The 106,371-nt window shown below is 41.1% G+C and overlaps 2 protein-coding genes, 2 long non-coding RNA genes and 1 pseudogene across 11 annotated transcripts; all 5 read left to right on the top strand.

Moving 5' to 3' along the window:
• Positions 1-13,064: 13,064 nt before the first annotated feature.
• Positions 13,065-54,275, top strand: ubr5 (ubiquitin protein ligase E3 component n-recognin 5). Of its 7 annotated transcripts, none has more exons than XM_062398452.1 (59): positions 13,065-13,282; positions 16,350-16,394; positions 16,514-16,595; positions 19,495-19,571; positions 20,904-21,023; positions 21,600-21,879; positions 22,061-22,220; positions 22,825-22,974; positions 23,634-23,845; positions 23,986-24,102; positions 24,236-24,346; positions 24,529-24,683; positions 25,410-25,527; positions 25,625-25,809; positions 26,514-26,623; positions 26,932-27,044; positions 27,153-27,299; positions 27,446-27,557; positions 27,695-27,849; positions 27,959-28,156; positions 28,396-28,606; positions 30,061-30,187; positions 30,331-30,482; positions 32,707-32,802; positions 33,093-33,216; positions 33,365-33,462; positions 34,271-34,428; positions 34,720-34,811; positions 34,938-35,084; positions 35,167-35,285; positions 35,473-35,599; positions 35,946-36,075; positions 36,201-36,361; positions 36,487-36,726; positions 36,929-37,052; positions 37,310-37,421; positions 37,574-37,705; positions 37,987-38,019; positions 38,601-38,858; positions 38,953-39,215; positions 39,382-39,593; positions 39,694-39,927; positions 40,643-40,716; positions 40,940-41,112; positions 43,497-43,646; positions 43,954-44,171; positions 44,495-44,615; positions 45,005-45,350; positions 45,538-45,625; positions 45,717-45,861; positions 50,166-50,296; positions 50,492-50,552; positions 51,415-51,593; positions 51,707-51,791; positions 51,890-52,045; positions 52,592-52,705; positions 52,818-52,962; positions 53,085-53,170; positions 53,530-54,275. In XM_062398452.1, exons 1-59 carry the CDS (start codon positions 13,221-13,223, stop codon positions 53,740-53,742), a joined length of 8,544 nt encoding a protein of 2,847 aa, XP_062254436.1. In that variant the 5' UTR covers positions 13,065-13,220; the 3' UTR covers positions 53,743-54,275. The 7 variants fall into 7 exon arrangements, with proteins under 7 accessions (XP_062254436.1, XP_062254433.1, XP_062254438.1 ...); XM_062398449.1 differs by having other exon boundaries at positions 45,005-45,377; XM_062398450.1 differs by having other exon boundaries at positions 13,066-13,282; positions 23,652-23,845; positions 45,005-45,377; positions 51,412-51,593.
• Positions 54,276-55,109: 834 nt separating this feature from the next.
• Positions 55,110-63,490, top strand: LOC133964922 (protein LYRIC-like). The gene is made up of 13 exons (XM_062399251.1): positions 55,110-55,756; positions 55,990-56,118; positions 57,789-57,861; positions 58,187-58,360; positions 58,716-58,766; positions 58,888-59,028; positions 59,374-59,454; positions 59,570-59,638; positions 59,734-59,855; positions 60,941-61,057; positions 61,197-61,304; positions 61,498-61,624; positions 62,547-63,490. The coding sequence occupies exons 1-13, from the start codon at positions 55,421-55,423 to the stop codon at positions 62,609-62,611; spliced, it is 1,593 nt and encodes a 530-aa protein (XP_062255235.1). The 5' UTR covers positions 55,110-55,420; the 3' UTR covers positions 62,612-63,490.
• A 1,652-nt stretch (positions 63,491-65,142) lies between these two features.
• LOC133964924 (uncharacterized) lies at positions 65,143-68,009 on the top strand. Of its 2 annotated transcripts, none has more exons than XR_009923833.1 (4): positions 65,143-65,393; positions 66,591-66,714; positions 66,827-66,916; positions 67,446-68,009. It is a non-coding gene; the product is annotated as an uncharacterized LOC133964924 (long non-coding RNA). The 2 variants fall into 2 exon arrangements; XR_009923832.1 differs by lacking the exon at positions 65,143-65,393 and adding an exon at positions 66,241-66,455.
• Positions 68,010-69,964: 1,955 nt separating this feature from the next.
• LOC133964685 (lysosomal-associated transmembrane protein 4B-like) lies at positions 69,965-102,228 on the top strand (annotated as a pseudogene).
• Positions 80,603-81,758, top strand: LOC133964925 (uncharacterized). The gene is made up of 3 exons (XR_009923834.1): positions 80,603-80,740; positions 80,815-80,891; positions 81,229-81,758. It is a non-coding gene; the product is annotated as an uncharacterized LOC133964925 (long non-coding RNA).
• Positions 102,229-106,371: the final 4,143 nt, after the last annotated feature.

The raw sequence follows: 106,371 nt of genomic DNA, 5'->3' as shown, positions 1-106,371 counted from the left end.
TATGCTGCAAACAGTTCTGTTTATTCGAGGAGGCCAGAACCCGTTATATCTGATCTCATTAATCCTAAAACACTTTCCTTGATGTCTGTCTTGCTCATGGGAGTGTGAAATTATCATCTTGGTAATGGAATGATCCTTTGGGATTATCACAGGATGTTTCTGTGAGGAAGGGAGAGATGCGTTTTTTAGTCTTCCTCCCACCTTGAGGATTCCATCTTGGTCAAGGAAAGCATCCATCTGATATAGTTTACTCAGAAATGGAAGATGATTCCCTTTGCTGAGCAACTTAATCTCTTCTCGGTACACTTGTCTCTGTAAGTCCTTTATGAAAATACACTCGAAGCCAGGTCTGCAGGTTTTTTGTCTGTGGGGACATATCTCCAGTGCTCTGCAGCTGTGCTCAAACGTATACTTTGTATCCAGTTTGATACAAACGTGTGGAAGCGTCGTGCCTCGTTGTTAATGTACCCCAAAACTACTTTGGAGTCAGTCCAGAAGTACTCATCAATGTCTCTGAGACCTAGCTCCTCCTGTAAGGTGTCACTTGATGTAACTGAGATGACTGCAGCTGCCAACTCTAACCTGGGGATAGTTATAACCCTTATAGTTGCTACTCTGGAGTTTTGTTGTAATGAGAGCTGTTAGGATTTCAATATTTTAGCTATATTCTGTGTCTGACTCAACTTTAAATGAATAAAGATAGAAGCAGTTTGAGTCAGATATAATGCCTTCTATACAAATGATTAATAAATAACCTTTTCCTTCCTAGTGTGTAATCTTGAAAATTAGAATGTATCTGCGTTACAGTTGTGTTTCGTTGTTTTGGTTAAATTGTTTTGAATGTCTGTACAAACAGAATATTGTTTTGATATAGCAAGAACACAATAATCTTTTCTCCAATTGTCAACACCATTGGCCCACATGCCATAAGCTGTGTCAAGGCCTTGGGAGTGGCTCCTTGTCACTTCCTTATTCCAATACCAAGAGGATGGCCTACGCCTGCGCACTTTCGAGGAGGAAGAATCAAGACCTACTGTTATAAAATAGACAGGCGCCGGCTGTTTGAGGCGTTCTGATGGGTCTCGTGTTCTGATGCGACTTTGTCACAAATTCACCCTCCTATTAATGTTTTCACTTGTCATATTTTCAATTACTAATTCTTGTGTCATTTCAGAGTTCGGCCACTCCCTTCCTGCTCTGCACTTCTGCATCGGCTCCACCCACATACACACCTGCCGTCTATCTACTCATTAGTTCTCCCCTGTATATCTGCCTGCTAGTTTCCTTTGCCCTCTGCCAGATCGTTAGTGTTTAGTACCTTACCTTCCAGCGTTACCCTCCTTACTCATCGCCTGCCTGACCTCCTTGTGATTTACCTGCCTGTTCTCTGGACCTTCCTCTCGCCTACTCCCTGTCGGACATTGTTTGCTTTGGACTGACCACCTGGCTCCTGACCTCGGCTCTGTTTTCTGGATTCCGCTTTCGTCTACTCCCTATTGGTTTTGTTTGCATCGGACTGTCTGCCTGAATCGTGACCTCTGCTTAGTAATAAACCAAGTCTGCTTCTGTGTCGTGCATTTGGTTCCACGCCTGCCACTTCTGCCAGCCCCTGACAGAACGATCTGGCCAACAATGAACCCAGCCGACGCCCAGAGACTCTACCAGGAGGTGGTTGCACACGCCAATGCACTGAAACAACAGGAGCGACAACTCACCTCCATGGCAAAGGCCGTTCAAGCTTCTGCCACACGCCACGACCAACGTCTGGAGGCCATCAACTACCAGGTCCAGCAGTTGGTTCAGATCTGTCAACCACCGGCGGTGTCGCAGCCGGCCAGTCCCCCTGCTCGTGCTGTTGCCGGTCCGGAACCTCGTCTGAACGCTCCCGACCGATTCTCTGGAGCTCCCGGTACCTGCCGATCCTTTCTCACACTCTGCTCCCTGACTTTTGAGTTACAGCCGCTCACTTATCCCACCGAGAGATCGAGAGTGGCGTGCATGATCACCCAGCTGTCGGGACGAGCACGGGAGTGGGGAACCACCGAGTGGGAGAAGCAGTCGGCGATCTGCTCTTCCGTTTCTGCCTTCTCTGAGGGGCTCCGGAAGGTGTTCGACCATGCTACCCCCGGCCGTGAGGCGGCTCGGGGCCTTCTCAACCTGTCTCAGGGGACGCGACGAGTGGTGGATTATTCCATCAACTTCCGGACGATGGCAGCCGGAAGCGAGTGGAATGCCTCCGCACTGAGAGACGCTTTCCACAACGGGCTCTCTGATGTTATCAAGGATGAACTGGCGGCACGTGATCCTCCGGCGGATCTGGACACGCTCATTGCTACTGCCATCCGCATTGATGGCCGCCTCCAGGAGCGGAGACACGAGCGGACGGGGACGAGCAGTCAAGGTGGCCATTTACCTTCACCACCGCCAGGATTCTCCCCGGCATCTATCCAGAGTGCGCGCAGCACTCCAGCAGAGCCAATGCAACTCGGCAGGACCCGGCTGTCATCGGTGGAGAGACAGCAGCGCCTGGTGGAGAACTGCTGTATGTACTGTGGCCAGGGAGGTCACTTTGTGTCATCGTGCCCAGTAAAAGATCAGGCTCACCAGAGATTCAGAGGGCGCTGGTGAGCCACATTACAAGTTCAGAAAAGCCCTCTCTGCCCCTTATTCACGCCCAGCTCTTCTGCAAGGGACAGATGAACACTGTTTCTGTCCTTATTGACTCTGGGGCCGCTTTGATTTTGCCTTATCTTACTGCCCAGGATCTAAAAATATCAAGCCTGATGCCCTGTCCCGGCAGTTCCATGCAGACGGTGGGCCCTCCGTACCCGAAAGTATCCTCCTCTCCGAGCTGGTCATCGGCGCTGTCAACTGGGACATCGAGGATAAGGTGAGACAGGGTCAGGCTAATCACCCAGCACCTAGTGCCTGTCCTGTAGATCGCCTCTTTGTGTCTGCTAACCTGCGCTCTCAAGTTCTCCAGTGGGGACATTCTTCCCGCCTTGCCTGCCACCCAGGGATCAGGCGCACCTTAGCTCTGGTGAGGCAACGTTTCTGGTGGGGGTCCATGGAAGAGGACACGAAGGAGTTCGTCACTGCCTGCCGTACCTGTTCTCAGCACAAGAGTGCCCGTCACGCCCCTGCTGGTCTGCTCCAGCCACTGCCCATTGCCCATCGCCCCGGTCGCACATCTCCCTGGACTTTGTCACTGGTCTTCCACCATCTGACGGTAACACCACCATACTCACTGTTGTTGATAGGTTTTCCAAATCGGCCCATTTTTTTCCATTACCTAAATTGCCATCTGCCAAGGAGACGGCGGAGCTCATGCTACAGCACGTTTTTCACCTGCATGGTCTTCCGTGTGACATTGTCTCTTACAGGGGCCCACAGTTCACCTCTCGGTTCTGGATGGAGTTCTGCAGCCTGCTTGGTGCCAGGGTCAGCCTATCATCCGGGTTCCACCCACAATCTAATGGCCAGTCCGAAAGGATGAACCAGGAAATGGAAACAGCTCTGAGGTGCGTGGTTTCCCACAATCCATCTTCCTGGTCAAAGCACATCCTGTGGGTAGAATACGCACACAACACCCTGCCCAGTTCAGCTATTTATACGGCGCTGTCGTAGGACCTGGTTGCAGGCCCGCTCGGCGCTCCTGCGCGCTTCTGACCGGTACCAGAGGGAGGCCAACCGACACCGCACCCCGGTGCCTCACTACACTACCGGTCAGCGGGTTTGGCTGTCTACCCGTGACCTTCCTCTCCGGGTGGAGTCCAGGAAATTCGCCCCGCGAACCCGTCAACGAAAGCCAACTTCAACTACTGACCACCTGGCTCCTGACCTCGGCTGTGTTTTCTGGATTCCGCTTTCGTCTACTCCCTATTGGTTTTGTTTGCATCAGTCTGTCTGCCTGGATCCTGACCTCTGCTTAGTAATAAACCAAAAACTTTGCTTAATCCAAGTCTGCTTCTGTGTCGTGCATTTGGGTCCACGCCTGCCACTTCTGCCAGCCCCTGACAGACTTGTTGGATGCCCATTGCTTTGCTGATTGATACCTTACATTGCTTTCTAAATAAATACTTGATTGAACAAACCGAGTTCGGGTCAACTTCTCATATTTAGGATAAACCAACATGCCTGACAGCACAATGAACACTTCCATCTTCATTCACTTGAAGGACATTGACCATGACCACATGTGCTCGCATCAGAGAAGTTGTTTAGCTCTTTTCTCAAGACGCATCCAAAATCAACTGGCACATAGCATAGATGTATGTTGATTTTCTCTAGATTTGCAAGGTCCCTCAGCCAGCGTTCCCTTACTGGTTTTAATTCACTGAGGAGAGGTTCGTCCTAACTTGTACCTTGACTACAAGTTTCCTGGAGCACTCTTTCCCCAATTAGCACGAAGGGAGCAATTAACCCCAGCGGGTCATAGATGGAGGCAACAGTGGATAGTATGCCACGACAAGTTGCTTGCTGATCCTTAATGCAGATGTGAAATCTGAAAGTGTCAGATTCAATGTGCCAAAGAATCCCTAAGGCTCTCTCCAACGTTGAATCATTGAAGGCGAAATCAAGAGCTTTTACTTCAATGGCACGCTCGGAGGGGGGGAATGCTCTCCAGCACTGACTTTTTCACAAATGTGTGAAGTCTCAGACCACCAGTATTACAGATGTCTTGAGATTCTTTGCAAGCTAAATAGCTTCATCTACACTTGCTATGCTTGTGACGCCATCATCAACGTAGAAATCTCTCATAATGAACTGTGAGGCGAGGGGAAACCGGCTCTCGCTCTCCTTTGCAAGATATTTTAGTCCATAGTTGGCACATCCTGGTGATGATGCCGCACCAAATAGATGAACCTTCATACGGAATTACTGTGGCTCTGCATACAGGTCTCCGCCCTTCCACCAGAGGAAACTGTGATGGGAGATTTTATATTTAGATATGTTTAATGCAAGAAATGACAAGTATAGATAGAGAATATTATTACAAGATAGGTTTCTGTGTGGTTAAGACTTTGTAATACTCAGATGTGGCTTTCTTTGCTCAAATGTGTATTTGCTTCGAGACCTTTGTGCCTCTGATGAAACAAAAGGTCTTAACAGCAGGGACCATCCTACTGTCTGCGATAGAGTGCATAGGTGTTACAGTCAGAGACAGGGGTCTCTGGGAAAACAGGTTTTAACACTTGGAGGCTGAGCAGAAGCCTGATGTCATTGTGTGATAGTAAAAGGGGTCCTCATATAGATTGAAGGTGATCAAATGTAAGCCTGATTACAACAAAGCAGAGATCTGATTGGATGAACATTCTGCATCTGTTTGAGGAGGGGTTTGACTTGTATAAAAGCATTGTGGGTTCACTGTTCATGTGCGCTTGCCTGAATCTTTCAGTGATACAGCAAGTTGCCCTCAGCCGCAGCTGAGTAAGAATCTAACTTCCAGAATTGATAATTGTTTGCTGTGTCATGTATTAAAATGTTCCATTACAAAACGTAGATAATCTCTGTCAACTTCAAACTCGTGGAACTGGTGAAAAAAAATGTCTACATCACACATCAGTGCAGCATCTCATGTGGACACCAGTTAGATTGTTTGTCAGATCTGGGCCTGATAGTAGGTGGTCATTAAGCCTGCTCCCCCTGAACCTTGCTGAACCTTCAAAAACGACACAGAGCTTTTCTGGCTTTTAATAGTGATAAACTCCGTGGTGAGGGCTGTACCATTTTTCACATTCCTTCCCCTCATGCTGATCAGCCGCTTCATCATCCTTTTCAATGACCTCGTTCATGAACTTCATGTGCTCACATGCTGATACCTAATGTAAATATACTGTATATGTGAGGGTTGATAGCGAGGAGTTAAAGCACCCCCCTGGTAGATGGGATTGGAGACCTCCCCGCCTTCATAAGGACAGGAGCAGGCAATTACTGCCTCTTTGTCTGATGCCTGGTAGATGGTGACTGCTGGGTTTGTGCAGGTAAGGGAGATTGGGAGAAAGAGGTTTTATTTACCCGATGAAATCTAATGAGGTGTCTTATTTATTTACTTGGGTGGCTGTGTCTCTCGACCCAGATTTCTGTGGTCCTATGGTTGAGTGAAGATTCAGGGTTCGCCTCTCCCCTGTTTGAGCCACAATGCAGAGTCAGCCATCCATGGACGCTGTAAAGTAGGGCCCCATTTGAGCAAGGTTATATTTAATAGCAGCGTAAAGGGTGATCCCCTCTAATGTATTTGGTTGCAACCTGATAAATGACCTTGTCTCCCCCTCTTTGCAGATTAAGTGCCAGACTGCTGCTTTGCCTAATTCCAGTGTTGTCTGACCATGAGTTTCTGAGTTGATTTTATCCTGTCGGTCCGACATCTCATGCATCACATTCCTGATGGACTGTTTATGATGGCTTTTTCAAATAATTTAGTGTGACCCTGAACCAACTGACTCTCACTATTTTCCTTGTTTTAGGCAGCTGGACGAGCTACAGGGAGTATAGTTTTGGGATTCACACCACATTGCATGTAGGCCGAAACGGTGGTGGTCACTGGAACAGTTAATGTGGTTTTGTTCTTGCAGTGTGAGTTGCAGTGGTAGTGATCAGTGTGCTCACGTGGTGGTGTCTATTGGGGGTTTTGATAGAATCTCCCTATAGTAAGTATGCTGCCTACATAATGGTCCACGTTAGTGTGTTGTATCTGTGGTCGCAGTATTTGTTGTTTTAGCTTTTATAAACATTCAGAAATAAAAGGCTAATTGTTTTATTTATAATTGTCCATCATTTTTCCCTTTCTCAGGTCTCCCATTCTAGTCCTCCCATTATTAAATAAAGATTGAATTGTGAACGCAATGCACATCTCTGCTCTTCTTGAACCGCTGAAATTTGATTGTGTCCATGCACACTGATGTCATTGGAGTCAAGCATGACCCATAGGCTGTTTTAATTCTAAACACTGTCGGGTCACAAAAATCAAAATTTCATTGTCAAAAAATTCTACAGACAACCAGCCACATTCGTATAAATAATGTGATCTTAGTGATCAGATCTCAAGATGCATTGAAGAGACATTTGAGTGTGTTCACACATGTATTTAGGGCTGAGATTTGATTGGATCACTCAGGACCAAGAGTACCCAGCTGCATCCAAGATGGTGGACCTCGCACAAGCGCAGAAGCCCTTCAGCGGGACCATGTGCAACAGACATCTTCGCACCTGACAGTAATGCGATGGTAGCTGCGGAAGTTGGTCTTCTGTTGTTTTTTTCAGCTGTGCATTGAGAAGGGTCCAGCTGCAGCCCTAACGTAAGGAAGTTGAACTTTGAAATTAACAACTAAACTGCTGTTCATTTTAAATGTAAGAGTAAGAGCAGCTTCTTTTCCTCTTCTCAGGCTTTGGACTTTTACTGTGCAAATATGACTGCTCCACATACTTAAAGGTTTATTTGACGTTCTACTCGACTATAGTGAGTTCTCAATTACAACACTTCTACTGTAATTTATCTTAGTTTATTTTAATCTCGAGTCTTAAAGAGGAGTTTAAATGCACCAAGACATGGCTGTAGATAACCCTCTCAGTGTCCCATAGACACATCTGTACGGGCTGTTTGACCATCATGGACAACAGGACTGAAATTCTTCTGTTCCGTGTTGTGATTCTTTATCAATCTCTCCTCTCGTTTCACAGTCCTCACTCCCTCCCTTGTGTGTGCTCCACCTGGTTGATTGTCGGTTCCTCCCCGAATGTTTGCACCTGTTCCTCATCACCTAGTGTATTTAGTCTGTGTATTCCTGTGTCGCGTTGCCAGTTCGTCTTTGTTACCCCGTGTCTCAAGCGTCCCAGAGATTCCCGTTATTATTAAGCTTCTAGTGATTCCGACCCCGGTCCGCGTAATCGACTCTGATTTTGCTTCTTCCCTGTCTGTACCTCTGCCTGCTCATCTGTTGTCTACCCGTGTACCGGACCTGGACTGAATCTTCACCGAACCCTGCTACTTCTGACACTCATTTGAATCGTGTTTGTTGTTGGACTGCCTCACCTGTGTACCGTACCTGGACTGCATCTCCTATGACTTCTGCTGCTGCCTGACCCTTATTGGAATTGTGTTGTTACTGGACTGCCACTCGATGTACCATAATCTTCCAGTTAATGTTATTCCTTATCAGCTCTGTCTCAGAGTCGAGCATTTGAGTCCAACTAATCCCAGTACATTATAGGGACATGTATCCAGGTCTGATCAATCTGTGGTGGGCCTGCCATAGAAGAGGGTGTCTTGTGATTAAAGGCCAAAACACCTGATGACACCAAGGCCCACAATTGCACACATGTCCCTAATATCAGATAACAACTGGCGGTAGATATTAATTACTGCTGAATAGCGTACATAAAGTATTTTCCATCTTGTTCTATGTTCAAATAATATAATAAGCTGCACAACTGAAGTTTTGTCCCTAACATCCACAGGTGGCTGCTCACAACTGCATTCAACTTATGGTATTGGTAACCTAAATTGTGCAGAAGAAAAATTCACCATCTTGTCCTATAATCTTAAATATACAAACTAAATATTAAGCGCTAGAGATTAATCTTTTGCCAGCTAAGATCCTATCCTGAGCACATCTGGCATAAAGTAACAATAGCATTCACACAATTGTTATCATGCAAAAACCCTTTAATTATTGTCAGAAGTTGGAATGTCTGCTTTAGTTGAGGACCACAGTGTATGGACTTAAAGTACAACATGAATAAACACATGCATCAAAAATATTCTACACATTGCATAATACAACTATGGAATAGTGTGATTAGTGTTGTCTAACATTGTGTGTGAAGACCTGGACCTCAAATCTGTTACTGAACATGATGTGATGGATGAGGTCCAGTTGTTTCACGTCATCGTCATCCACCATTGCTTCAGCCTGTCAGCCTATGGTAGATTGATGGCTGTAAAAAAGAAGTAGCAGCTGAAAACAAAGAGCTCAAGGAACAGGGAACGTGATCACAGTGGACCTTAAAGATGGAGGACGGAATTTGCTTCACCAAAGCTGACCAGGAGGCATAGTTAACTTGTGGTAAAATCTTTTTGCACTTTTTTTTATCATTAAACTTTTCTCATTGTTATATTTTCATATCGATACACAAGGGGGGCAGACACACGTGGACTTACACGCTAGTTTTTTCAAAACCACAGAAAACACAAACTTGTTCAGCCATATATAAAAAACATTATGTTAAGCTGAACTATGACGACGTCCTCATGGACTTTTATTAAGTTACATTAAATCAGCTTGCATCACTTAAAATGAGTCGCATGTTGTAGAGACAAAAAAAGTGACAGAACAGTAGCATTTTATCACCCTCATACATGAGTAAAACTGTTTTTGAAAACATGTGGTCACTGATGGTGGGCTATGTTAGCATTTGTTTTGCCATGTCTCTGGTAATTTTGTAAAGGTATTTGTGGCGCAAAATAACTAATACTTTCATGGTTTATCTGCCATGTTACTGATCTTTGGCCTATCAGGTTGCCCTAGTTTTATAAGAATGATAACATGGAGTCCTAGTTTCTTGATCAGTTTTATCTAGATAGAGTAGTGTTGCCTTTTTAGGCAGAACTTTACATAATCTTCATAGTATTGTGCAATTATGATTTCTCCAGGAGATTCAGCTCCATTTCTAATGGCAAATGAAACCGCACCAACAAAAACTGATTCTTAAATTTGTACCATTGCTGAAATGGATATTTGTCTCTTACCAATAAGGAAAAGAGCCTCCAAAGACAGCAGACAGCAACAGCTCATTGCTTCCACTCATTCCTCACTTGCTTGCAGGCAAACATAATGCCCTCAAAGCGAAGCAGCATCTGTGATTGTATGTGGAGCAGGAGTGAGTGTTTTGCCTTGCCTGAGTTAAAAGGCTTGGGATCTTACCCACTCGTGGTTAGTTTTCACCTAGACTAGTAAAGATACATTATAGCAAACACTAAGCAGAGTTATTTAAATGCCTTATTCTCCAGCTAGTAACCATGCGAACTCATTTGGAGTAACTTTTTCAGGACCTGATCCACAGCAGATGTCAGTATAATGTATAAATAAGTGGAAAGGATTGTTCAATAACTAGGTGGTGAAGGTGTAGCTTTGGATCTGTCTGGTACCTATATGGTAGAATGTTACTTTTAAACGGAAATTAAACTGATTTAAAAAATATATTCATAAAAAAGTTAAAACAATTTACCCTATTAAATGGATTTTACGCCACTCCTATTGCGTTTTCCTCATTTTTTAAAGTCCAATCCTCCCTTTTTTTGCATGATGGTGCAGTTTCCTGGCTCGGAATCTTTGGACCCATATTTACTAAGACCAGAGGTCTTTTGATAATCCTCGGCCCAGATTCCTAAAATAGCAAAGGTTTTCTTTAGGCCAACAAAACTGACCTCTTTAAACTTTCTGTTGAACTCAGTAAACAGAGAGGAAAGAAATACCTAGCTTTTGTAACTGCTGGTTACATGACGTGGCATTTGTAGAATGGATTGTCTCCTTGACACTGAGAACACTGCTATTTAAATCAATATTAAAGTCACCTGATATTTAAACACCATGGTTCATGTAACTGGCAATGCCTAACATTTCATATTATGTAAGTATGTACTCAAATAAAATGTTTTTCTGGTTTCAAACGATTTAACTAAAAATTGTGTAACATGAGAAATATTTGGTAATGACAAGTTTATAAAAAAGATTTTTTAAGACTGCATTGGTCCAGTTAAAGTATTTTCAGTGGGTGCTGCAGGTCAGGCTAGATAGAAAAATAATAATATCAAGATCAATCATTTGGTTAAAATTCTCCTTTTTTCTAAGTGTGAACTTGTGCTGCAGATCACAGACCAATAAGGAACCCAACCTGGGGCAATGAATAGTTTTTTTTCTTTTTCGCGAGTTTCATTTCAGATCGTTCTGATGCATCCCTCATCAGGAAACCTTCCAGTTTCAATGACAATTTAAGTCTAATATATTATTCTTAAATATATTTTATATATTATCCTGGCAAGTTACCTAGCTCTGGAGGTCTGTCTCTATGTTTCTGGTGGTGACTGTTGAAGTCTCAGTACACATACTGTGAGGAGTAGTGCAGATAAGCAATGCTTACATCCTAGTTTTGAAGGGCTTCTTGCGACTAATTCGGGATCTCAGGAAAACCCTGCCATCTGCTGGTGTGAAAAGAAAAGGCTTTCAATGGATTCTTGGATTAGTCAGTGGATAAGAAAGATAACCAAATTGTTAGCTCCATATCCCTTTGATTTTAATTAACATTAACATATTTAGCGGCGCCATATCTTAAGAATGCTTTTGAATATTGTTTTCTATTTAATGGCAATGAAATCTGGTTCAAGGTGAAGGTAAATATATATGAAGTGAAGTGTCTGAATGACTATTTAGCCAAAGAAACACAAAACTCTCTGGATCATTAGTACATTAGAGTGAATCAATATAATCCTTTAATCCAAGCTGTTTCGTGCCCCCTCACTCCTCACTAAAGGGTGCCATATCTTGGCCAGCTCCCCCTCTCACATCCAGCAGGCCAAGAATCAAATCAAATCAAATCAAATCAAAGTTTATTGTCACATGCACCAATGACAGCGTCATCGGAGCAGTGGAATTCTTGTGACATGGCAGGCAACATCTACGCAGTAGACGACTTTACAAAATAGAAAAATAACATACTATGTAACATAACATATAACATAACATCGTAACATATAACATAGTCAAGTGAAGCAGCACTTTACAGGGTGAAGGAATGGGGAATATTAAATTAATTAACATGATAACATCTAACATAGGCAGATCAAAGTACAAAAGAAGCAACATTTTACAGTGTGAAGAAGTGGGGAATATTAAATAAAATGAATATATGTGAAGTAAGTGTATTTGTATGAGTAGGGGAGCATATTTTACTTCCAGAGTTTTTCATAGTAGGTGGCCCAACTTGAATTGTGAACTTCCCAAAATTAAAATAATTATGTGACACGGATAGCCACATTGCTCTCTAAAGATTTGGCCCCATATTAATCTAAGGGTCACAGAATGTTTTTTTTTTTTTTTTGTACACTCATTACACACATTATTTGGTCAAAAGCCATTGTTGTGCATCATGGCATAGATGCACAACAATTGTATTTAAATTGTATTTCTACTACTATGACTACTACTACTTCTAATAATAATAATAATTGTATATGACACCTTTCAAATCAGCTGTTACAAAGTGCCTCACCATAAGGACAAATAGAAACAAGAATGCAAAGCATTAAGGACAATAAGTAAATAATACAATATCATTTAAAATCAAAGACAACAAATTATAACAAATATAAATATAAAACCAAAGTCAATAGATAAAATAAAACGTAATTTAAATGTAATGGCAAATCAAAAGAATAAAATAAACTATACTAATAGCAAATACAATGGTTACGATAATCTCATATATATATATTATATGTAGTCAAAAAATTAAGATTTACTATAACCAGATAACATGAAATATACTGTTATATACAATATGCTGTAGCTACAAAAGAAATGTAAAAAATATAACAAAGTCATTATATAGGGGTCACAGAATAATACTATAAAAATGCGAATGAAATGCGGTGAAATAGCGTGTGTAAATATATACTGCACTGGTTTGTAACTTTACAAACCTAGAAGTCTTCAATCTGAAAAACCCTTAATGATAAATTAAGCTTGTACTTTGAAATCGTCTTGGTTTAATTTTTTGTATTCTATTGTCTTAGCGTATGAAGAGACAACTGTCCTTATAGTGCAGTAATAAACCTGCAAATTACTGCAGGTGCTGGATAGTGAAAATAACCGAAGAGATGCTTCACAGGAATGGGGGTGAAAACAAAGACTTCGGCATGTCACGGGGTCTTTGAGATTACATTAGTGTTGCCTTTCTTCTCGAGGCCAATCCCATCCAATTTAACACATTTCCTGTTTGTGCTCGAGCTCCAACCAGCGGAGCGCTTACATGTGTACTAATCAACACACAGGAGAAGAAGCTTGGTAGAGTTAAGATGGCGGCGTGTGGGTGAGGAGGCTAGGATCGCAACTCGAGGGTTTTCGCCATTAAACGACGCCTATGAATCCACATATATACACTAATTGATAGAGAAATATTTTCCACATCGTCCACACGTTTGTGTGTGATTTTTGATTGACCCCATGACATCTATACACTTCGTGGTTCACCCGTTGCCCGGGACCGAGGATCAGCTCAATGACAGGTATTTCATTGCGGCCCGTGGAAAAGAAGAATGTAAATCGATATGTGTGTGTTAAGCTTGGTATAGCCGAGTGAAACTGTATTGATGATCGACGTTCACATTGTCATGCGTCTGGATTCGGGTTCGGTTTAATTAAATGACCCCCCCAGGGTTGAAACAAGGCCCGGCATCTTGAACAATCCTCGTTAGCTTGCTGCTACCTAAACACTCGCTCCAGTGCTAGCAGCTAGCCCTTCAACTTGCTAATTTACGACTAGCTAAAACTAGCAGGCTGTTTCCTTGGTTCTCTGGAAGGATTGGCTCCCAGTCAAAGTTGAGATAGACAATGCGGATTGGGGGATGGGAAAAGAGGGGGAAATAAGGGTCGTAAAATACAACGTTATTAGAACAAATGCGGGCTTTTGTGAACACATTACACGTACAGCCATTTGACGTATGTCAGTGTTTGTTTTGCGGGCGTCTCGTTGTGTATCACGATCAATGAAGTAGCTAACGACAGCTAACCGATTGCTAGCTGCTAATGCTAACAGCCTAATTCGCTACCACGCTCTCGACTATGCTAAATATTTGCATCCCAGGTTGTTTTTTGACACAGTTTCTTATGTGTTAAGTCTAACGATTTGCTTGCTAATGTCACCGTATGTTACATCGTTTGTCTGTTTTTAATTGTACGCACTGAGATAAATGTGAAATATTAAGTGATGTACACTTAGCTAACATTGCATTCTGAATAATCCCGTTAACGACTTTAATATGGAGTCAAGTCATGGCTGTTCAAAGTGTACACGATGGATCCTAGGTTCATATAATCACTCATTTGGATTATATTCATTGTTACCCACTCACAAAGTAACTTACAGCATACACAGGCAGTACATTTAGACTGTACCTAATATTGTGACTAGTGACATGCTTCTGGCATGCATCACGCAGCCTTTAATGTGCTTTCATTTGGTAACGTCCAAACTGAACAGATTATTATTACACAGTAGGTGTTGGGAGAAACTTTCATTAAATTGTGTTTGACCTGTATTTTGGCAGTGTGATTTATGGTAAACCTATTTATATCCATTTGAAATTAAACTGATTAATGAGCTGGTCTACTTACACACAAAGAGGCTGAGAAGTTGTATTGTTTTTATATTGACCTTGAGATATAGGCTCAACCTTTTGCAGGTTGGTGTGTTGTCCTACTCTGGGGTACCTGCCTTTGACTAAATGCAAGGAAAGCTCAGTTTACTCCACTGGTTACATGTCTTATAAAAAATGCCGCTCAGACATCTTGCTGGTACGGTCCATTGGTTCCTTGAAGAGGTCATGGTTGTTTCATCCTCAGGCATGCATGCTATTTTGCATGCTACAGTCACCATGTGCTGCTGGGAGGCCCTCCTCCCCCTTCCCCATGAAGGAACTTGCAGTTGTCAAAGCAGTTATGTAGTTTATCTGAAATAAAAAAGGGTAAAGGCTAATGCCATTACTTGGTAACATTTGCATCTCATACACTGTTTCTGAGGAAAGAGAAAGTACTTTAAGTTAAAAGGTTGTCTTTAGTTCTTGTGCATTCATGTGCAATAATTGTAGTATTTAAATTGTTTGACCTGGCATTAACAAGTGAATAATATATAAGTGATAGCATTTGTTCACCTGTCATTTACAATTAAATCATTGCATTCATGACAACAGATACATCAGTACTTCTGTTTCTCATGACCACATGTGGAAGCAACATTTTGCAGAACTATATATTTAAGATGATAGCATAGGCCAAAATGATTTTCCTGGTTTGTGAAGACTAGTCACAACACAAAATCAGGATACAATACATCTTAGATCAGCTACTGTATGTGGATTAATCACAATCAGATAACTGCAATACCTCAACACTGTAAAGCATGAATTGTGTTACATCAAATGTAAACCTACAGTTTGTCATAAAGGAGATTGTTGTTCTGTATTAGCTATAACTGTGAAAGATTATTTTGCAGGAACCACTTTAAATGTTAGCTTACCTTCATTGTTTATGCTGAAGATTTCCAGTGAACACCAGTAGCCAAGCAATTTGCAAAACAAGAACAAGTAAACGATTATACTAAAAGTTCACAGCTATCCTTCAAATTTATAGTTTTCAGAACATTATTCATTGTATGTAAACAGTATAGACACTAATGTTGTAATGGCAGTCTTGAGACTGGCAATATCATATTTACTCCGGAGATATTTATATTAGGTTCCAGAAGTAAAAGTCCTATTTGTTTTCTAAATGGGCAGTGTTAGGTATCTGGCAGATGGAATTAATCTACGGAAAAGATGAGCAGGCATCACTTGTGATTGATTCATTAATCTGTAAAAGAATAGGGAAAGTTGGGTTGGTTGTTGATGAGGCAAGAAGCTAATGGATGTACAGAACTAAAAATCAAATCATATGAAATTATATATGATATAATTTTTCCTCAACATCATCCTAGGTGTTAAGCAATATTAAATACTTACAAAAATACTCATATGACAGGTTTTTTTAAAGTTTCATTTTGAATTTCAGATCCCTTGTTTTGTGTTTTTCCACAAAGGACAAAAGAGCCACATCCTGTTTTATCTGTTGTGGAATTAAGCACTCTGTTTATCTTGACTCACTATTTGGTAGACAGTGCAGACCTGTCTTGCAAACTTTTGCTAAGAGTTGGTAAAGGGAACTATAGCCTGACTGTCGGCTTTGGGCATTGTTTGTCGGCGTAACCCTACAAGGTGCATCGCAGTGAGACACCCAATGATTGAGCAGAAAATTGTTAGTCTGTCGATCATTTCTTTTTTGCTTTGGAAATACTTTTGAAGCATACATTTTTTTTTGGTCAATGATGTTATCATTATAGCTCAGTGTAGCCTTGAACCAATATGACTGAAAAGGTGCACATGAGTAAAAATAATTTCAATATTCATTTCTGTAAAAATATTTTGTGAAGCTTGTGGTTCATGTCAGCAATGTGTTTTTAAATAACATAGAATAAATTACTAATTACAATTAGTTTTTAAATGGTTCTTATTTGTATTTTTGTCTTCATCTTCTTATCAGGCTCCGTGAAGTCTCGGAAAAACTCAACAAATACAGCTATAACAGGTAAGCGTGTGTCAACATTGTTATTATATTCTGCTTTGTACAATGTGAACTTGTAAACAGTATCATGTTTTAAACATTATCTACTGTGTTTTTGCTTGTTTGTTTATTTTCCAATACAGTCATCCACACCTTAGTTTGCTGGAGCAAGCCCCCCTGAAGCAGTGCGTTGTTGGTCCAAACCATGCCGGATTTCTCCTTGAGGTAATACTATATGACATTACAGCATGAATCAGTAAGGGACCTGGAGTATATGATTATTATCTGATGTCCAATTTAAATAAATAAATAGTATATAATAGAGATGAGCCGGATACTCGGCTGAAACGAGTATCCGGTACGGATAAAGCACTTTTGCCGAGCACGAGTATTATACGAGTAATACGAGTCATTATCTGTGCTCGGACTGAATGAAAATCCTCACACAGCGTCACAGCGCTCCTCCCCTTCACACACCGCTCTGCTCACTCACTCACAGAACAGCTCTCTGTCTCTCTCAGTCACTCAGGTTTGCGGGTCTTTTCGGTTAACGTTTAGGGTTTCTTCAGCTTGAAGTTTGTTTTTATTTCATTTTGTACTTACTTATTAACCAGTAGAGTTCTGTTAAACGTGGGTTCGTTCAGACGTGGTGCTGGTAGAAAGCGACTCGTGTTGCGTCTCTGCCTGTCGGAGATTTTTTTTTTTTTTTTTTTTTAAACAGTTTTTTTTTTTTTACTTCACGCATTAAGTGTCTGACTACTCTCTAGCGTCTGGCTACGCTCTCTCACTCTCTCTCTCTCTCTCTCTCTCTCCCTCCCTCTCTCTGCCAGTCGTTGGAGTTTTTTTTTTTTTTTTTTTTTTTAAACCGTCAGTTGGCTCTAACCAGTTTTATTTTACTTCACGCACTGAGTGTCTGACACATTCTAGGTAGTAGTGGTATAAAAAATATTACAAATTAAGCTACACACACACACACTCCCCCTCTCTCTCTGTCTCTCTCTTACTCACTCAAACACACACTCACACACACACACACACCCACCCACTTCCGGGTTAGGCCCCGCCCACTCAGAGTACGGATACGGATACAGATAATTCATATGGTTAACAGATACAGATACAGATAATGCTGTACTCGCTCATCCCTAGTATATAATATAATAGGCAGATTTGTATTCTTACTGGGTCACTATATTCAGAGAACCTCTGGCTTAAACTATAAAAACAACAGGTAACCTGCCTTTCTTTTAGTTGCTAACTGTTAGTTGTGGACATAGGTAGATGGATAGGATGTGTTGGTTATATCCAGGACATCACCCCAGTTAGAATAATCCAGTTTAAACAGGGCTGTTGACAGGCTGAAGAGGCATGTAGTAATTTACCTCATGTTGTTTGCTTTGACCGAAACATCATTCAACTGGTTCATGTAGATGGCACTGTGTTCAGGAAGTGTTGTTGCTTTATGCAACTGTGCATTAATAAGCCCCTCTCACAATAGTTCATTAATGTCTAATATAATTTGGTTGTAACCTAAGTTATATCTTCCAGTATGCCGCACCTTTAATGATAAATGTTTTGCTGTGTAGATCCCTCATTTGCTGATAGACTTGCACCTAGTCCCCGATATTGTGGATATTTTGCAAACCAAACTTTTCTTTCTGTGTTTGGGCCTCATGTCCACATGCAAACAACGTTTTAAGTCACTAAAACTGTGTTTTTTACATACACCTTCCTAATTGCAGATTTCCTTCTGTTTCGGTTTCTATATATGTTTGGGAAACAATTATGTCATAGCTTTGCACACATCAGTGGTTGCTTTGTGTAATTGGGTTAGGGTTAAGAAACTAAAAGAATTAAAACAACAAGAATGTATATACATTTGCTTCGCCCAATATTACAATATTCTTGGATCACTGGATAATTTTTGTAGACTTTATAGCTACCTACTGGCCCCGGCTTACTTTTTTGAGTGTCGTATTTGTGTTTCTTGCCTGGACACTTCTTTGTAAAACGCAGGTTGTGTGGGTTGGAGATCTTTTTTAAATGTAGGGGAAAATATCCACAGTATTATAGACGAGGCCTTAAACTTGTGTGTTTTAAGTGTTTATTTATTTATATAGAGATAATGTAAGTTTTTATGTCTCACTTAATATAGGTTTCAATCCTTGATCTGATACATTGCCCTCAACATGACAGTGTGATCCCCTCACCCCCACCCCCCACTCTTATGGAGTTTTCAATTATGCCACTAAAAATGTATTGCACGTATTGCACTAAAGGGGACATTTTCAATACAAAAATGCTTGTGACACCATTCAGCAGCATGACAGTAACACGATTTTTGTTTGTGGAACTGAAAATCAGTTGCTTTCATGGCTCAAATGTGTGCTTCTTTCCATGTTTCCTTTCTGAAAGGTAATGTTTTGGGTACAATTTTGTTGACTATCAGCTTTTTTTATTTTTGGTGAATGGTTCATTGATAGTTGACGATGTCCTGCCATCAGAACAACATCCAACAATGATTTCATACTTTTCAAGGCCACACTAGGTGTTAGATATGCGTCTGAAATAGGCTGTTACAAACTGAGAAGCTGCCTGCTCCAAACCTTTCAGCACAGCTAATGTTTTGGTCCATGCTGATGAAGAAGAAGAAGAAGAAAAGCTTCAAATTGTAATCTCCTTTCAATCACCACAGTTTCGGGTTGCTGGGTAGCCAGTTGAAACAGAGTATGGCAGATCGACTTTGAATTGAAGCATTGGTTCATGTCAGTTTGTGAAATTGCTTTTTTCTGGGTCTTTTTTTGGCTTACTTTTTTGAGTGTCGTATTTGTGTTTCTTGTCTGGACACTTCTTTGTGAAACGCAGGTTGTGTGGGTTGGAGATCTTTTTTAAATGTAGGGGAAAATATCCACAGTATTATAGACAAGGCCTTAAACTTGTGTGTTTTAAGTGTTTATTTATTTATATAGAGATAATGTAAGTTTTTATGTCTCACTTAATATAGGCTTCAATCCTTGATCTGATACATTGCCCTCAACATGACAGTATGATCCCCTCACCCCCACCCCCCACTCTTATGGAGTTTTCAATTATGCCACTAAAAATGTAATTGCTACTCTTTCAGGATGGACGTGTGTGTAGAATCAGCTTTGCTGTCCAGCCTGATCGCCTGGAGCTCAGCAAACCGGATGGCAGTGATGGGTGAGGGACTCGCATATGAAGGGATCTGTCCCGGCAACTGCTTTAGCTTTGGTCATTGAGTTGAGACACAGATGGCTTTTGGGGATGTCTAGTTCACAATGCACTGAGAATGTTCAGGCCTACTGATGGTGATTTCTGTGATTTGAATTCCATTTGGCACTTGTGCCGTGTGAGTATGAATCACTCTGACATGCTTTCACTTCTAGAATAATGCTCACTCTTTGCCTCAAAGTTTTTCATTTATCAAGAGTGTAACATAAATATGAATTCCCCACAGGTCTTTTCTCCAAAAGTCTTTTATTCTGCCTCCACCCCCATCAATGTTACATTGCACTAAAGGGGACATTTTCAATACAAAAATGCTTGTGACACCACTCAGCAGCATGACAGTAACACGATTTTTGTTTGTGGAACTGAAAATCAGTTGCTTTCATGGCTCAAATGTGTGCTTCTTTCCATGTTTCCTTTCTGAAAGGTAATTTTTTGGGTACAATTTTGTTGACTATCAGCTTTTTTTATTTTTGGTGAATGGTTCATTGATGGTTGACGATGTCCTGCCATCAGAACACAACCAACAATGATTTCATACTTTTCAAGGCCACACTAGGTGTTAGATATGCATCTGAAATAGGCTGTTACAAACTGAGAAGCTGCCTGCTCCAAACCTTTCAGCACAGCTAATGTTTTGGTCCATGCTGAGGAAGAAGAAGAAGAAAAGCTTCAAATTGTAATCTCCTTTCAATCACCACAGTTTCGGGTTGCTGGGTAGCCAGTTGAAAAAGAGTATGGCAGATCGACTTTGAATTGAAGCATTGGTTCATGTCAGTTTGTGAAATTGCTTTTTTCTGGGTCTCTGTAGTAATGATGTAATTGACTGACTGTATTCAATTGTATGATGTAACAGTATTGTACTAAATGTGATTGTATTATTTTGTTGGAAAATTGACATTTAGTCTCATTATAGTCCCTGTTAAATGAAATTCAGAATTTAACCATAGTCACTTTTGGTTAAACTTATAAGATATCCCAGTTTAAGAAATCGTAAAGTAGGAGCAAGCAGTCGCAGGCCCACAAACCCAAGAACTTAAAAAAAAAAGAAGGAAAGTCTTAAAGGAGGAACGAGTTGCAGCCAATTCTGATTCCCATGGGGTGTTGCCATGCTAGTCTCCAAAATACCCATCCTGTTTCATGGAATTAATATTAAAAGAAATATGAATCCTGAACCAAGGGGTATAATTTGACAAATGCCTGGGGTAAATTTGGTTTCTGTTAACCCAGGTCCTTCTGGGGCTCTCTTCAATTTGTAACTGATCTCCCATCTTTTGTTTCCAGTTCAAAGTTGAGCAGTGGTTCAGGGACAGGAAGGAGCTCCAGGCCAGGCAGGACTAGTGATCCGCCCTGGTTCCTGTCTGGTTCTGACACACTGGGCAGACTGGCAGGCAACACCCTTGGGTAAGTTCTGGCAGGGTTGACCGAGACAAATGGTCCTATTAAATCTGTGTTTAGAGCATAGCACTTAGGGTTGCCATAAAATGTAATAGATGAAAGTGTCCACCAAATGGCATACATCACCAACAGTGCTAAAATTGCAGTATGTAGTTTTCTGTGTGCTCTTGCATGATTGACCACTGAAGCCTTGATTTCAACAAAATGCGTTGACGCTCCTTTTAATGAAGTTGTGCAGAACTGAAAGAGCTGCAGAATAACCCTCTAAGCCTGCAACCTTAAAGATTTAATGTTGAATGGAAACAAAATAAAATCATGAGCATTGTATTTATATTTGATTTATATTCATGTTATATCGAAGCCTTTCTCCCACACTAGCTTTAAATGAGAAAAAAAGGCCACTTGATAATTTCTTCATCTTTTGTAGGTGTTGCTGATGCAAAACCTTTTCAGCCCTGTCTCTTCTGTCACAAAGGCTGAATCCTTATGTATCCAGATGTGTTTGTTTTTAGTCTGCTCTGTAAGCCAGATGGTATTTTTTGGCAGTTGTGTCTGACCACGGCCTTGCATTGTATGTAACAGGAGTCGCTGGAGCTCTGGTGTAAATGGAGGCAGTGGAGGAGGTGGAAGTGGTGTTGGAGCAGGGGGAGGTGGAGCAGGAGGTGGAAGCAGTGGAGGTGGAGGGGGCGGAGGAGCAGGAGGAGGTGGCGGCACGTCGGGCAGGTCGTCAACAGCGGCTCGCGATTCCCGCCGACAGACCAGGGTGATCCGTACGGGAAGGGATCGTGGCTCGGGGCTTCTGGGCAGCCAGCCACAGCCAGTTATACCAGCTTCTGTCATCCCTGAAGAGCTCATTACTCAGGTATAGAATACTCAGTGTTTACACCTTTTTCATGTTACAATTAGAAAATTAATGCAACCATTTTCTATCACCTTTTAGTTATATAAATTATCCATACAATAACACATTTACTCACTAATATTTAGCCAAAAATTTGTATAAGTAAAATATATTTAACTTTTGCCATGCCACTTTTCTATAGGCCCAAGTAGTCCTTCAGGGGAAGTCCAGGAGTGTGATCATTAGGGAGCTACAGAGGACCAACCTGGATGTCAACCTTGCTGTCAACAACCTGCTGAGTCGGGATGATGAAGATGGAGATGATGGAGATGACACGGCCAGCGAGTCCTACCTCCCTGGAGGTAAAAAACATGTTCAGACCTGGTATTAACTTTCAGCCTGAAAGATCTGATCACACATGGACAGCTTGAAAATGTGTCCTGAACTTATGACCATTTCTGATCAGATCTCGTTTTGCCGCTTTATATGCAAATATACACTTTTCTGTTCATGAAGACCAATTTCAGATTTTACCCAGTCTGAGTTTTCATATGCGTCTCTCAATGTGTGAGAAAGGGAGAGCAGAGTCAGGAAGGATTGAGCAGTACTTCACGTTCGGACTGCTTTAAAATGTCGACCCAAGTCTCCTAGATCACCCCAAATATTTGGTTTGAATGATTTTTGAGGATGCTGAAGTGAATGGGATTTGTGGTTTTGTTTTCATTTTTTTTTTTGGTGTATCAAAAAGGGTATCGAGAATCATGGAAACTTCATGGTATCTGTACCGAATACTTCATTGTTTGTATCGTGACATCCCGAGTTGTTTCAAAAGGATTGACTTTAATTATAATAAATTAATAAAAATAAATTAATAAAATATGATCTAGGATTTATAGATCCTAGATCATCTGTTATTTTTGTAAATATTTCTGAAACTTAACATCATATTGTCTATGTCCCATGCAGAGGACCTGATGTCCTTGTTGGATGCAGACATTCACTCTGCCCATCCCAGCGTGATTATTGATGCTGATGCCATGTTCTCTGAGGACATCAGCTACTTTGGCTACCCCTCTTTTAGACGTTCCTCACTGTCTCGCCTGGGATCCTCTAGAGGTAAGTCAATAACTCGCCCCTGTCTTAGAGAAGGAAGGGTGTTAAGAGAGGCTTTGGTGCCTGCACTGGTGATGGCATTTGTTTTCAGGGATGTAGCTCCAATGGATCTAAACATAAACACAACAAAGACATTTTCAAGTTTTTGGAGGTTAAAATATTTCCTCTTTGGAAAATATTGTTAGTGAGTTTTTATGCTAAATTTGTTGAAAGAAATTAGTTTTTGCTTTATTGTTGGGGAAAGCTTCTCTTCCTTCTGGTCAGCTGGTTTTTGTAATAGATGTTACAGGCTATAAATGTTTGGTATTGTATGGTGCATGGGGGTCGTACATACTGTGAGCTCTCTGAGAAAGGCCCGCTAGGCCCACCTGTCTAGGCAGTCTACTCTAAAAACCTACCTATCCCGTTTTAGTCTATACGCATGCTTTCTTTCTCTCTATCCACTTCCGCTTCTACTTCTCATTTTAACATTTGAGCGTGCAAACTGACTCACTCACCAATATAATTTAGATTCAATCTTCAGGTTTGCAATTTTGATTTGCCTTACTGTAATTCTAAAGACTCTTATCTCTCTCTCTATATATTCTTAAAACTATGTTGACGGGTCTTTCCCAGAGAGTGGCTTACTTTTATCCCACTGGTGTGACCTTATTGCATACCAGTTCTCCTTCTTCCCTTAGAGCGTGACTCAGAGCTGTTGCGTGAGCGTGAGTCTGTATTGAGGTTACGCGAGCGCCGATGGCTGGATGGGGCCTCGTTTGACACGGAGCGAGGCTCCACAAGCCGTGAGGGCGAGCCCAGTCTGGACAAGAAGAGCATCCCGGTCCAGAGTCCTGTCTCCCTGGGAGAGGAGCTCCAGTGGTGGCCTGATAAGGTAAGAGGCACACAAACGGATATCTTGATTTAAAAAAAAAAAAAAAACTGATTCAAAACCTTGGCCATGACATTTCAATTGGGGATCGGAATTCAATTAATTTATCACACATTTATTAAGATCTCATATTTCCTTTTCAGGATGGTGTGAAGTTTGTAAGCATTGGAGCCATGTTCTCTGAGATGGTGGCTGTCAGCTCGAAAGGAGAGCTTTATCAGTGGAAGTGGAGCGAACCTGAACCCTACAGGAATGCACAGGTGATGAATTCAACTTATGAATGTAAAACTAAACAAACTATCTAAATGGTTTTATTTTACTGAAATACAACTTGCAGTTATACCTATTTTATTGTAGCATGTCTAAAATATTTCTTAATATGTCTGCCTTCAGAATCCTTCCATTCATCATCCGCGTGCATCATTTCTGGGTGTGGGCAACGAGAAGATCACTTTATTGTCTGCCAATAGCATCAGAGCCACTGTAGCTACAGAGACAAACAAGGTAGAGTGTGATGGCTCCATGGCAGATGGCTATTTCTGCTTTGTTCATAGCAAAAGTTTTTGATCACATGATCATCTGTGTAGCCTAAGCTGTCAGAGTAAATAAATGTTTTTTTATTGTTAAGTCACAAATATTTCTTAAATAAATTGCTCAATAATTCATGTTTGTATTTGGGGGTGTAGGTTGCCACCTGGGTGGACGACACACTGAGCACAGTGGCCTCTAAGTTGGAGCACAGTGCTCAGGCTTTCCCTGAGTTGCAGGGAGAACGCATGGTGTCACTGCACTGCTGTGCACTATACACGTGTGCACAGCTGGAGAATAGCCTCTATTGGTGGTGAGAAGATGAATATACATGTAACAGTTTAACAATGTTATGGTTTTGTTCAGGTACCAATGCTATTTAAAACAGAATTATAATTCCATTCAAAGTCATACAATTTAATTTATGTAGTATTCAGTGATAGAGAGCACACTTAAAACAAATGGTTTGTTTGTATAATCATAGGCAGAAGAGCCTGTGGTCATCTTTTGTAATTATAATTCTATTATGCAAAACACAAACCGTATTATTACCATTTTTAATACATTGTCTGAACTGTAAGCATCCCCTGGAAATGTGTTCATACACATGTTCCAATAAGCAGACACTGCTTTAGTAACCCATCTTTTCTTGCTTAAATACACCTGTAATGAACATTGTGAATCCTCCTTGAGACCAGACATTTAGCCTTTGATTTAATTTCATTTATCCTTCATTTAACCGGGATGGTTCCATTGAGGTACAATATTTATTGTGCAAGGGAGGCCTGGCCAACACTGGCAGCAATGGAATAAAAACAATTAAAATATTATACAAGCAGGGACAGATAACACACACATATGTGAAGAACATACATGAAAATTACAAGGCCCACATTAAAAGGAAAGACATAAATCTCTCTGAAAACAGAGCAGATCGAAGTCTGTGTCAATTTCATGTGAGATATCATTTAATTGAAGTCAAGGGAAGGTATAGATTTCAGTGATGCTCTGCCACTTAACCACTTGCATTTGTCTGCAGGGGTGTTGTGCCTTTTAGTCAACGGAAGAAGATGCTCGAAAAGGCTAGAGCCAAGAATAAAAAAACAAAGTCCAGTGCTGGCATCTCCTCAATACCCAACATCACCGTGGGAACACAGGTAAGACACAATTTTAAGACTTATGACTCATGTGAGTTGTGCAGGTGGTGTAAAACAAATTACTTGCTACTAATAAATGTACATCTTCCTTCCTTAGGTGTGCTTGAGGAATAACCCCCTCTACCATGCCGGTGCAGTGGCCTTTTCTGTCAGTGCTGGGATCCCGAAAGTGGGTGTCCTTTTGGAGTCTGTGTGGAACATGAACGACAGCTGCAGGTTCCAGCTTCGCTCACCAGAGAGCCTCAAGAATATGGAGAAGACCACTAAGACTCAAGAAATCAAGTCAGTGTAATTTTATCTTTCAAAAATCTGTCATGATTTCATCTGTTGGATGTGAATTGTCTTTCATTGTTCCATGTCATTTACCTTTTTGAGATTTGGTTCCCGCCCTTCTTTTCTAATCACTCAAATGTAGAGCTGATCTTTATAAAAACCTGCTGTATTAATATTTTTGTTTTGGGATAAACAGGGTGTTGCTTCTTCTGAGTTGTGTGATAATTTGTGGGAAGGAGTTCTCTCCTGTCTGCAGGCTGTGTGCACATGTGTCTGCTCGCAGATGAACTTGTGCTAGTAATATATTTGTGTCTCATAAACTCTAAAGCGAATCAGCAAACAGGTTCAGGTCCTAATAATTTCTGATTAGTGTTGGTGTTTATTGTTAATGTGAAAATGAGTGCCGGTCAGAGGGAGAATGGAGGAAGGACACTCAGACAGGAGACTGATGCGGTGACCTTAATGTGTGTTTGTCCTGATCCTGGTTATAATTTATGCAGGGTTAAATTATGTAGTGTTGAGACATTGCTAAAACATTAATGTAGCAATAAAAAACTTGACTCAATTATGTTCGTACTCTGCATCGATGCATCTAAGAATCGAGAAATGTTCCCACGTCTAAACCTAATGTTAGACCACATCAATAACGTACTTTCCTTGTATTTGTAGATATCATGAATCCAATAGTAAAATCTCACTGTCTGTCCCTATAGGACTGAAAGCAAGCCAGAGCTGGTGAAGACAGAGATGGGTCCTCCTCCCTCCCCAGCGTCTACCTGCAGTGATACCTCTTCTATTGCTAGCAGTGCCTCACTGCCCTACAGTATGTCATATTCCCTCTTGCTATCTCTCCCTCTTAACCTCTAGCTCTCTCCCTTTATCTCCAAGGCACAGAACCAATTCCTTCTACACTCTGTGCTCTCTTTAGTCCTTTGACATTGAAACAGATGGTGCACAGACTTTTATCAACTACTCCCTCCATTTTTCTGTGAAGGAAGTAAGGCCATCTCACAGAATATTTGGATGGCTTTTTACTTGGTCATATGAGCCATACAGCTAGCTGGCAGTTTTAGATATTTCAATCTAATCAGGAGTATAATTATAATTACCAATTTGCTAAATTACTTGCAGAGAGAAGGCGTTCTACTCCGGCACCCAAAGAGGAGGAAAAGGTGAATGAGGAGCAGTGGCCTCTCAGAGAGGTGGTGTTTGTGGAGGACGTTAAAAATGTCCCAGTGGGAAAGGTGGGTGCACTCAAATATGGTAATGCATTGGAATAAGATTAATCATCCCTTCTGTTTGTATTTCTGTGTCCGTTTTGACAAGTGGATGCCTTTGTTTTTCTGTCTTAGGTGCTGAAAGTGGATGGTGCATATGTTGCTGTCAAGTTTCCAGGGACATCAAGCAGCATGAGCAACCAGAGTACTGCTGCTCCCACTGACTCCGACCCATCATCACTGTTGCAGGACTGTAGACTCCTCAGAATAGATGAGCTGCAGGTACAGGCGTCGATTCACTATTGATAGTCTTTATCTCACTGCTTGGAGTTCAGTCTCTGGAGTATGTTTCTGTATAGTGCTGAAAATCTGTCCTCCTGACAGCGATATTCATTGCATTATTGTCTCCTTTAATCTGTTCCTGATAGGTGGTCAAAACCGGTGGGACTCCTAAAGTTCCTGACTGTTTTCAGCGCACACCTAAAAAACTCTGTATCCCAGAAAAGGCGGAGATTCTAGCTGTGAATGTTGACTCCAAAGGTGGGTCTTTGCTATGTGTTCCATCTTAGCATGTACTTATTTTTGTATCAATATTTGTTTAGTGTCTATAATTCTCTCTAGATTTTAGTTTACGTATGGACTATTACCCAACCTCTAAACATCTCTCCACCCTGCAGGAGTTCACGCAGTGCTGAAAACTGGTAACTGGGTAAGGTACTGTATCTTTGACCTAGCCACAGGCAAAGCTGAACAGGAGAATAACTTCCCTACTAGCAACCTGGCCTTCTTGGGGCAGAGTGAGCGTAATGTGGCCATCTTTACTGCAGGACAGGTAAGATGACCTATATTTTTTACATTTTGTTGCAGATAAGCATGAAATTTTTAGATCAACTTAATTTCTACATATTTAAAAGGTTGACGTTTTTTTCTTTTCTTTCAAGGAGTCTCCTATCATACTCCGAGATGGAAATGGCACAATCTACCCTATGGCCAAAGACTGCATGGGTGGAATACGAGATCCTGATTGGCTTGACTTGCCACCTATAAACAGCCTGGGAATGGGGGTGCACTCTCTGGCCAATCTCCCCTCGAACTCAACCATTAAAAAGAAAGCTGCTATTATTATTATGGCTGTCGAGGTAAAAATTATTTCATGAAAAGCACAAATAACGTTTTTGTGTAGGGATATTTTCTGGCCTCTAAATGGAATGTTTATCCTCAGCTCCACAATTTATACAAAGTCTGCCCACCAGTTTTATTGATACTGATAGATTACCATATATAAATACCTAAATACAATGCTCTGTCATAAGTGAAATATCACAGACAGCTAATGAGTGATCATAATAAACACCCAGTCATCTTGTCTCCCTTTCAGAAACAGACGCTGATGCAGCATGTGCTGCGTTGTGACTATGAGGCATGTCGACAGTACCTGGTGAACCTTGAGCAGGCGTTCCTGTTGGATCAGGGCAACCAGGCTCTCTGCGCACTTCTGGGTCACCGCTGTGATGGAAACCGCAACATTCTTCATGCTGCTGTCTCTGTCTGCTTCCCTGTTAGTAATAAGGAGACCAAAGAGGAGGAAGGTAAGCTGCTCTATATTAACATTTAGACTTATTTTTAAGACATGAAGAATGAAATGTTTCGTGATTAACTGAAATTCATGTCAGAGATGCAAAATGCACTATGGGCAGTGTTGTGCATGAACGAACGCGTTCATTGAACACGTTCACTTTTATGAGAACGATGAACTGAACGCACCTCAATTACAAATAATGCCAGGTAACTCTCCAGCCATTGGTCTAGAACTGTCACTTACCCCACCCCGATTGGTTCACTGACCCTCTGGAAATCCCAATACTTATTGACATGGTGTAGTTAGCTGAACATAAGTCATAACAAACACAGAGCAGTCAAACAGAACATAAACCTAACTACCAGTCTGTTACAATATAATCTGAGGTCTAGCTAAAACGTTACGGAATGTTTTCCTTCTCCTGAGGAGAGACGCTGTCTAAATCGAATGCTTGCCGTTGCCCAGTGCCCTTGAAATGTCCACGATGTAGCCTAACCTGGACCAAGTAACTCGACTTCGCACTACGTTACCCATGATTCATCGCGCACACACATGCACACCAAACAAGCAACATATTCCAAGTGTTTTCTTCTCTGGCCAGTGTCTCGGGTCCGAGCCGTAGTCTGGACCTCGGCTCACGGGTTATCTTGGCTGGCTGTCTGGCCCGTAACCAGCCGTCCGGACCGCTCCGTGAATAAGGAGGAGGAGATGTTTCTTTACTTGGAATGCGGCCACTTTATTTCTCGGATATACAGCAGGAGCAACACTCGCATCACCTCTAGGTGGTCCGTCACTTCTCGTTATAAACACACTTTTAACGTCTCTTCCCACAATACCCAGGTGCACTACATCACACACTACAAACTTTCCTTAAAGGGGCAGGCCATACCTGCAACACAACAGCTCTGGCCTCTTACAAAAATGGCTCGCTTGCCACCTTAAATGAAATGACCTGAACTATGAACTAGTTCAGAATTTAAATGGTGAACTATGAACGTGAACTATTCATATTTACTTGTGTGAACTGAACTTTGAACTAGTTCATGAGAGGTGTGAACTTGCACAACACTGACTATGGGTAATGTACTTTGTCTATTCGCCAGTCTAAGCCTTTAAATAGATTTTAAAAGCCATGTTTCTTTCTGCTTCAGAGGCTCAGAAATAAGTTTTAGTTTTTTTAGGAAGTAATTTCAAACAGTTAAGTTTTATAATTCTTATTTAAGAGGGTACTTTGTCATAAACTCAACTGGATTGGTAAAACCCTATGAGACTAATTTTGATTTGTGAGTGTGGGCTATACAAATACAATTTGATTGTTTCATTGATTGACTATTCATTTGCTGGCTACATTAACTTTTCTTTTCCAAATGCATCTGTTTTAAATGTAAGATGCACACACTTCTAGCTTGGAGGCTGCTCGCCTGCTTCTTCTGAGTGCTTAGTGTCTGTGCTGTTTCATTTCAGAAGCTGAAAGGTCTGAGAGAAACACATTTGCAGAGCGCCTGTCTGCTGTGGAGGCGATTGCCAATGCCATTTCTGTGGTTTCAAGCAACAGCTCTGGAAATAGGACTGGCTCCTCCAGCAGCAGAGGGTAAATAACCAGCTCCACTGATTTAGTTTTATCTTGCTTAATAGTTTTCACATAAAACTACAATACTAATTTAGTGCACATTTTCATGTTAAACATTGCCCATTTTAATTTGAGTGCCTTGTTTGACTTTTTGTGTCTTCCAGTCTTCGTCTGAGGGAGATGATGCGACGGTCTTTAAGAGCCGCTGGTCTTGGCCGCCATGAGTCCGGCCCATCATCCAGTGACCACCAGGACCCTGTGTCACCACCCATTGCCCCACCAAGCTGGGTCCCTGACCCCCCACCCATGGACCCTGGTCAGTGCATCTTAATAAGGGTCTTACACTGGCACATAGGGCTGCTACTATACACCGAATCCACAGTTCGGACCTCAGTCTTTTACCCAGGTTTTTTTTGGGGGGGGAGTAATAAGCATTTGTGGGTTTTAGTCTAAAGAACATGTTGGACTTGACTTCACATAAAACTACGTAAACAAAAATAACTGAAGAATAGGAGAGAGGTGCGTGTGCTTGTCTCACACAATCTCAATGTCCAGGGTTCAACCTGTGTGTATATGTACAAACTTTGTTTCAGTCTCCCGCACTAGACCAACACAGTTAAGTGCAATCCAGTTCTAACAACGAAAAAGAAATGCAGCAACAATCCATTCTGGGTTTTACTGAGGATCTTCCTAAACCAACAACTCAGGAAAGTAAACAGAAAGAGAAGCGTCCATGTCGCTTCAATAACAGTGTTCCTTAATACAATATGTACCGGACACGGGCTGGAAGACTTGTCACGGTTCCGTCTTCACATTTCGTGAACTGTGGACAACTTGACTGTGGTTTTGGTTAGCGAATCATTGCAGCCCTTTCAACCCATTAAAAGCTTTAATGGGTGATCGTGCCAATTTTCAGTCAGCTTTGTATAAGTACAAGAAGTTTGCTGGCAAATAAGGGGGAACTGTGAGTGCAGGCAATATGCAGCTTTGTTGTGATACAAATAGGGTTGGGTATTGCAAAAGTATTGCTTCAGTAGAAGGACAGACACACATCCTTGTACCGTGACACATTACCGTGTCCTTCCTACTCAATCCCCCGCTTACCTGCGCCCATTTTACATGTTAACAATAAACACTAATCAGAAATTATTAGGAAACGACAGTACTCTGTGTTTGTTTGATTCGCTCTTGAGTTTATTTCAATGACTTGAAAAACATTACAACATTTGAGCCGACACAAGACGGCATGTGATGTGCACAACCAGGACATCAGGCTTTAAGTGACAGGAACAATCTAGATTAATGATCCAACACCATCGATTAATAACTATTTAATTGTGATCATCACACTCACTCCCTCCTGCAGATGGGAGAAAAGTTCTTCCCTGCTCACTCAGCCATGTTAACAGATTTGAGTGTCTACACTGCCTGCCTAAATAATTAAATTTTCATGTAAGTTCTATAATGTGAGGTTTTAAAAGTCAATGAGTAATTGTGTTGAATAATCTTGATAACAAAATTGAGCAAAAATAATCGTGATTGTTAAAATTATTTTTGCCATAATCAAGCAGCATTAGGTTGTAGCAGTGAGGGAAATAATCGCTTCTATTTAGTATCGTGATATTTTGCGCACGCAATTATATCGATTACAGTAGCACAAGGTATTGCAATATTATTATTTTTTTATCTTTTGTAATACTTTATTTACAATTTTGCAATATTTAATTATATATGTGACAGCCACTGGCTGGCAAAGCATGACGAGGAGAGTTTAAAAGATACCTGAGTATTCTAGGCATGAGTGTCTGCTGAAAGGGTGTTCTAGGGTGATATAGTAACGGCCCAGAGGCGCATTTTAACATCTGAGCATGTTGACCAACTCCTTTTTCTGAACAAAAATGCCAATATTCCCAAATTAATTTAACATTTCGGTTCATGACCTTGCAGCCAACTGGACTGGACTCTAGCAGTTCACATTTTTGTTTATTTTTCTAAATTTGATTCAAGCTCTAGGTTACTCTTATTTATATGATTATTCTCAGGTTTATGTTACTCTCATGTCTGCTTCATGTTACTGTATTATATTTAATTCATTTTAAGTTATGTGCTGGGAGATCAGCGTTCATGTGAGAGGTCTCCTATTCAGAAAATAATTACAAAGGTCCTGTGTCCTGAATGTTCAAGGACAACGCTTTTGCACTACCCTCTTTTTTTTTTTTATAATGCATTTGAATAGTATTGGGGACATATATCGCAGAATCGAATCGCAACACTTGCAAAACTGCTGTATTGCAATAATATTGAATCGAGGTCCAAATATTGCAATACTATCTAATCATCACATTTTTGCCAATTCCCAACCCTACTAGGTTGAGGCAAACTGCAGCTACAGAGCTGGTTGAAAGTTTCTGATTTCATCTTCCCACTGGCTCTTTTCTACCTGCAACAACCAATTGGTGAATGTTTTTGCTGTAATTTGTCTCTTGGTCAGAGGGATCTCTAATTTTCAAATCACTCTTTTATTATTATTTTGTGAACAGATGGTGATATTGACTTCATTCTAGCACCAGCTGTGGGTTCACTCACCACTGCCTCCACTGGGACAAGTCAGGGACCCAGCACCTCCACCATACCAGGTAACGACATCTTCACTGAGCTGATGAGGGATGAAGAGAGGCTATTTTTACTGCTTGTAACAGGAATTTCAGTTGTAGGTAGCACGTGGTTACATCTCAGATCATACTCCAAAATCAGCTCACTAAACTAATGTGATTCTGTTAAACATATACTGATGATGCAGATAAAAATTGGGTATTGTATGTTGTCGTATTGTTGATAAATGGCTGCCTCACCAGTTGTCTTTAGCACCTCGGCCATTGTTGAAACAGGCTTGGTGTCTAATGAATTGTGTTTTCTATATAAACAGGACCGTCCACTGAACCATCTGTGGTTGAATCTAAAGACAGGAAGGCCAACGCCCACCTTATCCTAAAGCTGATGTGTGACAGTGTTGTTCTGAGGCCACACCTACGGGAGCTGCTTTCTGCAAAGTACGAGTCTTATTTAATGTATAAGTACATTCATCAATACTGCATTTTATTGCAAATTGGATTGACCTGAATTATCAGTTATCCATGTTATTTCCATATATATCCTTCCAAATTGCTCATGCAAATTTTTGTTGATGTTGTTTGACAGGGATGCAAGAGGAATGACTCCATTCATGTTGGCTGTCAGTGGGAGAGCCTACCCGGCAGCCATCACTGTTTTGGAAGCTGCTCAGAAAACGGCAAAGGGTAAGTTAATAGTGTAGCTTTCAGCGCACTGCTGTAAAGAGGGTTGCCATTCAACCCTTTAAGAATGGGTCATCATTTTGAAGATGTGTTTCAGATGATTGCTGATCTAAGCAACAGAAGTGATATTGAAACAGATTACAACAGTGTGTCATTGACTAAAGCACAATGAAGAAGTTTCAGATTCAGTCGGTATATGATGTGTTTGAGGAGGAGGAATTAGGGTGGCTTTGTTGGTTTAAAAAACAAAGTTCTCATGAAGTTTATGTAAACGGGAATAATGTTTTTATTTTATGTCTCTGTATTCTTTTGAGACCGAGAAATTCAACTTTTTTTCATATGTTGGCTATTCTGTCAGCTTTTCAGAAAACCCTTAAGGTTTCAGATGGTGGGTTTCAAACAACGCTTAACTTATAGTGATTCAGCCGATTTGACTCCTTAGGTCTTAATGGGTTAAATGGAGACTGCCATGGTTACAGACTTGTAGTTAAATGCCATCTCTATGTACATATTATTATGAGCAAGAACTCTGCATGTGTTGTGATGTTATCCTGAACAGAGAAAAGTGAGAAACTAAGTTTGGTGGCCAATCTGCCCAGCCACCTCTGTGAATAACTCAGATGCAGCATATTTATGTTGAAACTGATATAACCTAAACTGGTTAGGTAACAGCAGGAAAGGTTGATGTTAATTGTAATTTATATAAATTCAGACCTATTTTTGCTTCTATGCTTACAACAGCTAACTATTACGTTATAACTGGCATTCCTGTGTTTCTATCTTTTGCCTCTGTTCTTTGCCTTGAGCGCAGTTGGTGACCCAGGCATTACAGAGAAGGAGGATGCAGACTCTGTGTTCATGGAAATGATTTGCCCTTCTGGGACCAATCCAGATGACTCACCACTGTATGTTCTTTGCTGCAATGACACCTGCAGTTTCACTTGGACTGGAGCTGAGCACATTAACCAGGTCAGCTCTAAAGGATTAAACTGAAGTTTAGAGAAAAAACACTTTGTTCGAGCACCAGTGTGTACCACAGGTGTCAATTAAGGATGGGATTTTAATTTCAAATGTTAAGAGGGGCAGTTGCATAACAGACATTTTGACGTAAAATCAGAAGATGGAAAGAGTCAAATCAAAGTAGAGAGCACACATGTATTACACACATTAAGCCTCACTCATTTTGAAGGTAATGTTATTTGTGAATCTTTTCAATGTTTATTGATCACATGAGAGTTGACACACTGCCTTTGTTTTTAGGATATCTTTGAGTGTCGAACCTGTGGTTTGCTCGAGTCCCTCTGCTGCTGTACTGAGTGTGCTAGGGTCTGTCACAAAGGACATGACTGCAAGTAAGTCCTAGTTTTGAGTGTTACCTTATTTAGTCTCTGTAAGACTTTCAGTCTTACCTACCTTCACTTTTCATTACCTGGATTTAAATTAGGTCACCTTTCTAATCATAAATTGTTATTTCCAAGGCTGAAGAGGACCTCTCCCACAGCATACTGCGACTGTTGGGAGAAATGTAAGTGTAAAACACTGATCGCTGGTCAGAAAGCTGCTCGTCTCGACCTGCTGTACAGGCTACTCACAGCCACTAACCTGGTCACAACACCGAACAGCAGGTAAAAACGCTCTTCTTTCTATTCGTGCATTGTGAGCATTTTATAATAGGAATAGGAAAATAATTTTTGTTTCCATCTACAGGGGAGAGCATATATTGCTCTTCTTGGTGCAGACTGTTGCCAGGCAGAGTGTTGAGCACTGTCAGTATAGACCACCACGCATCAGAGAAGACAGGAATCGCAAGGCTGCTAATGCAGAGGGTAGGTTCACAAGCCTCTTTATCAACTATAACCATTAGTACTGACAAATTATGTATACATTTTTAAACATACATTTTTCGCATCTTATTTTCTATCTTCTTATAGCCTTGACTATTTTTTTATTATATTATCTCCAGAGAGCAAACAGGGAATGAAAACATGCTTCTCCTCTTTTCCTCTCTTTTAGACTCTGATATGCCAGATCATGATCTAGAACCTCCCCGCTTTGCTCAGCTGGCCCTGGAGAGGGTTCTGCAGGACTGGAATGCCCTCAAGTCTATGATCATGTTTGGTTCTCAGGAGAATAAAGACCCGTGAGTATTACAGCAAACAGCACCCCCAGCATTAAGATGTGGTTGTATTAGGAGCTTGTCAGACTGATTCTTTTATGCTGCTCAAAGAAATGAAAAATGATCCACTGAAACTCAACAGGAATGTATCTTTCCAGAAACAGTGTCCCAGTTATTAGACTTTTTACACAGATGTCCTCGTGGGCATCTTTTTTGCTGCTTTATTAGTAATAAACCAGTCGATAATCTCATTGTAGTTCATATTGACGTAACAAATGTGAGTGATGTAGATATAACTTCATGTTACGTACACAGAGTTTAGTTCCCCATAATTTCAGATCATATTTTGACAGTTTTTTTTCTTTTATAGACTTAGTGCCAGCAGCAGAATTGCTCACCTTCTGCCTGAAGAGCAAGTCTACTTGAACCAGCAGAGTGGCACTATTCGCCTTGACTGTTTCACCCACTGCCTCATTGTCAAATGTGCTCCTGACATCACTGTAAGTCCAGTTAGTCCTTGACTAATGAGTCCAACTGAATATTACCAGTAAATATGCGTTATGTTCATGTGCCTCTTTACACAGTATTTTGGTTATCAATGGTTGTTATTCTTCTCTCATATTAGTTCATTGACACCTTACTGGGCACACTGGTGAAGGAGCTGCAGAACAAGTACACTCCTGGCAGAAGAGACGAGGCAGTCAGTGTCACCAGGAGGTTCCTTCGCTCTGTAGCCCGGGTGTTTGTTATCCTCAGTGTGGAAATGGCTTCCTCCAAGAAGAAAAAGTAAGATTTTAAATTCACGAGTTTTAGTTAAGGCTCTTTGACCCTATAAATTCAATGGAGCCTACACATTTTGACATCTTTTGAATTGTAAGAGACTTGGTCTTCTCTCTATTTCCACTACATAGCAACTTCATCCCCCAGCCTATTGGGAAATGTCGCCGAGTTTTTCAGGCGCTCTTACCCTACGCTGTGGAGGAGCTGTGTAACGTAGCCGAGTCGCTGATTGTTCCAGTACGAATGGGTATTGCACGGCCTACCGCTCCTTTCACTTTGGCCAGCACCAGCATCGATGCTGTTCAGGGCAGCGAGGAGCTCTTCTCTGTTGAACCTCTCCCTCCAAGACCCTCACCTGACCACTCCAACAGGTTGGTTGGCTCTATGGTAGACATTTTGGCAAGTTACAGGGCATCAAAATGTGCTTATATTGATGTGCTGAAATAAAGAAATTACTTGTTTGAGTCGTTGAGTAGAAATATTTTTAGAGAGAAGAAAGTACAACTAATGAAAATGCTTAATCCTTATTCACTCGATATAATGACTTCTGGCCATGTTTTTCATTTTTTCAAGTTCCAGCCAGACAGCTGCGTCTTATATCATCAGGAACCCCCAACCTCGACGCAGCAGCCAATCTCAGCCTGTCAGAGGGAGAGACGAAGAGCAGGATGACATTGTATCAGCAGATGTAGAAGAGGTGGGAGCTTCATTATATAATAATTCGGGCCATAGTGACCTTTGTATGCTAGGGATTCAGTTTAAGTTGGTGACCAGGTTTTTAATGAGTGTTTAATGGAACTCAAACTGTTGTTTTACATTGCATAATTACACTGACATATTGTTGAATAGGTTTGTTTCATTTAGTTTATGCCTCAAACCATATTTTTGTATCTGGTCTGGTTTGTCCTGCTTTGCTTAAGGTTTTCTCTTATGATCTTGTTGTTTGTCTCTCAGGTTGAGGTTGTAGAGGGGGTAGCAGGGGAGGAAGACCATCATGACGACCAAGAGGAACAGGGAGAGGAAAATGCAGAGGCAGAAGGACAGCATGATGAACATGACGAGGATGGTGAGACACCTCCTTCTTTTTCTGAGTGAAAGGAAAGGGTAACACTGAAGTTTAGTTTATTAATGACTATAAAAAATATAATTTATTTTGAATAATTATTTGAACCCAGCCAACAATAACTGATTCATCTTTTTGTCTGTGTCTGCCTTTAGGAAGTGACATGGAGCTTGATCTGCTGGCAGCAGCTGAAACAGAGAGCGACAGCGAAAGCAACCACAGCAATCAGGATAATGCTAGCGGCCGCAGGAGTGTTGTCACAGCAGCCACTGCTGGCTCTGAAGCAGGTTGGTTAACAGCCACTGGTTTCAAGTTAGTCTCTTGTGGAAATGCGGTCACCTTTTTTATCGACCTCCTTTTTAACATTTTTTTTTAAGATCTTACTAATAAGATTTCTGTCATGCCACGCTGTAGTGTTTTTTCTCCTTTAGTTGCAGCCTAAGTTAGTTCTCACAATCACTAGTGCTTAACAGAAATCACTTTGGATTATAGGGTTTATGTTTGGAGAGCTAATAATAAAGCAGACAAAATGGTCCCTGGCTGAATACCCAATGTATTTCATTTGCAGGCAGTAGGGTGTCCTTGGCATTTCCTATTTTTGGTATGAGATCCTCTTTACTTCAATGCATATACAGATGTCAGGGCAAAGAGTGAATTTGCAGAGTTGCATACACCGTTTCCTGCTGCGAGTTCCTTCAGTCCGTCCCCTTCTCACATCTCACTATTATTGTGCCATCTGTTTGTTTCACTTTTAACTAATAATGTCCCTCATCACAAGTTTGGTCATGTTCTTTCATCCAAATAACAAACTAATTTGACCACTTTCCAAATGGTGTGGTGTTTTTTTTCTCCTTGATCATCTGAAATGGGTGGGCTCTTATATTTTCTTTTAGAGTATTCTGTAATTCAATTTAAATATCACTGTCCTCTATTTTGAATGAAATTTCCAATAATCATCAGAAAACATAAATTATGTAGAATGAGTTGATCAACAGAGAGCAGTGTTAAGTGTTTTCACTATCCTGTTAATGTTTGGCCTTGTCGTGGTGTGATTTCACTAACCCGCACTCCTGCCTCTGATTATAAAAGACAGAGCAAAAGGTCAGATACATTCTCATGACTTTAAACATGTCCCCCTTAACTTGTCCTCACCCTTTATTCACCTCCCCCTCCTCTCTGAAGGTGCCAGCAGTGTCCCTGCCTTCTTTTCAGAGGATGACTCCCAGTCCAATGACTCCAGCGACTCTGACAGCAGCAGCAGTCAGAGCGACGATGTTGACCAGGAAACTTTTCTTTTGGACGAACCACTGGAAAGAACAACTAGCGCATCACATGCCAATAGTGCAGCCCAGGCTCCTCGCTCCATGCAGTGGGCTGTAAGAAACACCCCCAGCCAGAGGGCCTCCGGCAGTGCCCCCTCCAGCTCCTCAACACCAGCTGGTCAGTAAAGCTTTGTCTTATTCTGCTCTTTTATTTTCGAATGCTTGGTTTCCCAGATTAGTGTCAGAACTTTCGTTTGTGTCATTTTCCACAGCAAGCTCCACGGGCCTGATATATATTGATCCTACCAACCTGCGTCGCTCCAGTGCGATTAGCTCCAGTGCCGCGGCGGCGGCGCTAGAGGCCAGCAACTCCAGCAGTTATCTGACATCTGCCAGCAGCTTGGCCCGGGCCTACAGCATTGTTATCAGGCAGATCTCTGACCTCATGAGTCTAATTCCCAAGTACAACCATCTAGTCTACTCACAATATCCTGCTGCTGTAAAGCTCACCTACCAGGATGCAGTCAACCTGCAGGTAAGATGGAGTGTCATCAAGGTAGACTGCACTTCACCTAGACACCAAATTACTGGTGTAAAATATGCATATTATTATTTATCACGAACAACAAACTTTTATAAGTAGTGGCTGATTGGGGTATATACTTTGAATGATTTAATAGAGGTAATGTTTGTTGAAACAGAACTATGTTGAAGAAAAGCTGATTCCCACCTGGAACTGGATGGTGTCCATCATGGATTCCACTGAAGCTCAGTTGCGATATGGCTCAGCCCTATCATCAGCTGGAGACCCTGGTCACCCCAGTCACCCACTCCATGCCTCTCAGCACTCAGCTCGCCGGGAACGCATGACTGCTCGAGAAGAAGCCAGCCTTCGCACCCTGGAAGGACGCAGGTAGAAGAAATTAACTATCATATAATTTTTTTTTTGGTTCATTGGCACAAGTTTAAGTATACAGTGTTAAGAAATTTTTTTTTATGCATTTGTTTTTAAGGAGAGCAGCCACTCTGTTGACCGCTCGCCAAGGCATGATGTCGGCACGTGGCGATTTCCTGAACTACGCATTATCACTGATGCGCTCCCACAACGATGAGCATTCTGACGTACTTCCTGTACTGGATGTGTGCTCACTGAAGCATGTGGCCTACGTCTTCCAGGCTCTAATCTACTGGATTAAGGCCATGAACCAGCAGACCACACTGGACACCCCACAGATCGATAGAAAGAGGTAAATGAGGGCAAATGGTTTTCTTAGCTCTCAAAAACTCAGACTTTTCTAAAAGATCGATTTGAACCACAAAGAGACAATATTCTATAATCATTGTCAATCAACATTAACTGCCATTTCTTAACAATTATGATTTTAACTGTGCTACTAAATTATTTAATTCCATAGACAGAATCTAACCTATTTTTTTCCTGCTTTGTAATCATTGCACTTCATCAACTGGCATGCTTGCAATAATTATTGTTTGTGAATAATAATTGTCACTACTGAAAATATATATAATTTTAATCTATCTTCACCTGATGTGGAATATGGGCTATACAAATACAATTTGATTGATTGAGAGCCGGTGGTCTAGTGGCAGAAACTTGGACTATTGGCAGAGAAGGTCTGTGGTTCGTCTCTGGTTCAACTCCACGGAGAGACAACAAAAGACGAACCTGGATTGATCTGTGCAAAAAACCAAGAGTCTCCCTACCCTGTCTAGTGCCCCTGAGCAAGGCACCTTACTCCCCCAACATCTGCTCCCCGAGCGCCGTACATGGTCGCTCACTGCTCTGTGTGTCCTGCACCAGATGGGTTAAATGCAGAGGTTAAATTTACCTACCATTGCATGAGTGTGTTGTGCATGTCTGTGCATGTGTTTGGTATAAATAAACATATCTTAATCTTAATCTCTTAATCTTAAACAGTAACTGTTATCCATACTTTGTAGAAATCGAGAGATCTTGGAGCTGGGTTTGGACAATGAAGATTCTGAACACGAAAATGATGAGGACACTAATCAAAGTAAGCCTGATAATAATATGCAATGTATGATATTTAAAAATAACAGATTATAGAAGATGGTCAGATGCATATAAAAATGTAACAGGTTTGTTAGACACAAGCAAAACAACTTCCTAACCTTTAGAATAGTGACCAATATTAATAATGATTGCCTGTCTTTCCAACTCAACATAATGTTGCTTTTTTTGGGGGTTATAGTTGCTTTGTTTCTTCTTCACCTCAGGTTCAACTCTGCAGGATAAGGATGAGGACCCAGTTCCTGCTGAAACGGGTCAGAACCACCCCTTCTTCCGTCGCTCTGACTCTATGACGTTTCTGGGCTGCATCCCACCCAACCCCTTCGATGTTCCCCTAGCTGAGGCCATTCCACTGGCAGATCAGCCCCACCTCCTGCAGGTCTGTTCAATGTTCTGTTTCAATTTGGTACTGGGCCAACACCTTATTTTACGTTTAACAGGATGTTTTGATAATAACGGGAAAAAATGCCAGACTCTGGAAAGTGTTGACTTTTTTCCGGAGTTTGCCTTTCATATATGAATGCAGCAGGAGATTCTTGTATCAGATGTTTTCGAACAATACAGAAATATCGTTCAAGCGAGGATTACCATAGGCCGGATATAACTTATCTGTGCTGTGTCACATGTTTCTGTTTACAGAACACCGTCACTGGGAGTTGGCCCGTGTCACCAAAAGCTTTCTTGACATCTTCCTCATCCACATTTTCATCCTGAGATATTTGTACTCTTTTTGTTTAGTTTTGCGTCAGTTGCGTGTTAGAAACATCAACACCAGTCCCTTGCAATGAATTTTCCGGAGAGGGTCTTGTGCTGTACTCTGAAATGAGCACACTTGGAAATAATCCAGAATTTTCATCAGGGGGCTGACGGAAGAAAATCCGAAGAATGTTCGCAGCAATTTACTCAGACATTTGGGTTTAAAAGTCATTTAAAAGTCAATTATAATGGAATAATGAAAGATCTTCATCAAATATTCTGTTCCAAGGCAGGACTCTGTCAGTAGTTTATTGTTCTTCTCTTGTGACTCAATCATTTGCGCTGTGCCAACTTAACCAAACGCGACACCATCTCCTCCAGCTCAATACATTTACTAAGTTCATAAAGTATTTTTTTTCTACCCTGTTGTTTCTACCCAGAAACAACAGACTTTGTGTTTTGAGAGAGAATCATTAATAAGCTACACAATTCTTTTATATAATCAATTGTTAATGTGATGAATCTGACTCAGAACAACCAGATTTGACGGTCTGTTTTCGAATTCCCTCTTTTCTCTCTTTTCTTCTACTGACAATGATTCATTGACAGAAAACCCGTCAATGATCTGAGTGTCTTTAATTTATAATCTACAGCAGATAGGAATGTGCATACGATTAAATGGTCTTAATCTATCTTCGGGAAAATAAATGATTAATCATTCATATTAAAATTCAATATTTATAGGTTATATTAAAATGCAGTGAAAATAGAAAAAACACAGCATGTTTCCTCATTGAGGTCTTTAATACAAGATTAACATCTCTTGTGGCAGTTAAACGGGATCCGTTCAATGGTTACACTTGAAAATATGCGCTGCTGTACTCTAAAGCCCCGCTGAGAGTGCAGCTAGCCGCTGAGAGCTAGCGCAATTTGACGGTTCTCGACCTCTCAGTCTGGTTTTTGTCACGTCCTCACTCCCGTAACCCCTCACCCAGACCCGGGTCTGTCCGGGTTCCCTTCCCCTGGACTGAGGGTCCGTGTGCGGACATGATGCCGAACAGCAGAGCTAGCTTCGGGCTGCTTCCTCCAGCTGTTAACATCCTTGCTGTAGTGCATTCAGGGCAACTCGGATATTCAGACCTCCTACTTGAAGAAGAACAGTGGACTCCTTGGGTGCTCATGGAGACGCAGAGCTTCGCAGTGAACGCAACAGAACATGCCTTCGTTTATCAATGAAAAAATAATGTCATCGACACAATTCTTATTGATCAATTAATCGATCGTTGATGTAATTATGCCCATCCCTAACAGCAGGGCTCCATCTGATTTGCCTAATATATTGACATGTATAGCGTGAATGTGTGGCGCATGGAAAACCATTTATCAAAGTTTTTGCAATGAATCTATCGCAAATGTTATCGTGATGACAGCTAATTTCTGATATATCGTGCAGTCCTACTCTATGCACTTTCAAGTTCTTTCCCATGATGTTTTGAAATGGTTCCCAGTTTCTGGAAGTCAGTTGGCAGGATCAATATATCAGGCTGTGTAGAGCACTTTTTTACTTGTGGTGCTATAAGGTGGTTTCCTACGGTCATGAAAAACCTGGAAAAGTCATGGAATTTTAAAATTTGTTTTTCCCGGCTTGGAAAAGTCATGGAAAAAAATTAATCCCAAAAGTTTTTGAAAGGTCATGAAAATTATTTATGTTCATATTTTCATGTTTTTTAATTTACGCTGAGTTTAAAATAATTCATATGCTTTTAAAGAAGTACGCTCAAAATATAAGCAGGCATACTTGGGTTTGTGTAATTTAAGGTATACTGTATGCCTTTGAATTCTAATTGTTATTTTAAATACTACATTTTGTCACTTTATCGCGTATACACAGAGATTTCACAATGTACGGTCATGGAAATTTGGTTTAAGTTAAGTACCTTAATTGACGGGCACCACATTAAAATAAGACACAGTGCACAGTCAGTAGATGCACTGACCTAACTGAAAGGAAGATGCTATATTATCACCAACCTTTCTTAACTTTCAACTTCACCTCTTCTTTTACAGCCTAATGCCAGGAAGGAGGATCTATTTGGTCGTCCCTCTCAGGGCTTGTATTCCTCCTCTTACATTGCAACCAAAGGCCTGGCTGAGGCAAGCATGGACAGGAACTGCCTGGAGGTAAACATGGGCTGCGCTCTACCCTCCCCCTCTCAGGTATACCATCCCTCTTCATTGGACAAATACTCTGGCAGCTGTGCTCTAATATTCATACACCAAACCCAATTGAAATGTTTACGTTACTTTTAAAGATTCATTATTTCCACAGCTTTTGGGAGATGCTGGAAATAATAGATAACAACTATAAAAGAAATGTTGGATAGTCTTTTTGTTTACATAGTCAGTTAAGTGTGGGTACTGGAACATAGCCTGCGTTATGTGCCCTATTTTCATTCTTTCTCAATCAACTCAAAACACAAGTGTTCGCATTATTAAAGAGCTACTCTCAACCCCACTTAAACAGATCCTGCCCACTAAGATGTCATACTCAGCCAACCTGAAAAATGTGATGAGTATGGAAACAGGCCAACGGAGCACAGAGACCCAGTCACTGGCTGAGCAGGAGATGGAGGCTTCAAAACCCGGTCCCTCACCACATGATCTCGCTGCCCAGCTTAAGAGCAGCCTACTCGCTGAGATTGGCCTCACTGAGAGCGACGGACCACCTCTCCCATCGTTCAGGTCAGCACCCATTCTTTGTTGTAGACTGAGGATGACCCAACCAAAAGTTGTTTCTGCGCCTGTTTTTTAAGAAAAAGATATCGAATTAAATGGCAAATTGATACTAAAGGTAATTTGTGAATTACCATATTAAACTACTTATAACACATTGCAGAAAGACATCGACTTGTATATTCAGTATTAGCCAATAAAGTAAATATCGATTGTTGCAAAGCTTTCAAGATAACCTAAACCCTTGTTTTCAATAAACATATATCATTTTGTAACATTTTCATGTTTTAAAACAATTTTGACAGAATATTGTCTGTCCTTTATCTGTCCAGACCTCACTGTAGTTTCATGGGGATGATGATCTCACATGACATGCTACTAGGCCGCTGGCGTCTGTCATTGGAGCTCTTTGGTCGCGTCTTCATGGAAGATGTGGGAGCTGAACCTGGATCTGTATGTATTTTTTTTTTATTATTTAAGTAAAAATAGTTTGTGACCCCTCCTTTTCTACCATTATGTTTTTCGACCTTCATAAATACTGAATTAGGCTTTATTCATAGGGGCAAACAATATCAACACAAACAAATGTCTAATCTAGGGCTTATTGCTGTCTTTCACCCTTTTTGAGTTCAATGCTGTCTCTTGTTTACCTTTGGATTAGACTATTTTTTTACACTGGTAGTCTGCTAATTTGCAGCTTGTGTGAGCTTGTCAGCAGGGAGTGCTAAGAATTGCCAAGAGGACCACACAATTGTGCTCCTTAACATTGGAAGGACTTATTTAAAAAGATTTCATAGTTGAACTTTAATGATTATAATGTCTTTATTGTTTCGTGATCTCAGATCCTCACAGAGCTCGGTGGCTTTGAAGTAAAGGAATCCAAGTTCCGTAGGGAGATGGAGAAGCTGAGGAACCTGCAGTCCCGTGACTTGGCCCTAGAGGTGGACCGGGATCGAGACCAGCTTATACAGCAGACCATGCGTCAGCTAAACACGCACTTTGGCAGGCGTTGCACAACCACACCCATGGCTGTACACAGGGTGAAGGTCACCTTCAAAGACGAGCCAGGCGAGGGCAGTGGCGTGGCACGCAGCTTCTACACGGCCATTGCCCTGGCTCTCCTCTCCAATGATAAGTTGCCAAACCTGGACTGTGTTCAGAGTGTCAGCAAGGGCATGCAGGCCAGCAGTACGTGTCATCACGATTACAATTCAAGTATGAAAATACGTGGAAACTAATGTATTATGGAACTTGATTTCATTGTTGCATTCAATAATTGTTTTTTATGCTGTCAGCACTTAAAAAATAGATTTATTTACATAATTAATCCTGGACTTGTAAGTTAACCTGCTCTGTTTGTTGTGGATTTGTGTAGATCTAATGCAGCGTTTGAGGAACAGAGACAGAGAAAGAGAGAGGCGAAGTGGAGGGCTTCGAGCGGGTTCCCGGAGAGACCGAGACAGGTAAACTTCAGATTAATGCGTTACCCTTTTATAATCATCTAAGAAAAGGTCTGTGCTTTGTGAACTAAATTTGAGCATTTGTCTTGTACAGAGACTCAAGGAGGCAGCTGTCCATTGACACAAGACCTTTCAGGCCCTCATCAGAGGGCAACCCCAGTGACGAGCCTGACCCTCTGCCTGCACACAGACAAGCTCTCGGGGAAAGGCTCTACCCACGTGTTCATGCAATGCAACCGGTAATAAAACATCTGCATGTGGTCAAGCTCTTGGTTACCAGAAAGTCTTCATTTTTTTCTTTTACATTGATTGGGATCGGGACAGCACACATGCTAATGTTTGGGCTCCTGTATAGTGCTAGACGACTCGATGCCGTGACAATACAGTGATAAATATTTTTTGCTACATTGTTTTAGCTAGCCTGGATGCCAGACGAACTTAGCCCCGCCCACAACATTTTTGGTCGGGCAGTTCGGTCTGGAGTCGCTCCGTTGAGGAAAAACTATGCCCGACCGGGCCAATCAGATTGTCAGGGCGGGCTTTATACGATGATTGACAGATGATCAACGGTAACGTAATCAACCACGTCATCAAAGTGCCCTTGGGTTGAATTCGTTTTCAACAAACACGCTGGCGAGCTGAGATGTGTAGATGCTGCCATTGAGTCTGTTTTAGAAGACATCGACAGCGCATTCATTTTGAAAGAGGAACACAGAACGTGGAGGCGACGCCAAAGCACCGCGCTAATCCCTATCGCCCCGGCGCTTGGCTGTTCACAACGGACACTGAAGCGACGCTGAACCGCCGGGCAGTGCTAATAATATCACCAGTTGATCCAGTAGATCGCTGCACGGCTTTGGCGATCTACTGGCGAGGCAGCATTGGCGCAGCGAGGTGCTTCAGCCTCCGGTGTGAGTGGCACAAAGTTTTAACATGGGAGTGGATGGGAGCCAGCTGTTATTTAAGGCTTGGCGCTGTGCTGAAGCGTCCGGTGTTAACCTGGGTTAGTAAATAACTCACAATGCGTTGCTTAGCATAAGTCACTACGTTGCTCTGATTGGTTGTAGGTCTATCCAATTGAGCAATGAGGAATTTTACTCCCTGGTCAGTTGAAACACGCCCCATAATCACAGCCCAATGGAGCCGTCTCAGACTCACATTCTGACTAGAATTGTGAGTCTGACAACGTCAGGCTATGTTTTAGCTGGATTCCACCTCTGAATAATTATAACCACTGTTGCCTCAGGATCGGACAGATGCTCATTAACGGCCTGGTCGTCTTTTACCGTCTCGTAATCTCCTATCTGAGTCTGCTTCCTCTTCATTCCTCTCTGACCTGCGTTCACTTTACACTTTAACAATAAACAACATCACATGTTGAGTTACAAGGATACAAACAACTTACGTTTACATTGCATTTGTTTGAGTCGCTGTAGATTTGATGAATGGTAAATGATTTTGTATTTATATAGAGCTTTTCTAGTCTTGATGACCACTCAAAGCGCTTTACAGTACAGTTTTTCATTCACCCATTCATACAGTGCATCTAATCGCAGATTTTTTTCAGCAGCGGTGGTGTGGTCCCCGAGCCCTCTAGGGGGGTCCGGGGGCATGAACATTTTTTGTACCCTTTACATTGGAATGCATGAATCTGGTGCACTTTGAGAGGAGAATATGCACTTAAATCCTATTCAAACAGTCCTGTGTATTACTGTAGATGGGATTATTGGTGTTGTAACTTTGCCTTTTGTGTCTTCATTTACAGATTTTTATATTTTTGTACAGTAATATTTAAACAAAAAATGCCACAACGCAAATATAATCAGGTCCAAGAACTGGCTAAACAGCTGCCCTTCCTTATCAGTGTATCTGATAAAGACAGATGACAAAATCAATTCAAACGTGTCACCTTTTACATTTATTTAATTAAATAATTTGTACTTTTATCGAACAAACTTGCCTAACATGCAGATCATGCTCCTCTCCCTGCTCCTCTCCTTGTCCCTCTCCTTGTTCAGGATCTACCGCACCCTCTCTCTCTTGTTCTCCTTGCTTCTCTCTCACTTCTCTTTCCTCCCTTACTTGGTCTACCTGTATTTTATAAACTTGAGCACTTAAACAACAAGTATATGCTAGAACATCTTATTTGATTCCTTCAAATTACCCTATATACTGTACATGTATTTGTAATGTTCAAATAATATCACCTTGCATTATGCATTCAAATCCAAAATACAATTCTCATTAGCTTGAAAGTTTGCTTCCCTGATTTGCTTTACTAACCTCAGCTCCTCCATTGTCCCCGTCTGCCTTTCTTTTTCTAATCACCCAGCTTTTAAGACTCATCTTCAAATGTAATATATATTATTTAACTATGTTACATATATACATTGTGCACAGTGCATCCCTTAAGAGCTTGTACCAGCCTTTTAACCTCTGAGCCCTAAGCCATTTTTGAGATGTTTTGGTTCGCCTGGATTTATTCTCTTATTAAGATTGCATTCATCACCCTTATAATGCATAGCTGTCAAGCTATCATTTATTTGGGTCACAACCTGGACCATCAGAATATGTGTGCTGCAGTGATGTCGTTTGAATGTAGGAAATTATCAATTAGACAGTAAAAAAAGAAAAGCAAATAATATCTCACAATTATTTATTGATATGACACAAAAAAGGCAAATTGATTAAGCTTGTTATTGCTTAAAACACTTCTTAGTCTTGGGTGTCAAAAAGTGATGAGAAAATTATAAAATAAATATAAGTTATACATAATATAAACTATTCATGATCTTTTAAGAAGTCCTTAGGTTTTTTCCCTGCATTTATGCTAATGACCACATGCTTACAGGCGATTAGCATAAATCCCTAACTAAAATACGCGATGAAAATGGATTTTATATGGCAATAAAGAACAACATCGGATCTAACAGTATGGATTCATTCATTTTCAAAGTTCCCGAAAATACCTAGGCTATAAATTCCTGACTGGATATAAGCTCCTGTAAAGGCTATGAGTGATCGCAAAAAGAGCGACAACACCCACACACACACACAGGCCTACACGCACACACACAATACTAGAGGAAAAACGGCACGGAGGTTGCGGTTTATAGATACAATAAAATGATTGGGCTCAGAGGGTTTTTAACACTGGTGGTCATGTAGCGACACATTTTAGCATCTCTCTCTCTCTCTCTCTCTCTCTCTCTCTCTCTCTCTCTCTCTCTCTCTCTCTCTCTCTCTCTCTCTCTCTCTCTCTCTCTCTCTCTCTCTCTCTCTCTCTCTCTCTCTCTCTCTCTCTCTCTCTCTCTCTCTCTCTCTCTCTCTCTCTCTCTCTCTCTCTCTCTTTCTTCGATCTTCCGCTTCACTCGCTACTGCTGGAATCAATGTAACTTTGCATCCGTGTAGGGTAGCCTCTTCTTTGATGTTGGTTACGTGACGATGTGCCGCGTGCTGCGCAATTGACGTTACGCGCTGTATATTTTCTAAAAGGAGCTACGTAAAAAAAAAAAAAATAGGAGAAGGATTTTTATTGCAGCGGCGGAGAAAATTCAGCAGCGGCGGCGCGCTGCTGCTGCTGAGCATGGGGGGGCATTCAGGGTTCAGCGTCTTGCCCAAGGACACTTCGGCATGCAGATGGGTCAGAGTGGGGATAGAACCGCCGACCTTCAGGTTGGAGGAAAACCACTCTACCCCTCAGCCACAGCCGCCCTGTGAGATGAGACACCGGTTTAAACCTGCTACACAAAATTAGACGTCAGGACATCAGGGTTAAAGTGACCAGAACGATACAGATTCAGTTTGTGTGTGTAGAGCGTGAAGTCGCACGCACGCACACACGCGCCTCGCAGACTGTTTTAACTTCACAGTTGGAGAAGAACTGACGCCCTCTTTTTCCAGGCACATAGATATGACTTCAGCAGGTTTTATTAAGATAAGATCAGTTCTAAGTGTTTGATGATTAGAAAAAAATCATAGGAGCACAGCAACTTGTAGAGGGTTCATTACTGTGCCACTCATTTAAGAAAATATTCAACTTTATCAATTCACACACCGGGGAAATGAAGTTGTTACAGCAGCAGGCAGGTCTGAGTGAGACAGACAAGAGAATAAAAAAAATTTAAAAAGGCACAAAAAAAGTAATTGTATTAAATAATGAAATGCTGAGCATGTACATTATATGCACCCTGTTCACTGTAGTGGTTTGTATGAAATGTTATGAGTAAAGTGCAGTGGCACAGGATGATTGCACAATCAACTAAAATCTGTTTTGTACATAAGAAAAAAACATTATACATAAGAACATTGTATATAAACCCAAATGTGCAAGAATTTATTTTCTGGTTTAATCTGTCGATATTGCGATATCGACTGATATGACAAATTAACGTGATAACATTTTTTTCCATATCGCCCAACTCTATATTGGGCATATTTGCAAGGTACTTGCTGTACAAGTTTACAAGCCTTCTCAGAGGTTTGGGTGCTGTTTTGATTTTGTGAAGTTGCCTATACCGGACTTTTTGTGCTGTCTCCTCAGGCGTTTGCCAGTAAAATCACAGGCATGTTGTTGGAGCTGTCTCCTGCTCAGCTGCTGCTTCTGCTGGCCAGTGAGGATTCTCTCAGAGCCAGAGTGGAAGAGGCTATGGAGCTTCTCATTGCACATGGAAGGTGAAAAAATTGATGTGAAATACATTGGGCCCCATTAGTTATTTTTTATGTAGAGAAAGCTTTGATGGTGTACTGTAAATTATATCAAAATAACATTTGTACAGAACTTTCATTCATTATGAAGACTATTACTTAAACAATTAACAGAAAGAAATGATGTTTCATCAAACTAACTTAATTCTCTTGTCATCCAAGGGAAAATGGTGCTGACAGTATTTTGGACCTGGGTCTCCTTGACACACCGGAGAAAACACAAGTAAACGCAATATCTCTGTCTATTGTTCAGCTATAAATAGGCTAAATATGAATTCTGTTGATTCTCATCCAATTAAAATGATTCGTTTGAGGATTGATTTGTTAATCCTGATTCCTGAATAACTCTATATGGTTATTTATGCTGCAAATGAAGACATGAGAAGAATTAAGCCGTGTTTGGCTGATAGCTGATCATGTGATTACACTGAAGCCAGAGATGGATGTATTGGGTGCCTCCCCAGCATGCACTGTGGCAATTGATTCAATGACATAGGTCTCATTTTATTTGTGTTCCTGCACTCTAACTACTGTTAAATTACATATTGGCAGAGACTGGTTAGACCAAGAGTGATGCTGGTGCATGGTTGATGAGGCTATCCCACATTAAGATTAGAGTTTTCAGTGATCATACGCCTGCTATAAAATAATTTCCTTAAAGCCTTTAAATGCATACACAATTTATTTTGTTTAATTATTTATTATTTAATTATTTTAATTTTAATGTCAAATTATATGCTATATTCTATCTTTTAACAGTCACAATCTCTTGGCAGAGTTTGTCTTTTAGCTCACAACATCTTTATATCCAGATTTTCATTTCTTTTTAGAACTCAGTCTAAACGTTAGTTCATGATCAAGTTAGCGTTCAATAATCTACTAATCTGGGTTAGATTTTAATTACTACAGTTCAATTTGAAACCAGCTTTGAAGAACCAAATTAATCTGGACTTGTGTCAAATGCAATACTAATCTGGATAACTCACTTATGCACATATGACTCATAGGGCACTGGCCTTTAGGTACAGTCAATACTATTGCACAACATAATGGCAGCCCTATTACTTTTTGTGTGGTTGTAGCAGCAGGAGAACCGTAAGCGTCATGGTTCAACCCGCAGTGTGGTGGACATGGAGCTGGACGACCCAGATGATGGAGACGATAATGCTCCTCTCTTCTACCAGCCTGGCAAACGAGGCTTCTACTCACCACGGCCTGGGAAGAACACAGAGGCCAGACTCAACTGCTTCCGAAACATCGGCAGGTAATGATCCGTAGTGGTGTCACTTGCAAGAGGTTTCATGAAAGTAAGGGTATGTATATTTAAACTTGAGTTAAGGCGGAAACAAAAAGTTGAATATTTTATTTTCTTTCAAGAATACTAGGGTTGTGTCTGCTGCAAAATGAGCTCTGCCCGATCACGTTGAACAGACATGTCATCAAAGTGCTGCTTGGGAGGAAGGTAAGAAGTTATTTAGAATTAAATAATTTTTTAGAGTCGTTGGACGTGTTGGTTCTTTTTAGAATGAGTTTTCTAATCCTACTTTTGTGTTACTGCAGGTGAACTGGCATGACTTTGCATTCTTCGACCCAGTCATGTATGAGAGCCTGCGGCAGCTGATCCGCCATTCACAAGCAGGTGAAGCAGATGCAGTGTTTGCTGCCATGGACTTGGCCTTTGCCATTGACCTCTGCAAAGAGGAAGGAGCTGGACAGGTAGCAGACTTCACTGTCATTGTGTCAACAATATAGATTTGACTACAAACAGTCATGCTCAGGCCGGGTTTTTTCAGGAAAGAGATATCACTGCTTGAGTTTGAGCTTCTAGAAAGAAGGGAAAATCTTAAAACTTCCTTATCTCAGTAATTTCTTTAACCTGTCTCTACAAATTGAGACGCTTTGGGGGAGAAATAATGCTATTCAGCTTGCAAATTACAGAGGATACGTAATGCTCCATAAAAAAACCTCAGTGTTATCTTATGGTTTGTCTTTTTTATTCAGTCTCTCCTCTTTTAAAGTAAATAAAGTCCTCATAAAATACATATATCGTTAATTTATGATAAAAATAGTGTTATTGGCTTGGTTCTAATACATATTTAATTTGCATCACATAACATTGATAAGGTAAATACCTCTTAAGGTTAAGATCTTTCAGATAGCTAATTCTCTCAATACCATACCAGAAAGATTAGTGCTAAATATGTGCTCTGAAATATGTTTATCATAAACAAACTGATAGTGGATGTTTTCCTCCTGGTTCAGGTCGAGCTTCAGTCTGGTGGGGTCAACATGCCAGTGACGCCCCTCAACGTTTATGAGTATGTGAGGAAGTATGCGGAGCACAGAATGCTTGTTGTGGCGGAGCAGCCTCTCCATGTGAGTAATACAACCCCAGACACGAACTCTACCTGTGTCTGCTTTTTGAACAGACACATTTTTTGACAGTCACTAAAATGTTTCTTTATTCTAACTGTTTTCTGCCATTTAGGCAATGAGGAAGGGCTTGCTGGATGTTCTTCCTAAGAACGCCCTGGAGGACCTGACGGCCGAGGACTTTAGGCTGCTGGTCAACGGCTGTGGGGAAGTCAACGTCCAGATGCTCATCAGCTTCACCTCCTTCAATGATGAATCTGGTATGGCTGCACATTCTGGATCCCTGCTCTGCTTGCATCCTTTGGAAGGTTTTTCTGTTTTCTTCGTTTTTAGGCTAATGATAGATTTACATATCTGATGCAAAGACTTCTTCTTCCAACAGGGGAAAGTGCAGACAAGCTACTGCAGTTCAAACGATGGTTTTGGTCCATAGTGGAGAAGATGAGCATGACTGAGAGGCAAGATCTGGTAAATATGTTTTTAATTTAAAATAATATATACTTGAAAAGAAAGACTTTTAAATTCACTGTTCAACAAAGTCAGTTATCATGGTGGTGCATTACAGTGGGCATGGGCTTGTCAAGGCCAGTGTTCTTTTTAAGTGACGTGTAATGCTTCACTTGAAGGACAGTCTAAGTAGCTTTAGTGTACTATTACATTTTGAGACAGCGTGGTGACCCGTGGCACTATTAAAATCCAAAGAGCAACAATGTATTAGGTATTTGTCAAAGCCTCCCTCATTGAACTTTTTGTCCTTATCATCCCAACACATGAGAAGCTGAACATTGCAAAAGTTTTTCTTGACTTGTTATTTTTCTCCTCCTCAGGTGTATTTCTGGACCTCCAGCCCGTCTCTCCCAGCCAGCGAGGAGGGCTTCCAGCCGATGCCCTCCATCACCATCCGGCCTCCAGATGACCAGCACCTCCCCACAGCCAACACTTGCATCTCACGTCTCTACGTGCCACTCTATTCTTCAAAACAGATACTCAAACAGAAACTCCTGCTAGCCATTAAGACCAAGAATTTTGGATTCGTGTAGAGGTTCAACAGAAAAGAGTTTAAAAAAATGAAAAAAAAATGACGTTTACTGTTGTGTAATATTTACCTAGCTCCATTTTTGTAGATTTATTTTTTGTCTATACAATTTTATGAAATTCGACATACTGTCGTTATCTCCCCAGGCAGTAATATTTGTTTGTGTTATGAACACAAACAGCTTGTTATTTTTATTTCAGTTTTTATTGCTTTTTTTCCTTTGTGTTAATGAAGAGAGGTATACAGTCCAGAACATTCCTGCATTGGCACTGTAAAATGTAAATCCCTCAGCTCTGCTCTATTGGCTTCAACCTTTGCTTCCCAGGAATTTGGTTTGACAGAAAGCTGTCTGCCAAAACCCAGCCAAAGATGACAGCAGTAGAAGTATTTAAAAGAAGAAAAGACACTGTGATTATAAGTTTTTTTTCCTTCCCTAGAAAAGTACTATCACTGACAGTTCACTGCTGCCTTTGTGGAAAGTCATTTTTTTCTTGTACAGGGGGAGTAGGGAATTTCAAAATAAACTTGGATGCAAAAGATGTTGTCCAGTCTTTATTTTTACTTTTATTTTTACTTGATTCTTTTATTTTCCGGGTTGGTAGGGAAATAAATGTTACAATAATTTGAAGGAGAAGGCTATATTTTACTCCATGACCCAATGTTTTCATTTGTTTTGCATTAATTTACAGAATAATATCTAGAGTCCACACAGCTTGAATAAATCTATTTTGCCCCTGTATGCCTAAACAAGTCAATTCAGAATCATTAATAAATGGAGAAACAGATTGTGTTTGTATATTTAAGGAAAATGTATTATAAGTGTAGCACTGTTGTGTAAATCATGGTGTATTAAACCTGATGTTAATGTGTTAACACCAGAACCACACCAATTAAAAATGTGCACCAGATCCAATGCTTTCTATACCTTTTACAGTTGTGGTATTTCCATTTTGAACTGAGTTCTTTTGACCAACCACCCATCTAATTGGAGCGGTCACTCCCCGTTTTTGTTGCCTTCAAAACCAATAGTGAAAAACGGATTGTGGAGCATTTGGCTACTTAAACTAAACAAATTAGGCTGTATGGCAAAAATATTGTATGATATGTATGTGGCTATAGGCTCATTTGGAATGCTCAACTTATGGTAAATATGTAATTACACGCAATAAATATAAAAAAAACGTAGATATTCCTTGTGCATTGTGTAACATTATGACTGAAAAAATATCGGAAATATCTTGTTTAAAGCAACACACTGGTTTGTCCAAAAATAATGTATTTGGACATTAACAGGGTGATACAACAGGCGTCGGCGATTTATTAGCACAAGTGTTCAATTTACAAACGTCCTTGAAGGCAGCATTTCTCTTCCAGTAAAAACGGGCCATATGAGGTGAACCTGTCATATTCGAGTCGTTGGTGCTGCACTAACGGTGGGTCTTATTGTAGGATGATGTCAGTTAGCCTGTTGGCTAGTTGGCGAATTTAGTTGGTTAACGCGGTCTTCACGGGATTTGAATATCTAGCGTCTGATCAGGCCGGGGTTGCTGGTGCGGGAGGAGATGAAATCACGGTTTCCCATCATGTGCAAGTCGTTCCGTTATTTTTAGCTAGCACCGCAGGCTAGCGCGGCCAATGGTGGCCAGCACAGCGTGACTAATCTGTCTGTTGTTTGAAAAGCGATGCAAATGGAGCAGTGGCAGGACGCGGCCTCTCGGCAGGTCGAGCTACTGACACACCGTCTGAATGAACTGTTGTCCAGGGGCCTGGAGCTGCTGCGCGTCGAGCTCGGCGTGGATCTGGGTTTGAAGCCCGACCTCATTCCGCCATGGGTGATCCTCTTAGCGGCGTGCACCGGGCTGGTACTGATGGTCGCTTTGTGGGCCTCGGTCTGCCGGGGTCTCTTCAAGAAACGACCTGCTCACAGTCCTATGGACGACGGCATTGAAGTGACGCGCGGTCTCAGTAAACCTGTAAAAACCGAGGACCTGAAGAAAAAGAAGAAGAAGGCAGAAAAGGCGAGTAAACCGAGCCGGTCTACACCCTTCACTAGCTCGCTAACCGTACGGCTAACGAGGCTAGCTGTCAGGCTAACATCTCATTTACAACTGCAGCTAGCTTACATACTGTCACCCCAGGCTAGTGTCCACGCCTGGCCACGTTAGCCGGTGGTGGCATTACATACATTGACTGTAACCAAGCTGGAATTTGCACTAGCTCTTTTCATGGTATTTTCACATGTTCTTTTCAGAAGGCCCAGTCTAATGGGAGAGCTGTCTCTGAGCCACAGGAGGAGGTGGAGGAGGTCATCGTGTCGGAGGAGACGGTGCCACATCACCCGCCCCCGGCACCAGAAGTCAAGGCTGAGAAGGGTGCAGAGGTAATTTTCTGTCCAAAAGACGCATGGCAGCTTTGTGTCCACTCACTGTGATGGATATGCCCTGGTTGGTCGTATACATGCTGCTATTGCCTATAACTCATATGATTCGTGTTTTTCTGGCATCCTTTGCATAAAACGCGGTACCACAGACAACGTCACGTTTTCTTACTGTCACCCTGCAGTGATGTTACCAGACCAGCTGCCAGTGTTGGGTTACTGTTTTTAACCTGCACATGCAGCAATGTCCTGTATCATGACTCCTGGCCTAGAACAGTACAAGATGCAGCCTTTTCCTAGAAGCCGCACACATACCACAGAATGACCCTAACTGTGCTGCTGGAATGTTAGAATATGTAATAGAATAGACTAATGAATGATTCTTACAAAAGAGACCTGGAACAGATTTAGATTCAGTGTTGGATGTAGTTTCACTTATAAATAGTGGCTTGAGCATGCCGATTTGAGTGACTGTCCATGGTAGGAGTTTGGTTATGCTTGCCCAGTTGCAGTGAAGTCATGTGTACTAGTGTGTCCACTGTAGCCTTTTTCCAGGGTTTCTGAGGGGTCTTCTAAAGTTAAAGAAAAATTAAACAACTTAAATTTTAGAGCTTAAAACAAGACCACTGTGGAACTGATAACTCAGACACCCTGGTCAGAAATTATCTCAGACCACTTGACTTGCTATGGGAAGGAATATGGCTACTCTCTGCCTGTAGTTTGAGAGATAATGTGGTTTTTCAAAGGCATTTTGCTACTTTCACTGTATCTTCAATTATGGGTATGCATAATTAATTCAGGGTCTAGGATATTCCCTCAATCTGCCGTACTTGATTTAAAGGGGACATATTATGAAAATGCCACTTTTGTAGTGCTTCTACATGTTAATTTGGGTATCTGGCATGTCTACCGTCCCAAAAACTCTGGGGGAAAAAAACTACTCGCACGATTTGTTGTGGTCTTTCTATGTTCGAAACGATACGCTAGAGTTCGTCGAATGGGATTACGACCGAAATAAACGTCGTAGTCACGCCCATGTAGGGAGTCTCGCTACATGGCCTTGGACGAGCGAGCTAACGCTAGCCTGGCTCCACCGGCCCGGTTAGCTCGCGAGCTAACGCTCCCCTAGCTAGGGGAGCCCGGCTACCGTTAGCTCGCGGGCTATCCAGGCTGGTGGAGCCTGGCCTCAATTAGCTTGCTACTACTACCTGTCATACATTTAAGTGGCCGCATAAACAAGGGACCTCCGAGACACCTCTAAACGTTGACTCAACAGTGTGGAAGGATGCTGCTGCTGCTCAAGCTCCCACTGCTCCCACTTTGGAGCTGCGCTGGGGAGCTGGGGCTCTCGCATCCAGGCTCACCAGAGGTAGACAGGGTAAAAAGGTGCTGTTTTAAAAGATCCTTGTGGTATTTTGACCAAAATATGTTACAGACATTTCATTAAGACCCCAAGGAACCATATCAACTGTGGTAAAATTTGCATAATATGTCCCCTTTAAGTCTTAAATTTCAATCATCGCTATCTTAAAAAGGTCTTAAATCTAACTTGTTGAAATCTGCAGAAATCCTGCCTCTCCATTTAACTAAGCCCTGTCCGACTGCCCAAGTGCTTTCACACATGCATTAGTGTTCATGTCGACCTAAAGACAATTTTATTTGTCTTCTTCCAGATAAAGAAATCCAAGAAGAAGGCTGTGAAGGAGACTAAGACAGTGTCTGCACATGGCAAAGAACCAGAAGAAGGTGAATGAATCACATTAAGATGATACAACAAAGTTATGTCTGGGCATATTATTAAGTCACCTTTTTTGTACATCACAAAGGGATGGATCCGCTAAAGTTTGGACATATTTTCTAACAAATTTGAATGTTCTTTTGTATGGTGACTTCTTTATCCACAATTCCAAGACTGGTATAATGGGACCAGCCAAAGACTGTGCCTGACTTTTATTTAAGGAAATTACATTTTGATTTCATCCAATGCATCCCCATGCATAATCTATATCATATATACTTCCTTGCAGTATGTTGCAACTAATTCCAGGCTACATTCACACTGACATTTTAGGCACATGGGAGACCAAAGTCAGCAACAAGGAGAAGCGTGAACAGCGCAAGAAAGACAAAGGCTCTAGTGATGGCTCAGCCAGTCCTGGAGGAGGGAACACGCCTCTAAGCTATTCTCCAGAGCAGCCCAAGGCCCCTAAAGCTCCAGTTACTGCGACCCAGAAGAAGAAAAAAGGTGACTTCATCATGGATATTTTTGAGTTTTACAATTGAGAAGAGGGAAGCAGTTTGTAATCATCTTGTGTTTTTTTTTTTTAATTTTATCACTTGTATACATGAACACCGAGCACTAAATCTCTGGACCATCTTGGATAAACAGCCTTAATTTGGCATCTAGAGAGAGATCTGTGGAGGCGGTTGTTGCATTTATGTGGTCTCTTGTTGACTATACAAACAGCCATTAAGGGAATTGAAGTGAGTCTCGAGTGTCTTTTGCTTGGAGTGTGTGTCTGTGCATGCATTTGCGCGCTCTCCTCAAAAACATTCTCAAATGGATGTCACATATATTGACCTTCATCTTTTATTGTCAGGAGAATCCACAAAAGTGAAGACAGAGAAGGTGGAGGCTGTTGTATCTCAAGGTAATAATCAGCCAAGAATGTTTCAGCCATTGACATCATGGAACGTTTAATATATTTACACATATTTGACCAAGAACACTGGTATTTGTACTCAGGCTGAGCGGTCATCTTTTGGTTTCAGTGAACAGCAGAGAGGTGGCAGCAGAAACTGTGGGTGTGACGGACATGGCTGTCAATGCACCTGCCCATGTTGTTCCTCAGAAGTCAGGCCCCTGGACCACCAATAGAGAACCAGCGTCACTTTGGAGAGCCGAGATTGATGGTAAAAAATTGTGTCTCGTTACTACATAACTGCTGAATCAGAATTCTATTGATTTCCAAGTAGTTAATTGCAGGTAATTTGCTTTGGTGCTTTGGTTTATAACAAGCTAATTATTAAGTAGAGGACTAAGGGGAACGATAAAGCAACTGAAGAAGCAAGTACTGTTATACAAACTACACACAAAGGTATCAGTGTAATATTCTAAACCTTTTTATAGCACTTAATGAAGTAGTTGGTGCCTGATGACTTATCAGCTGCACTGTGAGAAGTAGGAATGTGCTGGCAGATGTGACCCATCTACATTGAATTCAGTTTCCCTGTCATAGTTATAAAACTGTGTTTCAGAGTCGTGGACTGTGATTGACAGGGGAATGCCTACTACAGAGCTTAAATTGTCTTTTACTGGACTGGGAGTTGGTGCTGCTCGTAAGTATACAGTGAAGTGATGATGTGTCAAGTGGCTCTCAGCACTAGATGGCATCGTTTACCAAAGCATCACATGTGCCTGGCACGTTGAGTCACTGACTTGTGTCTCTTATAGAGCCGCACGCTGTGAGCGACCTTCCCTGGATCAGTCAGCCCAGAGTGGACGAAGGGTGGTCTGGCCTCAGTAAGGATATACATTTAATAGAACTCCTGTTTAAAAAAAATCTTTATCTAACTTCTTAGTGAACCTCACATCTTTTTGTTTCTTTTTTTTTTCAGATGGTGGTTCAGTCAACCCCAGCTCTGACTGGAATGCCCCCTCTGAACCCTGGGGAAACTTTGAGGAGCCCACTCCTGAGCTGGTTCCTGCTCAGGAGCAGTCCCTCCCTGAGCCTGTCAAGGTTAATCTTCTGATCAGAGTCAATGTACATACACCCAGGCTTAAAGAAAAACATAATTCTGTTTTCCTTGAAGCTTAAAAGGGGACATATTATGAAAATTCCACTTTTGTTAATTTTGGTATCTGGCATGTCTATCCTCCCAAAAACTCTGGAAAAAAACAACTCCCGCGATTTGTTGTGGTTCCTCTATTTCAGAAACGATACACTATAGTGCGTCGAATGGGATTACGACTGGAATAAAGTCATAGTCACACCATGCCCATGTAGGGAGTCTCGCTACATGGCCTTGGACGAGTGAGCTTACGCTAGCTGCTGCTACCCGTCAGACATTTAAGTGGCCGCATAAACAAGGACCCCCGGGACACCTCTAAACGTTGACTCAACAGTGTGGAAGGATGCTGCTGCTGCGCCAGCTCTAGCTCCCACTGCGGGGCTGCGCTGGGGAGCTGGGGCTCTAGCAGCCAGGCTCACCGGGGCTGAGGGGGGCGGGGCACTCAAAACAGGTCAATCTGAGGAGGGCTGTTTTAGACAGGGGAAAAAAGGGTGTTGTTTTAAATGATCCTTGTGGTATTTTGACCAAAATATGTTACAGACATTTCATTAAGACCCCAAGGAACCATATCAACTTGTGGTAAAATGGGCATTATATGTCTCCTTTAAAGAGTAACAAGTCTGTAGTTGATGACTCCTCTGGACTCAGGCCCTATGGCAGCTGTCTTGGTTCTTCTATGCTCCTTGTAATAGTGACTCAACAGAGTGAATACACACAGGAACTTTATTGTTTAACTTTTTTTTAAGACTATTAAAGCCATGACTCTCCAAAAAGGTTAATTTATAGTTGCTGACTTTCAGGACTATGTAGATGTGTAAAAACATGTTTTTTTTTCAATTTTTGGGCGAAAAATAGATGTAAATGCAGGTATTTTGCGATGCATCAATTTATCAGTGCTATATTTTAGATTGCCACCAGATGGTGATAGCATTTTAAAATCTGAATTGTTCAGCTTAAAATACGTTTGTTACTGTTTAACATTTTGAGTCTGTTTCTTTCTCTCTGACTTTTATGTTATGTCTATTTTCCTCAGGATGATGACGAGGATGAAAAGGACAAGGGAGAGGCCGCTTCTGATGGAGCAGTTAAAACTAAAAAGAAGAAGAAGAAGAAGAAGAAGGCTGGAGAGGAGGGAAAAGCAACTGACCAGGTAACTGCTAATGAAATAACCCTTTTTCTGTTTTCTGTCCACGTGTTGGAAGGCTATCTACAACATCTTTCAGTCTTCGGCGTGAATTTGATCTTGAAGTCACGAGGTCACATGTAAACTCAGCTTGTGTCTTGTAAAGGGCGAGGAGCCAGAAAAGGAGGGCACACCTGCAGCCTCAGTGAAGAAGCAGCCACCTCTTCAGGAGAAACCTGCTGCCATCCAGCCTGTCAAAGCAGCTGCTTCTGAGGTCAGTGGAGCTTATACTTGACACAAGAGCATGTGTATTCTAAACGTGTTCCTCTCCAAGATCCTCAACATACTTCCTGCCCTGTCATCTGAATAATCTAGTCTAATCATGGTTACATACATTTTCAAATGCATTCATTATGTTTTTTTTAAATAATGCAATAATCAAAAAGTGGGTTTTCTTTTCTTGTTAGGCAAGAATGGAGCGACCAGTGAAGGACAAGATATCCCCCCCAAAAAACGTCACTCAGGTGCCACAGAAGCCCACTGATGGAGAAACCACTGCCAAGCAGAACAGCCTTCCTGCTCCAGCTCAACAGAGTAAGCACATTGGGGGTCATTCACCATTATCTTCTTAAGAAGCCTTCTAAGAAAACTCTACATAAGAATTGCAAAATTGTTCACATCTGTGTTCTTATATTGATGAAGGCCATGGATCGTAAGTTGAAAAAGCGTGCCAGTTTTTTTCTAATTAGCATAGGTAAACGCCCAGGTAATGCCTATAAAAGGTTATAAGACTTCAGTGCCATGTTCACACCATACAGTTTATGGTGCAAACACAGAACTCACATTTAAGAAGCCAGGAGCGATTGAACGTAATTCTGTGGAAAGCACAATGCAGGACCTGAACCGCACCGTGTCATAAACTGTGCAAGGAAACCTCTGACTTGGTGCTTTATTAGCTATTAAAGATACTAAGGTAGCCATATCATGATAACAAATTGTTGGATGATATTTTGTTCCAGAAATTATTGTGATAAATTATATTGTCATAATTTTGAAACCATTTCATACCACTAATATATTGATAATATTATAGAATATAATAATAACCCTTTCAAAGAGCAATTCACTTTGAATTCTAAAGAATATTCAGTCTGACATTTAAATTAGAGTTTAAATATTAATTTAAATTAATATCACATATATAAAATAAACCACATGCAACCAAAACAATAAATAACTCTGGTGCTGCTAGCAAAAATTGCTCAGAAGTCTAATATATTTATCATGTTATTAATATATGGTATCGGATCATGAATACAAATCGTTCCAGTCACTTTAACACTGATGTCCTGGCTGTGCCCGTCGCAACATCAGACGAGCTATCAGGTCTTATTAACATATGATGGGTGTTGGTTTTTATTAGTTTAAGTTACAGCAGGTCAACCTAGCCCTAGGTTGAAACGATCTATCACACATTTGTCTGACTAACCATCCTCTCCTTTTTTTGTTTCCACAGAAAAACCTGAGGAGAGCCAAGCACCCAAACCAGCAAAGAAGAAGAAGGCAAGGAGAGAGACATGAGACGGAGTCCCCTTGGCAGACCTCTGTATGCAAAGAGCTTCATATCCTGTTTATGCAACATCATTTGTGACAAGGACTTTGAACTAGGGTCTTCAAGATGAACATAACTTGAACACATGTCTGGGAAACGAAAACCATTTTTATACATGTGGGGTGTCCGTCGGTGGATCATTGAAAACTGAACCTAGATGCAGTGCAATCTAATATATTGCGGTGTTAATGATTTTAAGTACGCATTTGATACTGATTTCTGTCTTCTAACTCGACTGAATCAATTAACGGATTGAAGGAACTGTATTGTAATGTGTAGAAAATTGACGCTGTCGGTGGCTAACAACTGGAGTGTCCTTTGAAGAGAATGACAATGGTCAACTTGCATCAGGTCACTAAGTTATCGGGCCACCATGTTGATCTGGCCTATGATTTTCAGTCTTTTATTTTTGCTCTGAAATTTGTGAGGCATCATGGTACAGTGAGCACCTTTCGGTGAAAAGAGCACAGATCAAATGTATAACAGTTTTGGCTCAATGGGGTGAAAGACATTTGTGACATAAATGAGACATTGAGCATCATTAGGCACAGAAAGGGAATCTTGTCTGCTCTGTATTTTTGCTCCCTTGTATGTGACTACATTTCATTGACTTGGTCCATCTGGTTTGTCCCTTATCTGACATTGTACTGCAGTGTGTCAACAACTGTCTTTGCTGTTTTTACTATCTGACTGCTTTGTGGCTGGAGCCGTGCGGGAGCCTCTGACCTCTTCACGATGTTCCACCTGTGGTTGATTAGCAAATCTTCAGAAACTTTTGTAAAACTTATTTGTAAGAAAAGCTAAATCCATATGTAAAAATACTAAATAAAGGCCAGTTTTCTATGGCAGGCTTTGTGTTACATGGTTTGAGTCATCCGCTTACAGAGGTCCTGAGTGGTGCAAGTGTGCATAAGATAAAGTTAGGTCCATAAATATTTGGACATTGACACATTTTCATAATTTTGGCTCTGTACACCACCACAATGGATTTGAAATGAAACTATAAGTGCAGACTTTACGACAACACATTTTATATGTGGAACCCCCTTTTTAAGGGACCAAAAGTAATTGGACAAACTAACATAATCATAAATGTAATTGTCACTTTTAATACTTGGTTGATCATCCTGCCGCACCTCATCCTGCGGTTCACCTTATCGTGTGGTGCACCTCACTGTGCGGTGCACATCATCCTGCAACGCACATCATCCTGCCGCGCACTTCATCCTGCAGCGCACCTCATCATGCGGGGCACATCATCCTGCGGAGCATATCATCCTTCGGCGCACATCATCCTGCGGCGCACTTCATCCTAAGGTGCACATCGTCTTGCGGATCACATCATCCTCATCCATCATCCTCATCCTGCGGTGCACCTTATCGTGTGGGGTACCTCATTGTGCGGTGCACATCATCCTGCCGCGCACATCATCCTGCAGCGCACATTATCCTGCCGCGCACTTCATCCTGCAGCGCACCTCATCATGCGGGGCACATCGTCCTGCGGAGCACATCATCCTTCGGCGCACATCATCCTGCAGCGCACAGCGGCACACATCATCCTGCGGCGCACATCGTCTTGCGGAGCACATCATCCTTCGGCGCACATCATCCTGCAGCGCACATCGGCACACATCGGCACACATCAATCTCGTCCTGCTGCGCATATCATCATCACCGCACATCATCCTGAACCCACATCATCCTGCCGCGCACATCATCCTGCAGCGCACATCATCCTGCATCATAGTGCGGCACACATCATGCTGGTGCGCACATTGGCGCACATCATCCTGCAGAGCACATAGTCCTGCGGAGCACATCATCATGTGGCGCACAGTGTCCTTTGGCGCAAATCATTGTGCAGCGCACATGGTCCTGCTGCGCACATAATCCTGTGGGGCACATAATCGTGCTGCGCACATCGGCGCACATCATCTTGCGGAGCACATCGTCCTGCGGAGCACATCATACTGTGGCGCACTTCATCCTGCAGCGCATATCATCATCACCGCACATCATCCTGCCGTGCACATCATCTTGCGGCGCACATGGTCCTGTGGAGCACTTCATCCTGCGGCGCACATTACAGCCTTTTGATTAAATTTGATATTCTAACATTTAACAATACCGGACAAAATCGATTCATGTACGTGGGTCTAGATATAACATTAAAGGGGACATATTATGAAAATTCCACTTTGTAGTGCTTCTACACATTAGTTTGGGTATCTGGCATGTCTACCGTCCCAAAAACTCTGGAAAAAAATCACTCCTGCGATTTGTTGTGGTTCCTCTATTTCAGAAACTATGTGCTAAAGTGCGTCCAATGGAATTTCCCCCGAAATAGACGTCATAGTCGAAAAATGCCAATTTAGTACATTCCCCCATAGCTCTATGCACTCCCCCACTACCACTCGACCCACCCCTAGATGGACCCTCCCACTTTATAGAAGATCGGTCCACCAGTGTCCGCCATTTCATTCTTGCAAGCCTTGGAAACACTTGGATTAGCTTACTAGCAGCATGAATCGGTGGTCGGCTGCAAACATGTCTTCATGTGACTCCAGCTTCAGAAGACACAAGATTGAGATGGATTCAGTTCATATATGATGGCAACGTTCCTGCCACCACTTTGAATCGGACTGTTTTATCAACCTGGGCCAATATAACGCTGGATTCTCTAAAAGGTTGTTATTGAAAGAGGGGTCGGTGCCATCTTTCCATGGCAATACTGAAGACGGGGGAAATGTAAGTATTTTTTTTTTTATAATTCTGGTATTTGCTTCTTTTAGACATTTTGTGTGGAGGCTAGTGCCGTTAGCATGTTGTGCCGTGTTTTTGAGGCTAGTATGTAGTGGTGGGGGATGGGGAGAGACTTTACAGGAGTTTTCATTAATCCAGGACGGCTGGCGAGTCCACGGTGAACGGTGTTCACATGGCAGGTTCGTGAGTATTGTGGTCTCCACGGTCTCCCCCCTCCCCTCCGCTCGAGGGGCCGTAGCACCTACTACGAGCCCCTTAGCAGCTACTACGAACCCCGGTAGTAGCTGCTACGAGCTCCGGTTGTAGCTGCTGGAGCTTGAAGTTAGCTACGGATGTTTGTAGCAGCTGCTAAGAGCTTCGGTTGTAGCTGCTGGAGCTTGAAGTTAGCTACGGATGCTTGTAGCAGCTGCTAAGAGCTCCGGTTGTAGCTGCTGGAGCTTGAAGTTAGCTACGGATGCTTGTAGCAGCTGCTAAGAGCTCCGGTTGTAGCTGCTGGAACTTGAAGTTAGCTACGGATGCTTGTAGCAGCTGCTAAGAGCTCCGGTTGTAGCTGCTGGAGCTTGAAGTTAGCTACGGATGCTTGTAGCAGCTGCTAAGAGCTCCGGTTGTAGCTGCTGGAGCTTGAAGTTAGCTACGGATGCTTGTAGCAGCTGCTAAGAGCTCCGGTTGTAGCTGCTGGAGCTTGAAGTTAGCTACAGATGCTTGTAGCAGCTGCTAAGAGCTCCGGTTGTAGCTGCTGGAGCTACGGATGTTTGTAGCAGCTGCTAAGAGCTCCGGTTGTAGCTGCTGGAACTTGAAGTTAGCTACGGATGTTTGTAGCAGCTGCTAAGAGCTACGGTTGTAGCTGCTGGAGCCTGAAGTTAGCTACGGAAGTTTGTAGTAGCTGCTACGAGTGTCGGCCGTACGTGCTGCCGTGGGAAAAAAAATCAGCGGCACAGTACTAACGGGAGGACACGCGAGTGAGGGGGAGAGCGTGGAGAGCACAACACTCACAAACCTAACTTCCAGCTGCAGCTGCTGCTATGGCTGCTCGTTCAAGATACCGGAGTATGTTGTTGTCATAATGTGCGGGAATAGAACGATTATTCATTACCAGCCCTAGTTTGGGGAAATGTGTACTTGTATCCTTGTATGCATGACAGTAGTACAAACATGAATAACATTGCTGCTTTTGGTGTTCAGGCAAGCACATCTGTTCACGGTGCTAGGCTACATCACGTAGCATGCCAGAGGGACCCACCGAAGATGCGCACACATGGAACGCAGCTTTCTATGAAAACACTGCGACCTCACTACAAAAGTACAGGTTTGTTTACCCTCAGTTACTTCGTCATGTCAATGATTGTGTCACCGTGTTAAAGTTATAACAGCATCTCATTTGTTGTGACTCCATGGATATTGTGTCTGTTTTATCATAGGCACACAGAAAACTGTGCTGCACTGATGTCGGTGTTGGGACCTCAGCTGTCAGAGACCTCGCTTGGAGGAGGGAGAGGACAAGATGTGACGTGAGTGACTCAATATTTAATCTAAACATTTCAATAATCACAGATTACCATCCTACACTTTTTTAGCTGTTGCAGCCTTTGGGTGAAATCTTTGTCGTTCTAATAGAAGGGAATCTTCCAACCCTGTTCATAAGACACCCACATATATTGTCTATGAAAACTGCCTCCTGGAGCTGTTTGAGGTGTGTACTGTGTGTTGGCTGGGGACAGATGTAATATATAAGAAGGGCGAGCGCACAGCAAAGCCGGTGAAAGCAGATGCAATCTTCCATGATTCTTACTGGCTCTATTTAAAAGCCAAACAATGTACAAACAGTATGTGAAACATAAATAACATATCAATTAACTGCTGTCTTTAAATGGTCTTTAAAGACAAATAAATGGATAAATAAATGGTCTTTAAATGGTCACCATTTAAAGACCATTTATTTATCGTCTTCACGATAAATAGAATAATATAATTATAAAAGAAAATAATAAATACAAAAAAGGGCAAAATGTCCAACTTTTTCCCCAATTTGTATTACAGATTACATGGATAACCTGTGGGACCTCATCTTTCACGTGGTTTTTCAGGACCTGGCCCCATATGTGAATGAGGTGCTGAAGATCTCAAAACCTGAGGATCTCTCTGCCTAGTATGAGAAACCTGACAAGCAGGAAGTTATAGCCAGCTATGTGTCGAGTTTCAATCAAGGGCAGGTCTGAACCCTGTATAACTTCCCTGAGCATCAGGGAAGACTCTGCGTATCTGGAGCACCGAGCAGGAGGGCAGGACCACCCTGATTCTCCGGCCCAGAGGGCCCCAACACCAGCTCACAAAGCTTCTGTACGCCAAATAACTGTAACGGCTGAGCAAAGTTCACATTGTATTTAGAGAATAAAAGGTGACACACAAATATAAAGTGTTCCTTTGTTTACAGTATAGCTACTGATGGCACAAATTGTATTTTTGTAATGAATGTATTTATTATACTTGGTATTTTTTGTATTTATTACCTCTGTCCCAGCCAGTACATTTAATAACTATGATTAAAAAGCTCTGTGGCAATCTTTCTAGCAATCTTTCTGACAATAAAAGTTTATAGAAACAGTTGTGTGCTTTTCAACAGTTGTGTGCTTTTAATGTTTGATATGTAACTTGTCAACAATTGACACGTGTAAGATGAGCAGTTAGCAAAGTAATACAGAGGGAAGAGTAATTTATGTATTCTATTCCTCAGTCATAATTTTATTGCAGAAATGATTGATATCTCATGCATAAAAAAAACAACTTACTGCTCTATTCCTTTTAGACATAAAAGCCCATAATCTGCCCTATAGATGTTGAATGCATTCTGTAGTGAGAACACATTCAAACACATGTCCTACCCCTCCATGAGAGGGGGGAGGGGTGAGAGGGGTGAAAGGGGGTGGGGTAAGATGGGGGCTGGGTGAGAGGGGGGCGGGGCCCTCAAAACAGCTTGATCTGAGGAGGTCTGTTTTAGACAGAGTAAAAAGGTGCTGTTTTAAATGATCCTTGGGGTATTTTTACCAAAAAATGTTACAGACATTTCATTAAGACCCCAAGGAACCATATCAACTGTGGTGAAATGGGCATAATATGTCCCCTTTAAAGTCATGAAGTTATTTTGAGAAGGGATGGCCTATTTCTACGGTGGCCCTGAGAGCTCAACGAACAGCAACTTAAGAAAACACATGCAAGTTGACAAAACACATGCAAGTTGACAAAACACAAGCAAAGTAAGAAAACATCTCCATCAATTTCACAACACAACACTACACATTACAGAAACGCGCAGCAAATAGTCACACGCGCTGCAAATAGACACACGCGCTGCAAATAGACGAACAAGCAGCAAATAGAGGCGACAACACAACGGAAGTGTTTCCACAGGACAGGTAAAAGGGATGGACACAGGAGACACTAAAACGTCCAATACACTATACAATTTCGGTTCTGCACAGGGGTCGGCAACCCGCGGCTCTGGAGCCGAACGCGGCTCTTCAGTCCCTCTGCAGTGGCTGTACAGTACAGTGTTGTGCATAAGTTTCGCGATCGCTGAACTTAACGAATCAGTTTTCATATTATTAACGTGAACGTAACGATGAACCTGATTGAACGTCACGTTCATTTTTTAAATCATCATTGTATCAGGCCCTCAAGAAATACCAGGAGCGGGCGTGGGTGTGTGTGTGCGTGTAGCCAGCGCACCGGGGCTCCGACCCCGCCCACTCGCTCGGAGAGAGCCACAGTGAGCTCTGAGCTCTGAAGATGGTCCGATCTAGAGACATGCCGTCTTCTCCTGTTAAACTGAATAAGCAGCGCTAACAAGCAAGCCCCTGTTTGTGAGGCCATGTATTGTCCATAGTGAGCAGGGGTTTGAAACCTTTACTATCAAAAGAGACATTTTGCCCCCTCTTCTGAGCGAGTGGGCGGGGTCGGTGCCCCGAGACCCGAGACCGGTCAGCCCGCTACACACACACGCACACACACACACAACACACAAACGCCCGCTCCTGGTATTTCATGAGGGCCTGATACGATGATGGACGTTCAATCACGTTCATCGTTACGTTCACGTTAATAATATGAAAAGGGATTCGTTAAGTTCAGCTATCGCGAAACTTATGCACAACACTGTACTGTACAGCCACTGCAGAGGGACTGAAGAGCCGCGTTCGGCTCCAGAGCCGTGGGTTGCCGAACCCTGTGCGGAACCGAAATTGTATGGTGTATTGGACGTTTAGTGTCTCCTATGTCCATCCCTTTTACCTGTCCTCTGGAAACACTTCCGTTGTGTTGTCGCCTCTATTTGCTGCGCGTCCGTCTATTTGCTGCGCGCGTTCATCTATTTGCAGCGCCTGTGTCTATCTGCAGCGCGTGTGACTATTTGCTGCGCGTTTCTGTAATGTGTTGTGTAGTGTTGTGAAATTGATGGAGATGTTTTCTTACTTTGCTTGTGTTTTGTCAACTTGCATGTGTTTTGTCAACTTGCATGTGTTTTCTTAAGTTGCTGTTCGTTGAGCTCTCAGGGCCACCGTATATTTCAATGGTAAGATAAACGTCATCCCTCGGCGAACTTCGACGCCCAGCGGACGCTCCCTGGAGAGTGGGCTCTCTGGCCCTTGATGCCCGGCGCAGTGTTGTGAGACAGCGGACGCGACGATGATGATCTCCCCGTGGGACCGCTGGTACTCCACCAGCTGCTGCCTGTGCTGCCATGTCCGCACAGGAACCATCATCCTGGGAGCCTGGTACATGTTGAGCACCGCCTGGTCGTTAGTCCCGCACTGTTCCTGTAGACATGATCCAGCAACACTATCACCGGGGAAAACACACTGCCGTCAAGCCAGCCGACACTCGAGTCTCTGTGGTCAAATCAGCCGACACAGAAATTCTACTGCACCCATATACTGATACTTATGGTAAACGCATCCGGACCGCCCAGAACGGGAACAGGGATATTTCAAAGTACAATAAAAACTGTTTGCTCAATAATTCCAGAGTGAGACTGATATGGCTGTGTTCAATATCAGACATTTTTACTGTATAGATTAAGAGATTTTTCAAAGTAAAGTCCAACATTTCTACTGTGTAATAGATCATTTCTGGATATTTCAAAGTACTATAAAAATACTTTTCCCAATAATTCCAGAGTGAGACTGATATGGCTGTGTTCAGGACCTCTCAGGCTACCCACACAATGAATATTAGACATTTTTACTGTATAGATTAAGAGATTTTTCAAAGTAAAGTCCAACATTTCTACTGTGTAATAGATTATTTCTGGATATTTCAAAGTACTATAAAAATACTTTTCCCAATAATTCCAGAGTGAGACTGATATGGCTGTGTTCAGGACCTCTCTGACTACCCACACAATTAATATTAGACATTTTTACTGTATGGATTAAGAGATTTTTCAAAGTAAAGTCAAACATGTGCCCAATCAAATCGGTTTATTTCTGGATATTTCAAAGTACTAAAAAAATACTTTTCCCAATAATTCCAGAGTGAGACTGATATGGCTGTGTTCAGGACCTCTCTGACTACCCACACACTCAATATCAGACATTTTTACTGTATAGATTAAGAGATTTTTCAAAGTAAAGTGCAACATTTCTACTGTGGAATACATCATTTCTGGATATTTGATTGGCTAAGTGTTTATTACATAATCCTAGTATTGAAGGAAATGCTGGAGATAACCCTGCAGCTCTGCCGTATAGCGGACACACAGCGAGTGTTAACAACAGAGAACCGACAGACAGCTGATCTGCGGCCCAACCGCAGTCAGTGAGTCAGTCGGTAGCGGGGTTAAATTCACTTCTGAGGTGTAACAGCCAGTTTCGAATGGAAAGTGCAGATTCCATACATTTACACTTAGATATTTAATTAAAAGACACTTCCTTTGACAACTGAGACATAAGTTACAGGGTTGACTCGTTCAATAAAAAAGGAAAAATCTAACAAATAAAAAAAGTAATTTTTTTATTTACCTTAACCCTGATATCGAACTCGCATTTCCGCCGTTGTCTTAGTCATCATATATGCGACATAGTAGAACACGTTTTCAGTGCTGACCTTCAACTCGTCCGACAACTTTTACAAACTTTGCAACTTGTTCATTTTCGGATTTCGTTTCTGGTGAGAAACTTTGTCAGCAGATCCTCAATCCAGAATGCCAGCAAGACGAGGGTAAGTACGCAACAATTTAATTGAAAATTACCTGACGGACACAGATACGTTTAAACTATAGTGGGGCTCAGCGCTGTCCCCGGGACTTAAATGGCGGAGGAGAGATAGACAGCCTCACTTCACAACAGCCTTGCTTGCGTTTCATCATATCGTATATCATATCATCATCAACCAGTTTTATAATTGGTTGTCTAGGACATTACATCTTCCCTCTTGACAATCAACATTCATGTACAAACCGTAATACCACAGTACAAATACTTTTGTGCATCCTTATTCTTTTCTTAGTACAAAGTAATGCCAACCTTTTCAAATGTTCTGTTTATTTTAAAACAGTATGTCAGGACAAGACTTGCTTGCTTACAAGGGACATTTTATTTTGTCATTATGCCATATTTTCACTGGGGTATTATTAAAAGGTTTTGTGAATTCACTTAAAAATAATTAATGTTAAGGACCAATATCGCCACAAGCATGAACTTGAATGTGTATTTATTTTACAATCAGTAGACACCAAATATATTCCAATGAGTCTTTATGTTTTTTCCCATTTTAGAGTCTTGGTTTTTCCTGACTTTGGAAAGGTGAGTCCTTTACAAATTAAAAAAATATATATAAATGACCCAAAAATTGTTATTTCAATTTAAGTCCAGAAGAGTTTCCATTACGGCAGAGGCTATTGTGTTGGTCATAGCTAAGCTTCATGCTAAGGCTGAAGAAAAGGATGACACCACTTTCTGGGGTGAGGCATGCCAGGATCTGGGAATTGCTAACAGTAATATCAATAGGAAGAGGCTTAAACATGCATATCATCGACACAGAAAGGTAATAAAGGTTGTACTTTCACCATTTCAATATTTATTAGTGTATTATGTCTTCGTAAAGAAATCCATTCATTCCTGAGCTAATTATTCATTTCAAGGTTTTCCTTTGATGTGAAGATGAAAATTCTGAGAATCACTCAAATTGTGTTTCAGATCAATGAAGCAGTGAGCCCTCCACAAAAGGCAGGGCCAGTTTCCCCACAGCTTGATTTTGATATTTCATGGCCAGTTTCCCCACAGCCTGATTTTGATACTTCATGGCCAGTTTCCCCACAGCCTGATGACATGACTGTAGGGCCAGTGCACCAACAGCCCAATACACAAACATCGACAACTCCAGCGGAAACTGCAGAGGTAAATATTGCAATGTCAATAATGACATAATTGTTATGATATTGCAATGTCAATAATGACATAATTGGATGATCTGAATTTCCCTCTGGATTAATATAGTATCCATCTATCCATCTATCTATCTATCTATCTATCTATGAAATACAGAATACTGTATCAGTTTTTTCAAATCATGGTGATAGAAAGTTCTACAAAAGAACTGTTAGGAATCCAGTAAATAATACCCTGTGACAACAATGGTTAACGTGCATCAACTGTTATTAGGCAACTTCACAACAACTTGTTCACTGATTTTACTGTGTTTTACAGTTCCATTGTACAACAGGAAATGGCAATGGCTCCACAACATCATCATCAGCGGATGAAAAAGAATATGAGGAACAATTCTTTTCTCATCCATTGCCTAAGCAACCCTGTTTTTTTTTCTTACTGAAAATCAATGGAAAAAACTCAGGAGGACGCAGCGTAAACGGCGTTTCATAACACTGAACTGGACAGTTTTTATTGCTAATGGACTCCGCAGCATTCATCCACATTGCAGTTTTGCATTCAAGAACCACAATGTCCAAACGATCGGGTCGACTAGAAATGCACCTGTATTTTATTGTTCAGGCTACTGTCTTTTTAAAGACTGCCCTGTTAAAGTTCAGGTGACAGTACAAGATGAGGCATCACTCAAGGCGGTTGTGACCTTTAGTGGAGACAGAGTGTGGCACCACAGCGAAGAACTGCAAAGACGTCTGGTGCGGGCAGATGAAAGGGTTGCCATAGCGGATGTCCTCACCACCAAACTGCCAAGAACACCTGGAAGACAGTGTTGTGGAATCTGGATGTCGAGATGACGTTCCTACAACCGGTGTCATGAAAACGCTCTCATGCAATAGCCGAAAAAAAAACAGAAGGCACAAAAACGAAATGATTAGTTTAGAAATTATGCGGGAGGAGGAGCAAGAGCAAGATTCAGAGGATGCAGTTATCCAAAAAATAATATTGCAGCCCAAAAGCATTATGCTTTGGTGTGACAAGACTCTCAACTTGTTTTTTGAGCGGTGCAAATCTGACATTGTTTATTTGGATGCGACAGGCAGCATTGTGCACAAAGGAAAGGGGCAAACTGCCCCATTCTATGTGTACGAAATGGTGGTGAGACATCCATCAAAAGGATCCTCCCCTGTTCCTGTGGCCACTTATCTGACAAACGACCACACCACAACATCTGTGTCATATTTCCTGGGGTCCTTTGTGACGGACTTAAGAAGACTCCACGGAAGAAGAGTAAAAGGCCAGCAATGTTGATCTGTGATGGCTCCATAGTCCTCCTGCAGGCACTACAACTTCTGTGGATTGAGCCTTCAGGAACTGCTGTGCAAGTACTATGACATTACAACCGAACAAGGGCAAGAGGACTCAATAGGGCTTCCGATTTTGCATCGCTGCTTGAGTCATGTGATGAAAAATGCAAAGGACCTATGCCGAAAACAGTGAGTGATTGCTGTATATGCTGAACATTTTCTAACATCATAACATGGGAAATATCTGTAAAACTTATTTTACAAGCTTTGTCCTTGCAGTGCCTCCCAACATTACCACCTGGCAATGCATGTGTTTGGCCTCATGACCCAGGCTACAACACTTAAAGACATGGATGAAGTTGTCATCAGTGCTGCCATGGTGTTTTCCAGTTCCCACAGTGAGAGGAATGTTGAAAAACACTTCCAAAATCTCCAGAGGCTGTTGTTAAAAGCAGGACATACTGGCAGTGATGACACAAACATTGTGGAGCAAGACTTTGTGGTATGTGATCATTGTCTCAATTGCCACCCGTTTTATAGCAATAATTAATTGTTGTCTTTGTAAGGACTGTATTCACATCCATAATTATAGCAAAATGCAAATTGACTACAATCCTTAAGAAATGACGGTTTTCATTTGTTTCCATATCCAACTCAAGAAAAAAAATGTAATTTCTTATTATTTTTTCTAGAATGATGTGGGACCAACACCTTTCCAACATCATTTTGAGGAAGTCATTCAGAGGGCAGAGCTTGAGAAAGATGGGGATCCGAATGTCTATTTCAGCCCAACATTCATCCCAAACTTGCTGAAATACTTCCTTCCTCAGGCTGCTCTTTGGTCTGGCTTACTCCTGGGTTAGTCCTCTTCTATGGCATATGCTTTGATACATGTTTGTTTTAATAGCTTATTCAGTAAATAAATTAAAATTGCATTATCTTTTGGCAGGTGACCTTGGACGCCACGGAACGGGTCCTGTGTATGACAGGCTTACTCAGAAGTTCAAAATAACTGCCCGTAAACCCACACAGGTACTTGAACACAAAAGATCTGTTAGAAAAATTGAAAAACATTGCATTATTCAATCCTGGATATTACAGATTTGAATGCAAATAAGGTGAATGAAGCAATTTTTATGTTATATAACGTACTGTACATGTTGAACTCCAGAATTACACCAAAGACAACAAAACACAAGGGATAATGGAAAAAAGCCAGTGGGACCTCAAAAAGATCCGCTTTCAACGGAGACGGCTAACCAGACTGGACGATTTTGTATATACATACAAGCTCACACTGAATGCCCTTCTAAGGGAATACAGTGACTCCATGAAGAGGAAGAGGAAGGTAAAAAATTGAAGCTCTGATATATAAACTATACATGAAACTCCTGGGATTGGTGGCTTTTTTTTAAATAAAATAAGTGAAGTTAAATGTACTTCAGCAGTGCAGTAGCTGAACTATTAACATTGATTTACTCTGTTTGATCAACTGTAGACACACCGTGTGGATCTGGAGCGGTGGAAACAACGACATCAGAAGAGGCGAGGAGTTTATGTGTCCCCTCTAATAAAGCCTTTTGTTTTCAAACAGCAGAAGAAAAAGGTAAATATTTTGTAGAGCTATCCATTATCATTCCATATGTTTAAATAGCTTAAAAATGTCATCGATAAAAAGTTTGTGTCATACAGAATCTTTTTGTGTTTCTCAGACAACACAGAAAACACACGGATTGTCAACAAGCAATCAGTGACATGCTTCATCACAGGTAATCAATTGTGGCAAAGTTACACAAGGACAGGAAGCTAATCAAAAGCACTAATGTACAACAGCTGTAAATCAAAAGCTTATTGTTGCATTTTGTGCTTTAAACACTTCCGTGACTTAGTGAATTGCCATGACATGCAATTACCGAAACGTATTTCACCATGTTGGTGGTATGAAAGCATATAATGAAAAGCTTCCAATAATATCTAACAATTTCTATATCTAGAAACCAACAGACAAGGTCACTACCAAAATCCAATCAGACATTACAGGCCATCATGAGGAGGATACAAAGGGAAGCATTGTTCAAAGTCCAGTGGATGCTCCATCTCAGGTGAACTTAGTGTTCAAGTGTTATCAATCCATCCAATGCAATCAATGTATCTGGGATGTAAATTGTACATTTCATTAAGTGGATGTATTCATACAGGATGTGTTTAACTTATCATCTGTAAATTATTTATTTATCTACTCCAGCAAATAACTTGTATTATTTTTATGACCCTCAGCTCAAGGAATTGTGGAAAAGAAGTGACACAGAAGTGGTTGTGTCTGTGGTCCCCTCTCAAATCAGAGGGAACAGCTGCATAATCCACCACAGTGAGCTACGGACACTTAGACTTCACCAGTGGCTTACGGGCGAGGTATGTAGTCCTATTAATATAATAAAACAAATTACCATAAAAAACGACCCAAATAAATCTCTCCACTATACATTAATCAAATACCTATGTCATGCTGCTGACTATTATGTGGGTGTTTAAATATATCCCCAGTTAAAACATTTTTCCATTAGTAATGTACTAATGTGTGAATTTGTGATTCTGAATGTCAAGCATGTGATTGTCGAGTCGGTACCTGTCCGTCGCAACATTCGTTCCCTCTCTCCTTCCTCTCTGGCCTCCTCTGTTATATCAGCCCTCCCTTCCACTGACTCTTTCTCACTCATGCATCCTAACTCTGCCACTGACATTCTCCTTTCTACTCTGTCCTCCTCTCTTGACTCTCTCTGTCCTCTTACGTCACGACAGGTCCGCAAGTCCCTCCCAGCTCCGTGGTTGTCTGACTCGGTGCGTGCCGTCAGAGCCACTATGCGATCATCAGAAAGGAAATGGCGGAAATCTAAACACCTGGACGACCTGCTATCTTATCAGTCTCTTCTCTCCTCTTTTTCTGCCTCCATTTCCACAGCCAAAAGCACTTTTTACCAAACTGCAATTCAAGCCTCATTTTCTAATCCCAAAAAACTCTTCTCCATCTTTTCCAACCTCCTCAACCCTCCCAGTCCCCCTCCTCCTTCCTCTCTTCTACCAAGCCACTTTGTCAACTACTTTACCAAAAAGATGGATGACATACGCTCTTCATTTTCTGATCCTCCTTCTATAACCACACTTCCAACAACTTCATCTTCATCCCCTTCGCTCTCCTCTTTCACCCCCCTGTCTCCCAATCAAGTTCTGACCTTGGTAACCTCTGCCCGCCCGACCACCTGCCCCCTTGACCCCATCCCTTCTCACATTCTCCAGTCTATTGCCCCTGACCTTCTTCCTTTTCTTACCCATCTAATCAACACTTCCCTGTCAACTGGCTGTTTTCCTAATTCTCTGAAGGAGGCAAGAGTAAATCCTCTCCTGAAGAAACCTACCCTGGACCCGTCTGAAGTAAATAACTACAGACCTGTCTCTCTCCTTCCCTTTGTTTCCAAAATTCTTGAGCGTGCTATCTTTAATCAACTTTCCTCCTATCTTAACCACAATAATCTTCTTGACCCTCACCAGTCTGGTTTCAAGGCAGGTCACTCAACTGAGACTGCCCTCCTTGCTGTCTCTCAGCAGCTTCACACTGCTAGAGCAGCCTCTCTCTCCTCTGTCCTCATCCTTCTAGACCTCTCTGCTGCATTCGACACAGTGAACCACCAGATCATTATTTCCTCCCTTCAGGACCTCGGTGTCTCAGGCTCTGCTCTCTCCCTGCTCTCTTCCTACCTCAATGAACGCACTTATAGGGTAACTTGGAGAGGGTCTGTGTCTGAACCTTGTCCCCTCACTACTGGGGTCCCTCAAGGTTCTGTCCTAGGTCCTCTCCTCTTCTCTTTGTACACCAACTCCCTCGGCTCTGTCATTCACTCGCACGGCTTTTCCTACCATAGCTATGCCGATGACACCCAACTAATCCTGTCTTTTCCCCGATCAGAAACACAGGTAGCAGCACGAATCACTGCCTGTCTGACCGACATCTCTCAGTGGATCTCTCAACACCACCTGAAGATTAACCTTGACAAAACTGAACTTCTTTTCCTTCCAGGGAAAGACTCTCCCATCCACGACCTGACTATTAACTTTGACAACTCTGTGTTAACCCCCACTCAGACGGCTAGGAACCTGGGCGTAACACTCGACAGCCAACTCTCCCTCACTGCCAACATTTCTGCAACAACACGGCCCTGTAGATTCATGCTGTACAACATCAGGAGAATACGCCCCCTTCTCACTCAGAAGGCGGTGCAGGTTCTGGTCCAGGCTCTAGTCATCTCACGTCTAGATTACTGTAACTCCCTCCTGGCAGGTCTACCTGCTACTGCCATCCGACCTTTGCAGCTCATCCAGAATGCAGCAGCTCGACTGGTTTTTAACCAACCTAAATTCACTCACACTACTCCTCTCCTCCGCTCCCTTCACTGGTTACCAGTGGCTGCTTGCATCCGGTTCAAAACACTAGTACTTGCGTACCATGCTGTGAACGGATCCGGTCCAGTCTACATTCAGGACATGGTCAAACGTTACACCCCACCCCGTTGACTCCGCTCTGCTTCGGCCAATCAGCTCGTTGCTCCCTCACTGCGAGCTAAACACTCATCAAAAACACGACTGTTTTCCGTCCTGGCTCCTAAATGGTGGAATGAGCTCCCCATTGACATCTGGACATCAGAAAGTCTACACATCTTCCGCCGAAAACTAAAAACATACCTCTTCCGACTTTACCTTGAATAAAAAAAAAAAAAAAAAAACTTTTTGAAACTAACACTTTAGTAGCACTTAAATGGCACTTACTTATAGCACTTTGTAGTTTTGCTTTATTTGAAGAAATTGTATTTTCTTGATTCTTGTCGTCCTTGGTATGTACCCTCGGGTTTGAATGCACTTATTGTAAGTCGCTTTGGATAAAAGCGTCAGCTAAATGAAATGTAATGTAATGTAATGTAATGTAATGATTGCAAAGTATTATGTAGACCTGATTATTATGTAAGTCTTTTTTTTAAACAGTCACACATTAATTGTCATAATTATAAATCAATTTATGATGTTTGATTGACTATCTGTCTGTATCTCAACAATCTCTTAAGGTCATTGAGTGTCTTTTTTAATGAGCTCCATTTGGAGAGAATGATTTAAATTCTAAATCATTACACGGCTGGTGTGATCCTCTTTGGGAACAGAGAACAGATCAGGAGGAACACTTTGTCTAAGGTGACTTGTTTTTGTTTTGGGGGTACATCCAGAAGTTTAATAACTGTCACATGTTAGCGGATGTTTGTTTGACTTTGTGTACAGTATGATAAAGCAGATACAATGCAACAGATCTGTTGTAACTATAGGATATTTACAAACACTTCAATTTAAAAGGTTTTTATCAGGTTGTTCATTTTTGGATGTGTTACAGATCAACTTTGACAACAATAAAGCAATTGTGTCTTTTGTGAACATACACAATTCCCACTGGAAGCTTCTGGTTAGTAATGATTATATTTATATTTATCTTGATTGTCTTTCATTTTCTTCTGGATGTCGTGAATAATCTTTGAATGATATTTAATGTGTTTCCAGTACATCAATGCAGCAGAAAAAAACGTGTATTTGGTTGACCCAGCACGCAGCTTATTCATTGCGGATATTTGAGGTTTCTTGAAAAGTTTAGAAAAAGTCTTTCACGGTATGAGTATAACAATGGTCTGTATCATGTCACCTTCAATTTATCATGTCCCGGTTACTGAGTAAGAGGCAGGAGGCTGAAGAAGCATGTTAGGAGTTTAATTGTCATTGCAAAAGCAAACAAAAAACACTACAGCCGACAAGGCTTTCTAACTAAGTTACGAGGCAACCTTCAATCTATTATGTAGAAATAAAGAAATGAAAAGAGAAAATAGGTAAGTGATGCATTTGTCTGGTACTCCCATGAAATAATATACAAGATTTAGTAAACAAAACAGTAATGGGGCTTATACATATGTTAGGAAACAGGTGAAGTCAATTATTAGACAAGGAAGTTATTGGTTCAAAGATTATAAATACCTCCCAAGCTGCTAACAGCTGCAAGATTAGTACCTTGGAGAGCGCTGCAGTGCGCTCATCACAGATTTAAGCTCATGAATATATGATTGGACCCAAAACACTAACATCATGGCTTGCGAGGGATCTTTAGGAACCATCAATTGGATAGCAGTTGCATTGACAAAAAAACTTTGAGTTGCAACTTTAAGGAGATACACTTTGGTGTTATGTTGTAACGAGGCTGACCAGGAGGAGGGAGGGAGGGAGGGAGGGAGAGAGGGAGAGAGAGAGAGAGAGAGAGAGAGAGCAGGATGGAGATAGCTGTGGGGTACTTGTAATCATGGTAAGATGAATATTTATTGAAATGTTAAGATTTTCCAAAAGAACTGCATAAATTTTGCATTTAGGATTTAATCTGTTTTACAGTATTTCCAACCGCCACATTTGGCAGACTTTGAACATTATCCAAAGTACATAACTTATTGTGTCATTGTTTAGATGGCAAACGCAGTCATGGAGGCCTTTCCGAAAATACCAAACATTGCATTTGGTACAACAAAGACAGAGATGGTACATCAGCGTAAACATTACGCTCTGCAAATACTGAAAGCCTCAGGTGGGTGAGGAGTGTTTTTAGTCATATTGTGATAGTTTAGTACTCAATGTCTAAAATGTGTATTTGTATTTAAGTGTTTGACATAGATAACAACTGTGCCATGTGCTCAGCGACAAAACCACCAGGTCCAGGGCCTTCCTTCACTGACTGGGTATGTTTTGTTTTTTTTTACTCTTGTCATTGTTTGTTTGTGCATTTTGTACATTTTAGAGATGACAGGAAACGAGGGTAAAGATAGATGGGGAATTATATGATACAAAGGTCTCTGGCCGAAGTCATTCTCATAGACTTCATAAAAAGGTGGCTAAGTCAGCCTTGTATTTTCCATTTATAATTTTCTGTTAACAACAGCAATGTAGCATTTGGTTAAAACATGGTAAAGCTCGTACACATGAATAAAGGCTGCTAGTTTGGTGAAACATTTGAAATGATTACTAAGCAATGAACCTCTGTCTGTATTAAAGGTGGGAAATTTGAATTTTTTACAGATTCAGTGTGACAGATGTAGCTGGTGGTTTCATGCCCAGTGCCTCCAGATGGACACAGCCCAGATTCAAAATGTGCAAACCGCTGACTGGAATTGCTGTCTGTGTCAAAAATAATTCCACAATCAGTATGTGCTATGTCTTTTTTTTTTATATGTTCACTGTTTTCTTCGTCTGTGTATGAAAGAGTCGCCTAAAACACATATTTTGCCTTTCATAGTATTACCAGCTGCAAAAGCAACACTGGTATTGTTTTCACTTTGTGAGTCTGTGTGCAAGTCCCCAGGTGTTTATATTGCTATCTCTGTGTACAGATTTTCTCATCCCGATAGCAACCGTGAACGATGCAGTCACAAAACTTTACAGGTGTTTATTTTTTATCAAACTGAAGGCCGCGTTTGAAGATGGGTGTGGCCCAACAATGGCACCTGAATTACGAAATTAAAAGGAAGGGGTTGATCAGGACTTTACGCCCCTTAAACAATTTAGCATCATGGCCGTTTAGGTTTTTATAATTTTATTTTTCTTTTTAATAACACAGTTGAGTGATGTTTTGTGTTTTTACATAAAGGTTTTAGGTTCCGGCGTTCTGTATGTATTTTGTTATATATTACCTGTACTTACAAGTTTTGCAATAGTGAAATGGTGATAAATAATCAAGCTTGAAGGGAGCAAAGGAGCCACAGTTGGTGCCAATTCAAAAAATATTATAAAAATACAACACTTCTAATTGAACAGAGCATAATTCATAGGAAAACAAATGTTATTTGTAGTGTAAAAGGGTACCCCAATCTAACCTACGCATTATCCCTATAAAAGGATAAGATAATAAACAAAATGCTCAACATAATTAACAAATACAAAGAGAGTCTTTCACGCTGCGATCAAGAAGTTGAAATCAAGACATCGCTAAGGCAAGATTGATTTTTACATATGGGTGCGGCTGAAAGAGAGGATAGGACAGTTAGAGATTCCAAGAAAAGGGACTAGTCATAGGAGTGGGAATAGAAGCATATCAGTCTCACTGTGGAATTATTGGGCAAAGTATTTTTATAGTACTTTGAGATATCCAGAAATGATGTATTCCACAGTAGAAATGTTGCACTTTACTTTGAAAAATCTCTTAATCTATACAGTAAAAATGTCTGATATTGAGTGTGTGGGTAGCCTGAGAGGTCCTGAACACAGCCATATCAGTCTCACTCTGGAATTATTGGGAAAAGTATTTTTATAGTACTTTGAAATATCCAGAAATGATCTATTACACAGTAGAAATGTTGGACTTTACTTTGAAAAATCTCTTAATCTATACAGTAAAAATGTCTAATATTAATTGTGTGGGTAGTCAGAGAGGTCCTGAACACAGCCATATCAGTCTCACTCTGGAATTATTGGGCAAAGTATTTTTATAGTACTTTGAGATATCCAGAAATGATGTATTTCACAGTAGAAATGTTGCACTTTACTTAGAAAAATCTCTTAATCTATACAGTAAAAATGTCTGATATTGAGTGTGTGAGTAGCCTGAGAGGTCCTGAACACAGCCATATCAGTCTCACTCTGGAATTTTTGAACAAACTGTTTTTATTGTACTTTGAAATATCCCCGTTCCCGTTCTGGGCGGTTCGGATGCGTTTACCATAAATATCAGTATATAGGTGCAGTAGAATTTCTGTGTCGGCTGATTTGACCGAAGACACGCGAGTGTCGGCTGGCTTGACCGCAGTGAAAAACACCTAAGTGCATATGATGGATTTAACTGTCCCAGCCTGAGCAAGTCTCATTTGTACAAGAGGAGTTCATTCTTTTCCTTTATCCTAGCAGCAGTTTGTTGTACTTAAAGTCACTGAGGTAGACCTGAGTGTAACTGAGGCTTCTGTGAGTAAACATGGAGATAAATGATTACTTACCTTCAGATGGAAAACAACTCATAATGCTGTTTCACACAATGAGAACATAGACATCTAAGTATCCTCTTTGCTGCACTGTTAAATCTTAAGGTGGAGTATATCAATGGGTTGGTCTTTTAAATGGGTGTACATGAGAGTCTTAACTCATCAAACCAGTGGAAGAATCCTATCTCTGCTTCCTACATTCAGTCTGGTAAACAGCTTGTCTGCACTCTGTAAGAGACAATGGAGTCAAAGCAAAATACACATCACATCGTAATTTACAATAATGTATTTAGGAAATAAAGCAATTGTAGCTCTTCTGTTTAAAATGATCTCAGTTTTACTGGACTTTTGATACTTGTTGCCTTTTCTACTAATTTAAATAAATAGTGATTGATTTTTACAAAGGTGAGATTCTGTCTGCTAAATTAGATACGATCTATAGAATGCGGTACATTGCCTCTCTGTACACTTCTAAATGCTTTATGCACAAATGTGATTCATACTGTGACTCAGAACTGCAAAATCCACCATCAGTTAGTTAAAATGTAGTTAATTTATAAATGGTGTTTTACTGGGTCAGAGAATTGTTCTTCCATCAGATTCACAGTCTTTACTCAGTACTGACACATGGTTTTAGAGTTTGCCTGCTGCTATCATTATGTAACTGAACTGTTAGTTGTGTTATGTGGAGTTGATATGAGGTCACGCTGACATGAAGCGCATCACATCAGTTAATTTCTTGTTCGTTTGATAGATGCAACATATTATTTATCTTCAACACACAATATGTTTCCCCCAGATCACCAGGACATAATGTAAAAAACATTGTCAGAGATTTGATTTGGAATTGAATGTCCCTCAACCAAAGTTACTAAACACAGACTGAAATAAACCCAGGTGATATCAAATATTTATAATTTATACTTGTTCTTTCTGCTTCAGACATGTGCATCGCCTCAGTGATCTCTCTACTGATGATTCTTATATGTGGGATGGCCACATATGGTGCATACAAGGTAAACTACTTAAACAACGCGTACACTTATTCGCTGAATGTGTTAGTTTGACGGCATGACTGTAAATGAAAGACCCTTCACGTGTTTACTTCTGTAACATAAATGGTTTTCAAACTATTTAAATGAATTATTAATGTAGCTATTCTATTGCTGTACACACCTACACTAAATCTGTTTTAGACTCTTTGTAAACATAAGCAATCTCCTTGTGACCCAGTTTGAGGAATGATTTATGTCCACAGTGTCGGTTTGAAATCTCAGCTCGAATCTCTGCCCCCAGATAAGTATATCAGCCAATCCTAAATTAATATCTCTGTTTCAGCTGCGAGCCGCTTGGATCGTCCCATTTTTCTGCTACCAAATATTTGATTTTGCTCTCAACACCCTGGTTGCTGTCAGCATTGTGGTTTATCCAAACACAATACAAGACTACCTGCAGCAGCTGGTGAGAAACATCAGGTGTTTTCCTCTTACAGAGTGAAGTCTGTGACATCAGCCGGAAGAATATTAACACTTATTGCTTTACAAAGGTTTCTGCAAACATCTCATTTTTAATTTCACACGTCAGTATCAACTGCCTGTGCTGTCAAATGAGTGGTTATCTTCACATGAACTTTGATGCTCATTGAGTGTCGTTTTTCTGATTTGTGTGCAGCTTGATAACTTCCCCTACAAAGAGGACATCGCTGCTCTCAGTAATGTCTGCCTGGTCCTCATTGTGCTGTTCTTCATCAGCTGCATTCTCAGTTTCAAGGTAAAGTGTTCTAACCTAAGCTTTGTCCTTATGTTTAGCAGGCTCTATCGGAGGGTTTTGGCAAGAGCCATGTATCACACAGCAGATTCTGTTGAATTTGAAAGAAAGAATAGCACTAATCCCATGTTATGGCTCTGTTTCTAGCCATTGCAGTGAGACAGTAGGGCAGAATACATAAAAACCATGACCCTGAAACTGAACTAGCTAAATGGTATTCAGCCATAATTACTTTTTTCATTTAGCCCTATGCATTTCCCACTATGACATATCTAAATGTCCGCTCTAAAGCTCTGTTCCTGACCATAGACATAGACCGTAGATGAAGCTGGACAACATGTGTCCACTTCTTCCCACAATCCAGAAATGATGCCAAGATACCCCTGATATGAAATCCACCATCTTGTGCATTTGGAGCTTAAGTCAGTAGTGATCAGGTGATGGAGCCACAGTAGTGATACACATGCTCAACTGTTTAGGAGCCTCAGCTGTCAATCATCTTTTAGCCTGTTTTATACCATTAAATATCTAATTAAAAACCAGATGGAAAAGTGAGTATTCGAACCAACATCAGTGAGATGTATTAAATAAATACAATGAACAGAAACTATCTTTGAGAAAAATGTACCTGGCGGGTACATTGGCTTTTTACTGTGGTCCATCTCCCATCCATTAACCTGGATGAGGCTCAATTTCTGACCTTTATTGCATCCAGCCACCAGGTGATAATAGAGAACACTCTAGCTTCCCTTGTAAGACGTCATGTAGTCTATTTTCTCTGGTCCTGACTAAAATATCTGTAGGATGGACTACTGTGACATTTGGTACATACATTCATGCACAGAGGATGAATCCTAATGACTATGATGATCCCCTGACTTATTATCTAGCGCCATCATTCGTTGATCTACGTGATCACACACCTGCATATACATCAGTTTTACTGTGTGTGTAGCTTAGCATGCTAAACCACGATTGTGAATGTGTTGAACATTATACCTGTTAAATATCAGCTTGTTAGTGTTGTCAATGTGAGCATTTCTATGCTTAACGAGCCTGAATGCTGCTTGCTTGGCTGTGGGTTTATGGGATGGATGAGTTGGGTTAGTTTCACTAATTTGAAAGGGGTTTGACAAAGACAGATGATCTTTGTCAGATACTGTAAGTTGTTGTGTGTTGTTTTGGTGGTGATTGAACAGCAGTGGACAATAACATGTTTTTATCCTCATTGATGAATGGGTTCAAATTTGCAAAGACCATGAAGTAAACTCAGATTCTGTATCTAGTTCAGTTGTGGGGTCTGCCCTGATTTCAGACTGATGAATGAATAATTTTGCTCAATCAATATCATAATAACTGTAAGTATTGTTTTTGGTGGACTGGGAGGTAAATTTATCTCACAATCTATTGTTGCTAATGCATATCTAAAAATTCCTGAGGAGACTGAGCTTTTTAATTGGGTTACTACTGAAGTTAGAAATTTCAGTGTGGCTTTGGTTTGTATTAGTGGATGGATGGAGCAGATGGTGTTGTGCTTGGCTGGACAGATCCAGCCGCAAGCTGTCTGCTGAGGGCCAGATTGTTACTGGATGAAAGGGGAACTATTTAAAGTGATTATCTCAGTCTCAGGTAGATGCTGAAACAACAAGCGAGAATAAAGTATAATTTTTGAGCGACCTGCAGGAAAAAGCGCCGGGACGTAATAGGATGTGACGCATATTTTAGTTGACGAATTATTAAAACTAAACGTGAGAGCAGGTCAGACTGGAGGCGGACACAGAAACTGAAGCTTGGTACAAACCAACTGCAGCTTCTGCTCTGATCAAGTGGCTGCAGCGCTGATCTCTGATCAGCTGTGACCAGAGAAACTCAGTGTTTTCACTGTTTCCACTGTTAAGAAGCAGCCGGTTTGCGAAAAATATGCGCAACATGCACAGCACTGTACAGGAAGCCACTGCAGAGGGGCTGAAGAGCCGCATGCGGCTACGGAGCCGCATGTTGCCGACCCTGCACTAACCAACACCCCAAAAAAAATCATCTGGCCCGTGAAGCGGTTTTCTTTTATCTATCATATCACTGTGTTGGGAATTAGCATGTGCAGGCGCCCCTGCTTGATGCTGTGTGAGAAGGGGGTAGGGGAGGGCGCGCGGGGGACAGTTCACCTCTGGGTCTCCCAAATAGTGATTCTCAAACGGTGTCGCGCGACCTTGAGGAGGAACTAATGTTTTGAGTCAAATCTTTTGATGTCCGCAACTGCCCGACTTGCCCAATGGGACGCGCCGCCCCTGCTTCAATTGTACAATATAGAACTAGTTATACTCCAACCAGAAGTTTGTCGGTTTGAATGCCAAGGGTCCTTGGGCAAGATACTGAACCCTGAATGGCCCCTCATAAAAGTGCTGCCCATGGATGCACTGTATGAATGTGTGTGTGAATGGGTGAATGACAAAACTGTACTGTAAAGAACTTTGAGGCATCATCAAGACTAGAACAGTGCTATATAAATACAGACCATTTAACATTAAATAGGTTATATTGAATTTTCATGTTATGCACTTCAAACTTCTCATCTGTTTTTTTCCTCTCTGCCCGGTATCAGGCTTACCTCATAGCATGTGTGTGGAACTGCTACAGATATGTCAACGGCCGGGGTTCTTCTGAAATCCTGCTCTACGTTACAACCAATGACACCACGGTAAGTCACCTCCGATGATCTTCACTGTACATTCGGCCCAATCCCATTTCACCCCTTGGCCCAACCCCTTGGTATTGCATGTTCACTTGTAGGGGTAGGCTGTCCCAATACCTGTTGGGTAAGGCCAAGTGTGAGGGCTCTATACCTCTCCAAACGGAGATCTATTACACCCTCACTTCAAACCTAGGGATGAAAAATTACTAAAATGTTGATACCTTAGTTTAATATCATTTCAATGTATTGTAGTCATTTTCTTTACTTAACTGCTCCTCAAATAACAAAGCATCCTGGCAAGATTTGTACAGGCCACATTTAGCAGGCTGTGACCTTTTGATTCATAGATGAAATAATGCTGAGCATCCAAGCTTTTAAATTTCAAATATTATCGGTTGCTTCTTATGCTAATATGAATTGAAATAGACTAGATGTGATGACAATTTATGATGAAATTAGCAGATTTGGGTTTGTTGTGAATTCGCTACATCAGGCACTAAGGGCTAAAAATGGATAATATTTTATCTAGGAGCAATATCATATTAAATCGAGGTCCTGTGCATATACTTCAAATGTTTTGTAAAGTATATAAGTATCCTTATATGATTGTAAATCTGACGTTTGGTTCATTGAATATATAAAATATATATAATAATGTATAATACCCAGGGACTACAGAGGAAAATTTGATTATAGCTAACTTTGGTACTGCTAAGGAAATAAAAATAAATATAACTTTGCAGAAATACAAACTATGTACAGCTGTTTGTGCAGAGTAAGTGTGCAACATTGAATTATGTGAAAAACAGAATAAAAATATAATGCTGGGAAATAAATGCAATTTGTGCGCTTTATTGTTAGGCAGAACTAAATGGATGCATCAATTTTCTACGGAAAGCGAGCTGGTGGACTTCAAACCAGGGTTCCACCTGTCGAAGGTGATGACAGCCGACTCAGTGACAGTGATAATAGCGATGAAGACTGTAGACCTACACCAGGTGATAAAAGCAGCAGTGATGAAGACTCTGACAGCAATCATGATGCACCTGCCAGCACCAGCACCACTGGTGCAAGAAGGCAATCAGCTGCTACTGCAAGGAGAAGAGGGCAAAAGGTAGTGTGGAAGATGGTGCAACAACAGGACTCTGCAAAAGACATTCCAATTAGGCAAGGTGCTCTTCCCGTCGCTGATGAAACAGAGAGCCCATTCAGTACTTCTGAGACTTTTTTGACGCTGATCTTTTGGATACTATAGTACAACAAAATAATCTGTATTGCATGCAAAAAATCCAAATAACGCACTCACATTGGATCAAACTGAATTGCAGCATTTTATTTGCACTTTAGTGTACATGAGTGTTGTACACTTACCAATGTCAAGAACGTACTGGTGCAGTGAATGTCGAGTAGCGCAGGTGGCTGATTCGATGTCCCGAGACAGATGGGAAGAAATGAAAAGATTCATTCATTTCAATGACAAGAGCAGCATGGCAGCCAACAACGAGGATAAGCTCTTCCAATTGAGGCAATTATTGATTTACTTCTCCAAAAATGTCAGGGTCTCCCTCAAGATCAAATTTTGTCTATTGCTGAACAAATGGTCCCTTTCAAAGGTAGATCTAGTCTAACGCAGTATATCCCCAAGAAGCCACACAAATGGGGATATCAAATCTTTGTGCTTTGTGACAAAAATGTCCTGGTGCATTCATTCGACATATATACAGGGAAAATGTATCCTGTACCTGGAGAACCTGAGATTGGTACAAGTGGAAACATTGTCCTAAAGCTTGCACAAGACATTCATGGTATTCACCTATTGTATTTTGACAACTCCTCTGTCCTCATCCTTCTAGACCTCTCTGCTGCATTCGACACAGTGAACCACCAGATCCTTATTTCCTCCCTTCAGGACCTCGGTGTCTCAGGCTCTGCTCTCTCCCTGCTCTCTTCCTACCTCAATGAACGCACTTATAGGGTAACTTGGAGAGGGTCTGTGTCTGAACCTTGTTCCCTCACTACTGGGGTCCCTCAAGGTTCTGTCCTAGGTCCTCTCCTCTTCTCTTTGTACACCAACTCCCTCGGCTCTGTCATTCACTCACATGGCTTTTCCTACCATAGCTATGCTGATGACACCCAACTAATCCTGTCTTTTCCCCGATCAGAAACACAGGTAGCAGCACGAATCACTGCCTGTCTGACCGTCATCTCTCAGTGGATGTCTCAACACCACCTGAAGATTAACCTTGACAAAACTGAGCTTCTTTTCCTTCCAGGGAAAGACTCTCCCATCCACGACCTGACTATTAACTTTGACAACTCTGTGTTAACCCCCACTCCGACGGCTAGGAACCTGGGCGTAACACTCGACAGCCAACTCTCCCTTACTGCCAACATTTCTGCAACAACACGGTCCTGTAGATTCATGCTGTACAACATCAGGAGAATACGCCCCCTTCTCACTCAGAAGGCGGTGCAGGTTCTGGTCCAGGCTTTGATCATCTCACGTCTAGATTACTGTAACTCGCTCCTGGCATGTCTACCTGCTACTGCCATCCGACCTTTGCAGCTCATCCAGAATGCAGCAGCTCGACTGGTTTTTAACCAACCTAAATTCACTCACACTACTCCTCTCCTCCGCTCCCTTCACTGGTTACCAGTGGCTGCTCGCATCCGGTTCAAAACACTAGTACTTGCGTACCATGCTGTGAACGGATCCGGTCCAGTCTACATCCAGGACATGGTCAAACGTTACACCCCACCCCGTTCACTCCGCTCTGCTTCGGCCAATCAGCTCGTTGCTCCCTCACTGCGAGCTAAACAATCATCAAAAACACGACTGTTTTCCGTCCTGGCTCCTAAATGGTGGAATGAGCTCCCCAATGACATCCGGACATCAGAAAGTCTACACATCTTCCGCCGAAAACTAAAAACATACCTCTTCCGACTTTACCTTGAATGAAAAAAAAAAAAAAAAACAAAAAAAAAAAACACTAACAACTTTTTGAAACTAACACTTTACTAGCACTTAAATGGCACTTACTTATAGCATTTTGTAGTTTTGCTTTATTTGAAGAAATTGTATTTTCTTGATTCTTGTCGTCCTTGGTATGTACCCTCGGGTTTGAATGCACTTATTGTAAGTCGCTTTGGATAAAAGCGTCAGCTAAATGAAATGTAATGTAATGTAATGTAATACAACTGGTTTTCGTCCTTTGATTCGTTTGCTGCTCTTGCGAACAACGGGATACCAGACCCTGGGACTGTGCAGCAATGTCGCCTGCAAGGTTGCAGTTTCAGCACAGACACCGATATGAAGAAGAAGGGAAGAGGGACATTTGGAGAGAAAAAAAGTGTTGCGACAGTGTAGAAATAAGAGCAGTCAAATGGTTTGACTATAGAGGGGTGATCGTTGCCGGCTCTTTTGTCAGTGCCCATCCTGTTTCTAACATCGCAAGATGGGACAGAAAGTTGAAACAGGAGGTTTTCTGTGGAATGCCCACGCATCATCTACCTGTACAACAAGTTCATGGGCTGCATTGATGCTCTTGATGCACTAATAGCATATTATCGCATCCAGATAAGGTAAAAAAAGTACTATATTCTTTTTTCATTTTGTCGATATGGTCATCGTAAACAGCTGGCTGTTATATCGAAGTGATGGTGATTCACTGGATGTTCCAAAAAAGATGCAGAAGAATTTGTTTGCTTTTAGAGCATCAGTAGCACAGGCACTCTGCATGCAAGTCAATGATATGTCAAGGAAGAAGAGTCATCTGTTGTTGAAAGGGATGTTGAAAGGGAATTCGAAAAGAAGACACATCGAGGACCAGCTAAGGCTATTCCAACACTGGAAGTCTGTTTAGATGCTATGGGTCAATGGCCAAACTGCAAGGGCCAGTCTGTGTTCAGATGTTTGAAATGCAATCTTCAACTTTGCTTCAACAAGAACAACAACTGCTTTCGAGAATTCTACAAGTGACACTGTTTTCTTCTCGCAAACAAGGGCAACACTGCAAACGCCCAAATTGTAGGGGGTTGTATTAAAATGTTCAAAGTCCAATGTTCACCTGTGCCTCAACAAGACCAACAACCGCTTTCAAGAATTCCACAAGTTAGACTGTTTTCTTCTTGCGAACAAGGGGATTTATTTTGAGGTATTAAGCTGTATTTGAAATACTGTGATGATGGAACACTAATGATTGTACAGAAACATATGTTGTTATTCAATTTCAAGCAAAAGCAGCATCAATAAAATAATCTACATAACAAAGACTGGAAAATTTGTTAAATTAAGGTTATGCCCCATTATGCCTAATGTCGCTAATTTGCCTTATACCTAAATTTATATCTACTGTATATGCTATATCGAAATTAACAATCTCCTGTAATTTAGCATCTGTATGACATCCAAAAACAATTTTTTTTCCTTTAATATAATTGGAAATTAATTCAGACAATGAAGGGTATTCTTGCTAATTTTATTCAAACCGGGGAGAAAATGGCAGATTTGTCTGGGATTATTTTCATAGGCAGATTGTTAGACATTTGGTGCACTATTGAGCATTAACATTGATTCAAAATAAAGTACATTTCTAATAATGAACTAGAGCCCCATCAATACTCTTGTCATTTTATCAACCTATATCAACGGTTCATATATATCAGCATTGGGCAGTAGGATTTTTTAAGGAATATTATACAGAAAAAAGGTATTCATTCCAACCAACAAGAGCCCTTTGGGCAGCTGAACAGAAAAAATCAAACATAGAGTAAATTAATTGTCTGAGTGCTCTCACCTCAGCACTAAAAACATGCGCATTCCTCTTGTGCTGTATACAGTTGGACAAATACGTCTCTCTATATATTATACAATTTATGATGATAAAAAATTATGTATGAGTCAGCAGATATTAATGAAATATTGAAATGAAGAGGATTGAATGAGAAAATAATAATGATAATAATAACAACACTACTACTAATAAATATTATTAATTAAATAATGAAGGTGATTATAATAACTGTTTAATTAACTAATTAATGTAATCCATAACCTTTAAGTTTCTTCTTTAAAAACACAGTTTATAAATTTATTTGATAGACAGAGTAGAGATTGGATAGGCAAGGGCAATGCAAAGATCTATTTTTTCTCTTATGATAGGAAAGTTTTTCTATAAAAATATTGATATTCACACAATCAGTGACTTTTTACTAGCTGTCTTTCCTTCTTTTAGCAGCTGTAACTGTGTTTTTCTGTCTGAATAATGTGTTTGTACTTCTCGTATTTTTCTATGTATTAGTTTACTTCTTGTTGTCGAATAGGGGAGAGCGGGGTAATGTGAGATTTGTTTTACATTTGCGCCCCTCTAGGCGAGCTAATATGATATATCAGTCAAATTTACACATTTCCCATTAATTCAGGATGTTTTCTAGCAATGGACTGATCAGATTGTCTTCAGGACAAAGGGGAGTGAAAATATGATTGTTTTTAGAAAAGTGGTCTTGTGTCTCACTTTACCCCAGCTTAGGGGTAAAGTGAGACAGACCAGAGAAATCAACGGGGTAAGGTGATCCACTTACTTTTTCCACTATAAAACTACCATAACAACACATGTTGTAATAGTTAAAATCCTGACAGCTAGATTGACAACCACTAATATCGGACTAGTAACAGAATCATGGGGATTGGTCAATTTAGCACATGATTATTATGATTCATGTGATCTCTTGCACACCCTACCTTACCTGCACATTGTTTCTCTATCTCAGTGATTCTCAAATGGGGGTACGCGTACCCCTGGGGGTACTTGAAGGTACTCCAGGGGGTACTTGGGATTTTTTTTTTTTATATTTAAAATTAGCATCCATTCAAAAATCCTTGAAAAATTGTTACTTAACAAATATTCAATATAATATAAGTGTAAGTTTATGAACTAAATTTTATATTCAGTAGGCTTTTCAATTTAATTATCCTAAAAAAACAGAATCTCCCCCATACCGATGGTTTGACCCAACCTGGCACACGCCACCTGTCATCGCCTGTCATCACCTGCCTTGAAAACTTCAACAATGGAGTCGAGTTGAAGTGCAGCAGCAATGAAACACGGAGGGACAAGCGCCAAAGAAGGCGAAACCAGAGCAGAGAGCCTTCCCTAAACAACACCGTGAGAGCTAGTGCCTCTTCGAAGGGGCGCTAAAACGTAAAAGTTTTCCGTTGTGAAGTTAATGATTCATAACAAGAAGTCTGCGTCTCTACCGGTACCCTTTCAAAATAAAAGCATGTAATACAAAAGCGGAAATGAAATTGTATGACCTTAAAGCGAACAAATATTTCACAATAAAATAACAGAAAGACACTTCACCAATATTGACATTAACATAGATTGGGTTATTTACACTTTTAGTTTTTTTTCTGTGGGGAGAGATTAGCCAACAGTGGCATTAAGCCACCACATCTTCAGCGGTATCTCCAGACAAAACATGAAAGTCATGTTGCTAAGCCACCTGAGTTTTTTGAGAGGAAACTTTCTGAATTCAGGTCATCTCAAGACACGATGCGAAAAGCCTCCCAGAAGCAAGCGGAAACAAGCTACCTGTCAGTATTCTTTTCGATCCTTAAAGAAGATATTTTAAGATAAATATAAAAAAAATATGTTTTGAGCTAATCTTTTATTTAAAACTAAGTTAATGATTACTTTTTTGAGAAGAAGTGTTTAGCTGTAATTAAGTTCATGAGTTCAGTTTGAGAACATATCTTTATTATGATCCCAAAAGAGGTCACTTTAAGTTGATAATTATTTTGATGTGCACAAATCTTTATTTATATGGAGATAATAATTAAAGTCTTTAGTTATTTTTATATCTTTTTATTTCCAAATAGTTCAAGAGAGACCACTACAAATGAGCAATGTTATGGAAATAGATGGAGTTTTAAATTTGAATGTGTCTAGTTACAAGGATTAATAAATCACATTACATCTTTCTTTCAACCAAAAATGCTTTGCGCTGGTCAGGGGGTACTCGGCAGAATTTTTTCTTCAAAGGGGGTACGTCACTGAAAAAAGGTTGAGAACCACTGCTCTATCTAATTGGCAGGGACAGGTATATTGTTTTTCTCTGCTTATTCAAATGCAAGTTCGCGGCACTTAACTGGAGCAAGGCCATGGAACTGGTCAGCTAGTTGTTTCAAGTGTTTGGCAGGCTCCTCCTCCATCTCATCTGTGAATATTCTCTTTGCCTCAGCTACTGCACCCCAGGCTACTGATTTTACTTTCCCTTTCTCTTTTTTCTTTATAAATCGTTTGAGGGTTGTCTTGTCAATATTTATATCCCTTCCAGCTTTTCTTAAGGACTTCTTTCTTAGCATGACCTCAGCGGCTGAACTCTCCATCTCTGCGAGGGGTGTTTTGCCCCAGGTTGTCTTCCTGTTGTATAGTTTCTTGGCATGATGGCTTTTCTACAATGTTTATTACATAAAAATAAAACAAATGTAATGTAATATTACACTAAAATATGTTTAACACTAAACTTAACTTGTGCTTCATGTCTCACTTTACCCCACAGCATTTGTCTCACTTTACCCCACAGCCACCATTTTAGAAAAAACAACATCTCTTAGCAATTCAGGCTAATCTTCAGCTAGCATCAATCACATGGTTGTATATGTTGGAAGTTCATCAACATGTATGATATAAGTTTTTCTACCTGATTCAATTTGTTTTGACACAGCAGTTGATTAAGTTCATAGCAAGAAAATTTACTTTTACATGCAAAAAACTAATTTTTGGGAAAAAACATACTTACAACAGCACCAGCACCAACTTCTCCTTCATGGCAAGGGGGGAATGGGAGGGGCTTGAAAACATAATGGTCGCATGACCTAAAAATGTGTTCCGTTGCCTAGATACAGGGGGTGTCTCACATCGATGTCTCACATTACGTCGCTCTCCCCTATGCCGCTCTCCCCTATGCCGCTGTGCAGCCAGTCGGTTGTCCATGTCAGCATTTGGTTACATGTGGTATACACTTGCCCTTAATGTGCACATGCTCTTATCTACAATAGGAAAACCTGGGTTCACTAATCGAGTTGATGAACAGCGCTGTGTGACTGCTTATCCTGAATGTGTTTGTTGGGTTAAGTTAAGCCCGATAACCGAAAGATATTTGGGATTTTGACTTCTCCTCATAGTCCCGGCCCCTGGAGCTTCTTTCATGTTTAAAGGCAGCTAAACCACGCCTGTTGGGAAATGATTTCCTCGTTCAATCCAAAAGTCACGTTTTTATCATCTTTGCAGGTTTGTTGTGCTCAGGCCAGTCTAGCAACTGTAAAGTCATCACGTTGAAGAGGGGAAGGAAGTTGAACACTGAGATGTCGTAGTAGGCAGTTTTATATGGGTCACAGTAGAACGGATGAATGAAGAGACTTGGAAGATGAGATGAGACTCCATGATGGCAAAGCCATTATGATGGTGGCTAAAGTACAATAGTAATACAGTGAGGTCTGTCTCACTGTACTGGGATCTCCTATCGATGTCCTGTTTTCAGGATCTGGCCCTCGGATTGTGACTAGCCTGTGCCCACACATGTATAATAACTACTTTGCCAGAAAGGATAAGAAAAACGAGGCTGTAAAAACACTAATGACATGTTATGGCTATCTGGAAATACGGAACATTTAAGTGCTGAGCTGTGAGCTGCCTGCTACATTAAAACTGACACCTGAACTGGTGGGTTTCACAGGTATTTTGAGATTTCTGTTCTCTTCAGCCGGCAGATTAAGACTCCTCAGAGTGTAATATTCCACACCATTTGAAACAATCCACTATACTCGACAGCTTTATAGTCTGTGCGGGTTCAAGTGATGTTGAAAGAAACAGAAATGTCCACACAGGCTCACAATGTGTATAACACCTGAGCTGTAAGGAGAGAAGCAGAAGGCCACTCTCTGACTTCCTGACATCATTAGTGAAAAGGGCCAGAAAAACACTGCTATTTATTTTCCTAACATTTGCCTCACCTCCAATAAAGGCTCCTACCAGATCACATGCATGTTTGTGGCTTTTGGACAGCAGCTTGCATGGCAGTATATCACTTATACGTGGGCGTGGGCTTTATAGATAATTGGCTAACTTTTTTGAGAAAACCTGGTCTTGTTAGGAGAGACGGCGTTCATCCCACTTGGGATGGAGCAGCTCTCTTATCTAGGAATATTACTAAATCTATAACATGACAACCCATAGTTGGGACCAGGAAGCAGAGCTGCAGTGCTAAACACTTCTCTGCGCTCCCTCTGGATCAGTCACAAAACCCCAGAGAGATTGTGTCTGTTCACCGTCCGATTAAATTATTGAAATTAAACAATAACAGAGCGAGAACTCCACACAAAAATTTAATACAAATTAAAACAACCTCTGAAACAATACAGGAAACCCAGACTTTTAAATGTGGTCTTTTAAACATTAGATCACTGGGAAAAAAAGGCTCTTTTAGTTAATGAAATAGTCTCTGATTACAACATAGATTTATTTTCCCTCACTGAGACGTGGCTGCATCCTGATGATTATGTCAGTCCAAATGAATCTACTCCCCCCAGTCATATCAATTCACAGGTTCCTAGAGAAATTGGGCGAGGAGGTGGAGTTGCTGCTATTTTTAACTCCAGTCTATCAATTAATCCTTAACCTAAACTCAGCTACAAGTCATTTGAATGTCTGGTTCTTAGTCTTCCACGCCAATCCAGGAACCACCAACAGCCAATCATATTTGCCGTAGTTTACCGTGCTCCCAGGGCTTATACTGAATTTTTAAAGGAATTCCCTGAGTTTTTATCAAACTTAGTCCTAAAGACCGATAAAATTATTATTGTTGGTGACTTTAATATTCATGTTGATAATAATAAAGATTGCCTTAGCGTAGCATTTATTTCAATACTAGACTCTATTGGTTTCAGTCAGTGTGTGCACAAACCTACTCATTGTGGTAACCACACACTTGACCTTGTATTATCGTACGGTGTCGCAATTGAAAATTTAACAGTACTTCCGCGCAATCCAGTTCTATCAGACCATAATTTAATAACCTTTGATTTTTCAATAACTGAATATATGCCACTAATAAAAAATTCATTTTCTAGATGTCTACCTGATAGTGCTGTAGCTAAATTTAAGGAAATAATCCCAATTATTAAACCTGTATTAGCAGTAGATATAAACAACAAATTCTTTAAAACCCTGAGCTCCATTGAGATCGACCACCTCGTCGATAGCTCTGCAGACTCATTACAATTAACATTAGACTCAATAGCGCCTCTAAAAAAGAAAAATGTCAAACATAGTAAATTAGCTCCGTGGTATAATTCCCAGCCAAATGAGTTAAAACAATTATCAAGAAAACTAGAAAGGAAGTGGCGCTCCAGCAACAATGTTGAAAACCTCATAGAATGGAAGAATAGTGTTAAAGAATATAAAAAGGCTCTCCACAAAGCAAGAGCCGCCTACTATTCAAAACTAATAGAAGAGAATAAAAACAACCCCAGGTTTCTCTTCAGCACTGTAGACAGGCTGACAGAGAGTCACACCTCCACAGAACCCAGTATTCCTCGATCCCTAAATAGCAATATCTTTATGACCTTTTTTAATGATAAAATTCAAACTATTAGAAATAAAATCAACCATCTCCTGCCCTCAATTGGCACTAATACCCTCCCAACAGATCTCAGAAACGGCTGAGAATCCTACCCATTACTTAGACAGCTTCTCTCTGATCACCCGTGATCAGTTTACCAAATTAATCTCAGGTTCTAAACCAACAACCTGTATCTTAGATCCCATTCCTACCAAATTACTTAAAGAAATTCTGCCCCTAATTGATAGTTCGTTACTTAACATTATCAATCTGTCATTATCATCAGGTTATGTACCACAGTCTTTTAAAATAGCTGTCATCAAACCTCTACTCAAAAAACCCACCCTAGACCCAGAGGTTTTAGCCAATTACAGACCAATATCTAACCTCCCCTTCATTTCTAAAATCTTAGAAAAAGTGGTAGCCAATCAGCTGTGTGAGTTTCTCCAGGAAAATAATATATATGAAGACTTTCAATCGGGGTTTAGAGCCAATCACAGTACAGAGACAGCCTTGGCAAAAGTCACTAATGACCTTTTAATAGCCTCAGATCAGGGACTTGTGTCTGTCCAATTGACCATCAAATTTTATTACAAAGACTAAAACAGTTAATTAACATTAATGGAACCGCCCTTAACTGGTTTAAATCGTATTTTTCTGATCTCTCCCAATTTGTGCAAATTAATGATGAGTCATCTGTGCGCACCAAAGTTAATCATGGTGTTCCACAGGGCTCTGTGCTCGGCCCAATTTTATTCTCATTATATATGCTTCCACTAGGAAACATTATCAGGACACACTCTGTGAATTTCCACTGCTATGCGGATGACACCCAGTTATATTTGTCAATAAAACCTGAACAAAGTAATCAATTAACTAAACTTCGAACATGTCTCAAGGACATAAAAACCTGGATGACCCGCAATTTTCTCTTATTAAACTCAGACAAAACAGAGGTTATAATACTTGGCCCCAAACACCTTAGAGATGCATTATCTAATGATATAGCTGCGCTAGACAACATTGCCCTTGCTTCCAATGAAACAGTCAGGAACTTGGGAGTGATCTTCGATCCTGATTTATCCTTTAATAGTCACTTAAAACAAATTTCTAGGACCGCTTTTTTCCACTTGCGTAATATTTCAAAAATTAGACATGTCCTTTCACAAAAAGATGCAGAAAAACTAGTCCACGCCTTTGTTACATCGAGACTGGACTATTGTAATTCATTATTATTAGGCTCCAGTAGGAAGTCGTTAAAGACTCTACAGCTTGTCCAAAATGCCGCAGCACGTGTCCTGACGAGAGCAAAGAGTAGAGAGCACATTTCTCCAATATTAGCATCGCTACACTGGCTTCCAGTTAAATCTAGAATAGAATTTAAAATTCTCGTCCTCACCTTCAAGGCCCTTAATAATATAGCGCCTTTATACCTTAAAGAGCTGTTAATACCTTATAAACCCATTAGAGCACTCCGCTCCCAGAATTCAAGCCTACTTGTCGTCCCTAAATTCTCTAAAAGTAGAGTAGGAGCCAGAGCTTTTAGCCATCAAGCCCCTCGGCTGTGGAATAATCTACCACCTTCAGTTCGGGAGGCAGTCACCATCTTTTCGTTTAAAAGTAGGCTCAAAACCTTCCTTTTTGATAAAGCTTATAGTTAGAGCTAATTAGTGCGCCAGAACATTACTTGTTCTATTTTGTGACACATGACACACGGAGCTTCTCTTTCCAGCTTCTCCTTCCTCTTCTCCATCCCTATCCCCCTTCCCCGGAATCCCTTTGCTTTATCACCCGCAGATCCAGGGCCTCTGTGGCCGCACCATGGATTACGGTTTGTGGATCGCGCACCGGGGGTCGCGGTGTTGGATCCAGTGTGGCGGATTCTGAGTCATGTGGGCTGATCGTGGTGCTGGTGGCGGACCCTGTGTCGCGTTGGCATTGGGCACGGGCGGTGGACCAGGACCGCGGTGGTGGCTTGTGATGGGTCCTCCTGGTGGGCGGCGATGGACGGTGACTGAGGACTGGAGTGGCGTCTGGTCTGGATGGTGGATCGTGGTCTAGATGGTTGCTGAGCATGGACTGTGCTTGCAGCGGGACTGCTTGGCATGTCATGTTGGGGTTGTCCTTCGGGATGTCTACCGTCATCAATGTTGCTAGAGACTTTGATTATTGATGATGTTGTCCTGCACGTGGCATCTATTGCACTTCTGTCCGTCCTGGGAGAGGGATCCCTCACATGTGGCTCTCTCTGAGGTTTCTACATATTTTTACCCTGTTAAAAGGTTTTTTTTGTAGTTTTTCCTTACTCTTGCTGAGGGTTAAGGACAGAGGATGTCACACCCTGTTAAAGCCCTATGAGATGAATTGTAATTTGTGAATATGGGCTATACAAATAAAATTTGATTGATTGATTGATTATACAGTGGTTAGGTTGATGCTAATTCATTCCATATGAGCCAAATTCCTGAACATGTTGTAAAGAAAGGTCATTCACACAGTCAGGTAATATTTTTGGTATCAAGGAAGAAACATATTTTTAATAATAGATTTAACTCATAGAACAAAATGAGTATAATTTTTCTTGAAGATTTGTAAAGATATGGAAACACGGTTATCACAGCAAATCTGAGAAAATGGGAAAATGTACAAACTGGGTGAATCTTTGGAAAAGTAGATATAAAGAGAAATATCAACAACTGTGTCTTCTATACCAATGCAACAGGAAATATGTTTTGGGGTTAAAATATGTTTTCTGCAATGAGGAGGATGTTATTAATTTACATATTTGAAAAATATTTGACATAATATTGGATCTTACTTTAAAATACCAGCTTGAAGTGACTGCAGCATTATTTTATGATTATATTTTTGTATATTTTGGAATTCAAAGTACATTATTTTTCTGTAACCAAAGAGCTTTGATTATACCTAAACCTCCATCTTCTTGGAAATCCACCGCTGTCACAAAATAGGATGCTACATTCATTAAAGAATATGTTTTCTCTGAACACAATACAACCAGTTATCACATTTCAATCAGGAGAGACTTCAACTGTAGAATAATAAAAATTTGAATGCCATGCATTATAAAAAAAGAACGATTTGATAACAATTGGGTTTGTTTGGTGCCGAGACCACGCATGATGTCATTAAGGTTGAAAGGGGGTGTGACAGCATAGTATAGGACTCCTCCCCTAGGGGCCTAGACGCTGGTGCTGGTTGATGGGACCTACAAAGTGTTGCAAATATGCAGGGCTACTACATTCCCTTTTGTTTTGAAGCAGTTTATACCTGCAAATTCACAGAGAGTCTGGCTAAGGACCCAAAGTACATCTTTGACCATTGATAATCAGCTCTTGTCATTTGTCAGCACATTGCAGTTTATCAGGAAATCTGGCGGCGGATCAAGGGTTTTTCTAAACCAGGGGCCATAAATGGGCAAAAATGTACAGATAAAGGCCAATTATAAGTGTAACATCAATGTACAATTCCTGATTCAATAAGTTGCACATATTATGTCATTCCTTGTTTCCTATTAGTTTTAAAGCTTTGAGCAAAGCCATACATCTTTGAATATTCTCTTTTTGGAAAAAAAATTTTGTAAGTAAGGGAACTATTTCATAAAAATATTTCTGACAGGACAGGGGCACTTCAGGGGGCACTGCCCCCCCCTAGCCCCGCCCCTGAGGAACTCATACGGGTTTTATTTTTTTCTCTGAATTAAATATTTCCTTTAATCCAAAATAATTTTTTTACTCTTCAATTCCTATGTTTAGATTTCACCAAAGCCTGTGTTTCATTACAACATTACAACAAAAACAAGCTCAGAGACCGCACTTTCAGAACATTGCAATTGATCTTACTGATATTGAATTATTCTCGTCTGGTGAAAGAACCGCGCATACTGACAAAATGCTGTTTTTCCTCTTCTTCCCTCTTCATCTTCAGGTGTTGTTACCTCCGTATGATGACAGCGTCAGTGTCCCTCCCAAGCAGGCTCCTCTACCCTACCCCACTGCTACAGCATGAAAGCATTCCCCAGGATGCGGCTGAACGCACCCTGTCGCTCATAAAATCCCAGAAAATCGTATGAACCACACTGCCTCTCCATTGTACAGTGGAGCTACGCAAACATTACAGTACACCTCACACATGCACGCACAATATCATCTCACACACATTATGCAAACACCACTACCTTACTCTAACCTCTCGTCCCTTCCTGTTATTTGTTGGTAAATTCATAATCGTCCTGTAACTCTTCCCTGTATTTTTTCTGTCTCTGTGTTAGTCCAGATATAATGTGAACTAGAAAGCTTGATAGATTCCATATATTTTCCTTAGATGTATTTATGCTCTGTGTGTTTCTGTCATAGTATTTTGATATTCATATTGAATTTAAGCACTGATGCAAAAATGATGGTAGTAATGTGTCATGAGTCATCATATGTGTCCTGTTTGTCTTGCCTCTGCTTGTGATCAGGGTGGAATTGCCTTCATTCATTACTTTCTCTCTGATGGGTGCACTTAACAGAGCCATGTGTCCCCTTGACTGAAAGTTTCCCTAAGTAATGCAACTACCTGTAATCTGATGGGACCTTAGAGCAACCTAGTGTATAACAAACAAATCACCTTCTCCTACTGTTGTGTTAAACTGCTGACACAATTGTCTTCTGTTAGAAAAGGGTTGGGTTGTGCTGGTTGATGTCCTAACTCATAAAATGTAAACTGTGTGTTTCTACTGAAAGTCTAGAGTTGTTATTTATTGATTTTTACAGAGCAGATATAGCACTGATCTGGAATCAGTTAGCTCTTTGAAGTCACTATGAATGAGTTGCTCACTGGAACCTGTTGCTGTAACTCCAGATCAGGCTTTGCTGCATATACTCAGGAGCTCGGTAACTATGGACCCTGGTTGTGTTTTTTCAATTAAGCCAACGGGAGCATCTGTGTAAACATGTGAGTCTGTTCCACCAGATGCAGTGATATTGGCAAGCTGCACCTTGGACGCAAAATGTCCTGTGAGGACACACAAGTCAAGATTAAGATTAGGATGCATTTATTAGTCCCAAACACATGCACAGACAAGCAAAGGCACACTCATGCAGGTAGGGAAATTTAACCTCTGCTTTTGACCCATCTGGTGCAAGACACACAGAGCAGTGAGCGACCATGTACGGCGCTCGGGGAGCAGATGTTGGGGGAGTAAGGTGCCTTGCTCAGGGGCACTAGACAGGGTAGGGAGACTCTTGGATTTTTGGACAGATCAATCCAGGTTTGTCTTTTGTTGTCTCTCCGTGGAGTTGAACCAGAGACGAACCAGAGACCTTCTCTGCCCATAGTCCAAGTTTCTGCCACTAGACCACCGCCTCTCCCTTTTTTTTAAGTCAAACTTATGGACTGCTGCTAGATGAAAAATAAAGATGTGACATATATTTGTCTATTAAAAGCTAATCTCACCAACTACGGTTTGTGTTTTATTTTGAAGGTGACACTTGTGAATCGAAAATAACTTTGTGGTGACGCCAATGTCATAAAGCAAATTATTAAACTTGCACCTAACACAACTGACACATAGAAGGAAAAGGTTTCTCCTCCCTACCCCTGGAAACTATTTCTAAGAGGTGTATAAATGTGTTTAATGAGTGGCGAGTGGGCGCCACCACAATGGGTGAGTTTATAATGATCGTACTTGCTGTGTATTTCCATAACTTGCTGCTTCAGGACTCCTTGTCTGGGGAGATCAAGAGTTTGTCCCAGCATTCCTTGTGAATTTACAACATCTTGTATCTGCACTTTGATCTGCAGGACAAGATTGATTAATAGTTTTAAAACTTTTAACCAATATTTGTCCTCAGATTCCATTAGTTAATTATCAAGATGAAATGTATATTACAATATTTTACACTCCACTTTATATAAATCTGAAATGGTTAAGACTCCACCTAATTCACGTGTGAAATGTTTTAGATTCCACCTTACATACATGTGAAATGTTTGTTTAAGTCTCGACTTTATATAAAAACACTCACTTTATCTATAAATTTGAAATGTTTTTGAACGTGTAAAACTTTGGGGTTTAGTTCCAAAGAGTTACTGTTTTAACCAAATGTGTGCGCTGAGCTAGAGGCGTCTTGTGGTTAACGTCAGAGGGGGAGTAACAGAGAAGCAGAGAGAGGATGGAGTATAGAGCAGAGCATGCACAGATACTAAAAGACAGGTTTTACAGAGCATGTTTACAGTTTGGAGCAACTGGACAGATTTTTTCAGCCCGGCTCTTGTTGGGATTTCTTGGAAGCCTCTGATTGCAGGAATTTGAGAAATAATTATTTCTCATTGGAAAAAGTAAGTCGATTATGAATTGTTTTGAAAGTACGAGTCAGTTGTAATAATGGAACACAGAGGACTTTGAATGCATATTTTTATATGTTTCCTAAAAGGTTAATGCTCAGAAGAGGAATCAGCAAATGTCACCTGTTCTGTATTTAATTAAGATCTAGGTTAGGAAACAACTGTGCCTCATGAGAAGCCATCAAAAAGGGAATGTGCAAAGCAGAGATCAGGTCCCATGGAACACAGTGAGGTACATGCTGTTTTTATATTTCGTAGTAAGCGCATTACTTTGGCTTTCATTCAGAATGAAATGTGAGAGTAATCGCTTAAACATTTCAGTTTCTCTCTCTCTCACACCCACACACACACACACACACAGAACTTTTATTCAAAGAAAATATAATCAAAACTTCATGTTTCTGTGCTTCCCTCGGCCTTGATGTACCAGGTGTTACTCATACTGATTCTTTATTATAGAATTCATTTTTGGGAAAGTATTTTATTTCAAACTACTAAATGTATAAAATGAATGTCAGTGTCGGACAGAGTTGAGGGAAGTAAGGATACTGCAGGATTACAGCATGTGTGGGGCACTACACGTTGACTACTCTAAATGAAGAAAACAGTGTAAGACCTGTGTCAGACAGACACTAAACAGATGTGAGGTCAGAGGTGAAAAGCTCCGTGTGGGATGCAGCATGGATACGTGACCCCCTGCACGTCTCAGGTCAGCAGCTACCATATACGTATCAGCGAGGAACTGGTCGTCTACCAGAACTGCAAACACATTGACTCCTTGGTCAGTGTCATCATCATGGACAAAGCTGATGAGATGTTCAGAACCTCTTCATCTCATTCTTATCATCTACAGGTTGCCTCAGAACTTAGACTCCCCCTGTATAACTAATGCCACATCGTTGTGTTTTTGAATCTGGATCTATTTGCTATTTCTGCACTGATCACAAACATGTTTCAGACAGCAAGCAGTCTGGATATTAATGGCTCACTTGGGGACTGGACAGGGAAACAGTCTGTAGTGCTTTTCAGATTCTTGAAAATCACTTCACACCACCACAAAAAATCCTGAAACCAGTGCATACATGTCCCTCCTGTGTAGCTCACACATTTTAAGAAAGAAATTGATAAATAAGGAACTTTTAATTCTAATATTTATAATATCTGATCTGACATGGGCTTTTTTCCCTTTGCTTTCCGAGTCTTGTACCAAGCTGTACGTAATACAACTATTACACTCAAATATGAAATCTGAAGCTGAGCAGGTCAAATATGCAAGAGTTGAAAATTCTTCCTATTTATACCCCTCTTGGTCATTAACGTAGCCATTCACTATTCAACGTACTCACACAGGGACACTACATTTGTTTCCTATACCAAGGGGATTATGTTTTCAGCCCTATATGATTATTTTTGTGTCGATAAGCAGAATCTCAAAAACAACAGCTATAATTCCCATTTCATAGAGCATAACTCTAATGTTATCCACAGGCTGCAGTAATAGAATGAGCTTCACTATGTGGCCGTTAGTAAAGCATGTTACATTTTCATCTAAGTGATTCTTTCGTTCAAATTGGAAAGAAACTGTCCTTTAAAGTTTAGTATTGTAAGATTTTCTATCTGCTCATCTCTCTGGTTTCAAAATTGTGGAAAAAGTTGGGTTAAACAAAACATGAGTCATAAAGTGATCTTGGGTAATTTTTTTAAATCTGATCAAATCTGTCCTGATGACGCAGATTAACTGTAAATGTAGGATGTCTCCCCCAGACTTTTCTGGAGCTCGAGACTTAAAGACTTACTGATTTTTAATCCCCCCAAAATGTT

This window comes from Platichthys flesus, chromosome 11, assembly GCF_949316205.1.
Source record: "Platichthys flesus chromosome 11, fPlaFle2.1, whole genome shotgun sequence".
NCBI lineage: Eukaryota > Metazoa > Chordata > Actinopteri > Pleuronectiformes > Pleuronectidae > Platichthys > Platichthys flesus.
Note: the sequence above shows the minus strand (reverse complement) of the source record. Positions and strands in the feature narration are given on the sequence as shown.

Excerpts from the sequence above, each read along its gene's own strand:
- ubr5 (XM_062398448.1), top strand. The coding sequence starts at position 13,221 with ATGACATCTATACACTTCGTGGTTCACCCGTTGCCCGGGACCGAGGAT. Across the intron at positions 37,053-37,309 it reads TATCAGCAGATGTAGAAGAG|GTTGAGGTTGTAGAGGGGGT; the intron begins GTGGGAGCTTCA and ends TTTGTCTCTCAG. Across the intron at positions 41,113-43,496 it reads ATCAGCCCCACCTCCTGCAG|CCTAATGCCAGGAAGGAGGA; the intron begins GTCTGTTCAATG and ends CTTCTTTTACAG.
- LOC133964922 (XM_062399251.1), top strand. The coding sequence starts at position 55,421 with ATGCAAATGGAGCAGTGGCAGGACGCGGCCTCTCGGCAGGTCGAGCTA. Across the intron at positions 57,862-58,186 it reads TGGCAAAGAACCAGAAGAAG|GCACATGGGAGACCAAAGTC; the intron begins GTGAATGAATCA and ends CTGACATTTTAG. Across the intron at positions 61,305-61,497 it reads TCAAAGCAGCTGCTTCTGAG|GCAAGAATGGAGCGACCAGT; the intron begins GTCAGTGGAGCT and ends TTTTCTTGTTAG.